The sequence below is a fragment of the Asterias amurensis genome, chromosome 14, assembly GCF_032118995.1.
Source record: "Asterias amurensis chromosome 14, ASM3211899v1".
Lineage (NCBI taxonomy): Eukaryota > Metazoa > Echinodermata > Asteroidea > Forcipulatida > Asteriidae > Asterias > Asterias amurensis.
Genome location: NC_092661.1, coordinates 10,544,056 through 10,653,344, shown reverse-complemented (window position 1 = coordinate 10,653,344; position 109,289 = coordinate 10,544,056). Strand labels below are relative to the sequence as shown.

Below are 109,289 nucleotides of genomic sequence, written 5' to 3'. Positions count from 1 at the left end.
TTGAAATGGCTCGAATAGTGCACAATTAAAGGAACACGTTGCCTTGGATCGGTCGAGTTGGTCTTTGAAAAACGTTTGTAACCGTTTTTTATAAAATGCATATGGGTAGAAAGATGTAAAAGTAGAATACAATGATCCACACAAACATGCCTCGAAATTGCGTGGTTTTCCTTATACCTCGTCGACTAACACGTCGGCCATTTATGGGGGTCAAAACTTTGACTCCCATAAATGGCCGACGGTGATAGTTCGCACAGTAGAAGGAAAACCACGCAATTTCGAGGCAAACTTGTGTGGATCATTGTATGCTACTTTTAAAACATCTTTCCAACCATATGCATTATATAAAAAACGGTTACAAACGCTTTTGTTTTGACCAACTCGTCCGATCCAAGGCAACGTGTTCCTTTAACATAACAGCCCCATTCTCCCTCAATGGCACAATCGTTGGCCATCACTCGTGAGTAGCGTAATCCCTTTGCCATATTGGCAGCACAAATTTGGCTAAAGCGCTCGCCTCTCACCAAGGTGACCCCGGTTCGATTCCCGGCCAGGGCCATATGTGAGTTGAGTTGTGCGTTGGTTCTCTGCTGTGCCACGAGGGTTTTCCAGACTATCCGGTTTTCCTCCCTCAGGAAAAATCAAACACTTTCGATCTTGGCTGTGCTCCGTGGTCATAATGGGTTGATGTGGCTGGCAGCTGAATGTGCCCTTGCATGCCTGCTTCTCGAACACGTTGTAGCCGCGTCCTTCGCAATTCAGCTCTTAGCTGCGAGTAAGGATGATTAGCCCCCCAAATTATTATTATAATTATAAGAATGTACATAAACAAAGTGGGGACAATTAAGGCAAAAGAAGTTGACAAAATCCAACAAAACTTTTGGTTGCGGGTTAAAAAGCTTGACTTGAAGATTTAGAGTAGCCTGGGAACCATCCAATGAGCGTAATAAAAAGATGTTTAGAAATAATTATTGGATTTACCCTTATTATTAGATCAAGTAAAAAGAGCATTTTCAAACGCAAAAGACATTCTGATACAATGAAAGCTGCAAAAAATTTTTTTTATTGTTAGTTTTTGCAGAACAAAGTTGTGAGTTACGGTAATATTATCTGGAGTGAACATTATTTTCTCACAACAACCATGCACAAAAGAGAGTTGCCACCCAAAATTACGTGCATTGTTCGGAGGCGCGTTCTGTATCGTGTAAGAAATCATTAGCTCCCCCCCCCCCTTGCATAACGCAAAACGCTACAGGTACGCTGAGGTCCCGCGCACATTTTTACGCACAACGAACAGCTATTGTCCAGTGATCTGCCTAAACCTTTGCGAGTGTGACGTCATATGCAATGGGTCTATATTACATGTATACTTCTTTGTGTAACTAGAACGTTCATATTTTTTAATATTCCTACAATATGTTACTGATTGGGCCAATTTCAAAAAGTAACTTTAGCATTTTAGCACAACAGAATTATTTCTATCTAGAATAATTAGGTTATCAGCCACAATACCATATCTCATGTACATTTGACTGGTATCCGGCTCATTTCCGCTTAGCAAGCAATTATAAAGCAATATTGTCTGCTTATATATAAGCAGACCTATGAAATTTGGCCCTGGTCAAAGAATTGGCAATATAAATTATGCCCCCCACCACCATCTGAGACACACCCACCCCTTTGACGTGTCTCTAGCGACACAATATCCTAACCTCTTGATAAGCCTTTACACTGTATGTTTAGGCGACACTGTTTCCTGAATCAAAGAATCAACATGGCGAGTTCAGAGTGGGAAGAAGTGAAGCGACTGGCAGCAGATTTTCAGAGAGCACAGCTGACTAGTGCCGTACAGAAGTAAGAAAATTATAGAATTTGATTATTTAGAGGTGACTCCTTGTGGGTTGTAAATATGGGAGGGGACAGAGGTCGGGTTTTATTATTGTAATGTTGTTGAAATATGGGTCAAATAATCGAACCTTCCTTCCATTGGAATTGCGGCATCAAATGTAAACATCGTACAATTCTGTATGATAATGAATTGAAAGACTACCAGTACCAATCCAAAATACAATGCAAAAGAAGTAGTCTTCAGTAGAAATTATAAAGTACAGACTATATTATTAGTTCATGAACGTAGTACTGGGCATCCTAGCCCCATAAATCGGTCCAATCCACTCGTCCGTATCCTTGGCCCCAGCACCACTGATATCAAAACCTTTCGGAAAATCATCTGAAACTCTCCGCATCATGAAACTTACGGATCTAATACTTCACAAGTTGCAGATAGCACTATACTTGGAATCGTTCACATACATAGGTATCACAGATTTTGGATCTAATACTTCACAAGTTGCAGATAGCACTATACTTGGAATCGTTCACATACATAGGTATCACAGATTTTGAGTAAAAATCAAGTAAATTTTGCGTGTGAATTTTCTCAACTAACGTTTTTTTATCGCTCATGCCGATATCCCGATTGTCCCCCGACCGTGCGCAGATTTTTTCCCAGGACAAACGTGTGGAATCATCTGCACACGTTCGTCCTGGGAAGAAAAGATACTCAATCCGCGCTTTGTGTATATAAACATACGGACACTCATCTGGGAACTAGTCTTTGTGGCTCCCAGACGCGTGTCCGTATGTTTGTACACAAAGCACGGGTTGGGGAACCATTCTTTGTGGTTCCCAGACTCGTATCCATATGTTTGTACACGAAGCGCGGATTGAGTATCTTTTCTTCCCAGGACATACGTGTGCAGATAATTCCACACGTTTGTCCTGTGAAAAAAATCTGTGCACGGTCGGGGGACAATCGGCATATCGGCATGAGCGGTAAAAGAGTGTTTTAGTTGAGAAAATTCACACGCAAAATTTACTTGATTTTTATTCAAAATCTGTGACACCTATGCTCCAAGCTTATCATTCACATAAACAATCTCTGCTCTCCTCCCATTTTACCCGTGGGTGGAGAGAAGCAATGGCTAGTGTCTTGCTCATTAAGGACACAAGTGTCATGACCGGGATTCGAGCCCACTTCCCGGTGACATGTGGACCACCTTACTTCATTCCATCAATATCAGGCTTCCTCCAACACTACTGCAGGATACTTGTATATATCAACACTCATTCATACCAAGCGCCATCTGTCTGTGGAACCACCTCACAGACACTGTTGTGACAGCTCCATCACTGGACCAGTTTCGGAGCCGGCTGTTCAGCCTATACGGCTCCGTTAAGCCACCAGTTTTTCTTTTACTTGCACTAGCAGCCTACCTGCATCTGTATAAATACATCTTATTTCACGTATTTATGTGAGCTTTTTACCGACACTTCATAGTACGATATTACTCACACGTGAGGCTTTTACTCGTATAGGAAGAAGAAGAAGAAGAAGACTTAATCACCAGAACTTGAGTCCAACATCCGCTCGGCCTCGACATCCCCACATAAACCCTGGGAACGGGAGAAAGTTATTATTATTCCTGATGATTTAAAACTGGTTCTCTATCTTTGAACAGATTATCGGAGCGAAACTGCATCGAGATTGTGAGTAAGCTGATTGCGTTGAAGTTGATTGATGTGGTGTTCACCCTAGATGGCAAGGAGTACCTCACACCCGCTCAGATTACCAAAGAAATACAAGATGAACTCATCTTCCATGGAGGTGAGATTTTTTTAATTTTTTTTTTTTTTTGCATGTTTGCCCCAAACAAAGCCAAAGGCCCCTCTTGGTTATGGGGCTACAAGAAGCACAATTATTAAATGTGAAAAGAACTCGAGGGAGCTGAAGGTAGGAATTTAAATTACACAAGTAGCCCCTTTTATTTTTTCTTATTGTACCTAGATTCATTGGGCTCCTTAATTTGATCCCCTTTAAAACTTAAATCTCATATACCTGGGTGTCTAAACAATACACAGCCTGTGCTGTATCGCAAGAACCATCTCTGCCCTCACAGGTACACCTTTACTCCTGGGTGAAGAGAAGCAATTATTGTTGAGAGTAAACAAGTAGGGTTAAACTTACTTGTAGAGCTTGGTTTGTTTTGGGTTTGTTTGGGTTATCCGACCTTTTGACATCTTGCTCATATCTTATTTCTGTACACAGGAAGGCTCAATCTGGTGGATTTACAGCAGGTAGGATTTTTTTGTCACGTAGTTATATTGTTTGTGTCTTAAAGGCACTGGACACTATTGGTAATTACTCAAAATAATTGTTAGCATAAAAACTTACTTGGTAACGAGCAATGGAGAGCTGTTGCTAGGTTAAAACATTGTGAGAAACGGCTTGCTCTGAAGTAACATGTTTTTCAAGAGGAGGTAAGTTCTCACTGAAATATTTAAATCTGAGAAAGACTTCAGGCCTGAAGTCCTTCTCAGTCGTCTTAATGCACACAAATTAAATTGTGCGGTTCTTGCTGCTAAAATATTTGATTCAAACTGCCTCTATCAATCTTGGTGGTCTAGTTGGTAAGATACAACCTCGTCCCCAGGGGTGATCGATCTTGCCGCGCCATTTTTTCCCAGCATGCCTTGCTCGATCATAACCTCTGGAAGTGTACTCCAAAAAAAATATCCAAATATAAGTGATATTACAATTAGTCCTGTGGTTGATCCGTTCTGTGTTGGGCGTTAGTCGCCCACACACTGGATGCGCTGTGTGTAATAATAGCCAAAAACTTGCCTTGGCGTTCAGTGTTGCGTGACAAAAAACGTGAATACGTTTATCTTTATACGCAGCTTTTTCAAGACGCATGGCGTTTCAATTTTTACGCGTATATGATAGCCAATCACAGATCAGAGTTTCCCTCCCAGGGGTTAGAGACGTACGCAGAGGTAGCGGGTGATACGGCGCGCTGCCCATGGTAGCGAAGATACAGCTCTAGATTTGCAAAGGTCTTGGGTTGGACTATACAAGAACTAATTATTCTTTCACTATTACCTCTTTCCTTTTTATGTGCAGATTCTCTGCGTTGACTTCAACCACATCGAAGGGAAGGCCAATGAACTGAGCAAGCATGACAAGTCAATTCAACTGGTACTCGGTCAACTGATCACAAGGTACAAAAGTGTTGATAATAAAGGGACCAGTGCGATGTGGTGGCAAATTGCAAACTCATCGCGCTTGCGATGTCCCTGGTTTTGCATTTCATTAAAGTCATCGCAATTACGAGAAATTAAATGGAAAATAAAGTTTTTGTAAGGCTCAAAGTACATGTAGTGACCTTTGACAAAACTCGCCAGAAAATCGCCGGTTTCAGCATTTCGATGATCAAAACGCGATAGTGAAATTGGCCCCGGGCTGTTTTCAAAGAGTTTATTGTCTGGTTGGCTATGGCTGCATACGGCGAGCCAAATCCAAACCTACCCTACAGTCAGGAGTGTGTTTTGGCGACCCCAACCAGAAACATTGGTCATCAGTTGAGCTTTTTTTCGTGTGTGTTCAGTTGAGCGCGGTGACGATGCTGTTCAGACCAACCGGTAACCAACTTGTTGAGTCGGTTGAGCTTTGGTTGGGGTACCCAAAACGCACTCCGTGCTGGCTCAGTAGTTTCTCTCCATACTTTTCACCTCTGTTGACCCCGGTTCACGCCATGGCATCAGGTAGTGACCAAAAAACCCAGTCCAAGAAGTGCCCGTACCGGGATTCTTACAGGGGTCCTAGAGGTGGAAGGCGAGGAAAGATCCGCAAGAACGACCACTCAAAACATTAGGCATGCAACTCTTCCGCGTTTCCGCTTTTTAAATTTTAAATTTTTGTTTTAAAAGCCTAGTATATGCCTGGCAACAATAATGTAAAATAAGCCTAGTACATGCTAACAATGCACCTCAGAGCATAATAAACCTCAACATATACTAGGGAACCATTGTGGGTCTCATGCCCCGTGGTGTTTCGGCTGCCCCCACTCCGCACTTGCGTTGTGCCTTCAAAAATTTTCCTTTTTTTTTTCAAGGGGCAGTTGCATGCCTGAAACATTGACCTTGATCTGTCTTCTCCTCCTCCTTTACCTTTTTTCAGGGACTACATGGACAGACTCTCGGAGGACATCAACGACCAGCTTCAGGAGGCAGGTCAGGTGACCATAGCAGAGCTCACCAAGTTACATGATCTTCCAGCGTTCTTTCTCACAGAGGTTAGTCTAATTATGTGTCGAACCATTCTCCACTCCCAGCTTGTCGGTGTTTTTGAAAATGTGAAGATAACAACAATAACATTCTAAACAAAAACAACAACAAGATGCAAAGCAATTTCTCTCACAATCAAACAAATCATTGTATCGTACCTTTCTTCAAACTAAAACTTAATTTCAATAGACCTTATGCACATGATGTCATATCAGTAGGGCGCCCTCATCTGGAGGTAGACAAGCGGCTGTTCAATGGCCAAACCTGTGCACCGCGCGTACAAATCTGTGCATTTTGATTGTTTTGCCATCGTTTTACCTCTAAAATGGCAGCCTGATGCGTCAATGCATAAAGTCTATGATGTAACGAGATGTTTATGTAGGTTTTCACACTGACACTCTCTCTCTCCTTCCTTGATAGATGGTTGAGACTCGTCTAGGCACCATCATTCAGGGTCAGATGGAGTCCTTTGACCAGGGTGTTATATTCACCAAGGCGTTTGTGGAGCGACACACGGCGCAGATTCGTGGGGTTTTCAGCGCAATCACAAAGTATGAGAACTTTTATAAATGATGGGAAATATCATGGGAAGATCATGCTTTTCCATTTAATCACCATCTTACAATAAAACAATTTTGGGGAAGAAATAATCAATATTTCTTATAATTATAATAGAGACATTTGTATCGCGCAAAAACATATCGACCCAAGGGTTGCACAAGGTGCTATCGAGAGGACAAGTTATTAAAAATGGCGTATCATAAGGTGTGTTTTCAACATTGAAAGTACGGCAAATGTCAGTTCAGGACTTGTAGGGGGCCTACCTGAGTGTAAGTTAGTTGACTTTTAAATTTATTTGTTTACTATTGTAACAATGTTTTTTAAATTTCATTTTAGGCCCACACCAGTCATCACCATTCTCAACCAGTTCAAGTTTCCAGAAAAACTGTTCTATGGTGAGTTAAAACCCATGTTGGAAGTTTGAGTGTTGTGGCCTAGTGGTCAAGTGCATAAGACTCCACCTCACTCACTCACTCTGTCGACCCAAGTTACTTGAGACGAGGCTTAAGGCAGCATCAATCTCAAACTGCCACCTCTGGCAAGTTGAGTTTTCATAAACTGTTAGATTTGGTTTCATTTCATTCTCAATTTACCTTTCTTGTTCCTCTCCTCAGGGTGCCTTCAGGAGTTGGTGGACAGTGGCCGATTAAATGGTTCCATCGCTGGAGGGCGACAGGACAAGGCGTTGTACATTCCAGATCTATATGCAAAGACACAGAACGCCTGGGTGGATTCCTTCCTCGCCCAGAACGGGTACCTAGGTAAGTCTTGTCTGTATTGAAACACTCAGGGATGCCAGTTTTCCGGCTGAAAGTTTTGAAATTTGTGATATATAAAAAGGGAAGCTTTCTAATATCAATATCTTCAAACCTTGTAAGTTTTTTGTAAATCTGTTGACATTGTTTTGTGTGTCGTGGACATTGTATTTTGTGTCTTGCATTAAAAGCTACTCCATAATTTGTTCTCCCAAAAGAATACGACGCACTGACGCGGCTAGGCATCTCAGATGTCAAACAGTACATCAAGAGGCGGTTCAAGTCGGATAATCTGTTGTATCTGTCCTCGTGCGTTGTGGGGAAACACCTCCAGGATAGAGTCGAGGCCAGTATAGAGGAAGCCTTATCCACAGGATCATGGATTGATGTCACAGTGAGTAGAGCGGAGTGAACGCCTTTCTTAATATTTATGCATGAGGTACGTCACAGAACCTGAAGACCAAGTGAAATAATGTAAGGTCAAAGGTGGTTATGTACATGGGCTCAACGGCAGTCTGTAGTAATTCACGAGTCCAAGGGTGAATTCAGATGTTGATGCTCAGGCTAGGGTTTACATGCATTTGCAATTGATACCCTGGATTTGCTTGTCCTTCTTCCCATCAGCCTTTGCTGCCCTCATCCTTCTCTGTAGATGACATCCATCAGGTGTTGCAGCAATGCATGAAGGGAAGGAGCAAACTAGGGGCTAAGGTGATGTGCAGCACCATCGTATGCAGCGAGAAGTTCCTGTCTGAATCCAGGGCCATCTTTGAGCAGCTTATGACTCAAAAGGCTCAACAGGTGAGATTTGTAACAATAGACCTTTATCATGCTGCCTCAATCTTGGTCATGTTCCTCGTATCAAACAACAATAATGAATGCTCATAACCATTTTGCAAATAGGAACCAGACTATTGTGTTCTTCCAGCCTCGGGTTTGGTAAAATTGATATCAATGGGAGAATTCAAGATGGCTGCACGATGATAACGGTCTATATTGGAGTCTTACACCCATTTCAGACAGGCGCGCGAGAGTCGCGCTGAACCAATTAGATTAGGAGTGACTCTAGGTCGGCCCAAATAAATTTGGGTTTCAGATAGGTGAACTTACTAACGTAACATTTACATTGGCTTGGCTCATGACAAGATTAACGCCTGAATCTAAGGTGCTTCAGAGTCGTTCTTAAAGGCAGTGGACACTATTGGTAATTACCCAAAATAATTATAGCAAGAAACCTTTCTTTGTATCGAGTAATAGGTAAGGTAAGGTTCATTTTATTTGCAACCACATACGGTTGGATTCATTATAAAAATAAATACTAAAACTTACACAATACATCACAAAAACTGTAAAATCATTAAACTATGTATTTACAAGATAAAGGTACAAGAAGTAAATGAAAAATATCAAAGAATGACCAGTAAAAATATTACAATATATAGTAAGAGAGATTAAATGGGGAGAGGTTGGTAGTATAAAACATTGTGAGAAACAGCTCCCTCTCAAGTGACGTAGTTTTCGAGACCTCAGATTTAGAATTTGAGGTCTCGAAATCAAGCATCTGAAAGCACACAACTTCGTGTGACCATGGTGCGACAAGGGTGTTTTTTCTTTCATTAATATCTCGCCACTTCGACTACCGATTGAGCTCAAATTTTCACAGGTTTGTTATTTTATGCATATGTTGAGATACACCAAGTGAGAAGACTGGTCTTTGACATTCACCAATAGTGTCCAGTGTCTTTAAGAACATTTATTGGATTGAGACATCAAGTTGATATACCATTGTTTCTAAAGAATTTGTTTTTCAAAACCAACGATGCGCGAGATGTCACTTCCATATGTACAGCTTTAATTCAAATCCAGAAAACTAAAACAATCATAGAAGAGATATATTATTGGGAAAGTTATCAATGCATTGTTGATTTCATGAACAGGATGCTAAGAATGCTCCTCAGTTGCTTCTTCAAGTGGATAAGAAAGCCGTGGCTGCCATCAGTGGAACGTCAGAGAGTAAGAAAGACCGCAAAGATGACAGGAGGAAGAAAGCAGCAAGTAGGTTGATCAGTAAAGGGAGGGTGTACCTTAAAGGGAAGGTACACGTTTGGTAATTACTCAAAACAAATATTAACTTAGAAACTGACTTGGTAACGAGCAATGGAGAGCTGTTGATAGAATAAAACATTGTGGGAAACAACTCCCTCTGAAGTAAGGTAGTTTTTGAAAAAGAGGTAATTTCTCACTTAAATATTAAAAGACTTCTTGCCAGAAGTCTTTTGAAAAACACACACGTCTAAAAACACACACAATTCTATGCAACTAGGGCAGTTGTATTGTCAGTATTTTCTTGCAACTACAATGACCAATTAAGCCCAAATTTCAACCTCAATTATCCTCCTCACTGTTTTAATTATTGATGGAGTATGACTTGCGCTTGTGTTGGGCAGGATGACGGTCACGCAAAATGTCCCAAGACATTACTCACAGACCAGTCTTATCCTTTCACTAGTCCGACAGCTTTGTCACTAATCCATATTTCATAGTAAAAAGGAATGATTTTCAGCACTGAACTAGCTCGCCAGACCACTTGAACTGAATTCAAACTTCCCCTCAGGTGTTTTAACTTTCCTTGATACATTTCTTGACTGGTCTTGTCTGTCTTCACAGCAGGTGGTGGCAGCAGTAAAGGAGGCGGGCAAGGAATAGCCAGAGAAGTCAAGACCAAGAAGGTCAAGAAAAACAGAGGGCGAGATGTAGTAGAAGAGGATGACGACATCTCAGGTTGGTGTCATTAAAGCTTTATTTGTGGCGTGTCGTGGCCTAGCGGTTAAGAGCACAAACTCAAGCTCTGGTGTTTCTGACCAGCAGACTATGGGTTCGAGTCCGTATTGTGACTCCTGTGTCCTTAAGAAAGACACTTTACCATGATGCTTCCTTTGGATGCGCTGTAGAGCTTCTGGTGCCGTGTGTTGTGTAACACACGTAAAAGAACCCAGTGCACTTATCGAAAAGAGAAGGGGTTCGCCTCGGTGTTCCTGGTTTGATTGGCAGCATATTGCGCCACAGCACCCTTTGCACGGTTATATATTATGGTTTATTTATTAACTGCACTGGCGGCCAATTTACAAGTAAAAATAGCTTGTTAAAAAAAAAATATATAAATATATATATATATAAAAACATGTAACTATTTTAAAATTAATTAATTGCAAGAACAACCCAAAAGCACATTAAAACTCTTGATTCAACACTGGTGGTCAGGCAGTCCAAAAAGAACGTACTTCAAGTAAAACTGGTACATATAGAACAAAATTTTACATACCACGATAAAACCACAAAAGCAATGTAGAAGGAGTAAGTGGTGATATGTAGAAGGAGTAAGTCTCATAATTCAAACTGAGTGCCACATATCTTGCAGGATAATACAAAATATTGAAGTACCTTGAGTGTTGCCAAGTGACGGATATGAGCGCTATATAAGAAGCCACTATTATTGTTAGTATTACTTTTTTCACCGATATGTGATTGATTGAAATGCATTTTCTTGTTCTATCTCAGCATCAAGAAGTCATCAATCTGAAGAGCTTCCATTTATGTCGATAGAGGAGATAGAAGATGTATTGAGTAAGTCATTGAGAGATTGCCCTGAGGAGCTACACTCAGAGATGGCTGCTGACCTCTATAGGTGAGTTACTGCTGAGTCTTGAGTCATTAAAGTTAGAGGTGTAGCCAAGAGTCAGTTTGAGTCAATAGAGCAGACAGAAGATGTCTTGAGTCTTGAGTAAGTTATTGAGAGATTGCCCTGAGGAGCTGCACTCAGAGATGGCTGCTGACCTCTGTAGGTGAGTTACTGCTGAGTATTGAGTCAAAAAGGTTGAAGCTGTAACAATGAGTTGGTTTGAGTCAAACCATGCTAGTCAAGCCCACAACTGTAAAATGGGCAATGGCTAAGTCTTGAGTTTAGAGTCTTAAAGGTTAAAGGTGTAGCTATGAGTCAGTTTGAGTCAAGCCCACAGCTGTATATCGGTAATGGCATCTGAAGGGTCTCTTTGAGTTCAGAGTTATGTCTGAGTCATTCAGTTACGACTGAGTTACTCGGCTTGAGTCCGAGTCCCTAGAGTCATAAAGGTTGAATGTGGAGCCATGAGTCAGTTGAGTCCAGCATGAGTCTTAAACCATGATGGTCAATCCAATAGCTATGTAATGGTTTAGTCTGAGTTCAGAGTAACGTCTGAGTCACTTGAGTTATCTGTGAGTCAGAGTTACTCAGAATTATTTACTCTGAAATACTGTTAACAAGGAAACAAAGAAGAGCCACCCATTGCTTATTTCAACGGGAGATCATCAAAATATTCGCACAACTACAATCAATCTTTGACATTGATTTCATTAAAACTTGACCAAAACTTGACTATCAAAATGGAATTTTCTTTGGTGGTTTTGTGGTGTGTTGTTATCAGAAGTTAGGAGGATGGAAAAGAGTTTGACTCTTCCAAAAACCATTGATGTATTTATCCATTTAACTAGTCCCTCTTCATTGCACCTAATCAAGTGTTCGCTGGCTGGTTGTGTAGTGTGTTTTTATCGAAAGCTAGAGGACGGAAGTTAATTTGACTCTTCCAAAAAATAATGCCACTTCTATTATTTTATAACTAGACCCTTGCAGAGAGCATACCAAGACATAGCCAAGTCGATCTTCCTGGCGGCGGCCGGGTCGGTAGACAGCTCCAAGAGACGTAAGAATCGAGGAGAATTGGAGGAGAAGATTAATGGTCTACTGAATAACATCCGACTGTTTGAAAAAGGGATCAGACAGTTTTTAGGTAGGGGTGAGTTTCAGTATCGCTTGCTTCTTTTTAGTTGCTTTTATGTTAATTTTATGTTAATTTTTACGTTTGCTGGCAGTGGCATTGCATCCTTTTTCCTTTTTTCTATTTTTGCACAAAGCAAAACAAATATGTTTTTTTTTAATTTGGCAAAAAGCAGTCTGCTTCAATTAAATACAATGCTGTACTTTTTTCTTTTCTTTTCATAAGAGCAAAAAAAAAAAAAAAAAAAGCTGGAGCATTTCTTTAGCTGCAACTCAATCTAGAATTTTTCAATATATGTTTTTTGCTGTATTGTGGTTCATATGCAAAGAAATTTCTTGCTGATGCTTAAATATGATAAATTTCACCGGCATACAATTTTTCATCTAATCAGCTGATTTCCTCATTATGGGTTTCCTCAGCAGTGAAACATTGAACATTGAAAAACACTGGACAAAATGTGCTGTGCTCGGTCATTTCCTTGGTTTTTGTTTAAAGGAACTCGTTGCCTTGGATCGGTCGAGTTGGTCTTTGAAAAGCGTTTATAACCGTTTTTAATAAAATGCATATGGGTAGAAAGATGTTGTATAGTAGAATACAATGATCCATACAAACAAATTTTTGACTCCCATAAATGGCCGACCGTGTTAGTTCGCTAAGTAAAAGGAAAACCACGCAATTTCGAGGCAAACTTGTGTGGATCATTGTATTCTACTTTTAGAACATCTTTCCAACCATATGCATTTCAAAACAAACTGTTACAAACGCTTTTTATAGACCAACTCGTCCGATCCAAGGCAACGTGTTCCTTTAAATAACAACCTGCAGTTGCATGGCTGATTTCATTGGATGCTGCAATATCAATTATAAATGTCTGTAAACACATTGTATCAGTTTCCAATCGCAGATTGGGGAAGCATTTATTACAGAAAGGATGTTTAAACAAAAGTTTCAATTTGAAGCACGAAGGTCAATCTTGCATGTGGGTTTTTTTCCCCACAATATTTTGTCATTTTGTTTTTAAAGGTGCATGTCCATGCAGGCATTTGATGTTTTTATATTTTAATTAACTTGTATTACAAAGCTGCACTCCAATGTTTTGTTTTAAAGTCCCACCATGGTTTAGTTGTTTACAAAATTAGCACGCCTGTTTATCTGTTCAAAACGCATGTTAATTAATGAACTAATTGACATTTGAAAATGCACAGAATGGAAGAAAACAAAATAAGGAAACAAGACTGGTCACCAGGCCAGTGCCCAAACCACAGTATGGGGATATGCCTGTCTCGCCAACAGAGAACTCAAACTTACCTCTTACAACTACAATGCATATAGGCCCATACCTGCTGGCATCGGTAATGTTTTGATCTTTTCATGAGACTGACACTTCTAGTCCTAACTATGTAAATAATCTAAACTAACTGGCAAGGCAACCATAGAAGAAAGAATACAAAATTAAACAAAAGAAAAAATCACCTAGATTGCGCCATTAAAATTATGGATTTTTATCTTACCTTTTCAAGATCTTACCTTTTCAAGAAGTTTCCATTTGCTATGTACATGTACATGTTCATGCACAAGTACCCCACAGCTTAGGGACTACCACAGAAGTTATTTAAAACAATTGAGCCCTCCTACTGTTGGTCCATTTAATATCCCCATCTGTTAAGGATTAATAGTTCAATATAATAATTTGTTCACGATAGTGCACATTAATTTTGTTTTCATTCTTGTTTCCTTAGATGAAGAATTAGAAAATCAATTATGTAAATATTTACTGAGGACTCTCGGCACCGACATCACAAATCTACTACTCAGCTCGGTCACGACTGAGAACTTAATGTCTGACGTGGACCCAACGACACTCACCACAGAGGTAAATATGACCTACAAAAGACTTGTCCCCTTCGACCAACCGTATTCTTCCGTTGCCACACGGACACTGGCTTTGCACACGGAAACTTTACTGTGACTGGCTTTGGTATAATTCTACCGTGCGTTCCCACCAGGGGCCAATTTCATAGAGCTGCTAAGCACAAAAATCTGCTTAGCCTCAAATTTCTTCCACAATAAAAACAGGATTACCAACGAAATTTCCAAGTGATTTTCAGGATAAGCAAACAACAGCTAAATACCAGCATCAAGCAATATGCAACAAATGGGAATTTTGGTTGGCAATCCTGTTTTTATCTCTTGGAAGAAATTTCATCCTTAGCAAATTTTTGTGCTTAGCAGCTCTATGGAATACATGTAGGCCCCTGGACTTATATTATGCGACATTTGCTTGCGTTTTCAGTGCAGTCGCTGTAGGTTTACAGCACAGAGTTGTTCCCATTGGACTATTTTTTGCATTTATAGCAAAGGTCCTTTTGGTTGGTAAGTAGTTGGCAACATTTAACTCTGTTTTCTCAAACTATACAGATTAACACAACAGAGAGAGGAGACAGTTACCGTTAATGACACTGGACACGTTTGGTAATTGACAAAGACCAGTCTTCTCTCTTGGTGTATCTTAAGTATGCACAAAATAACAACTATGCACAAAATAACAAACCTGTGAAAATTCGAACTCAATTGGTCGTCGAAGTTGCGAGCTAATAATGAAAGAAAAACACCCATGTTGCACGAAGTTGTGTGCTTTCAGATACTCGATTTCAAGACCTCAAAGTCAAAATCTGAGGTCTCGAAATCAAATTCAAATATTTTAGTGGAAAAATACCTCTTCTTGAAAACTACAATACTCCAGAGGAAGCCGTTCTTACAATGTGTTATCAACAGCTCTCCATTGATCTTTAACAAGTACTTTTTTATGCTAACAGTGATTTACCAATAATGTCCAGTGCCTTTAAATTAAAGTTTGATTTCTTGTTGTATTTTGTTGCAGACTCGCGCAAGTATACTCGTCAAGCTAACGGATGATCTGAGAGCGCCTCTGTCTAAACTACACAATGCTTTGAATGGCAAGGTAACGTTCTCTCACTCAATTCTTCTTTGTCTTATTTAACGCTCTTGGTTTCTGTAACATCTGCTGGCAAGTTGACCACCCATCATCATCATCATCATGGTGACATTGGTGCGCGTACAGCGCACAGGCGTTGCTCAGTGGCTACAATTTGTTTGTTCTGTTAATTGTTCGTTTCCATTTTTTGCCATTTTGAGTGGCTTGTTGTAGACTGGGCCCCTGTCTTTATACGCAAGGATAAAGACAGGTCCCTGCTTCTCAGATCCAGTGATTCCATTGGATACAATGATATTGGATAACCGTTTACAGTGACATGAGTTTTCCATAGTCGCCAAACAGTTTATTCCTGTCACGTCCGCAATAGAATTGGATTGCGTATCTCTATCTGAAATGTATGGAGTCAAAGGTCAAAACACACGCCGGTTTGCGCCGGTTTTGATGCCGGTCTCTGGCGTTATTCACGAGCCCCGAAGTGTGACGTCAGGTGTTCAGGCTAGTCTTGATGAAGCTGGTTGAATCCAATACCAACCATCCTCAGGTCATTAGACAGCTGCTGTTGGTTAGGTGCGAAAGTTCTTCACCTCTACGATAGGGTTCTGCAGTTTAGAAAGGAGTGTCACGCCTAGTTGCGTGTCCGATCAGTTGTACAAAATCTACTGCACGGGTTTGTGGATGGAGGCATAAGGCTTATCGCGATTAAGAACCGCAATGCCTTGTGGGTAGGCAGATGGGGCAGTTTGCTATGCGATGTTTGTTGTTATGCATGACTCACGCACGCATCGCCTATATCTTTGTGTGGGCTCAACAGCGCCCTCTCTTGATATTTTGCTATTCGCGATAAACCTTATGGCTGTCCACAGAACTGACTGTGAACATAGAGTGTACTGTGTACTGTGTGTATGTATCAACCACATGATATCATATTGCAGGCTGGTATAGTGCACCTGTCATTCAAAACCACACAAATATTTAACATATGTACAAAATGTCAATTATTCTTGTTGTTTTTGTGTGAAGGACCTGAATGATTTCTTCTCTAATTTGGAGAAGTCCTGCGACTCTAACATCTGCGACATCATGCTCAAGAAATTGGACAAGAAGAAAGAAAGGTAGAGAGTGTTTTCAAGTATTCCTTTAATTAAAGAAACAAGAGGCAGAATAATTACATGCAGCTACAGTGTCTGCCTGCTGTCTGTCATTTTGGGAGGCAATTTTCATTTAAATATATGGTGTGGGTTTATATAAGGGGTGTTGTGGCAGAGGGGTCTAGAGGCCTGGGCCCAATTTCATAGTGCTGCTAAGCACGAAAATTTGCTTAGCATGAAATTTCTTCCTTGGAAAAAACAGGATTACCAACCAAACTTCCATTTCTTGCACATCACTTATTACCGGTTTTTAGCTATTGTCTGCTTATCCTGAAAATCACGTGGAAATTTGGTTGGTAATCCTGTTTTTATTATGGCAACAATTTCATGCTAAGCAAATTTGTGTGCTTACCATCTCTTTGAAATTGGGCCCTGGTTAGGCTTTCTCAAAGAGTTAAGACTAGTCTTATAGGACTAGCCTTAAGTTTTTAATATCGCTTAGGACCAGTCCTAAGTTAAGTTAGGACTAGTTGTGATATTGACGCCAGATATTGTGATTTTCAGAATAAAAGCTACTTTGTACCTTTTGTCTTTTCAGGCAACTGGTTTTCAATCACCGTCAAGCCCTACGAGAGCAACTGCAGAATGAAACGGACCCAGCTATGGCTCTACACCTAGCCGTAGTACTTGCCTTCCAGAACAGTACACAGTGTATGCTGCATGCGCCGGGAAAGTAAGTAGTGGCAACATGGGAAGGGCCAGGCTATTCTACCTAATATCATACCCACAAGTTTGCCAAGCATGGAGAAAGCCTGCTTAGCAGAAATTAAATTTGGTCAGCGATAAATGCTGTTGAAAGATCAAATTCATAAGAAATTTTTTGATAAAACCAATTGGTTGCAGAGTAGGGCTTTCAAAATCAAAGATAAATGTATGTAAGCAGGCGCATACGGAAGCTTTCAAGCTTTCATGCTTTGCGCTCGCAAGCTGTCACGCTTTACGCTGCAAGCTTTCACGCTTTGCGCTTGTAAGCTTTCATGCTTTGCGCTCGCTAGCTTTCACACTTTGTGCTTATAGTTCAGGTTTTTTTTCAACAGCCTATCACATCCCTGTACTTACCTTAGATGTTTTTGCTTCCTCTCCAGACTCATCCCCCAGCTCATTGGATTCCTTGCCGAGCATCTCGCTGTCGACCACCGCAAACTCCTCCTGAGGTACCAGGGCCTCGTCCAGAAGCGTCTCGGCCTCACCAGGGAGAGAGAAGAGCATTCTGGGAAAACATTGCATTATGGGAATAAGGAGACGGAGGAGCAAGCTGAGGTGGCAGCCCAGCTGGACGTACTCCTGCCGGATATTAAGGACATTGCTCTGTCAAAGAAAACTGCAACGGTTGTCGTTGAGTCGTAATCGTAGCGATTGAACTTTGGGGAGTAATTATTTGTAATTGTGTTCCTTTTGGTTTGTCCATTGACTGAAACCAATCTACATCTCTTTGCCCATTTGACGTGGTCAGATAAAAATAAAAAGTTAACAATATCTTATGTGATCCCTGGCTATACGGCAGGTACAGGTCGAATGGCTTCAAGCTGGCACGCCTTAACAAAGATATTGACAAAATAGCGAGACTGCCAATATATGGCTTGATAATTTGGAAGTTGCAGGTTCAAGTCCTGATGTAAATTTTTCTCTGTTGGTTCCCTTTTTAAAAAACATCTAATGAAGTTAAAGGATTTGGGTACTTTTTGTAACACAAAACACAGTGTCCACAGATTTACACTAAACTTACATCGTTTGAAGATAATGATAGTAGAAAGCATACCTTAAAATATTAGTTGCTGAGGTGCTGTAGTAATGAAGAAAGTTAATTTTATTGAAAATATGTTTTTACATGCTGAAATTATTTTCGGTGAAAATTATTTTTATGACATTGTTTTACTCATTTCTAAAAAACTACAGCACCCCAGCAAGTAATATTTTAAGGGAAGCTTTCTACCATCATTATCTTCAAACTGTGTAAAGTTGAATGTAAATCTATGGATATTGTGTTTTTGTCCTACAAAAAGTACACAGACCCTTTAAAGTAGCATGCTGTAAAACCATGAAACCAGATAGCTAAAATTGAATGTACTTCAAAAGTTGAAAATGATACTGGTTTGATTGACTGTTCGTCAGGCATTTTTTTCTCCATGGTGATGAATTGGCAAGAGGAAATTGAAAGAAATGTTTGATTTGTTGTTCACAATGAATACATGTAACTCAGTTATCACAAACGGAAACAAGTTGGAGTATTTATCGAAAATCTAATCATTTCAATTCCTCTAGTTATAATGACCCCATTTTATTTTCCCAACAAATGACTGTTTATAAGGAAATAAATACTGCTTTTGTTAGTTCTTTCTGCTAGGGAGACTCTGATAAATTCTGTGTATTATTTGAAATTGTTACACCTTGCAAAAATGTATGTTCTTTAATACAGTTGAAGCCATGCCTTAAGTAAGTCTATATATTATAATATATTTGTGAAGCCTGCTAACTTACTGTTTTAATAAGAATAAAATAAAATAAAATATATTCTTCCTTTGAGATGGATGTGTAACAGAAACTTCATTTTGGTATTCCCATTTTTACAGAATTTATTCATTCAATTTCATACGTTATTATGAAATTATAAGTGTATCACTTATAAACAAAGGGAGAAGACTGTTTTGGAACAATATTACACTTTAAACGAAACTGCATTAAAATTGTTGAATTAGTCAGAGAAGGGAATAATTATTGTGTTTACAAACAAAAAAGTAGATTTTAAGCAAAATATATGAATCATTAAAACAACAAAATAAATGTTGAGAAAGAGATTATATAAAAACAATTTTTTTAAAATACTTTTTTAAACACTTTTTTTCTTCAAAGTATTCACAGGGAAAATGGACAGCTTTAACAAAAACCAAAGCCCCTTGATTTTTCAACATTGTAGAGCGCCCTCGTGCGGTTGAGCCTGACTCGAGCTAGGTGATTAAAATTTGGTTAAAATCTACTTGGTTTGCTCGACCAAACCCTTTGATCTCAGACCGCATATAGAAGTTCTTGAAGTATTGCATGAAAATTTGTTTATTTGACGGTCATCAACGTTTTTTTGTCTTCGGGATTAGGCCTACAATCATTCCCAAACTCTTCTTTGAAAATAATAAATTGAAGCAAATAATCTTAACAACAAACGATGTAGTGGGTTTAGGAGCGGGGGGGGGGGGGGGGGGTATGGTCGCTATGCATTCTATTCTATGAGTATGACAACAGTTTTGTTTTCTAGCTTTCCTTTCATATTATGGCTAATTACTTACAATTTACAAACCACAAGCAACCTTGAAAAAAATGACACTTGATGTTCTTTCAGACGGATGAGACAGCATGGAGGCAATCTCTATTGACAAGACAACTTTATAATCACGCGGTATTCTTTCACTTTCAGTATTGGCCACTTTTATCATTCCACAAAACAAAAAAGGGTAGGCCAACTACGAGGAAATCCCTGCAGGGAGTACCACACTGCTTGAAAAGAGACTAGCACGTGTGCTCGTTGTTACTCTTGTCTCTACGCCTTGCACGACTTGATGAAAGGCTAACAAAGGTAGGCGTAGTATGGGGCTCTAACCATTGAAATCACCGTACAATGAATGGCTATGGGATTCCAGGTACCATGCGACCCCACAACCCGGAAGATCGAACGGCTCGCTGCTCGTGTAGTACTAGTAGTGTGTCCGATATAGTCGTCCTTTGCTGTCAAATTTGTTGGAGGATTCTTTAGCGAAACCGGAACAAAAACATTTCACTTTTGACTGGGTTTAAAGACGAGAGAAACGAAACATATAAAGGAAGAGCTATGTGCGTTTCACTTTCATCCCGTGCCTGACATGGACACTTCGTATTGAACACCTGAGCGTGTGGAACTTCGTATTTTGGGGGGAAATTTGGAGCACGGTAAAGTAACATTTTTTTGTATACAGAAAAGAAAAGATGGCAAGCTCGTCGAGGCGTGCGAGTGATCCACGGAATCGGCAGCAACAGTACACGCAGGTGATGCCTGTTCCTGAAACACCACCTTCATCATCAGACGAAGGTTAGATATTTTGAACTTAGAAGTAGAAGCCTTAGATTGATTAGAAGGATTGGAAAAGTTTCCGTATGGCGCCACCACTTTTTCATTCGAAATAAAATAATATAGTATCTAATTTACCTGATTGATATATCCTTTTTTGTAAAAATGAGTGAAAAAGTGGTGGCGCCATACAGAAAGTTATCCGGAACCGAAAAGGGCGCTTCCACTGGAAAATCTTATTAGTTTAATTAAAAATGAAGTCAATACTCAATGGGAATGTTTTGGGATAACTTTCCGTATGGCGCCACCACTTTTTCACTCATTTTTACAAAAAGGGATATATCAATCAGGTAAATTAGATACTATGTTATTTTATTTCGAATGAAAAAGTGGTGGCGCCATACGGAAACTTTTCCCCAAGGGATAACTTTCCGTATGGCGCCGCCACCTTTTTCACTCATTTTTACAAAAAGGGAAATCTCATTGAGGTAAATTAGATACTATATTATTTCATTTCGAATGAAAAAGTGGTGGCGCCATACGGAAACTTTTCCGCACCAAGTCCAGGGAAGGCCAAGGGGCAACGGATGCCGTAGTTGCGATAACGTAACCCTCCTCCATTGTGGCCGTCGGGAGGAGAGTAACGTTATCGCAACTACGAATACCATGGCCTCCAGCAGGGCCTCAGTGACCTGCTTGTAATTACAGGCCTGGTATAGACTGTGCAAGTCTCGCGAGAAATTGAACTTCCGGGACCATTGTGGTCCAAACCTAATGGAGTTTTACGTTGGGGAGATTTTGTTCTGTCAATAATTTTAGTTTAACATAAGTTATGACTCTAAAAAGTGAATATGTTTTTGGGAATGTAAAAATGAGTGATTAAAAACAGAAAAGTAAAATCAATTCAACAAATTAACGAAGAAAACTAAAGAAAAAAACTTGACCTCCAGTTTCCGGTTTACTTTAAACAATTAAGAATATTACCCAATTGACGTTCCCATTATCGCTGAACCTATGTGATGATCGCACCAATTGGACATGATTCACAAACGGGGTTTGTTTGAAAAACCATCCAGGTCGATGTCGAACAGCGATCCTCGTCCCGATAAATGTATAATATTTACGTTAATTTAAACAAAACAATTATTATGTACACGAATTAAAATAATATTTATACAAAAAGTACGTTAAAAATAATAATCTTTAAGAATTTTTTAACAAATAAAAAAACAAATAACAATTTCAATACAATTTGGTTTTGTACAAAAATATACTTTTTTTCGAAGAACCAGGCTTCGGCGGGTTTAAACCACTAGTTGAAAACCGATTCAACACACTTTGATTCCCATTCATAAATACTTTTTCGGTCAAAAACATCATCACCAATAGGAATGAAGAAACTATCTTATAAGAACAGGTGCAAGGTCGTGTGTCACGCCCATGAATTAACACTTTTTACCGGTCATAAACAAAGGTTTATACACACCCACGTGACGCGCTTTCTACCAATAGAAATAGCGAAACTGTCTGACGTATTTATGAATGTTCAATTAAAAAATACAAAACCATCAGACTTTTCCGGTCATGACTTTAGTAGCCTCACTAAATCTTATGGTCTTGGGTCTGCTGTCCAGTATAAAAATTGAGCCCTTTTTTTAAATAAAGTCTTGAAAGCTGTTTTAACAAACACAATTCAATTAATGGTTGCAATTTACAAAAAATAAAATGTCAAAGTCAGTCTAAGTTATTAACATCCGGTTGTCTCTGTTATTTCAGATGTTGAACCTGCATACCAATGGAAATCATATTGTAAGTATGCAAACTCCTTTTTGATTCTGTTTACTGTTTCCATAGTATTGTGTTAATTCCGTTTATTGTGATTTTGAGTTGGTGAATTCTTAAATTAGTGATAAGACTATCTAGGCCTCGTTCAGGACCAATTAATTTGCGTTTTACACAGGAGTGCAATGTGTAGTTTGGAGTCCTGTTGATGGAGATCAGCATGGCGTCATACACGTATATTGTAGTTTTGTTGTGACCCAAACATGTATACAATGCATACAACTAGTGTAGTTTACAGTACACTGGCAGTAATATATTGGCTTCAGTTCCCCACGAGAAGGTTTTTTTAAATTATAGGCCTACAGGTCTGATGGTTCATTGAGGCAACGTAGACAAAGTTGCCCTTGGTAATTGCCTTGATGCCCTTAGAGAAAAATTCCACTAGAAACTCAAATCTCCTCGTTCAGGTTCCCTTTATCAAGGAGAAAATGCCTTGATGCCCTTGCCCTTCGATACTGCTGCTTCATATGGTGGGAATCTATGAGATGGCCCAGGAGTCGATTTCACACTAGGACTAAGCTTGGGCGATATCGATTTATTTTATTCACGATATATCGCCGACAATATATCGCGATATTCGATATAATCGCGATTAATGAAATTTGACATCATCAGTCTTAAAACTCCAAGTGAAAGTTGTAGAAGAGACAGTCCTAGTATAAGAGAGGTGTTCTAATGACCTATTCTTCTGGTTTTACTCCAAATCTATGGGGTATCAGCTAGCAAATACATCGCGATTATTAATCGATATATCGATATATCACGATATATCGCGATATATCGATATTTCGATTAAAACCAAATCCATCCGATATCGAAATCGTGTCCAAATTAATATCGCGATATTCGATAATATCGTGATATCGCCCAAGCTTAACTAGGACTAGTCCCAACTTTGGACTTGTCCTAAGAGATATTGAAAATTTACTTAGGCTTGTTCTAAGTAAGGACAAGTAACTCATCCTAACTCAAGATAAGACTGACTAGTCAAACTCTTCGTGAAATCCACCTCAGGAGGGGAACCAACTACAGTACATGGATTCTGCAATTACCTATAAGCCGTTTCAGCTTTGCTGTAGCGCATAATCTCTATATTAACAATGCACTTTCAATTTTCATGCTGTACAATTTCCTCATTAAGTGTTTCATTGCACCTCTCCACTCAAGGGGCCCCAGCGTTCAATGTTTACACGACATTGTGTGAACAGGGCGTCTTAGTTATTTTGGGCGTCATCTTTGTTTTCTTGTAAGTTTTTTTTTTTTTTACTTCCTTGTTATTAAAAGAATCTAAAACCCAGTGTATTTATGGCAAGTGCTATTTCTTACATTAAAGGCAGTGGACACTGTTGGTAATTACTCAAAATAATTATTAGCATAAAGCCTTACTTGGTAATGAGTAATGGGGAGAGGTTGGTAGTATAAAACATTGTGAGAAACGGCTCCCTCTGAAGTGACATTTGATTTCGAGACCTCAAGTTTAGAATTTGAGGTCCCAAAATCAAGCATCTGAAAGCACACAACTTCGTGTGACAAGGGTGTTTTTTTTCTTTCATAGTTATCTCGCAAATCCGACGACCAATCGGGCTCAAATTTTCACAGGTTTGTTGTTTTATGCATTATGTTGAGATACAGCAAGTGAGAAGACTGGTCTTTGACAATTACCAATAGTGTCCACTGGCTTTAAATGCACACTATAAGCCGACACACTACATGTTTGCGCTAAAGTACATAAACTGAAAATCAGAGCTCAATATCAAAGAGCTGCTTAAAAGCACAAAAAGGTCACTAAGCCCCGAACTATTTTGCTTTTAAAACCAGAATATACCAGCTGAACTACCATGTCACATGTTCTGCTTAGTTTTGCTTTATACGCTTACAAATTTTTACCTTACTATTACTGATTTAAACTAACCGCACTGGGTATGGCTGGCCGAATGTTAGCAAAACATTCAATGTGATGTGTTTGAAACTAGTTTTGTGACCAAAATCAACACTTCTGCAACTTGTATGCAAAGTTTGTTTAATTAAAAAAAACTCCATGATCGGTTGTTTGTTTCCAAGAACATCAACACTTTTGTTGAATATTTGTGTGACATTGTTACAAACTGTGGCTATTTAAATTTGTATTGAATTGTGTGTTTAAGCTTCGGTAGCTTCAAATAGATTTCCAATTGGTTGGAAAACACACGCGGTAGCCTGGGCTGTTTGCTCCGAAGTGAAGTGAAAGGAGCTCTACAAACTTGGGTCCAGCAGGGAATTCCCAAGATGCGTGGAAAAAAAACCCTTAGTGCTCCAGTGCACAAACCCAAACCATTCATGATTACTTTGTAAATAGTGTAAAGTCCTCTTTAAATGATGTATGTAACGTACACTTTACTCTTCATGTAGCTGCAGACCTGATTTTTTTACAATGACAGATGCATTCTAAAATTAGAAACACTTAACAGCCAACAAAAAGTCCTTCTCTGTCGTTCCAAACTAGCACAGTAGCCTCGCTACATGTTGTTCTAACTTTACAGTGCAGGATAGTTGTTGAGCACCATCTTTGGCTTACATTGTCTCATGTGACAGTATCCATGTCAGACCATTGCGCTTTAAGCTGTTTTTAAAGTAGCCTATCTGCCTTGTATTGCATTTTTCTTGCCCCAGATTGCTTTAGTAGCCCAGATTTTAAATTATGTATTGCCATAATTTTGTTCAGGTGTGTGTTCTTAGTAAGTAGTGAATCACAACCATTTTGAATTGTGAAATGTTTACCTTCTTACACTAAAAAAGAAGGAAAAATATCAGCATTATTACTAACAAAATACGTAAGGGAGCTAGCACAGTTTTGATTAGCTCACTGGACAACTTGAAAAGTGGATATTACTATAGCCCTTTTAGCAGTTTTTATCAGAACTTCTGTCATGCATCGAACAGGTCCCCAGGGTATACGTCAGGCTAGTGTTAAAAAGGTGACCCCTACATGTAAGATGGAAAACACATTATTTATGTGGGTGTATCTTTGCATTATCAAAATATACTTTTAAAGGAACATGTTGCCTTGGATCGGGCGAGTTGGTCCACGAAAAGAGTTTAAAAACGTTTGTTATGAAATGCGTGTTTAGAAAGATGTTTTAGACGTAGAATATAATGATCTAAATAAATATGCCTCGAAATTACATGGTTTTTTCTTATACATAGTAAATTAACATGGCATGCCATTTTGTGGAGTCAAGTTTTTGACTCTATAAAATGGCCGACCGCGTTAGTTCATAAGGTAAAAGGAAAACCATGCAATTTCGAGGCATATTTTTGTGTGGATCATTGTAATCTACTTTAAAAAAATCTCTCTAACCATTCAATTTCATAACAAACGGTTGCAAATGCTTTCCTGGACCAGCTCGACCGATCCAAGGCATTGTTCCTTTAAATATGATGTTTTGTGACTGTTAGATGAAATACACAGTTAAAAATGAATAAACAATTACTGTCTTGGTTGCTTTGTTCACTTCTTGTTTCTAAAAGGGCTACGACAGCGGGATTTGTTATTACCAAATGCCTCGTTTGCTACAACATTATGCACTGTGTGTTGTATTAATTGACCAACATTTTTGCATAATGGTCCCAGAGGAGTTGGTCTGTAGTATGTAAATATTAGACTGTTCATTTTGCATAATGGCCTCAAAGGAGTTGGTCCATACACGGAGCAATATTGCTCCAGAGGAGTAGTCGCAATATTGATAGCTCCATGGTCCATAGTATAAATATTGGACTGTTCATTTTGAATAACGGCCCCTGAGCAGTTTAAGTCCATAGTATAAATATTGGACTGTCTATTTTGATCCGTCTGGCTTGGGAGTATGGATAATAATGAGACTGTGATGCCCATCTGTTAGGATCCTTCTTGATTTTAATCAAGTTGTCATGTTCTTTAAATATTGGACTGTTTATTTTGAATAATGGCCCCATAGGTCCCTAGTATAAATATTGGACTGTTTATTTTGAATAATGGTCCCATAGGTCCCTAGTATAAATATTGGACTGTTTATTTGGGTCTGTCTGGTTGGGGGAGTATGGATTGTAATGAGATAGTGCTGACCATCTGTTGGGATCCTTCTTGATTTTAATCAAGATGTCACGTTTTATATTCATCAACGGAGACACTTTAGACAATTGATACGGTTTGGGCCGCGCTGGAATCTTTCCGCTCTGGAAGCAAATTAGTTGTAATTTCTGTTTTTGTTCTTGGTTGAAGAGGAGGCTATATTACATGTACAAGTGAACGCCCTTTACCCAAATCTCATCTTAAGTCTGTTATTAAGTTCATGATATCGTTTGATGAAATTGATACCCATGAAACTAATAGTCTCCCAGTGCCTTTAAGACAATCACTGTTCGGGCCGATACTGGAATCTTCCCCGCTCTGGAAGCAAATTAGCTGTAATTTCTGTACTTTTTGTTCTCTGTTGAATAGGAAGTTATTAAAGGAATACGTTGCCTTGGATTGGTCGATTTGGTCTTTGAAAAGCGTTTGTAACCGTTTATTCTAAATTGCACATGTTAGAAAGATGTTATAAAAGTAGAATACAATGATCCACACAAATGTGCCTCAAAATTGCAGATGTTTCCTTATACTGTGCGAACTAGCACGGTCTGCCATTTATGGGAGTCAACTTTTTGACCCCAATAATGACCGACCGTGTTATTTCGCGACGTAAAAGGAAACCGTGCAATTTTGAGTGATACTTATGTGGATCATTGTATTCTACTTTTACAACATCTTTCCAACCATAATGCATTTTTTATAACAAACGGTTACAAACGCTTTTTATAGACCAACTCGTCCGATTCAAGGCAACGTGTTCCTTTAAGTGAACGACCTTCGCCTAATCTTACCTTACATGTAAGTCTGTTGTTATTAAATTCCTGATACTGTGTGATGAAACTGATACTATGAAACTAAATAGGAGGCGAAAAACATTTTCTTTTTTGTTCTCGTTGAAGAGGTCTTTGAGCAAGACCTTTGAGAAAGACCTTCTCCTTATCTTATCTCAGATATGTTTTTATTAAGTTTATGATACCATGATGTGATGAAATTGAAACTCATGAAATTTAATAGGGGTAGGAGATAATAGTTCTTTCTAGATGGTTTCATCACATCAATTTGAAAGCAGGTCTTGAGTTACATGGGGGCCATGGTGTCTCTCAACCCTGGGCCAAATTTCATAGAGCTGACTGTAAAAGAATCCTGTTGATGTTGGCGGTCAACCTATTTTGTCAATATCTTTGTTCAGGTGCCAGTCAGAATAATAAAAATAATAAGACATTTGTAAAGCGCCTAATGCAAAAAGCCTCTAAGCGCATAAAGAAAACAATAAAATAAACAAAGATAGAAAGATACAAGATACAATAAGCAAATTATGTACAAAAAAGCAGCTTTAAACAAATGAGTTTTCAACAGGGACTTAAAACATTATTATTTATAAAGAATTAGCTTGGTGAATATCCTCAGGAAGACTATTCCAAAGAAACAGTGCGGCGTAAGAAAAAGATCTGTGGCCATAAAAAATGGAAGAAGCTCTAGTAGCAGAAAACAATGACTGTTGAGATGATCGTAGAGTCCGAGTAGGGGAATAATGATGAACAAGTTCAGATAAATAAGCAGGTGATTAACATGTTTGAGCCTTGAAAGTTAACAGAAGAATCTTGTAAACTGTTTTTGAAATTAAACTGGGAGCCAATGCAATTGCATTAGTACAGGTGTAATATGATGAGAACGAGGCAGGCAGTGTTATACAACAGTTAACTGCCGTGTGGTCAGGGGTGCCATGTTGTGGCCGTTGGTTCGAGTCCCACTCTAGACAAATCATTTGAATTTTTCCCAGTCAGTTTGCCCTATGGTTTATAATATTTGATGTAAAAGTACCCAAAACACTAGGGGTAGGGATTAACACCCGGTGTTTCTAGTTCACATAGCAAGCAAGCACTCTTGTTATGTACAGGTTTCCTCAGGCTTGCGAGCTATACAGTGATTACATCCTTGGTTTCTGGTAACTGACTCTGTGGTAGTACAGTTAATTACGATCCTATAAGCTAATTAAAGTAGTAGTCCCAGCCTATTTTCTATACCATCCGCCGGGGTAACAGTTAAAAAAGCAGGACAGTTCCTTTCAGAACTGAGAAGTCTACTATTAAAAGAAGTTCTTAAATTATTAAATTGGTCTCAACGTTTTGACTAAGCTTACTCTAGTCATCGTCAGTGATGAAGTTCACTTCTTATGAGACACCCTTGGTGTTATTACCAGAGCTATACAATTGTTATGTGATGACTGGTAGACACCAGTTACTAACATGCTACCCAGTAACCTTCACATTGTACATGTACTTTCACACTAACTAGAGGGCAAAATGATTCATTGCGTCGAACTGTGATCAGTTTCTGCCCATTGTATGTAGTAGTAGAAAGTCATTTTGTAAACAACAACCAACACGGTTCACATAATAACGACCAGTCAGGATCTGCCTGCTAATCCCGATAAAATCATTGGTTGCCATGATATTTTCTTTGGAGACCCAGGAAAGGATGTGGTTTCGCTTTATATCATGGACAATGTGAACAATAAAAAGTGTGAATCACGGCTGGTAATGGTTTTTTTTTGTATATAAACAGAAGTAAATTCTTGGTTATTCTAGGGCCTATTTTCATGCTTACTGCATAAATACGTGGTTACTCCACCCCATATTTTACAGTAAGCACACATGAGTGGTAAAGCACAACTCACTGGCAAGCAGAGCCATGACACTGGGCCCTTTTTTGATATGTGAAGTGTTTTCAGACATGTTTTGTTTTGGATACCAGTGCTTTTTCCCAAACCTGGGACCAATTTCATAGAGCTGCTTAAGCAAAAAATTTGCTTAAGCACGAAAATAGTTGCTTATTTTACACATGTTACTGTTGGCCAAAATTTCATGACATATACATTGCTTGTGACTGGTATTTAGCTGTTGTTTACTTAGCATAATAACTGAGGGAGTTTTGGCCGGTAAATTAATTTTACTAGGCAAGGATTTGTTTGCTTAAGCAAAATTTTGTGCTTAAGCAGGAAATTGGGCCCTTGGCTTAGGCTTCATCATTAATTTTTGAGCGGTGTACGTTGTTTCCTACATCTACTGAAGCCCTGAGACGAAGCCTAAGCCAAGATTTTTAAAAAGCTCACTAAGTGTTTTTGTTTCACTCTGCATACAATAATGCAGTGTAAGCCTACTGGCATGGAAAAGGAAATCACTTCCTACATTTTTATCGTGTATAAAAATTGTGAACAGTCACCATCTGGTAATAGACCATGTGAACTTTGTTCACAATAAGTGTGACCTTGTACATTCTGTGAGTATTCTGGCAGGCAAGATTGGTCCTATTGGAAAGTTGACATTTTGTGTCTTAGTTTCCCCATAAAACCAAGAATTAATGAAAGTAAAAGCTAGACAAGTTTTGAGATGTGCCCCCTTTCATCATATCAACAGTTGATAAGAATTAGACCGTGCAATCTCCATAAAATATAAGATTTTACGTTTTCTTCCATTGAGCTGTGTACAAATCGTGGCTGCAGGAAGTCCAGGCTCTGTGGCTCTTTTGTAAACATGTGATCAGGTTACATTGTCTATACATGCCTACTTTTGCCCCACATTGTATGATTTCGTTGTGCCTGATTCCAGTTATTGACTCATTCAAGTTGGACTGAATCATAATACCCTTCATTACACTCTGAATGCTCCGTTGATCGCTCCGTTGATCATGAGTAGATATGAGAAGTGATTAGGTTTGCTGCTTGAACGCACCAGTGATTTAATAATCATGGGAAAATATGTAACAGGCTTTGCTGAGAGTCTTTTGGGTAGTGTGGTAGGGAGTGACAGAAAACAGTGTTGCATACACCCTGTGTGACGTGTGTACAATCCTGTTTTTAATTTTGCTACAAATGTTCGCCCCGGGCATGATACTTTACCGAGTCACGAAAGTGATTGCCTCCATGCCCTCTGGTCAATGCATGAAATGCTTTGGTACAAATTTACAATTAGGGTGCACTTTACCAAGGAAAAACTGCCTTGGTGCCCTTCCAGGGGTCGTGTATTTTCATGGTAGTCAGCAGGGCTAGTAACCAAGAATTTTTAGTAGCCCTGATGAGATTTTGGTGGGCCAAAAAACACATTCACAAACTTTACATTACACCATAGCACAGTTCATTATGGTTTGTGATGATGATTTTTGCATTATTTTTCCACTAGCCTGTCGGGCTATCAAACTGGAAAAATGAGTAGCCCGACTGTAATCTGGTAGTTCTGGGCAAGCAGGCTAGTGGCAATTTCGACCCCTGGCGGCACCCATCTGGTGTTTGGCTGCGTTAAAGTTTGTATCAAAGCTCACCTTGTAAAGTGTAAGATGCTGCGCTACCTGTTATCAATGGGTAATTCCAAAACATACATGTAGCTGCTCTGCATAGTGAGGTAAAAAATAGCACTTTGAGACACCATTCCGATGTGATGGGGCCTACATGATGTACGTGTAAAGCTCTGATACATTAAAAAGCATTATTGTTGTCAAAACATTGTGAATAGACCAACCTGTTTACAAAAATTGTATTTCACTTTATGAGCATACTGTAGCAAAATGGTTATAAGCCATTCATAAATACCTGTTGGTGGAGAGCGCGTCACGCAGGGGTGAAAAACCTTTGATAATGACCTGTGAAAAGTGTTGAAACATGGGCGTGACATGCGAGCTTGCACCTGTGCTTATAAGACAGTGTCTTCATTCCTATTGGCTGAGAGCAACGGCTGGAACAGTTGTGCCACATCACGCGATGCGCGCGACTCGCACAGCATTCTCCTTATAAGGAGTTGTTTACCCGAGGGCCTTACCATTTCATAGCTGGAGGGGGTGTTGTGTTGAAAGAAATCATTGAACAATAATAATTTGTGCATTTATTTTACTTTTTGGCAAAAAGTGTTGATGATTTTTGAATGAAAAGGTATTTATGAATGGGAATCAAAGTGTGTTGAATCGGTTTTCAACTAGTGGTTTAAACCTGACGAGGCTTGGTTCTTGATAATATACCTTGACTTCGTCTCGGTAAAATTATCAAGAACCAGGCCTCGTTGGGATTAAACCACTTGTTGAAAACCTCTTCACCACACATTGATTCCCTTATTATAAAACCGTACATTTTTCTTTTTTTCAGGCATTGAACACAATTTAGTCAAGCCTGTTCATTTTATCTTTACTGTTTCTTATTTGTGAACATTTCCTGATTGGAGCTCAGCCTTCAACAATGAAATAAATTTGTAATTTTGTTTGGCTCGGTGAAAACTGTTCAAGGTTTTTCATCACCTTCTCTTCCCTATAGTTTCCTTACACTGTAGGACATTTGGGTCGCATTACAAAGTACTTTTTTGGCACTTCCTTTGTTTACAGGTATGTGAAGTGTGCACTCAGACAGGTTTATAGTGCAATCTTTGTGTATTGAAGTGAATAAACATTGAAGTTGTGTTTTGTAATAGCCCCCTCTGTTGGCAGCACAGCTGTTTGAAGGTTAAAGATTGTGGAAAGGGAAATTTAATTTAGGGGTGTTCATAATGGAAGACAGTTGCAAACTTGGCGAATCACCATCACTCCCAACTAACTGTGTATTTCAATGCCTTAGTATGAAACTCTGCACTCTTTTAATGTTAAAGGAACATTACAGAATTGGTTTTTGCCAACAAAACAGTTGCTGGCAGTGTAAGCACTTTATGTAATCAACCATATACATAAACTGACAAACCTGTAGAAGTTTGAGATCGATCAGCCATCTGGGTCACGAGAGAATAGTGACAAAACGATTACAAATTTTGCATTGCATCGATGCCAAAATAAAAATGAATAAAACGCTCACTGAGCGATAAACTCCAAACGCGAAGTTAGATTATTTATTTCTAATCAAATATGACATTTCAGACAGAAATATTTCAAGGGATGTTTTTAACTAACATCATCATTAGACCGTGTAAGTTTTATGTAAATCTGTGATCTTCATGATTTTTGTTTCTTACCAATTCTGTAACGTTCCTTTAATATCTAACACACAAGTTTTTCCATATTGGAAATTAGTGTGTTTTTATAAGTTATTGTTTTTTGGTCAGCAAACTGACAGAAACTTTTGCACCATCATGTATTGAAGAATTGAACATCTTTAGTAATACCTTTAGCAAAATCTGGCCTTAATCTTCGCTTTCTTGTGAAATGAGGCTCAAAATGTATGGAATTTATTTTGAAAGGCAGGTTGGGGGGGGGGGAGGGTTGATTGGTGTTTCCCCCTCTTACAATTTTCCCAATTGGGATTGTACAGATTGGGTAACAACCACATTCTGGCTCTTTTACTTATTAAACTTAAAGCAATGGACCCCCTTTGGCAACTGGTCTTCGAAGTTGCAATAGAACAAAAAAAAAAAAAAAACTGCCCTTGTCGCACAAATGTGTATTTTCAGCTATGCATATAATGCCTGAAGTCTTTTAGTATTTGAGTGAGAAAATATCTCTTTCTCAAAAGTTATGTTACTTTAGAGGGAGCTGTGCTCACAATGTTTTATACTATCAACAGCTCTCCATTGCTTGTTACCAAGTAAGTTTCCATGCTAACAATTATTTTGAGTAATTACCAATAGTGTCCAGTGCCCTTTAAGACGATTATTATACCCTGATGTTCGCACACATGGAATCATTTGTATTTTAGAGATCTCCGAGTGATCCATAATAGTGTTACATTCCGGTGTGGATGAGTTCATTTACAAACGAGATAAAGATCGCTGGAAATTTCACAGATCACCCCTCTCTCTCACTCTCTCTCCCTTCGGCAGTGGAAGTCGTCTTAATTAATTTGATTTCAGTCCGTGATTGGATTACGGCAGGTAAATGATGCTGCTCGGATTGATTGATTGGTTGTGTAATACTGCGGTGGTGTGTATTCATCGTTAAGGTGCCCCGAGGAGGCATTATTTACGGGGGCGCTAGATTGACACTGGACAGCAGGGCCCAATTTAAAAAAGCCTGTAAGCACAAAAACTTGCTTAGCATGAAATTTCTTCCTTAATAAAAACAGGATTACCAATCAAATTTCCACGTGATTTTCAGGATGAGCAAACAACAGCTGAATGCCAGTAACAAGCAATATGCAACAAATTAAAATTTGGTTTGTAATCTTGTTTTTATCAAGGAAGAAATTTCATGCTAAGCAAATTTTTGTGCTTACAGGCTTTATGACATTGGGCCCAGGCCTTAGGCCAGTGAGTTTAGCGATGGGCCACTTTACAGGTCTGATACTTCACGGAGGCAATAAAGGGGGATTGCCTCTATGACCCCTGGTCATTGCCTTGGTGCCCTTAAAATGCTCTTCCAGTAGAAACTTACAACTTCATCATAGGGTGCCCTTTACCAAGGAGAAAATGCCTTGTAGTTATTGCCCTTTCAAAAACAAAGCTTACAGGTATGGGGCCTTAATTTTAACACAGTATAAATAGACAATCAAATAAAGAACCAAATTCAAGATTTACTCATTTCATGAACAGGAAACAGTGTTCTGATCTCCCACTATATTGAATTGGCACATTACTGTGCGTTGACCTCATGTCTGTAATTTTGCTGCCCTGATGGCAATGTCTCTCTGTAGATAACCGCAGACAGTCTCAATGTGTCTTATCGGTAGCAGCCTAAATCCGTCGTTTGTTTTGAAACAACAACTGCAGACAATGTTCCAACATACTGAAGTGTGAATTTAACCATATCCTATGATTAATAGCTTCGAGCGTGGTAGTCTGTTAAGCCCCTCCCCCCTCCCGCTCCTCCCTTCCCCAATGGATTTACATTTAAGCCGTCTTCAACACCCCGTCCGTCGGCAAGCTCACTAATCCAGGAGTTGTTCAAGTTTGTTTATTTTCACTTGTCTTGTTGCAAAACAATCAACACTTGATTTCCAAAATGTCCAATTTCTAAACCTTGGTCTGTGCACATCATTTTTGAGGGGTTTCAATCAGCTTGCATCTCCCCCTTCCTAAGCATTTAAGGATCTAAGCAGCAAAACTCTCTCATTTATTAAAAGGGCTTTGAATCCTGTTAAAGCTTTTTTTGTTCCAAATGTTATTGTTCAGACAGATTTTCATTTACCCTTCCTCCTCCACATCCCCGCCTTGCAGGATATTGCGGACCACTCTTGTGTCAGCTTTCTTACTAATCAAAGCAAAGAGTAAGTTCAGGTGGTGACCATTTGTCACCACTGGTCAATGTTCCATGGTTACCTATGCAGTGAAAACATCCTGGGTACCATGGTAATTCAACCGATGGTCGACTATAGTCGACTATAGTGCCTCACTCCAATTTGCTCAAAGTAATATATTTAGACTGGGCCCCTGTCTTTATCCGCAAAGATAAAGACAGGTTTTGCCGCTTCGATCCAGTGATTCCATTGGATACAATGATTTAAACGCGCAGTTACATAGACGCCCAAACAGTCACTGCTGTCACGTCCGCAATAGAATTTGTCTGCGTATCTCTATGTGAAATGAGGGTAGGTCAAAGGTGAATATACACGCAAGACACTTAACTTGCTTTGTCCTTGGGATGGGACATAAAGCCGTTGGTCCCATGTGTTGTGTAACGCATGTAAAAGAACCCAGTGCAATTATGGAAAAGAGAAGGGGTTCGTCCTGGCTGTGGCTGCTGTATGCGCCGTAGCACCTTGTAAACCCTTATAATAGTGCTAAATAATTGGGTCTCAGAATTCATCACTGCAATAACCTATCTTTCTGAAAGTTTGTTTATAAAAAAAAATTGGCGCCTTGAGTACCTTGTTTTATTATTATTATTATCCATGCTTACTTCCAATTGGTCATTGCGGTGACGGTGTCCCTTTAACACCTCCCCCAGCCCCCTGCCCCCACTGTCATCAGAGCTAATCCAGGATTAAGGAAGGATCAAGCTCTTTTCTTGCTCCTAACCTTCTGATGACGACTAACCATCCAGGCAGGCCATACCTGCCCTCACTTGTCTCCTTCTATTTAGGGTAGCGAGGCTTGGTGGATGAGTGGTCCTGTTAACTGGTGTCTCATGAAACTGAGAGTGATTGGGAGAAACAGGCGTTAAACGGCGGTATGAGTAAGAGTCAAGAGATAAACGTTGGAGACGGAAACTAGACTATGAGAAGGTTCAGTTTTTCATGAAGCTGCTGGTTTATGTGAAAATATGCTGCCAGGCCTCAAAATAAGCCATGGCACCCACAGCAATTGCCGGGGTACCCTGTGCTTTTGCCGTGTTGCCCCGTGCAAAGTTCCAACAAATTTATGTTTTCCTCACACATGTATCGAGGTGCCCCGTACCAGAGGCATAGAGTTATATATAAGCACTAGAGGGCGCACTGGCCTATATACGCGCCAGACCTTCGTTTATAGAAATAGAAGGAGCTCTTTTAATCGCTCTTCTGAGAATATTCAGGAGCTCAATTTGAGCTCCTAAAAAATCACTCTTCTTAGATTGTCCAGGAGCTCAATTTGTTTGACTAGCTTACTCAGTTTATGATTTACTAAAATGGTCAGGTCGGACGTACACAAATACAATTTACACACAAAATAAAATAAAACAACCCCGATCCCACTCCCGTGTGATAAAATACCGCTCGATTTTAAGGTTTTATATTTAATGCTTCCTTTTTTCCTGGTTCGCGTAGATTTTACCAATAGAGGGCGTTTAATATCACACTAGTGCATTGTTCGAAAGCGACCTCTAGCGTTCAATGTTTCTTTTATTTATTGTCGCGCGCAAAGTAACAACAAAGCAACCTCTAGCGTTCATTGTTTCTTTTATTTATTGTCACGCGCAAAGTAACAACAACTATAGGTGTGAAATCTGCTTTTGTGTTATAAATGAAATACACCCTAATGATCAAGGAGGAGCGCTGTCGATCGCCCACCTGAAGACAACCCCAGGAGCGCGGTAGGAGCGCGAGCGCGATCGCGCTCCTCAAAAACGAAGGTCTGATGCGCCCCGGCATGCGCGCAGGCGGCCATTTTCTAAGTTATTCCAGGCTTGACACTGTTGAAGTCACCTCTATTGCCCACTTTCAACCAATTGTGTTTACCATGCGATTGCCATTGTATTATATTGCTCTGCTACATTGTAGGCCTACAGGACAAAGCATGCTAGTCTTCTCAACAAGCGAGTGACAAAGCTATGCAAATCCATGTTGGACCTGTAATCTGACTGCCAAATTTTCTTGCAAACCTGTGAAATCCTCTTGTGCTTAAAAGCAAATTTTCTTCTAATTTATAAGCAGATGAGTTTGCTTCTGTTCTAAAAGCAGCTCTCTGAAATTGGGCCAAGGTCCCCCATGATGCTGCACAAAACAATACCCCGAGCCTTCTCAATGGGTGCGTTCGATTAGCTTTCCGGGGTCTACCCCGCGGTGCTCACTCGGGTGAGCCCCTGACAAGGGCTAAATGAACGACCACTCACTGCTCTCGTAGTGATGTCATGTACCTGGGGCCAGGTGACCCACTCCACAAGCAGGGCACTGGGGGCTGACCCAGGCCCCGTCAAAGCTATTCGAACGTACCCAGAGCAGACCGGGGTCGACCCAGGGAAGCTAAACAAATGCACCCAATGGTGACAGACTTGACTGTATTTTTATAAATTTTCTAAATTATTCTAGGGTGGTGCTGTGATGATTACAAAGTCTAGAGCATTCCAATTACTGATATCTAAGACTCTGTCTCGCCTTATATCAGTGTCCAGACTGGAGACTTTCCTAGTAGAAGGGAAAGCTAAAAGCTCGGAGTCCGGTGGCGTGTAAATGCCGGCTGAGACTGGTGTCAACATGAATTTACCATGATTCAATGCTTGACGAGTCAGGGTGTTAATCAACGGGTCACTATAGAGGGCACATCAAAATTAAATTCTCCATTATTGAAAATTGTTCCTACTTTTTTCCTCAAACCAAACATCATTGACCTTATTGCAAATACTAGGTACTCGCACAATTGGCGTGGAATGAGGTGCATGCTGGTCTAGCTAGCGATCAAGTTTGATCACTTGCTAGACCAGTATACACCTCATTCAACAATTAGCACTTGTGCAATGGGTATTGGCGAAAAGGTCTCATGCATGTTTGTTTGTTCGGTTTTGTTTGTTTCCGTAGATGAACTTGCCAAAGCCCCCACAAGGGGATATAAACGCCAAGCTGTCAACAGCCAGTGTTCTCTCAAACAAACATTGGTTTAACATCTCTGATTGATCAAATCATGATTCAGTAACTATGCATTGTAGAAGCCAATTCTAATAGAGTCATTGTGAAATCAGTAGTTAGCTTGGCCGGTTTCGAACCTACACCCTATGATTGCAAGTCCTGAGTACGGTGAGAGGTATAATTTACGTTCGAGTGTAAATGCCAATGAAAGCTTTTGTTTGACCCAAGCCAGGGGCATGGAGGCGATTGCCTCTGTTGCCTCCATTGCCCCCATGAATAACAGCAGTCTCCTGACGATGACTAGAGCAGCTAGTCGAAACGTTGAGACCAATTTAAGAACTGACTCCGCGGTAGTACAGTTCATTACGATCCTATAAGCTTAAGTAGTAGTTCCAGCCTATTTTCTATACCTTCCGCCCGGGTAGCAGGACAGTTCTTTTCAGAACTGAGAAGTCTCCCGAGCACCCTAACAATCTACTCCGCGGTAGTAGAATAAAGAAAGACAGTTCTCTAAGAACAAACTCTACCTGGTAGATACACACATGGTGTTACCGCAAACCAAATACATATATAGGCCTCGCCTACTTTGTTCAGTACATGTCCATGTACGTTCCAGTATGAGCCATCACTAAAAATGTTCATAACAATTTGTTTTAGATTCATGAATGTGCATCTTGCAGATTCTTCACTGTCCGAGATTCTTGGAAATGTGCTTAAAAAACATGCTGTGATGAAAATGAAAGATCAGTAAGTTTTCCGTTAACGCCCTCGTCAAGTTAGTCTTTCGTTGTCTTGGAGGAAGCTAGTTTCCTTAGGGGAACTTGTTTTGGAAAGCGAACCCCCGGCGAGTGTAATCCTTCGATGTGCGTCATAAGTGCGTCATTAAACGGTCAGTGGTGGATTCAAGCTATTAACCAGTAAACCCTACTTTTCCTGGGGTTTAAAGACGACAGCTTTGTCACGAATGGCCGTGGCCTGTCAAGATAAACCTTAACTCTTTAAGATGCGGGACACAAATCCCTGCGAGTAACTCTTTAAGATGCTGTACACGCTCTGTGTACACAACATGGGATGTGGTTTTGGGAGCAAGAGATCATTCTCTAAATAGTCGGGATGCTGCTCTTCAAAGTTAATTAGGTGCTGTTTGTATTGATTAGGTCCGGTTACTACATCATAATCTTCTTTAAGGATGGCGTTGACCCCCCTGGTCTTAGACCCCTTGGTTTTTTTTAGACCTCTTGGCACAACTTGTATTTGGCTACCTTCCAAAGTTCTTTTACAAATGTGTTCAGGGCTCAATTTTATGGCTCTGCTTACCGCCAAATTCCGGGCTTACAATCACCTTTCTCCACCCACATGGCAAGCGGCGAGTTTCTGCGCTAGATGTGTAAGCGTAGATGCCTAGTACGGTGGAGTATGCATGGGCCGATTCTTTGCTTACAGTAAGCAAAGCCATGATATTTGACCCAGACCTTCAATAGACCGATCCATTAAGCTCCGCCCCATTGCGTATTGACCAATCACAACGCAACGAAGGTCCGACAAATAAGGTCCGACATGCATGCGCGTATGCTTGGCGCGCACTAGATGTGTAAGCGTAGATGCCTAGTACAGTGGAGTATGCATGCGCCGATTCTTTGCTTGCGGTAAGCAAAGCCATGATATTTGACCCAGACCTTCAATAGACCGATCCATTAAGCTCCGCCCCATTGCGTCCGACATGCATGCGCGTATGCTTGGCGCGCGCGGCAGAGTTGTGCAGAAAGGCATTGGAGAGGCTCACATGTTCTTGCTCACACCTGCGTCGTGGGCGGAGCCTACTGGATCGGTCTATTTCATTCTGGAAGGGGCGCAGCAAGTTTCCTCTGGTAAGGGGCAATTGTACCGTATGAGGAAAACATAGTTTGTATTGACACTTTGCAAAGGGCACCATATCAAAAGCACAGGGCACCATGGCAATTGCTGCGGGTGCTGTTGGTTATTTTGAGACCTGTATGTTAAAACATCCATTATTAGACTTGTCGCGGCTTTAAAAAGAGATCTCCTTTTGAGAACCAATCAAAATGAACCAGCTTGACTTGCTGGACCAAACGTCGGATCGGTCAAACCACGGAGTATCTAGTGAATGTGACACTGCCAAACTGATGAAGCATAGCGTACACCAAGCGTAGATCACCCTGAGTGATGGGAGTATCATACACTTTTAGGATTGAGAGTTGGGGGATGGCTTAGAGGATCATGGCAGACAGTTTGTCCTAGACTGCTGCACTTGCAGCTCGATGGAAGAAACGCTCTCTATTCCGACACCCCTATGTTCTGACAACCCTGCATGTACATGTTGCGACAAAAACAACCTATGTGCCGACAACCCTATGTGCCAACAACCCATTTTGCGCCAACCCCATGTGCCTATAACCCATGTTTTGACAACATGTTCCGACAACCCTATGTTCTGACAACCCTGCATGTACATGTTGCGACAAAAACAACCCTATGTGCCGACAACCCTATGTGCTGACAACCCATTTTGCGCCAACCCCATGTGCCTATAACCCATGTTTTGACAACATGTTCCGACAACCCTATGTTCTGACAACCCTGCATGTACATGTTGCGACAAAAACAACCCTATGTGCCGACAACCCTATGTGCCGACAACCCATTTTGCGCCAACCCCATGTGCCTATAACCCATGTTTTGACAACATGTTCCGACAACCCTATGTTCTGACAACCCTGCATGTACATGTTGCGACAAAAACAACCCATGTGCCGACAACCCTATGTGCCGACAACCCATTTTGCGCCAACCCCATGTGCCTATAACCCATGTTTTGACAACATATTCCGACACCCCTATGTTCTGACAACCCTGCATGTACATGTTGCGACAAAAACAACCCTATGTGCCGACAACCCTATGTGCCGACAACCCATTTTGCGCCAACCCCATGTGCCTATAACCCATGTTTTGACAACATGTTCCGACAACCCTATGTTCTGACAACCCTGCATGTACATGTTGCGACAAAAACAACCCTATGTTCCGACAACCCTACATGTATTGACAACCCCCTGATGATTTAGATACTAGGGTTAGGGCTAGGGTAAGGGTTTGGGAAATGCACCATAGGGGTGTTGAAACATAGGGGTGTCCAACCCTAGGTTGTTAGAACATAGGGGTGTAATTGAAGAAATAGTGGTACAACTTCTAAGGTATGGCAGTCTGGTGAGCATACAGTGGCTCCTTTCCTCACCTTGCACCTCGGGGAAACCGGTTTGAACCCTAGACCACTATGCAGATTGGAGTTTTAGTTCCATCCTGATTGCGTGGGTTTTCCCTGGAACACTTCTCTGGGGACTTAATAAAGAAGTATAATCTATAATCTAGCCTACAAAATCAACCCTCCCCCTACCTGTTATCATGAAAGTGTTCGACCGAAGAGGGGGGTTAAAAAAAACACGTGCTTTTCCAGGGAAACGTTTCCTGACATTTTCAAGAAACACAAATTACCTAAATTTGCTACCCTCGTTTTTTTTTTCCTTCAATACATTTTTTTTTCTGTATCACTTCCTTTCTTCATATTGCTAAGGCGCCTCGATCCATGCTCAGGAGAAGTGTTCATTAGGAGATTGTTTTATGGTTATGAATGCTGGATTGATCTGGCTAGTGTAAAATGACATTCTAAACCAAATAGCCAAGATTTGTACACATTTTTTTTCTCCTAGGGCTTTCTCTGGCAAACATCCGATTTCGACAACAGAGCTGTGTCCTGAACGGATTTGATTTATTTGTGTTAGAGGAGCACTATGAATTGGGTGTTGTTCGTGCAAATTATTTTATTTGCACTTATAGACCCGTTGCACAATGCACAGCTCACTCACACACGCCATTTTGGGAGTCAAAATCATGCACAAACATGCACTAAATTGACTCCCAAAATGATTAAAATGGTAGACGTGCATTTTTTAGCGGAGTATGCGTTTTTGCATTGTGTAAGGGGTCCTCAGAAACCAATAGACCCCTTTGCGTAAAGTGCAAGCGCTACAAATTATGCTGAGTTTACGGTGCATTTTTACGCACAAAGAATTAAATAGCTATCGTTCAATGCTCTGCCTCCTTTTGGCCTCATGGACAGCGATTTTTGAGAGTGCGACGTCATTATATGTATGTCAGGAATCTATAATGTACAGTGCAGGTTTTTTTCTTATCTGGGAAGGTCTTACATGTCTTAATCATAAATTCATATCGTCCAATTACACAAACCTGTCAAAACTGATTTCCAATTATTTGTTTCACTATCCTGAGGGAAGTAAGGACCATGTGGTGAGGTTACACCTAAGTACATAATAAATAGACTAGTATTACCGCACTTGGGACCCAATTTGTGCAGTGATCATGTGCCTATGTATATAAGCTTGCCTGTGTAGAATATTGCATGTTTTATTAACTTTCTGAAACAGAGATCCCGGATAAGTACGAGGTAGGAAGTGTCTTGTGAGAAGGTACAAAGTGGTAAAGGTACGAAGTGTCCTGTCAGAATCAGTTTTTGAAGAGTATAGCTTGATGAAAAAAGAAGTATTGCACTTGTACTTTTAATCATGATGTACATGTACAAGTAGGGTCTCACCAGTAGTCCGTAGAAAAACCGTAGTCGCGACTCGACTAAGCAAACGACAGTCGCGACTACGACACTAGTTGCCTCAGAAGAAGACTATACTCACTTTATAGAACTTCAAGCAGCCTGTACCAAAATGCCCATAGCGGCCACAATTAGAACAGCATTTATTGGTAATTTGGCAAAGGTTTAGGTTGGAAGTACAGGTGGGCAGACAACAATATTTTTCAGAAAGTGTGCTGATTTCTGGACCACTGGGGACTGCAAGGGGACAGGGTGTCTAGCTAAATCTAGAGAGATATTTTTACGACTCTTCCTGTTGCAAGGAGCTGGACAAGTATTTAACTACATGTACATGTAATAAGACAAATTTTCACCCCTGGGTGTGTGGAAATAAGGACAAGTCCCACTGGGGGTTGGGGGGAGCTGGCCTGCAATAAGTGTTGGTGAATATTGTGCAATGATAGAAAGTGTGGAAGGAAAGACTTGTGTAGTTGCAGGTAGCTCTTACTGATCTTATACATGTACTGCATCAAACTTAGTCAAAATATACAAAAATTCATCAGAATTAGGAAGTTGTACAAATCGGGACGCGGAAAACACAACTCATCTTAAAGGGAAGGTACACGTTTGGTAATTACTCAAAACAGATATTAACTTAAAAACTGGCTTGATAATGAGCATTGGAGAGCTGTTGATAGTATGAAACATTGTGGGAAACGACTCCCTCTGAAGTAACGTAGTTTTTGAGAAAGAGGTAATTTCTCACTAGTCTTTTCATTCTTATCTGAAAGCACACAAATTCGTCCAACAAGGGTATTTTTTCTTTCATAATTTTCTCGCAACTTTGATGACCGATTGAGCCCAAATTTTCACAGGCTTGTTATTTTATGGTTATGATGGGATACACCAAGTGAGAAGACTGGTCTTTGACAAATACCAAACGTGTACCTTCCCTTTAATTTGGCAATTTTTAAAATGTCCATACCCTCATCTTATCTAAATTAAACCACTTCCTCAACATATATCCACCACAGATATAAACACTCTCCAATTAAAGCCTACATTGTACTAAATGCAAACCCAGAAACCAAAATTACTAATTACAATCGCTGCACATTAAAATAAAAAAAACGAAACAACAACGGGCGTGGCAGCTCACAGGAAGTCAATCTGAGCAGGGCTATAGAAAGGGCTTTCCTGTTTAACAAGGCTCGTAATTAACATCCTCTTCCCCAAACTGGTCGCCCCGACGCTAACTTCCACCTCGACGCTAACTCCCACCTCCTCGACTAAAAAAATGAGCTGAGTAAACTCCCAATTAAGGAGGAAAGACTTTCGCTGCGGTTTTGGTTGTCTTTTTCCTTCTCTGGTTGGTTAATTTTGATTGTAGATGTCAATTATAGGCTTATAGGAAACGTGATTATGAAACTAGGACTGAGAATGTGCGAGGGAGGAAGTTTGAATCCAAGTTAAAGGGTTTGGGTACTTTGTGTATGACACAAAACATAATGTCCACAGATTTACATTAAATTTAAACGGTTTGATGATAATGATGGTAGAAAGCTTCCCTTAAAATATAACTTGCTGCAGTGCCGTAGTTTTAAAGAAATGGGTAAAACAGTGTGACGAAAATAATTTTTGATTTTGGGGGTTGAACAAAGAGTTGACTAGAGTGGGATTCGAACCAACGACCTCCGGATAAACGTGCCGGCGCTCTACCAACTGAGCTATCTAGCCCTATGTTGGCGGTGTCCCTATTTTGTCAATACCTTTGTTTGTAATTTTTGTCTTAGGAGACGAAAACTTGTGTTTTAGCAGGGTACGACATATTTACATGTATGTGGCTCTCCTGAAAACATTGCTCTGTGATTTTCAATTTTTTTTTCCTCAAAAACTTGAAGACTGATGAAGCTGAAACTTCTACAGGTAAATACAAACACCTTTATTCACAGTGAGGAGGGGATGTCAAGGCCATAAACTTTCTCTACATACATACAAAAGGTGTCAAAACTCTTTAAAGATGCTATGTCAGATTTTTTGCCAATTTGACTCAAAAATTTTGATTTAAAATTCAATAGGTATTTTGATGGGGGGTCGAGAAAGTTACAAGCTTTTATTTGAGCCATTGCTCGAAAAAGTCTGCCAATTATCAGTAGCAGTGAAATAAAGTGCTCAAAATTAGTTTTTGTCGGGATCCCGACAATATATCACGTGACCAGTTCTTATGTGTTTTATAAGAAACGTTTTAAATTTTTGTCATGGTTCCTGACCATTAAAAGTAAAAGTTAAACTTGTTTTCGTTAGAGCGGGTGATACTCTTTGAAATACCATTCACTCAAAAAAATCTATTTTTTAATGTTTGGGGCCAAAAATTTGACATTAGCATCTTTAAAGGGAAGGTACACTATTGGTTATTGTCAAAGACCAGTATTCTCACTTGGTAGTCGTCGAAGTTGCGAGATAATAATGAAAGAAAAAAACTTCCTTGTCACACGAAGTTGTGTGCTTTCAGATGCTTGATTTCGAGACCTCAAATTCTAAATCTGAGGTCTCGAAATCAAATTCGTGGAAAATTACTTCTTTCTCGAAAGCTACATTACTTCAGATGGAGCCGTTTCTCACAATGTTTTATAACATCAACCTCTCCCCATCACTCGTTACCAAGTAAGGTTTTATGATGATAATTATTTTGAGTAAATATCAATAGTGTCTAATGCCTTTAAGAGGGGAAGCAAGTGTTAGTTTTGACGTCTTGAATGGATTGCCTGTAGTTCTTCTCTCTTTTTTGTCTCTTATTTTTTTCTGTCGGGTAATAATTTGAGATGCATCATTTTGTTACGGGACACTGTACACGCTAATCTTGTCATCATTTCATTAACTGATGATGGAGATTACACGCATAGAAACACGCAGTGAATAGAATCATGACATGCAAAATGAAAATCTGCCTGATGAAACTTTAATGGTCGCCTTGATCCTTTGGAAATGTGTTGATTAAAACATTAACTTTTTGTTAAATTCAACTTATTACAAGTGATGCAGCATATATTGCGCCACAGCACGGTAAAACATTTACCAGTGCTATGTAAATTTGATTATGCATGAATTATTTCTCAATTTCAAAGTTTTCATTGATTTCTAATCAACGGGAATATTTCAGTTAAAACAATTACAGGATGCTTACTATCATTACCAATTACCTGTAAGTGTAACGATAAAAATGACATTTTGGAATATTGCCAAAGTTTATGTACGGACCCTTTCTTTTAAAGAAATGTTTGCAGTGTAAAGCGCTGGACACTATTGGTAATTACTCAAAATATTGTTGCATAAAAACTTACTTGGTAACAAGCAATGGAGAGCTGTTGGTAGTATAAAACATTGTGAGAAACGGCTCCCTCTGAAGTAACATATTTTTCGAGAAAGAAGTAACTTTCCACAAATTTGATTTCGAGAACTCAGAATTAGACTTTGTGGTCCCAAAATCAAGCATCTGAAATCACACAACTTCGCGTGACAATGGTGTTTTTTCTTCCATTAATATCTCGCAACTTTGACGACCAATTGAGTTCAAATTTTCATAGGTTTGTTATTTTGAGCATATGTTGAGATACACCAAGTGAGAATACTGGTCTTTGACAATTACCAATAGTGTCCAGTGTCTTTAAGATGTGAGAGGAAAACCCCAGGGGAAAATCCACACAATCAGTTAGGAACTAATCCATTACAATTTTAAAAGCAAGTTTACAGTGGGATTCATAGCAGGGGTCAACAGAGGGTGAAAGGCAAGGAAAGAAACCTATAATGTAAGTCAACGCTAAGAACAATCTGACAATCAGAGTTATACAAACCAGTGTATTTACCCCCCTCTCCCACCTCCGCCCTTCCCCTTGTCACAACAACTTCCACCCTGGGCGGTCCCAGTGTCGCAGCCTCCTGTTTCATTGTCCTCACAAGTTACCCACCCACCTTGCTTCTGTCATCCTAATTCACTACAGGTACCCTTTATGACCCCCCCTGTGCCTTTCCAAACTTGAACTGCAATAGATATACCCCAGCCCCCTCCCCCCCCCCCCTCCTAGTCTAGAGTACCCACCAGTCTGTTGAAAGTTAAATGGACACGTTTTCTTGGATCCGGCGAGTTGGTCCATGAAAAGCATTTGGTAACCGTTTGTTATGAAACGCAAATGGTTTGAAAGATGTTTTAAAAGTAGAATACAATGATCCACAAAAATATGCACGTTTTTCCTCTTACTTTACTGTCCGCCATTTTGTGAAGTCAATATACTGACTCTACAAATTGCGTGCCGTGTTACATGTTGTTCACCATGTACATGTAAAAGAGAAACCACCCCATTTTGAAGCGTATTTTGTGGATCATTCAATCATTGTATTCTACTTTTAAAATAAATTTTTGGGGGTAAGATGTATTATATAACAAACCCTTTATAAAGGGGCATGTGTCCCTTTATAAAGGGGCATGTGTCCCTTTATAAAGGGGCAAGTGTCCCTTTATAAAGGGACACTTGCCTTGGATCGGGCAAAAATACACACACAGGAAATCCCATGTTTACTTGTAAATGACCACAGGAATCCGATATGTTTTAAAACTTTCTACTTATTGTTTTTCTTCTGCAACTTGGGGGGCCCCACTGAATTTGTAATCAAATTTAGTGTAGGAAGTTTCTAATATTATGTTTGTAAAGCATGTTAAAAGTGCTGTGTCTGCTTAGCGGGCCTGAAATTGAATCTTTGAGATGGTGAGGCCATTTTGTATTTTGCGAAAGGGGAATTCCATTGGAAAATCTTTAAAATCTGTGGGCAACTTTTGAAGGGACACCAAGGCCATGACCAGGTCAACAAATGAGAAATGTAATGTTTATTTTAAGTTGGCGTTTTTTTGCTCCCCAAATTGTGTATTTTATTTTTGCGTGTCAGCCGACAATTTTCCTGTATCAACACCAGCGATACATGAATGTTACTTTGGAGAACGCTGATGACATTTCTTAATACACTCCCCCTTTAAATTAAAACGGCAGTTTTACAATCCGGGTTGAGGGATTAGTCGCCCATAAAGCAAATTATGAATGAGGGAAACAATACATTATTTGTCTGTCAAGGCCGTTAGACCGTGCATCCGGCCAAAGACAATTGAACAATTAGAGTTAACGACTATGAACTCGCAAGAACAATCGGGAGTTATTAAAGGTTATTTTACCCAGACACCAGACGGGATCCATAGCTGCTGAGGAAGTATGCCAATGAGGAAAGTCATGTTTTAAAATAGGCAATAATTTTTTCGGTCTTTTTATTATTTTTGTTGAGGGGGTGAGGGTGTTCACTAAGACACTCATTGTGCTGAATGCTCCCTAAGGAGTTGAGAAAGTTTTGAGGAATGGGCTGAGTATACTCGATAAACAGGGATAATAACGCCTTAAAGCACCTAGATCTACAAGATGCTTGGGCCACCCATTCCAAACGTTATATCAAACAATTCCCTGTGCACTTCTTATTCACAATAAAACAAAAATTGTTTTGGGGAAATGAGTAAAACAATGTCATGAAAATAATTTTCGTCTCATGAGACAAAAATTATTTTAAGCATTTACAAACGTATTTTCATGACATTATTTTACTCATTTCTCAAAAACTACAACACCTCAGTAAGTAATATTTGAAGGGAAGCTTTCCACTATCATTATCTTCAAACCATATAAGTTTATTGTAAATCTATGGACATTTTGAACAAGTACCCAAATCCTTTAAGTCTGTTTCATAAAGTGCCTTGAGTGTCAATTTGTAGGATTAAGATTATCATTTTTATCATATTGTTCATCGTTATGCTGCGGAGTCAGAATGGCAAGGAGGGGGGGGGGGGAGATGCTGTGCCTGCATCCAAATCATCCAATTGTTCTGTTTCAGTGAACATTGCTCGCTGGAATTCTGAGTATCAATCCCATTGTGTTTCAAGTCAATTGATTGGGACGTTCCATCTGTCGTTCCAGTCACCTCAACTTCACTCCCAAACCACCTACTAATCTATTCATGTAATTCCGTGACCTTCTACGTGCAGATGGTGCTAATTCTGCCTGCTGTCGCCACAGCCACCTTCTTGCAGTTGCACCATCCTCAAATTATGCGTAAAGGAAAAAATTTGACCCCCCAGGCGTGGTGGATTTGTGAGAGAGGCGTACATGAGCGGTGATTTGGCTTGATGATGCGAAGGGTCTGAATGCTTGCTAATGTGCGGTTTTTTTAATGGGGTAATTATGTGAAAAATTGTATTATAGCAAAAGTAGGTTTCCTTTAATCAATTGGCTCACGAGTAACTACTTCTTATCATCATACCTTGCAGGTAAATAATGAATACTAAAGAGCCTTGAGCGTCACTGAGTAACGGATGCGCGCGCATAAGAAGCCACTCGTAATTATTATTGTTATCATTATCTTTGTACGTGAAAACAGCTTTGTATAAATGACTACCTGTGCGTCCATTGTATGCATCTAAACATGTTTTAATATGCTTAATTAGCATTAGGGATAAAAAATATTAATTTCAGTATACATGCAAGAGTAAAACCAAAATTAATAGATATGTGTTGTGCAATGAAGTAGACATGTCTGTAAATTTGCTATCAGAATTATCTTCATGTTTTGTTGATACAATGTCGGGAGGTGTTATGAATTATATAGACTATGCTGTAGCCAGTGTTTGCATTTTTTATATATTTTTTTCATCAAGCATTTCTTGCGGCCATGAATGTACAGTATTGATGGCCCTTTTGTTCCGTAGCATCCCATTGTTCAGGATTGTCATAAATTATGCAGAGTATTTGCAGCGTTGGATATTCCGTGACGGGGGATGAGGGCAACCAGGGATAGCCGGTAACCGTCAGCTGGGGACCAACTGATTCAATCCTCTCTAAGGATTGAGAGCGAGAGGATGAGACCAGAGGATGAGACGAGAGGAGGACAAGGAGGAGGAGGAACTGGAAAGCGGGAGGAAATCGGGAGGAAAACGACGATGCGGTCTCTCTAAGAGGATTATCAAGATGTGAATGGGTACTGCTTCTGTTATTTCTGGCTGCAGTTTTTGCGCCTAGGCACCTTTTTGTTTGTAGGCAAGGACTTTTAAAAAGGACAATTTACTTAGAATTTACACCGCTGTGGTGACATTGTGATTGGAATCTCGGGTTGCGACCGCTACATGATAATGATGATGATGATGATTTAGAATTAAATTTGTGTACAGTTTACTCCAACTTAAGAGGATTATAAAGATGTGGATGGGTTCTGCTTCGGCTGTTTCTGGCTGCAGTTTTTGTACTACATTATGGCACCTTTTTGTATGTAGGCAAGGACTTTTAAATAGGACAATTTACTTAGAATGGGACATTGTGAATGGAATCATTGGTTGCGACCGCTACCTGATGTTGATACAGAATTTTATACAGTTTACTCCAACCTAAGAGGATTTTTGAGATGTCGATGGGTTTTGCTTTGGCTGTTTCTGGCTGCAGTTTTTGTACCTACAATATGTGTTTGTGTACCTACATGTAGGCAAGGACTTTTAAAATAGACAATTTACTTAGAATTTACACTTCTCGTGTGACATTGTGAATGGAATTTCTGTTGCGACCGCTACATGATGATGATGATGATGATGATGATGACTTAGAATTTATACAGTGTACTCCATACCTAAGAGGATTTTTAAGATGTGGATGGGTTTTGCTTCGGCTGTTTCTGGCTGCAGTTTTTGTACCTAATAGGCAAGGAGTTTTTGAAAGGATCTGCTTAGAGTTTATATGTTGTACTCCGACCACCCGGGCTTGATGTAAACAACTGGGATTGTTTTTATTGTTCAGGGATATTTGAAGGTCATTACTACAGACATGTTCAATGCATACTGGAGGTCTATAATTGTGGTATTGATTGATGAGAATACTGTGGATGTGAGTTTTGTTGTTGTGGAGCGTTTGAAGTGTGTCGTTAAATAATACTCTGTCATTCGGCTGTAAATCATTCAAAATTGAATCATTCTGGAGAAAACTTGCCTGTTGGATACGTAAAATGTACATGAATGTGAGTTTTTTTTGGGTTGCCTGAAGTGTGTTGTTGTGTTAGTAAGACTCACGAGTAGGGCTACATTCACGAGTAGGGCTACATGTATTTTGGTTGTATTACTCATTGAGTGTATTGGTCTCGAACCTGTCAAGTGGCTGTAAATGATTCAAAATTGGATTATTCTTGAGAAAACATGCCTATGGAATGTCCACACATAAATTGATTGTTGTATTTGATACGTAAATTATACATGGATGAGTTTTATTTTTGTTGACAGTTGACAGTGTGTCGCTGTAATTAGTTAGAATCACGAATATGCATTTTGGTTGCTTTTTATCCATTGAATTTATTTGACTCGAATCTGCTGTGTGTAAAGCAACAAATAATTTGAATGTTCCGGAGAAAACTTTCGTACATGTACATGTATGGGATGTCTGCATTTTGCGCTATTGATAAGGAGATTTTGTGGATGTGAGTTTTCTTTTTGTTGACAGTTGGAGGTGTGTTCCTGTACCAGTTCATGAGTCTGTGTGGTTTTGGCTGTATCACTCATCGAGTGTATTAGACTCGAACCTGTTAGGTGGCTGTAAAACAAATCAAAATTGGATTATTCTGGAGAATACATGCCTATGGGACGTCTACTTTGCGATATTGATACAGGACAGACATATGTAAATTGTACATGAAGGTGAGTTTTTATTGGTCCGTATTGTGATTGAGGTTTTCTTGTTACACACCATTTATATGGGACTTGAGTTTGAAACCATTTGAACAAGCCAGGCAGGACCACTTGGAGAGAAGTTTGATTGGTCCTTAGAGGGCAAGAGTTAACGCTGCGGGTTCAAAATCTTTCCTCAAGCAAACACCCAACGAAAGCTAACATCTACATGTATGGAGATTTAACCAGCAATCTTTTGCTTTGAGGCATGTTAGAATGGCTGGTTACTGCTGCACCTGTAAGTGCAAGTTAAATTCTGATGTCTTACTCTGGAGGCTTTACTATGTCCGGCAAGACGGCTGACCCCTCACATATCCTGACGCAATTTCTAGGGACACCGTAATCAGTTTGGATGACCTGAGAGGAGCTATGGCAGATAAAACCAGGGAGGCGTAACAGAGTGTTTTTGATTTCAATTGTGCTAGTTTGGCTGGGCGCTGCCAGTTCACATCTGATGTCTTACTCTGGAGGCTATTCCATGTATGGCAAGAGGGAGTGTGACCACTCACATCCTGACACAGTTTCCAGGGATTCTGGACTCAGTTTGGATGACCTGAGAGGAGCTATGGTGGATAAAACCAGGGAGGTATATCGGAGTGTTTTTGATATCCACTGTGCTAGTTTGGCTGGACGCTGCCAGTTAACATCCAACATCTAACTCTGGAGGCTATACCCTTGTCTGGCAAGAGGGAGTGTGACCACTCACATCCTGACACAGTTTCCAGGGATTCTGGACTCAGTTTGGATGACCTGAGAGGAGCTATGGTGGATAAAACCAGGGAGGTATATCGGAGTGTTTTTGATATCCACTGTGCTAGTTTGGCTGGACGCTGCCAGTTAACATCCAACATCTAACTCTGGAGGCTATACCCTTGTCTGGCAAGAGGGAGTGTGACCACTCACATCCTGACACAGTTTCCAGGGATTCTGGACTCAGTTTGGATGACCTGAGAGGAGCTATGGTGGATAAAACCAGGGAGGTATATCGGAGTGTTTTTGATATCCACTGTGCTAGTTTGGCTGGACGCTGCCAGTTAACATCTGATGTCTTACTCTGAAAGCCATACCCTTGTCTGGCAAGAGGGAGTGTGACCACTCACTTACCCTGACACAGTTTCTAGGGACACAGGACTCAGTTTAGTTGACCTGAGAGGAGCTATGGCAGATAAAACCAGGAAGGTATATATCAGAGCGTTTTTGATCTCCACTGTGCTAGTTTGGCTGGACGCTGCCAGTTAACATCTGATGTCTTACTCTGAAAGCCATACCATATGTACAGGCCTGATACTTCAGGGAGTCAACAAAGGCGATTGCCTCCATGCCCCTGGTTATTGCCTTGGTGCCCCTGAAATGCTCATAGTAGAAATTTACAATTTCCCCATCTATATGGTGCCCTTTATCAAGTAGAAATGCCTTAGTAGTGCCCCTACACACATACATACATACACATACATGTAGGGCATTTTTATAGCGCCACTACGTCAAGAACGCAGCGCATTAACTAGGATATAGAGAATGTTTGATACACTTCTTAAATGTCCTTTAAAAAACAAAGCATACAAGTAAACATGTGCAGGCCTGCATTATTAATAAATGCACTTTCTACAGGGGTTTTAATGAACGCTTTTTCTTCTGAATACATGTACATAATGCACAATGTAGTTGTGACCAGATTTCACAAAGCACTACCAATACTAACTTATACTGGTCTGAAGATGAGTTGTCAAAATCGCTAAAGTGATTTGTATCGTGACATCACACTTGACTATGGAATTAAGATTGATACTCAGTAAGATTGATCTAAGCTCGTTGTGAAAACAGCCCCAGGGGTTGGAGTGCTCTAAGCAACACTGAATGATGGATTTGAGTGCTATAAGAAGCCACTGTTTTTATTATTGTATTATTACAAGTAAAAGTTTCCTGCTTTCTGCATCCAAAGCATTGGTCTTAAAGAAGTGTTTAAGAAGAGAGATCTACCCTAATCATTCAAACTGTATGATGTAGCACAAGCAACCACAACCTTTCCATCTCCAGCAGTTCCGTGCTGAATGTCGGAATCCTTCCTACAGTTGATGAAATACCCTTCAGAACTCGGAGTATCAAAACCAAATGTTTGATTTGAACCATATTGAGCGTACTTTTAAAAAAAAGATCTTCTTTATCACAATTACCATCAAGAGATCCCAGAGGGTATTTCTGTGCGCAATGACAAGGATTTTTAACAGCAATATCTTACGTTTGTCAGTGAGAAAACAAATCTCAATTGATTTGCAAGTGGAACCGTCAAACCTGTACAAAACCCCCACTGAACAATCGGTCAAGTGATAAGTTACCTCCATCGATGACACATTTGACCTCAGTAAACAACTTCATGTCGGGTTTTGTTATTACGCAGGCGGACCACGAGTCATTAAGTTGTTCAGTTGGACATTTATATTACTTAGAAGAAGTTGTTGCTTAGAGGAGATTAGCGGGGAACCGGTTTATACATAATGTACACGTACATGTAATTTTAGGTGGTAATCGTGTCAATTAAGCGTGATTAGTTGGTGTTTAGCTGCTGCTGAAAAAAGGAACGAGTTCTGTTCATTTTTTTTCAGGAAGGTTCAGTTTTAGAGGTTAAGTTTTGGAGGGGTACAACTCTATAAGCATTTCTAGGAATGTCTCGGTCCAATTAAAGGATTGATTGTGATTGAACTCAAATCACCACAGGTCTGGCATTTCATCTTTGATAAGGCGAAGGCATTTTTAATTTGTAAAGGTCACATCCGTTGGAAAGTGATCAACAAAAAAGTTGAGAGGAAACTTTTGAAGGGGCATCAAGGTCAAGTCTAGGGCAACTGAGGCTGTAGCTTCTCTTAAGCCTGGGGGACTGTGCGACTAGTGTCGAAGTGGTGACTTTTGATTGCTTAGTCGAGTCGCGACTGCCTTTTTTCAGCTGCTCGATAAATCCTGCTGCCAGGACTAGTACTACAAAGTTAGTTGCCCAGGCTTAGCTTCCATCGCCTTAAGGCCTGCTGTCCAAGCAAATGAAAGGACACATGCAAACACTGCTTGCCCTCAAATTCTAACTTGCATGCAGCTTTTGTCTGACTTCAGGCCTGATACTTTAAGGAGGTTTTGGAGGCGATTGCCTACATAGGATTGCCTACATTGCCTTGGTGCCCTTAAAATGCTCTACTGTAGAAAATTATAATTTACTCATATGGTGCCCTTTACCAAGGAAGAAAATGCATTGGTGCCCTTGCCCTTTAAAAAACGAATACAGGCCTGTGACTACAAACCAAACCTGTATCTGTGTCAACAACATGTGATGAAAAAAACCAAAAACCAAAATGGTTGCTAAAGCTCTTGTGAGGGACCCAGTAGTCTTGTCTGACTCCCCCTCGACCGCTTCCGCAAGATAACGCTAAATCTTTCATTGAACTTTATTCCTCGTGAAACCTTCCTAATAAAGTTTGGTTATCGCCGGTAAAAACGTCAAAGACGTGGTGTCTCTTTGGCGTAATCCCACCACGCAAAATGGGAGCGCGTCAGCTGTTACGTCCTTGTCACACGCACACACACTGGGCTTGTCCGACTTGTTGTTTTTTTGTTTTTTTGCAGCGTTTTTTTTTTAATTGAAGGTGTCTAAGATGATATGGCGAGATGCAAGTAGCAATCTGGTGACAAATGTGCCCGATCACGGTGATTCATAGCGCACTGGGTTTGTGTTGAGCTGGGCTCTTAATAGCTTGTTGGCTTATCAACCCCCAATCTTATTTTGTGTTCATCGACAACAAAGGTACGATAACCCTGGAACAAACTATCCCGATCGAGACCGTGAGATTGGTACCTATTGGGGCTTTTGTTCCTGTCTTGGATTTAACTAGCCACTGGGGCTATACCCCCACTGGGGGCTCTTAATAGCTTGTTGGCGTTTTGGCCCCAATCTTATTTGTCTTAATTGACAACAAAGGTAGAATAACCCCGGACAAAATATCACGGATCGGGACTATTTGATTGGTACCTAATGGGGCTTTTGTTTTCGGTTGAATTGAATGTGTCTGGGATGTAACTACCCCGACTGGGGCTATACCCCCACTGGGGGCTAAGATTGTTGCTTTTATTCATTGGGCTTATGTTTTTATTGAGCGGCGGGTGTCGTGAATAAATTACACCAAATGGAGGCTAAAGTCGATACCCAAACCGACATCCAAATCTAACAACTTGTTGACCTTTATCATGCTACAGCCATCTTTGTTTAGTTACCTTTGTGTTGTGCATAAAAACAGTACAGATTCAGGAAGGGGACCAGACTATTTTCCAGAAAGTCTCAGTTCAATTTGACATTTGACATTCTTACAAAATATCTAATTGTTTTTTCTTTTTCTTCTGGCAAATACCAAACTGCGTCTTCAATTATCAAAGAACATTTTATTTAGAGTCGGCCGGAACTAATTTCTGCAGCTCCAGGAGCCAATGGGACAATTTGAAAATCTCTCAATCTTTCGGAGACACTGCTAATTAACCAGATCAAAGCGCTGCTTGTATTCCTCCAAACCAAATACCAAAAAGATTACTATCTGCCCAAGCAGGCCTTCCTCACTGTCTAGTAAGGTCTCATCTTCATAGTCACACGCTAGGCTACAAGGACCTACTGTGCCCCCCCCCCTACTTCCCTACCTCCCCCCTCCAAGTAATCCGGACAGGTAACTCATTGTTCCTTGGGTTTTCCTTGGGTCTTCCTTGGGTCGTCCTCGATATGCAAAAGACAATGTCTGATCGAAAAAACAACGTCTGATCGTGTGTCTGTCGAGAAATGATTGCAGACATTGAGGGACGTTAGGTCCCAGTCCACCCCCAATGCTATTGATCATAGAGTTATCAAAGTTATTATTAACTTGAGTTGTTATGTTTAGGTAGGAATGAAGTAATGTTGGTTAGTATCGTTGGGGTGGGGGCAGTCGGTTTTGCAGGGCAGGGACATTGTGTACTTAACGTTTTAATTGACTTTAGTAGTGCATGTCTGATAGAAAGACACACCTGGCACAAAGAAAAAGAATTCTGCTTATAACTGTACTTATAGCCAATACTGAACTAGTGAGATTTCTAGTAAGTTTTGAAGCTGGAGAAAGTGTCCATGTCCAGGTAGAGTTTGTTCTTAGAGAATTGTCTTGCTTAATTCTACTACCGCAGAGTAGATTGTTCGGGTGTTCGAGAGACTTCTCAGTTCTGAAAAGAACTGTCCTGCTTATTAACTATTACCTGGGCGGATGGTATAGAAATAGGCTGGGACTACTACGTTAGCTTATAGGATCGTAATTAACTGTACTACTGTGGAGGGTAAGCACAAACTTTATTAGTAAGACTGTCCTGGAAGTACATGTAGCCTGGGCCCTCTGTCCACAGTGATTACCCGTACGGCGATCATCTAGACTACAGGGAATCCAACAATTCAAGATGGCCGCCGCATGGTTAAGTTCAAATCCATCCCAGCATCCTAGATGCATTTTGTTTCCCCCTCCCAGGGTAGACAGAGGATCTACATATCGTACAATCATCGAAATTCAAATTGTCAACTGTTTGCCGGTTTGCCCCGAAATACCGCCCAGGGGGTCGCAGTCTAAAGCCAAACAGCGGACATCTCAGCTTTCACGCCAATCAAAACGATGTCTTCGCGCAAATCCCGGTGCATTAAGCGTTGATTGGGGAGGATCAAGCCAAAGAACATGTGCCCCCTTGTGAAGCTTTAGAAAGGCTCACTGCACAATTGCGGCATCCTGCCACCGCCTGAAACCAACCACTTCCTGCCACTGTGACTGTATTGGTCAGGAGGGTCTATATGAATATTCATAGACTCCTTTCATTGGATTGTGTTTTAGAATAATTTGCATATCCATTCCTGAGAAAAGAACATAGAAATGGTCAGGAAGGTCCATATGAATATTCATAAGTATGAAGACTCCTGTCATTGGATTTTGTTTTTGAATACTTAGCATATCCCATTCCTGTGGACAGGCATAGAACTTCATGTATAATTTTATGATTGTTCATATTTGCAAATCTCTTGTTAGCCTTCTTCAAAATTCTGACGACTGACTTGGTTGGAAATCTACAAGTTATGTGGAGTCACATTTGACTTTGGTTGTGACAGGTGCTCACATGGATCACTCATCAAGAAGTGGCAACAGTTATGAATATTCATAGGGGTACAGCTGGTTTGCTCATTGGTCCAACTTGCTCTCATGATTTGCATAATAATCACTGGCAAGTTTTAATACAGCAGGGAACCCATTCATGAACATTCAACACATGGGTCATTCACTATTGTAAAAGAAGCTGATTTGCATAGCGTCAGCCAATCAAGAAGGGCCAACCTGAAAGGGCTGCAAACCATTGGATAGTGCATCACAACTCTTCCACAACTCATGAATATTCACAAGAAACTTAGATCAATCACAATCTGCACTCAAGTTAAGCAAATCATGAATATTCAACATGTGACATCAGCAGTGGCAAGTTTCTTTCAGCTCACCACCAATCCAATGCATTCGGATCCAGCGTTGGTTAAAAAGAAATAGATGTGACACGTATGCGAGGGTTTCCTGAAGGGGAAGCAGCCCATTGAGAGACTTGCTATAAATACCAGAGGGAGACCAGTTAAGTAGGGACTACTAGAGACTTGTCAGGTCAGGAAGCGAATCAGTACGGGTGAACGGTCGTTACTCGTTATACCGACCGTGGGACTTTTACACTCCTCGCGGACTCTTGCCACGGGCCTGTGCAAACTGCGCCTCTGGTCGTTTCACACGCACTGAGTGCAGAGCTGATAAGGAAGGAACAAATCTCAGACCATTGTGCTGTTTATAGAGACTAAACACATACAGTGGATGAATGAACTGGATTCAGCGTTTTGGAACTTCAAACAAGCTTTCTGTGTTCTCAGAAACAAAGCTACATGTAAGATGACGATTTTGTTTTGAGGTTTTGTTTATTTGTTTTTTTGAAAGCGAGATATAATTTCTGGAGATTTTCTGTTGATGGACTCCGAATGCACTGCGGTGATCAAGCTTAGTGTCAATTGATTTTCGTCCGATCCCCGAGTTTTTAGTGTTTCTAGTACTGTGAACAAAGGAGAGATTTAAAGATGGCGTACCCGAGTTATGCAACGCTCAACAATGGCTACCGGCACCAGCGCAGTCACCGCCACATGCCGCAGACCAACCCGCGCATCTCGTCCCGTCGCGGCCTCCACCGCAACATGAACAACAACCAGAAGGTCTCGGACATCATGTACGGGGCTGAGAGGCCGCGCATCAAGATTGCCACCAACGGCTTCTTCGTCGATCGCAACAACAACAACAAGCGGCCGCGCGACATCTTCAAGAAGCCGCAGGACCCGCCGAGGCCCAAGAAACAGCAGCCCGTTTTCATGGAGACGTCCTTTTTGAATGTCTACCCCGACGAGTACTCTCTTGACCCTCCGAGCCCGGTCATCCAGGCGCCGCAACCGTCCATGCGCCCCGCCTCGCCGCCTCCTTGCGCTCCGCCCGTTGACAAGAACGATCTCATCAACTCCTATCTGAACTGTGAGAACCGACAACGGAGTAACACTATGGATTATTTGAATGAGGTCAAACAGTACATCATGCGGACGGCAAAGAAGAACCGCAGAAAACCTATGTGTGAGGATAACTTTTATATTTTAAAATCACCCCCTCTCTCTCTTTCCTAATTCACCCCCCTCCCACCAATTCTAGCCAGTCATTTCACCAAGTTATATTTGAAGCTTTGCATGGTGTGAACAATAAGAATTAACTATAGTAAACTTGCGGGTACAACCATGTAATGAAGTTCAGGCCTGTGTGCTTCATTTTTGCAAGGGCAAGGGCATCAAGGCATTTTCTCCTTGGTAAAGGGCACTCTACGAGGAAATTGTGAATTTTCACGGGAGCATTTCAAGGGCACCAAGGCAATGACAATGGGGCAAGGAGGAAATCGCCTCCGTTGCCTCTGTGAGGTATCAGGCCGGAAATCTCTTTTATAAGAGTGTTGGCTCTGAAAAGAGCTGGTTTGGTATCACATTTTCGAACATTATACTCAGCTTGTCTTCTTTTTTACTCCCGAAGCAGAGCAAGAATATTGTGCGAAACGTCGAGACCAAACCGGCTCTTTTTAGAACCAACACTCCCACAAATAAGATTTAATACATGGTTGTACCTGCAAGTTTACTATTTATTTATAGTTTATTCTTTATAACCATTCACTGTTTTGGTTATCACAATCTGGAAAGGCAATCAGAACATCCATTTATTGAAAACGTTTTTGGTGGCGACTGTGAAAAATGCAACCCTGATTTTGTCTGAGCTTGATGGATAATAGGCCTGAACAGCCAAACTAACTATACATTTTGCTTGGCATGAGGCCAGGCATACAGGGCCAATTTTCATTGTAAGCACTTTAAGCACAAAATCTTGCTATGCACAGACGAATATTACTAAGCGGAGCAAGGTTACCAGCTAAAATGCAACAAGGTTTACTTTGCTGAGACTGGTCCCCCATTCATTTCTTGCTTAGCAAAGAAACTTCCTTAGCAGAATTTCCTGCCTTACAGCTTTATGACATTGGGCCCAGCTCTTCTCAGTCAGAGTTTGGTTGTGTTAGGATTTTGATGCTTGCCAATTTTTGGGGGGATCAGGTCGGCTCAGTAGTTTCTTTCCCTGCCTTTCACCTCTACTGTGAACCCTGGTTCGAATCCCACCTCAGACCTGGATCCTTGCATGTGGATTGGGTCTTCAGTCCCTACCTGATCGCTTTGATTTCTCCCATTTTGGGTTTTCCTCCCACGTGTAAAACTGAACACCTTGCAACCCCGACCCAAGTGTGGTCTTAGGTTACGAGTATTTCAAAAAGGGAGTTGTGAATTATATTCAGTTCCTGCCACTTTTAAAGGCGAACCAACGGTTACTGTTTTTTCCCCTGTTCATCCTGTAAGTGGCATTAATTGTGCTTTTGGACAATAGAACACATATTATCAATGTACTTGAATATGTGCACAGCCACAATCATTGGTAAACGTTTTGTTTCAAAGAAGCAAACATGAGCAACAGATAAATATTGAGATGTAACTCTTTGCACATCTTGTATTCGACAATCTCATGAGCATTTTTTTATTCATCATTGATACAGCGATTGTACCGTAAGTAACATTAAGATAACTGCTACATGTACATCAATAGTTTTAAAATTGTCGTTCATAAAATGGAGGACAAGAAAATTGTGTACCCATGATTATGGCTTTGCCCATGTAACTGAAGGTCTGTTGTATTTTTTTTTCCACCTGCCAGCCCATCCCTAACTAAAATGGCGTTGTGAGATTGCAAAACTATAAACTATACTTATACTTCATGTACTTGGGGTTCTTTCAGAATAACTGATCACATTACTTAAGTGCTGCCATTGTGGCTGGTCCATAAGTTAATAGCATATTAAGTTCCGAAAAAACGTGCGTGCGTATGAGGGAAAGAAAGAAGTACCGGTATCGCCATCTTTAATTCCACCCGTCTCCTCTGCCTTTCCCCCGCTTGGCCGCCAATCTGCCTGCCAGTGTTTCATGAATACCCACCACCGACTATAGCATGTCTGAACCCCTACTCTAATGGAGGGGTACCGTTACCCCCCCCCCCCCCCTATCTACCTTCTCTGTGCTGGCCTCTCCTTTCGGCCAATACAAGAATGCTCATGAAAACCCAGCATGGACTATAAGTGTCTAAACCCGTCTTCTAGCGGAGGGGCTACCCCCCTTCTAACCTTTTCTGTGCTGACTTCTCCTATTGGCCAATACAGGAAGGTTCTCCTCTCCCTTCCCCCGCTTGCCCGCCAATCTGCCTGCCAGTATTTCATGAAAGCCCATCATGGACTATACAAATGTCTAAACCCTTCTTCGAGGAGAGGTTGCCCCCCCCCCCCCCCCATCCACCTTTTTTTGGGCTCTCTCCTATCGGCCAATACAGGAAGGTTCGGCTCAAGCAAGATGTATAGTTACCGTCCCAGGGGTATGCTTAGCCTAATAGAATAAGAGCATAGGATGGGGCAAAGAGGGGCCAGCACCTGAGGCAATCCCCCTAACCATACCTTCTCTCTAATATTACAATGTACATGGGCTTCCTTGATGGCAGGGGAACGTCTGGGTTGTATCAACCCAGGAGACTGGCCAGGGGATGTAGACTATAGAAAATCCCCCCTCGCTATTTCACCTTTTTTTGGTACAGTCGTGAATTGAGGCGAGCAGTATAGAGTTACTTAATAGGAGTGTCTTTAAGAGGAGAAAGTTAAACCTTGGTTTTGGAAGAGTAAGGCCGTACCTGAATTGACTATCCGAATGGCTACGGCTAGATCGCAGCGTCACTATACTTTGAAGTATAGGACAACCCTAGCAGTCAGTCATTGTCATAGATGTACATTATAGCTGTTCATTCAGACACGATTTAAAGGCAGTGGACACTATTGGTAATTACTCAAAATAATTATTACCATAAAATCTTACTTGGTAATGAGCAATGAGGAGAGGTTGATAGTATAAAGCATTGTGAGAAGCAGCTCCCTCTGAAGTGACGTAGTTTTTTGAGAAAGAAGTAATTTTCCATGAATTCGATTTCGAGGCCTCAAGTTTAGAATTTGAGGTCTCGAAATCAAGCATCTGTAAGCACACAACTTCGTGTTTTTTTTTCTTTCATAGTTATCTCGCAACTCCGGTGACCAATCAAGCTCAAATTTTCACAGGTTTGTTATTTTATGCATCTGTTGAGAATGATACACCAAGTGAGAAGACCGGTCTTTGACAATTACCAAACCCAGTGTCTCTAAAGCGCAGTTCATACACATACTTCCTGCGAATGCAAATGCAAACACGAACGCGATACAAACTTGACATCACAGCCCTGTTTTTTGCAGCAAATGTTTCACAGGAGTTGAGCCAAAATTAACGTACTGAAGTTAATTATTCGTTGCGAAATTGTGACCTCAAAATTTGCATTAGCATTCGGGATCGTAAGAAGTATGTATGAACCAGGGTTATGTTGCTTGGTCCAGTAAAGGTGCTATTTGGTTCTCACCCGTTTGTGTTTTTTTTTATTAATCAACGAGATGTTATCATTGATCACTGTACAGTGAGTTTACAATTCTACCCGGAAGACCAAATCAATTCATATGTGGCATTTAACTAAATATTATTTTTTAAAGCTTGTTCTGTTATACAGTATTCAAAACTACACTGAGTTTATTTTTCTAACTGTTGCCATTGATCACTGTTTAATGACTTCACTAACTCCAGTTCTACCTGGAAGACCAAATCAATCCATACATGACATTTTTAAAACAACATTACATCAGTCAAAACTACTCAAAGTTTATTTTTCCTAGATTTTTACCATTGATCACTGTTCAAGGACTATTCCGAGTCAAAAATCTATCTGTTTGTGGCATTTCTAATAAAACTTGACAGTAGTCAAAACTATTCTGAGTAAAAAAAATTCTGGATGTACCGTTGATCATTGTACAGTTTCCAGTTCTACCTGGAGCACCACATCAATAAGTGACATTTCAAATAAAACTTTGCAGTAGTAGAAAACTACACCGTGTTTATTTGTGTCTAGATGTAATCATTGATCACCGACAGTAATTCAGAAACTCTTGTACATGTCAAAGTGTCCCGGTCGTCGGATACAGACCAATTCAGGATGTTTTGCTACCATCACAATGTATTGGCTTCTCTAGATGATAATTAATGTGTTTTTTCCCCGGGTAATTATTCCAACTCTTCAGCATCCCTCGGGGAGGTTTTGTAGATTTGTTGCATCAGTTTTTTTCCCCCTTTTTTTAAATGTATAAAAACAGCAATAATAAATTCTAATGCTAGGCTTCCTCGATACTTCTAGTTGAGATTTGTCTCCAGAGAGGCTTCTGGAAGTGCTGTAATTTTCAACATTTGGGAAAATCATTTATTTTCTAATTTGCTGGGGAAAAAAACAAGAAGACATCTTCAATCATACTTAAGTCAGGATCGGAGGAAGGGTGGGGCCAAAAAGATAATTAGCTCTACCCATGTTGTGTTTGCACCATTTTGAGATTATGTACACTTGTAGCATCGGGATTAGCTTTTTTGAGGTGCGGCATACGCTATAGGAGTGCACTGTTTGGTTTAGGTGTAAACAGACAAATTTGACCAAACCCAATAGTATGAATGTGTTCTCCATATCTCAAAATGGCTTATTGGCCCTTGGGTCTCAAAAGTTAAGGTTGTTTTCGAAACCAGGGCTAAGACTTTGGCTTGGACTCTGGTTTCGAAACTAAGAATATCTTTTATTCTCTTCATATGTCCCCAAAAACGGCCTAAGAATGTCTCTTATTTGCCAGCTTCATATGTCTCATTTTCAGTTGCCCTGTGCTGGTTCTGTTCAACATGTCCAACAGGTAGCCAAAAACGGCCTATGAATGTCTCTAATTCGCCAGTTTTACATGTCCCCTTTTCAGTCCCTGTGCTGGTTTTGTTCAACATGTCCAACAGGTAGCAATAATTAATTGAATCGCAGTGGTCTGGCAGTCTGATTACCTGCCAACTCTTTCCTTCCTTCTCCCACCCTGACCACGGGACTTAACTTTGTTATCTTCAAGTTTGACCTCGCACAATCCGACGGGGTCATCTGCGTACATATGCATTACATTTCTTTTTTTATATAATAGCCGAGAGCTAAACATAAGTGTCCCTCAGTCCTTATGGGTACCGGCAACATGGTTTCCTCACCTGGAGTGGTTTTCATTAACGCATTACCCAGACGCACCGAGTGTGTAATTGGCAGATAATCAAACCAGAGCACAGATTGTGGGATATTTGTTTCAGTCGTGTACCAAACAGATTCTCCCCCCCCCCCACTTTCCGTCTTTCTTAAAGGAACATTACAAAAAATTTGTTTGCTTAGGCCATTCCATATTTATCAGTTGGTTTATAGATTTTTAGGGGCTGAAAAAAGTCGCCATACAGGGGGGAAAAAAGATGATGATAAGGGTTGACAATCTAAATCCCTCGGCCAACTATCATACGATGCCATTAAAGGAACATTACAGAATCGGTTTGTCGCAAAACAGTTGCTAGTAGTGTTTAACACTTTAATGTAATCCACCATATACATAAACTGACAAACCTGTAGAAGTTTGAGATCGATTGGCAAATTGGCATTTTGCAAAAATGAATAAAACACTCACTCATTGATAAACTCTGAACGGGAAATTAGTTTTTCTCACAGAAATATTTCCAAGGGATGTTTTCTACTATCATCATCATTAGACAGTGTAAGTTGTATGCAAATCTGCGATCTTAGACAAGTTTTTTTTCTTACCAATTTTGTAAATGTAAGAGCCTACACTCCCACAAAAGAGATTTACACATGGTTGTACCCACAATATTACTATTTATTTATAGTACCTTCAAATTCAGTAATGTTCCTTTAAGGGATATTTCATTAAGAAGAAGCAGAAACACATCGAAACACATAAGTGTTTGTCGTTCAGGTACATTTAGTAAAGCCTGTGAGCTGTCAGTCAGTATTGTCGACTCTCCCCTAATGGTCAACGAGGTAATAGTGATAAGCAACTTACCGTTACTCGTTATACTGAAGGGGCTCCCTTGTCTGCCGCGGTCACGGGGGCCGCAGGTGCGCTGGCGGGGCAGGTTCGATAAAAGTTCGGAGGAAATTGAGTTAGACGACTGTTCAAATGTTGTTTTCCACTAGATCGGATTCAATTGGAAGTTGAAACCCTTAGTGAAAGATCAGCGTGGTCGCTGAAGGAGCGATTGCTATTTATGCAACGATTGAGTTGTGAGAGAAAATAACATGCATTCAAAAGAAAAAAGCAATCTATCAATAAAGTTTCAGTTAACTAGTTTTGAAAGCTCTATACTTTTATTTTGTCAAGAAGGAAGGGTTGGGACTTTTTGAGTCTATGAAGGAGCCGCGAGCGGATATGAGCGATTGCTTTTTATGTAATGATAGAGATGTGAAGTTACCGAAGTTAAAATGTATTCGGAAAAAAAGAAAAAAAAACAATCTGTCAATAAATTTCAGTCAACTAGTTTTGAAAGCTCATTTGATTATTGTATCAAGAAGGAACAGTTGGGACTTTTGAGTGAAAGATCAACCTCGTGTGGACGCTGAAGGAGCGATTGCTTTTTATGTAATGATTGAGATGTGAAGTTAAAGAATTTAAATTACATCGGAAAAAAAGGAATCTATCAATAAAGTTTTCTTTAAGTTTAACTAGCTTTGAAAACTCTGCGTTTATTTTGTCAAAAAGGAAAAGTAGGGACTTTCGAGCGAAAGATCAACCTCGTGCGGACGCTGAAGGAGCTAATTGCTTTTTATGCAACGATTCAGATGTGAAGTTACTGAAGTTAAAATACGTCAAAAAAAAGAAAAAAAAAGAAATCTATTAATAAAGTTTCAGTTAATTAGTTTTGAAAAAAGAGCTTAATCATAGCACCCCTAAATACCAACTAATAAATAGTAGAAAAAACTGTTTGAGCTTTCGTAGCAACAATTGATTATAAGCTTCTGTCTTTATACATGCTCTCTTGTTGGACTTAGTATGAAGGGCTGTCAACTTTCTTAATTGGAAATGTGTATGTCAAGCTAGTTAACTAGTTTTGAAAGCTTGGCGTTCTTTTTGTCAAGGAGGAAGGGTTGGGACTTTTTGAGTCTTTGAACCCAATAACAATTTCTGGATATAGTTATAAAGGGAGGACTCTTTGTGCAAATACTGGGTTCATACATTCTTAAGAGGAAATGATACTGTAACACAATTAGGTAATTACTTCGTTTTCCAAAGCTAAAGTGGTCTACATTAATGCTAAGGTTGGAACCAATTATCAGGAGAAACGGTTGCATACTGTACTAGTTTGAAGTGCTGTCAACTGTCGTAATTGGAATTATGTACGCCGAATGAAAACACTTAGAAAAACATGCGCATAAAACAGGTAATTTTGTGTACGACTTTTCCAACAGGTAAAATACTTACATTTTTAAAGTTTTATTAGACTTGACACTGGCATAAAAATATAAATATACAAATCGATACATGTACATATACTTTCCATTTTCTTTGTTTTTTATTTTACAAAATTTGTTTTTTATTACCCAAATTTACTCATACTACCGAGTTTACCCCTAAGGTCCAGTGGTTAAGGTGAATGGGTAAGGCCAGCACTTGATCCTCCTCAACAACATTAATTTTTTTTTTTTTTTTTCCACAGCAATTGTTGTACATGTATGTACAGTACTTAGTACATACAGACATACATGTACATTTTAACAAGTACAACATGATCACTTTGTTAGTGCAGTTCTCAATCCAACAGAATCAAACAAGTATGCAGTTTGAGTTGGATGGTTATGGTTTTAAAGATAACGATATAATAATAGTTTGGGGGGCTTATCATCCTTACTCGCAGCTAAGAGCTGAATTGCGAAGGACGCGGCTACAACGTGTTGGAGAAGCAGGCATGCAAGGGCGCCTTTGGCTGCCAGCCACATCAACACATTATGACCACGGAGCACAGCCAAAGATTGAAAGTGTTTGATTTTCCCCACAGATTTTTTTTGTGTCCACACTATGTTAATCACTGTGTCTTTGGTACTTTCTTTTCACCAGTATACAACTTACAGCAGGAAGCCCCCAAACCGAAGCGGATTGTGTGCATCTTCTCAACAGACAATAAACCACACCACTATGGTAGAGAGTAAGTATTTGCAACAAGCACCCTTGCTCCATCTTCTCACCCCCTTCCAAATGTCTCTTACCAAAGGTCAGGGTTTGTCCTTAAAGGCAGTGGACACTACTGGTAATTACTCAAAATAATTATTAGCGTAAAACCTTACTTGGTGACGAGTAATGGGGAGAGGTTGGTAGTATAAAACATTGTGAGAAACAGCTCCCTCTGAAGTAATGTAGTTTTTGAGAAAGAAGTAATTTTCCGCGAATTTGATTTTGAGACCTCAGATTTAGAATTTGAGGTCTCGAAATCAACCATCTGAAAGCACACAAATTCGTGTGACAAGGGTGTTTTTTCTTTCAATATTATCTAGCAACTTCTTTTAGGCATCTGAAAGCCCACACACATTCGTGCAAGGAGGTTTTTTTTGTTCTACTTCACTACTCTCTTACAACTTTGATGATCAGTTGAGTCAAATTTGTAATTCTATGCATATTGGGATACATGAAGTGAGAATTCTGGTCTTTGACAGTTACCAAAGGTGTCCAATGCCTTTAACTTAACTAATTTTGGGGCACACATTTGTGGTTTACTTTGTATGCTGCATTTGCCTTAGGGTCTTTAAGACTTTTAGTGCGTTATTTATGACGAGGGTGTTGCAAGCCCTTCGTAACACTTCTACACGTAAACGCAATTTCCCCCCCCAAAAAACATCTCCCAGGTACGTTAGTACAGGACTATTTTTATGCATCTGCTCCGAGTTGGAAATTTGAGAGATTCTGAGTAATTGCAGCTCTGTAATTTCAGGATATTGACTGAAATTACTGACGTAAATACCCAGTCCATCCGCCAGGTGTTGAGCTCCCAGACCATGGTCCGTTATGTATCGGTTACCTGTGTCCACTTGTCCAACCCAAAACCCCCATCCCTGGACCTGATTATCTCATTAGGGCACATCAGACGTCCGGCACAGCCTGGTAATCAGTAACACAGTGTTATTCAGGCAGAGATTCTAACCAACGTATTAAAGGGAAGGTACACGTTTGGTAACTGTCAAAGGCCAGTCTTCTCACTTGGTGTATCCCATCATAACCATAAAGTAACAAGCCTGTGAAAAATTGGGCTCAATTGGTCATCAAAATTGCGAGAAAATGATGAAAGAAAAAACACCCTTGTTGGACGAAATTGTGTGCTTTCAGATAAGAATCAAAGACTTCTAGGCTCTCCATTGCTTGTTACCAAGTCTATTTAGAAGTTAATATTTGATTTGAGTAATTACCAAAGGTGTACCTTCCCTTTAAAGGGTTTGGATATGTTTTTGTAGTTCAAGTTTTTAAGCCATGACATGAAATCAAAAGCTCACAGGGTTTGAAGGTAATGCACTAAGGCCGTGTCCGAAACGGCTACAGGGTAGGGCGCGCGCGTCTGCTTATTCTTCAACACAGGCAGACGCGCTGATCTAGACGTAGCTGTAGCCGAAGTCGTCGTTTGGGACACGGCCTAACCAAGTAAGTTTTTATTGCCGCTAATTTCTAGGAGTGGTTACCAAATGTATACCTTAAATTCAAAGGGTTTCGATACCTTCGGCAGATCAAGTTTTTGGCCATGACATGCATCCCTACTCACTGTGAATGAAGATGTGTGTAGTATGATTTATCTGTAGAAGTTTCAGCTTCATGAGTCATCAAGTTTTTTAGCAGAAAATAAAGTGAAAATCACGGAGTGATGTTTTCAGGAGAGTCACGTAAATGTCTGTTATACAAAATATACATGCTATAATAATTTGTCATCTCACTGAGACAAAAATTATTTTTGGGACGATGTTTTTCTCATTCCTCAAAAACATACAGCACCACAGCAAGTAATTTTTTTCAGGGAAGTTTTCTTCCATCATTACCTTCAAACCATGCTATAATAAGTTTCGTCTCACTGAGACAAAAATTATTTGGGGGACATTGTTTTTCTCATTCCTCAAAATATACAGCACCTCAGCAAGTAATTTTTTTTAGGGAAGTTTTCTTCCATCATTACCCAGGCCTGTATGCTTCGTTTTTGAAAGGGCAAGGGCACCCATGCATTTTCTCTTTGGCAAAGGGCACCCTATGAGGAAATTGTAAATTTCTACTGGAGCATTTCAAGGGCACCAAGGCAATGGCAAGGGGCAACGGAGGCAATCGCCTTCGTTTGCCTCCGTTGCCCCCGTGAAGTATCAGGCCTGACCTTCAAACCGTGTGAGTTTAATCTAAATCTGTGGACATTGTGTTTAAGATTGTGGCATACAAAAAGTACCCAGACCCTTTAAGTGTGTGTCTGACGTACAACCAGTTTGTGCAGTATTATCGTTTTATTTTTAAACAATGAGGAACAGGTCGGGGGCGGGTGAAGATGATAAAAGAAAAGGTGGAGTGAATATGAGAAAGAGGAAAACAATCTTGGGGAGGATGTGGGGATGTTGAGGTGGGGAGAGGGTGTATTTGGGGGGGGGGGGGGGGGTGATGGAAACCGGGTATGACTGGTCCTTAGGCTGCCATTCAACAGGAGGGTTAATTATCCGTTGTTTCAATCCCACCACGCCTATTGACCTTTGCTGATTTATGGGTTAACATAGGAACAACCCAAGCCTTAATGCGGTGCAAAGAATGGTTAACTTTAAAGGTGTGTTAGGCCCACATGATGGAAAAATAAACTTTGTCATGTAGCACCTTGTAGGGTTTACAAGGTGCTGTGCGCATTCAGCAGCCACTGCCAGAAACACCGCAGCAAACATTGTTTTTGCTCATGTTACTACAAAAAACAGTTTGCACATTTTCTCGATGCTGGATTGAATTGTTACTTTTGCAGCTTCATAACAACATGTAATGATAAATGGTGTTTGAAGCTTTGCATGGTGTGAATAAAAAGAATATAAATAGTAAACTTTCTGGTATAACCATGTATTAAATCTCTTGTGAGGGAGCATGGTGGCTCTGAAAAGAGCTGGTTTGGTCTTGACGTTTGAACAGTCTACATGTATGTTTTGACGTTTGAACGTTTTAGCAGTATACTCTGCTCATCTCTCCCCTCTCCTGAAGATGAGCCGAGTATACTGTTCGAAACGTCGAGACCACACCGGCTCTTTTTAGAACCAACACTCCCTCAAAAGAGAATGAATAGATGGTTGTACCCTCAAGTTTACTGTTCATACATGTAGTTAATTCTTAACATGCAATGATACCTTTAACCACAACCCCTGGATAGAATAAAAAAACAGGTAGATTTTGAAGATGGTGATTCACCCTTGGGAATAATTGGAAGCGATGCTTAAAGGAAAGGAATGATGCTGACAAGACTACTCCACTGTCTTTGAGTCACTCATAGAGGGAAAGAACAGCATTATAAAAACCAGAGCCCAATTTCATACAGCTTCCTCCTAAAGACAATCAGACCATACTGCCTCCGACTCTGCACTTTGCCGTGCACCCAGAACACCGTCTTTCCACCAAGTCGGGGCCCCGTGCCGGGCCCCCACTGCAGCCGGGCGAGAGCCCCGCAGCCCTCCTCGGCAGTACTTTAATAATGGACCGGGTCTTCACGTAACGCTCGTGGGGCAGAGCCCAATTTCATACAGCTTCCTCCTAAAGACAATCGGACCATTTTCTGTGGGATTTTAGGCATTATATGGTGGTGAGGCATCAATATGTTTGGTTTGTGGTAACACCATATTACCGCAACTGGAGCATTCAGAGTACACTCAATTGGAGCATACTGATTGAAACGTTGAGTCGTCATCCACCGTTTTTTTTTTCCAGTACCAACACTTGTGCACCTCTCCTGTTTATAAGGCTGCATAGAATGCAAAAAGTTACTAAGCGCAAAGTGCAGAGCCCAAATTAATTCATGAACCTTTCTTCTGGAGACGGTCAGAGCATACTGATCGAAACGATGAGTTGTGAACCACCGGTTCTTTTCAGTACCAACACTTGTGCACCTCTTCATAGGGCTACATATAGAGCGCAAAAGCACAAAGCAAGTTTGCTGATGACAATAATCAATTAGTAGGAATTAGTCGAAAAATAATTAGCTTCCTCCTGAAGACAATCAGAGCATACTGATCGAAACATTGAATTGTCAGAACCAACACTACTGAAAAAAGATTTTACACATGGTGCCACCGCAAACCTCACCTGTTCATAGGGCTGCTTAGAGTGAAAAAGTAGCTAAGCACATAGCAATTTTAACTGGCCCACGGGGGAGTCTGCAGTTTAAAAAATAAATAAAGTCGCTACCAACTTCTGTTTTATGAGGGTTAGTACCTTTGATCTTTGGCTAGTTTAACATCTCCTTGTTTATACATGCTACAGATGAACTTTCTTCTTAATAATTTTGTAGATCATGTTAAATTTGCACCGGGGATAAAGAATATTAGTTTTGATTTTACCCATTCATTGATGTCTGTTAGCACTGTATACTCAGAAAGTACTGAGTATACAGTGCAAACAGACATACTCAGAAAGTATACATTGCTTACAGTAGTAACACACACACTCAGGAAGTACCGAGTATACAATGCCAGAAACATTAATATACTTAATAATTTCTATGATATCTTGGACAGGGGACTTATAAAAATTCCCTTACTTGAAGCGCTGTAAAATGTACACAGTGCTAGCACATATCGATGTAAGAGTAAAACCAGAGTTAATACTAATAATAATAACGCCGAGACTGTGTTGTCCTTCAAAAAGGGTCTCAAGACGCACCTGTTCTCAAACTCGAAGCTGGTTTCCCCATTACTTTTGTCTCTCTCCCTGTTAAGCGCCTTGCATCCTTTGGTAATTTGGCGCTATATAAATCCAGTTATTATTATTATTATTATTTATCAAGACTAAATAATTGGTATGATACTTTGGACAGGATCTTATAAAACTGCATATCATGAGGCATTGTACACAAATGAGTAACAAAAGATCAAGTGTGGGGGGGGGTGGATGGGGGTCAGGGGAAGTGTTACAAATGGCATCAAAATTGCAGCAGGAAACCGACAGTAAGCAACGGTAGGAAAAAGCCAATGTGCCAAGTACCGGGCTCGTTATGTTTGGCTGGCGGCTTAGTCGACACCACACGTGGGACCGGTGAACGGGGCTCCTGGTCCCTCGTCTAACAGTTCAGGACATGACAGATGCCAATCAGACGGGTTACCAGCTAATCAAAATGGATGTATTGTTCCAGTCCAGGGAACCTGTCGGCAGGTGAACGACCTCCCTACCTCCCCCTCTCTGCTGACCGAAATCTCTCAAAAATCAGGAAGGGATATTTGATTCGATCAATCAAAAGTGAGCCATTGTGTTGTTTTGTTTTGGTCTTTCATCTTAATTGGAAGAAATTAGTCTTGATCAAGGTATATCCATGAAGTGAAAATTGACACGGTGAATCAGAGTTTCAGAAACTTTTGAGTGTTTGCTGATTGAGTTTGAGTTTAATTGAAATGAAATAACAATCGGTTCACACCTTTTGCATTCGGGGGTTGTCATAGCCTTGATTCAAGGCGCCTTGACCAACTCAATCAACAGAAGGGGTTTTTACTCGTTGCTGATGATGTACGTTGTTGTGAGTTGGTAAAAGCAGCAGGGATAAAGTTCGCCCATGACGTCTGCTCTTTTGGAGTGATGCCTATGATTTGCCCTTTAATTTGCAATGTAACTAAAGAAACAAATCGGTTGGCATACATGTAGTACTAGTTGGTAAAGTACTAGGAGTACTGCAAGGTTTTGGGAGTGTTGCCTATGATTTGGCCTATATTTGAAAAACTTAACACACGCGTCTGTACACAGTAGACATAGTACACTTATAGCACTATACAGTTGGTAAAGTACTACTTGTAAGTTTGTTGGAGTGGTGCCTGTTACTGGCCTATGATTAGCGGTGTAACTTTAAAAAAAAAGGATCTTTACACAGCAGAGTTGGTAAGTATTACTATATAGTTGTTAAAGTACTACTTTTTAAGATAAGGTCTCAAGTTAAGTCTCAAACTTGAAGTTAAGTCTAACGTTATTACTATTAGTTTTGGGGTTGAACAAAGAATTGACTAGAGTGGGATTAGAACCAAAGACCTCGAGATTAACGTGCTGGCGCTCTACCAACTGAGCTATCTAGCCCTATACTGGTGGTGTCTCTATTTTGTCAATATCTTTGTTTGGGGGTTATTACTATTAGGAAGAAGGACGGATTCTTCTTAAGAGAAAACATTCTCATTTTTTTTTTAGTGCAAATGTCAAGTCAAGCCTCAAGCAACCAAAGAAACCATTATTAAAATCTAACTCATTGTACAGGTAGAGTAATTCATTCCAACTGTTTCGCGCCCTGAACTAAATAGTGTACTAAACAATTGTTTCCCCGAAGTAATTGCCGACAATTAGTCAAGTTTCAACTCAAGACTATTGGAGGCAAGCGTACCGACGTCGTCGTCGTCAATTTGGTCAATTTCAAGTCATGTCCTTAGGTGCCACAGTGATGGCTGGACACTTTGTATCGCTTGAAGTAGCCGGCTCTGGTAATGGCAAATTCTCTAAGCCCAGTCCAAAAGTCTCAAACATTGTTAAGTTGTCGCCAAATGTATATAATATCTCATCGAATTTATTGACTATTTCCATTCAGTTCTGCCGAGTCACCTAAGAGGCAAAGCCGGAACCTCCCCCTCCCCCCCCCCCACTCCAGTTTTCTACAAAAGTACAGAGTACATGTGTATGTATGTTTGGTTTGGTTTGGTGACTTAACACTTCAAATTGGGTCATGCTGATTCTACGTCGTGTAGACGAGTAGAGAGACATAGATATTTTGGGATTAGTACTGGGTTTCCTGGGTGGGGCAGGGAGGCACTTATCCCCCAGTCACGATTATCTGCTCTGATTGCCGTGATGTCTTCCTCTCTCTTTGGTGCGCTTTCTTTTCACCAGTCGTTACCCTCTGCAGTTCATTAAGGAATGTCGTTTGGATTGCGAGGGGGAAAAACCGGAACTTGTTTGGAGGGGGGAAACTTCACTTATGCAACTCGTTCAGTGGGGATCCCAAAAGTGTGCGATTTTTGTTTGTGAAACAAAATTTGAAAAGCTGTTAATCACATGCAGCGGTCTGGGAACTTTAAGAATCTTGTTCATTGTAAAGTACATGCACAATTAGTTGATGTACATGTACCCCTAATTATTATTATTGGTTAATTCACACCATATTGCAGCCTGAATGCCGAATTGCTCAGCGGTTACAGTAGGTAAAAAAACATCAATACACAGATGAAAATGAAGAAAGTACAAAATCTATAAAAACTTCAAAGCGCAAAAAAAAAAACCACGAGCCATGAAAACTTTTAAAACAAAGCAGGGTATAAAACAAGCACAAGCACCAATAAACAAACACTTTTGTTAGCTGGGAGCCATGGGGGACCAATGTCACTAAATGGTGCACCTAGTATTAAAATAAACAATAACACAAGTGCATATTAGTATAAACAATAAGAACAGATCTTATGTAGTGACAGTCCACCTAAAAAGGTGCCCAAGTTGGCAGGTGCTTATTACAAACCTTAAAAATAAAAAGTTAAAAACACATATTTATTAACAAAACTACACAGAAAGAAAATAAATGTTACTTAAAAAGCACACACTTCCACTCTATATTGAGTCATAACATCCATTCAGAAAATGAAGTATTTGGACATCTGTGGCTGATTCAATATGACTAACCACCAAGGTGCCCCCATAAATACATGTATTCGGAGTCAATTCACTATCCTTATCTTGGAAGTGTTTCACTTTCGACCGAGAGTACATGCGTCTCTCTGCCCCATGATGGATCGCGGTCGGAACCCTCGGCGACCAGAGTCCTACCTCCGGCCGATATCTCAACATGAATAAAACATCCTCAGGAAGTCTCTGAAATTTTCTTATGGCACCCTAACTTGGGGAGGGAAGTTGGTGCTCCATTTTTACGGTGATTAAAGACTACTATGCATCAGAGTTTAATAGGTATCAGGAAGTATCCGCGCTAGGGAAGCGCACTACACAAGTTTCGTCACTTGGGTATATTTTGGGGGTGCTGTTCATGTACATGTACAATGTGTGATGTAATGATATTGAGAAAAATACAGATCTCTATTGCTGTAGCGACTTGTTCTGAAGGTAGAGCTCTGCACAGGTGTCCCTAGAGGCTCTCAAATAATTTGTCCTGAGCCTCTATGCAAGGTTTTAGCCAGGATTTGGTAAAAGGGTGTCCAAATTTGCTGGAAATTTAAAAAGTGTGAGTCAAAATTGTCCATTTACAATACATTTACATGTAAATGACAGATGAAACAGGGTGTCCAGAAGACACTCAGACACCCCTCTGGTTAACACTATATGCCTCTATGAAAAATTGTCTTTTGAGAAGGGGAGTGTCTATATAACCAATAGAGGGCCCAAATTCTCTTGCTTACTTCGGAATTATGCGCTTACAGCCGAGGGCGACTGGTTCAACAAAATTATTCATGTTTATATGGGGCCATCATTGCTAAAGTGCAATCTGGTGGAAATCTGGGTAGTATAGTATATTTTGTTCAGAGTGCTGGGGTCGATTTCACAAAGAGTTAGGACTAGTCTTATCTCGAGTTAGGACCAGTTATTCGTCCTACACGTAACTTGGGACTATCCATGCAATTTGTATATCTCCTAGGACTAGTCCTAAGTTAGGACCGGTCCTAACTCTTTGTGAAATCGACCCCTGGTGATATTTTTTAGTTCTTGGCAGGCCCGCCCAGGAGCATCGCCCACCATGGCTACAGCACTGGTCACAGCCACTCAGACAGGTCTACCAGCACTTTCACTGGTCTACATTTCTAAAAATCATGAAGAAATTTGCTCTAATTTTGCTTGTGTTTTTGTCTTTTTCATTGTGTTTGTTCAGATACCATGGGCCTATATCTCGAGAGGATGCGGACAACCTCTTGACCAGGGGAGGAGATGGCAGCTACCTGGTGAGGGAGAGTGTAAGAGCCCCCGGCAGTTACACGCTAGGACTAAGGTGAGGAAGGAGAACATACTGGGGTTTTTTGGCAGGCAGATGCACGCAAATTTCATTAAAAAAAGAAAAGAAGTAATAAAACAAATAATAAATAAATAAATCAAGATAAAACCATTTAGAATGCTCCAGATTACTTTTAAAACCAAGTAGAAAACATTTCTACAGACCTCGTTTCAATACAGCGCCCTTTGGCCAAACCTCAGAAAGTTGGGTCCAAAATGCCACATTTTCGAAAAAACCTGGTGAGAACCCTAACAGGTTAATTTTGCTTTCGTCTTTGGGAGACTTACTTCTTACTTCGTTTCACACTAAGTCCGTTCCCATTTACTTTTTTAACAGTGAACACAAGTGCTTTTTGTTTCCCTTTTCTCACATGTCACAAAATTGAGAACTCTCTCAGCCATTTTTATCTGACATTTTGGTACAGTGGAGTCAGTCCTGTCCACACACTCTGGCCATCTTGGTCATCTCTTGCACTTCGTTAACATCTTCTAAAATTAGGAATAACGGTTATTGAAACATCCCCAGGAAAAATGGGAAGCAAGAGTATTGGTATGACCCCCAAACTGCCAGAAAGTATCCCTGTTCTTTGGCTCGGCGAAAGATGATACTCGCCAGTGGGTAACTCCTCTCCTTGAGCACCCCCCCCCGGCATGATAGAACTGACGCCATCAAAGACCCTGGTAGTTTCTTTGACGCATGTTGCAACAAACCGCTCACCATTTACAGAACGATGATGAAAAGTTCTCTCCCCAGTTGGGATGATCTCTAGCGAGGTGCAACCTCAACTCTGTCACCAAGGGCAGTGTTTTTAATTGATACTTCAGCGTAATGCAGGAAGTTTTTTGCTAGTCGCACGAGTGACCTTCCAATTGCATCACAGGGAGGAGAGAGAAAGGGGGGGGGGCTGGAGAGAAGGGGGGGGGCTGGAGAGAAGCACATTGTGGGATAATAAATCTTTAGAATAATGAGAGACCTCCTTGGGGTGTTGCTGCAAGTACATTTCTAGCAGGTAATGAGTGGGGATCTCGTAACGACCCGCATCCTGTGTTGGGAGATGAGATGAAGTCTTGAAGACGCTTGATAACGCCTGACAGTTGGCAGTTACTGTCGGGAGGAGGGGTTGGAAGGAGGGGGGGGGATGGTTGGCAGGGTGGTAGGCAGGATGTTACTGTGTTTCACAAAGGCTTATCTTGTCAGTCATGAAGGGAAGTGGTTATGATATTGGTTTGCAAGGATAAATGAAGAGGAGAGGGGGGGGGTGTCTCCGTCGGAGTTTGCACGTGGCATGATGTTGCTCTTTGGGGTTGGAGGGGGACCCTATTTGACGCACCGAGATGACACAAAAGGGAATTGGGGGAAACAGTCTGAAGAGACAATTTTTGTTGTGGGGAAGATAAACAGGGAGGAACAAGTTTGGGGGTATGGTGATAGGATCAAGGTGCTCTGTCATGTGAAAAGGGCTTGATGCCGTGTGGTGACTGTCAGTGTCACAGGTTAGCGAGCAGGCTGGTTAGTACTCGGTGGTAATAGGCATTTATTACGAACTTTTAATAGTATTGCTATTTATTCCGCACAAAACAAAAACAATACAGAATACAGAAAGAACAGTATCGACCCTATTCACCTGACGTCATCATCAGAATAATCTTGGATGTGCCATTTTGGTGGGCAATGTCACCGTGCGTTATTCAGCGAAGTGCGCATATTTGGCGACGCAGCGTTTACACCTAAACCAAATGCCATTTGAAACCAAATGCCAACAAAAATGGTGAGCCTAGCACAGTCGCCGCGTCTGCCGTGCGTGCAAGGGGTCTGTAAACAAGACAATTGACATGAAGCCAATGGCAAATGCCTGGAATTTAAAAAGTGTTAACCAGTGTTGTAGCCACGGTGGGCGGTGCTGGGGGGGGGGGGGCCAGCCCAGAACTAACAAATTTCGACGAGTAATCTTAGTAAAAAAACACTGTGCTGTCCAACACTGATTTCCCCTAAACTGCACTTGATCTGCTCGCCTTTGGTAGACTATGGATCTAGAACCCACCACTAAAAAAGGTCTAGCTACATATTTTCTGCCCAAGTCCAAACTTTTTTTTTTTTTTTTCCAGTATTTTTTTCCCAAGTCCAATTCTGTGCACAAAAATCCCATAGGGAGGCTTGTTGAGTTAGCTTCGGAGCGCAGCCGCCTACATGTCATTTTCGCTATCAAGAAAGATGGAAGCCGCCCTAAAACTTTGAACTGTCACTTGAAGCATAGAAATTCAATTCAATTTCAAGAATACATTTGTTTCAATAGTCTCATAAAAGAATAACAACAGTTACATGTATAGTGGAGTAAAGCAAAACATTTATTTAAGTAAGAGTAAACATGAATAAATAAATAGAGTACGGTGCTGACAGAGGACCTTGAAGCCTCCAACTCCGATGCCACTGGCTATATCAAAAAAAGAAAAATGAATTACATATCAAAAACTGACAAGGTTACGAAATACAATCCCCCAATAAACAAATTATTTTTTAATGTTGTAGTTTGTACTTAACAAACTCAAGCACTTTTTTACTCATCGTTGAAACAGCAGTTGTTACCTAATCAATGTTTGCCCAAACATGTTTTTGTTGTCCAGCGAACAAAAGCTAAACACTGCAATTAAGTTATCGTTAGTGGTCCCAAACCACAGGAAGTGGTCAAGCGCTCGGTATAGGCATCATGCCACCGTACGGAAAGAAGAACCAAACATCACCCTCCATGTACTGTAATAGGCCGTGATGTAGGCGTTCATTTCCAGGGACCCAGCACAAAGGCAATCTGACGTGTCATCCTGTGTTTATAGCACCCGTAAACCCTCTTTAAGTACTCTGGATTGACGCTAAAGTACTTGTTCATATTCTTTTTGAACGATTAATATCGTAAGGAGTCAGGGTGGGATCTTGTGTCTGAGTCCAGCAAGGCCGGCAGGAAGTCTAGTGTAGGCTCGGAGAGGGATTTGTAAAATAATCCTGAGTCTTTGTGTTTTGGGTTTGAATTTCCTGCTGCTCAAAATGCTGTCATACAAAATCATAAATTTGTATATGATTTTTTTTCCTTTTAAGGCAAGATGAGCGTTCATAAAAGTACGTAGGCCTGATACTTCATGGGGGCAATGGAGGCAATTGCCTCAATGCCCGTCGCCATTGCCTGGGTGCCCCTTGAAATGTTGCAAGTACACATTCTTATTGCCATCATTGGGGTATCCTTTCTACAGATACTAGGGAACAACTAGCCTTCCCATACAAGAACAATATTTATAAGCCTTCATACATTCTACAAATACTTGCAGAATTTTGGAAGAGCACCGGCACAATTATACGTAGGTCGTTGGTTCAATAATCCCACTCTAGTCAATTTTTCTTTGTTCAACCAATTATTAAAAATTTACCCAGTCAGTTTCCATTGTGGTCTATTATTTAAAAAAAAAAAGTTAACAAATATTCCCCTTCATAATCTAGGCTGAAAAACACTACATGCAGTTTCCGTCTGTACTACGGAGGTCATTGGCTCATAGACAAAAATGGTAACTCAGTTTAATTTTGTTTTTTTCAAATCCAGGCTGAATAACATGACACGCAATTTCCGTCTGTACTACGATGGCAAGCACTACGTTGCCGACAAGCGCTTCGATGCGCTCCACGATCTCGTGGAAGACGGCCTCATCACGCTCTACGTTGAGGCCAAGGCGGCTGACTACATCAAGTCCATGGAGTCTGAACCCATCTACGAGAAACACTCCAAGTACGCAACGATACGAGACAAGAGGCTCAGCAACGGCACCGTGGTTCCGCTTAATGTCGGAGGACGGAAGGGATCCCAACAGGATCAGGTGAGGGCACTCTTGGTGTTAATTTCTCTCCCGGGGCCGATTTTAAAAAGCAATAAAATTCATGGGTAGACAAATTGTCGGTATTCCCAGAGTGATTTGTATTATACTTACCAGAATTACATTACCAGCTAAACTACCATGACACGTGTACAATTCGTGACTGGTATCCTGCTCAATTCTGCCTGCTTAAGCAGCACATTGGGCCCGGTTTTGTTAAATAGTAAGTATGCAGTATGCACACAGACATGTGATCGTCACACATGAGCATGCTTTTCTCCAAAGTTTGTGTACCATTTATTTGTCACAAACAGACCTGACTCTAGTTTCATGGTTCAAAAGCGACTGTTTATGTCAAAAGTTTGAGCCTTTGCAAAGTATACACATGTACACCATTTTGTTTCAATGGATGTAAGTCAATCAAACGATTGTTCCAAAACCAAGCGTTTTGCTCTTAGGTGATGAGGGAACAGGAAGACGATTGTTAGTCATGTTAGTAAACATCCTGAGCCAGGTGAGCTTTGGTGACTGTCCTTAAGGTGTTCAATGAATTGACATCTATAGCCCCTCTTCACACCTACTCTACTCCCCTGAGACAACCCCAGGGAATAACAGCCTGGCCCTTTCACACTTGGATCACTCAACCCCTGATCTACCCCTGGCAAATGGGCATACCCCTGGGAACAGCCAGCCACCTATGCTCCGGAGTAGGGGTGAGCGGTTTAACCATTGGGTATTCTTGAAATGTGCAGCCGAAACCCCATAAGCCTTTTTGAGGTATGGCGGACACAATGCTACAACACTATAAGGTTTGGGTAAAATTTGTGCGTACTGACCTTAAAAATAGAACGTGTGTTATTCAGTGAAGTGCGCCCACAACAGCATGGTGAGTGTGGCATCAGTCCCTGCGTGTGACGCGGATAAGAGATGAAGCAGGCCTGATGCAACGAAGGCGATTGCCTCCATGCCCCCCGGTCATTACCTTGGTGCCCTTGAAATGTTCCAGTAAAAATGTACAATATCCTCATAGGGTGCCCCTTTACCAAGAAAAAATGCCTTGGTGCCCTTGCCCTTTCAAAGACGAAGCATACAGGTCTGGATACTGTGTGAAAGGGGCTTCTGAAAGATCAATGTATTGGTTCAATGCTGGGTTTCAATGTACTCAAATTTATTAAAGAGACACTCTGCAGTTTCTGGCTATTGATAAAAAAATAGTTTCAGGCCAGTGATTTGGTGGCCATGGTGTTTTTTCACTGAAATGTGACACCCTGGCATTTGAAAGCAGCTCTTACTTGGCAGAAGTCAACACCCAACCCCCATTTTTCAATTCCGTTTCCATAACAAACCACAATCCTACAAACTACAAAAAAAGTCTCCCCATCCTAGGTTTTGGAGCAAAGTGTTTTTGGAGTAGAGTGAATGAAGAGTTGGCAGAGGCCGACACCCAACCCCCATTTTTCAATTCCGTTTTCCCCTCTTAACAAACCACAACCCTTCCAAACTACAAAAAAAGTCTCCCCATGCTAGGTTTTGGAGCAGAGTGTTTTTGGAGTAGAGTTAATGAAGAGTTGGCAGAGGCCAACACCCAACCCCCATTTTCCAATTCCGTTTCCCCCTCTATTAACAAACCACAACCCTTCCAAACTACAAAAAAGTCTCCCCTCTGTAGGTTTTGGAGCAGAGTTGATGAAGAGTTGGCACAGACCAACACCCAACCCCCATTTTTCAATTCCGTTTACCCCTCTTAACAAACCACAACCCTTCCAAACTACAAAAAGTCTCCCCTCTGTAGGTTTTGGAGCAGAGTTGATGAAGAGTTGGCAAAGACCAACACCCAACCCCCATTTTTCGATACCGTTTCCCCCTCTTAACAAACCACAACCTTTCCAAACTTAAAAACTTTTTTGGGGGGAGCAGCATGGTCGATCGAAGCGCCGAAAATAAACTCAGGAAGTTCGAAGTGTGCACTAAGTCTGACGTCGTTCACAGGTTTTAAAAACTGGATGACACATACACCGCACGCAACATCCCAGGTGTCTGAGCCCATCAATACAAATAATTCCACCTGTTATATTTAGACAAGGGGGGGAAACAGATAAAACAAGGACAGGGGGCTTAGTACAGCTGATCCACAGTTTTGCTCACAGCCGACTTGGCAGCTGTCTGTTGGAGACTTGAGCAGCCCCCGCTCCCGACCACGATTCGATGCCTTAACTGCAACTGGCATGACGCCGGCCTTTCTAGTTCTTAATCCGAACAACTACTGTATATGTACAATAGCTTGAGACCTTCTCCTTTTGTATTCGTCGGGCGAGAAGTTTTTTTTTAAATGGTTGGAGGTGGGGATTAGATGATGATGCGTTCGACATGAAGGGGACATGACTTGGGTCTAATTGAGGTGGGTGTTAAAGGGGTAGGGGCAGCCAGGGGACTAGAGATAAGGAGTGTCAGTGAGTGTGGTGGGCTCCCAGGGGTTTATGGGATACATTGAGGTCTATTACTATTCTTTATTAAGGCCGTGTCCGAAACGGCGACTCTGGCTACAGCTACAGCTAGATCAGCGCGTCTGCCAATGTTGAAGCATAGGCAGACGCACGTACTCTAGCCGTATCTGATACTTTGTGCTCTTTAAAGGCAGTGGACACTATTGGTAATTACTCAAAATAATTATTAGCATAAAACCTTATTTGGTAACGAGTGATGGGGAGCTGTTGATAGTGAAAAACACTGTGAGAAATGGTTCCCTCTGAAGTAACGTAGTTTTCGAGAAAGAAGTAATTTTCTACGAATTTGATTTCGAGACCCCAGATTTAGAATTTGAGGTCTCGAAATCAAGCATCTGAAAGCACACAACTTTCATTATTATCTTGCAACTTCGATGACCGATTGAGCTCAAATTTTCACAGGTTTGTTATGAGATATGTTGAGATACACCAAGTGAAAAGACTGGTCTTTGACAATAACCAATAGTGTCCAGTGTCTTTAAATATCTTGTTCATTAAAACAAAAAATGCAAATCACGCACACTCTTTGATTTTTGTCAAACAATGCTGATTGGTTTTCAAACAATTAAGCGTTGACAATTGAAGCCATACTGTGTGTTAGCTATATAATCCTCAGCTCTTGTCGTTGTCATTCTTGTGTCCTTTAAATATCTTGCTCATGAAAAATTGCAAACTCACTCCAACTCTTTAATTTGTGTCACAAACGCTGAGGCAACACACATAAGTTGTGTTAATAATAAACACCAATGGACAGATTTTAAATAAAACTCTGTCTGTTTAATCTCACTGCAATCCCATGTCCTTTCGTTCTTTCGCATCTTTGTGATCTCTAAATAAACATTTAGGGAGTCTTTCAGAGAAGTCTTAATTGCTAAATTCTAGCGGTTTCCTTTCAGCTGTTTCAATGGACGTATAATTATGAATGGACATCACCCACGTTGAGTTCTTGGACAGAAGTCTCTAACATTAACTGACACTTGACAGAAAAGTGTTATCTTTCAAGTCGACATGTCAGGGTTGATTGTGTGGGTGCCTACCTGTTAGTAGATTTCATGATAATACATTTGTTCATTTAGATTTTATTTTAGTTTTGTTTTGCCCTTACACCTGTACACCGATGTGTGTAATACCACTGTATACAGTACTTTCTCGATGCAAATTTAACGTGTATGAAATCGTTGCGGTACCCGCTGCCAAAGTATAGGATTCGAACTGCCTCTCGCTACCAGGCAATCTCGGTGGTCTAATTGGTAAGACACTGCTCAAGAATTGCTAAGGTTGTGGGTTTCGATCCCACTCGAGTAAAATGCCTGTGAATTATTTCACAGATCTCTGGAAAGTACTTAGTATACAGTGCTAACACATATCGGTGTATATGGGTAAAAACCAAAGTTAATATTCTTTATCACCGAAGCAAGTTTAACATGGATTTTATTCCTTTTTATTTTTCATCAGGTTGACTCAAGGACTGGTGGATCTTGCATCGACAATGCGACGTCAGCATCTTATGAGAAAGCTCATAATTTCAAGGTACTTTAAACTTTTACATGTATATGTTTTGTTAAATACATGTAGTATTACATTTCCATAACAAGGTAATTTTCATCGTCATAAACTATGTTAAACTAAGAAAATGGGCGATGCAAAACCCCCTCCACTTAAAGACGGTGGACACTATTGGTAACTGTCAAAGACCAGTCTTCTCACTTGATGTATCTCAACATATGCATACAATAACGAACTTGTGAAATTTGAGCTCAATTGGTCGTCGAAGTTGCGAGATACATGTACATGTAGTAATGAAAGAAAATCACCCTGGTCACACGAAGTTGTGTGCTTTCAGACGCTTGATTTCGAGACCTCAAATTCTAGATCTGAGGTCTCAAAATCAAATTCGTGGAAAATTAGCTGTTTCTCACAATGTTTTATACTCTCAACCTCTCCCCATTACTCGTAACCCAGTAAGGTTAGTGTCCACTGCCTTCAAGGTTAAGTTTGAATACGCGCAAGACTTTGCGAGCCTTGCACAGTCTATATTGTTATAATTAACCAACTATTCTCTAGTCTCCTACATGTGTATTTGAAATGAACTACATGTATAGGGATGCTTTTCAACACTGAACTACCCAGCTTGACCACTTGCAGAGAGTGTTGACCGGTCCTTTGGTGTTTTAATTGGCATTTTGCCGAAGGGAACCATTGTTAAGCGAGAACGCTGCCTGGGGTGGATTTCACACAGAGTTAAGACTAGTCTTATCTCAAGTTAGGACGAGTTACTCATCCTAACTTAGTACTAGTCTTAAGTTTTGAATATCTCCTAGGACTAGTCCTAAGTTGAGACTAGTCATAACTTTTAGTGAAATCGACCCCTGGACGGTCTTGTGGATCGTTCAAGATATGATAGTTACACTGTGTTTTTTGTCTTGTTGCCATTTTGGACAGGTACACAACTTCCAGGGGTTTATTTGGTGTGAGTATTGCGGTAACTTCATGTGGGGGCTCATTGCCCAAGGAGTCAGATGTACAGGTAAGGGAGGGAGTATGACTGATAATTATTAGCCCTGGGATTTTCATTCACGTAGAACCGAACATTTGTTGTGAGACCACTTTGATCGATGCGCGTACGCCCCCCCCCTTTTTTTTTAGATGTCGTGAACATCGACCAATGCAAACACAAAGAAACGGACTATGTGCTTGTCACGTGTATTTTGCCATACAAGCGTGTCACGTTGTGCGATAAGCCAATTCCACAGAAGACACACGGGGGCGGTTTGCCCTAAACTTTTTTAGTGGCCGGCCAGTAGGACCAGGTAACATGTCATTTTACTGGTCTGTCAGCTTTGTCAACATTAAACAAGTTAAACAACAACAACTACATATTATTATTCTCATTATAACATAAACAAGACCTTTTTTTCCCGGTGGCTGAAAAGTTGGACATCACCAAAGAGTCCAGAAAAAAGTCAGATGTTAAAATAGTCAGATTTTTGTTCATAGATAATTCCCCTTTCATAAACAAGTTTTTCCTTCAAGACGGCCTTAAGGGCTATTGAGTACCAGTTAATAGGTTCAGTGCCAAAGAGAAGTTCCTAATTATAACCCACTATTCACACAAAATTGTAATCGGGAAAAAGTTAATTTTTTTTAATTCAAGGGGAAATCTTGTTAATGTAACAACTCAATACATTTGATCTGTTTATTAATAAAGACATTTTTTTCAAAGAAGGGTAGTCAGATAATTCTGTTCAGTTTTGCTTGACCCCCCTCCCCCCCCCCCCTCCCCCTCGGTTACCAATTTCATGTATTAAAGCTTAAGGACTACCTTTTGGGAAGAACATTATGGTTCTTAAAGACTGCAATACTGTAGGTTAATAAAGGGGGGGGGCTAGTGGCAATGGTTTAATGAGGGAACTTTTTGCGGAAAGTTGTTAAACAGTGTGTACGAACTGTCTTTAAATGAATATTAATTAATGGTTTTACCCATATACACCGCTCGTGTTAACACTATGTTCTCAGTACTTTCCCTAGTCCTGTGACAAAAATCACAGGCATATTACTTGGGTGGGATTGGAACCCACGATCTTTGCAATTCTAGAGCAGTGTTTGACCGACTACTCTTACCAACTGTCTTACCAACTGTTTTGTGCCCAATCACCATGGGCACAAAATGACTGCGTTAGTCGTATTGTACGAGATGCAAACTCCCTCTAAACCCATTCAGAAGAAAATAATAATAAAAATAATAATCATCTGTTAGTAAAAAATAAATAAAACATCAAAATACTGGATCTGTGAAAGAGCCATGATGATGATAACTTCTGCATAAAGCCCGGTTCATACTTTCTGCGATTCCGAAAGCAAAGCGAATTGACATTACAACCCCCCTTTTGCAGCGATATTCGCAACCTAGTTGAGCAGAGTTAAACTGCTGCGAAGTATTTGTTGCGAACTTGTGACGTCAACATTCGTATCGCATTCGCAGGCAGTATGAACCGGGCTTAACTGTCTGTATGTTATGTCTCAATATAAATGATCTCGTGGGACTCCCCAACTGTCCCCCTCCCCAAATCTATAAATGTGCACATTTCCTCCCCCCCCCCCCACACATATATTTTCTCATGCCATATTTACTCACAAACAATTTCCTGTTGTGATCCAAAATGGCTTATTCATGTCTCCGAAAAGGATTCTGTCAGTTGCTTGACAGGAATTCTCTCCCCACCCCCCTAACCCATGACACTGGGAGTCAACACTTGTTTACTTTTTTCTTTTCTTCAAATGGATATGGAAGTTGTGAATTTCCGTCATAAAGTGTTTCTGTTTTTTTCTTATTTTTTTCACCTTTTTTTTCATGTAGCATTAGTTAGTAGATGTACAACCTATTACATCTGTATCCTGGCCTAACGTTGCTCATCGTGCGTAACCAATTAACTTGTTTTTGGCACCTTTTTTTCTTCAAAGGAAAGAATATATCGGAGTTCGCCAGAAAAAACTGTTTGTAGCACCAAATTTGTTTTGCTTATATCTGTACTAATACTATACCAAATATGGACAACATTTGAGTAGGGACTCTTGCCTAATGGTCAAAAGGAGGTTGTTCATTGACAAATTCAATCCAAAAATGGAAATATAGTCGTCAAGATTATTATTTGTGTTCCACGTGTTGTTGTTGATCAAACTAAATAATTGGGTCTCGATCCTTCCCCCCAAAAATTATAGGCTTACATTGTAAATCATAATATGTAGTTTCTTTGAAATAATACAAATCAGTTCCCTCTTTTGTTAAATTAATTTTTTTATGACTTCTCGCTTGGAACCGGCAATGTTCGAATCTTCTGGGCATTTAAAAAAGGCACAATGTGTTATAACTAATTGTTGTTGTATTGATCTCCCTTCTTCTTTCCTAAAGAGAGGGCGCTCTTTAACTGGGTTGCCATGTTTTTGATTTCACTCTCAAGTTTCATTTTTAAATCCATCGTCATATATTTTTTTACTGGTGTACTTTTCTTAAAACTGTTCACTTAATGTATGTAATTTTCTTAATCTTTTGCAATTTTTACTGTTATGCGCCCCTCGAACAGGCAGGTCCTGGAGAGAGCGCAATATAAAATCAATAAATTATTATTATTATTATTATTCCTCCTTGTGTCTTATACAGATTGTGGTTTGAGCACACACAAGCAGTGTTCAAAAAGAGTGCCCTTAGATTGCACGCCCAGCTGTCGCCTCATCAAGCGTGTGTACGGGGTGGACCTGACCACGCTAGTCAAAGCGCACGGCACAACGCGGCCGGTGGTCGTAGACAAATGCATAGAGGAGCTTGAGTTGAGAGGTTAGTCTTATTCACTGTTTTAAAGGCAGTGGACACTATTGGTAATTGTCAAAGACTAGCCTTCACAGTTGGTGTATCTCAACATATGCATAAAATAACAAACCTGTGCAAGTTTGAGCTCAATCGGTCATCGAACTTACGACACAATAATGAAAGAAAAAAACACCCTTGTGTGCGTTTAAATGGTTGATTTCGAGACCTCAAGTTCTAAATCTGAGGTCTCGAAATCAAATTCGTGGAAAATTACTTCTTTCTCGAAAACTATGGCACTTCAGAGGGAGCCATTTCTCACAATGTTTTATACCATCAACCTCTCCCCATTACTCGTCACCAAGAAAGGTTTTATGCTAATAGTTATTTTGAGTAATTACCATTAGTGTCCACTGCCTTTAAAGGGTCTTAATACCTTTTGTAGATAAATATTTTGGCCATGACATGAATCCCTACTCACTGTGAATGAAGATGTATGTAAAATAACTTGCCTTTCAAGAATATTTCTATCTTTACAGAAACATTTATTTTATGACAAGGGAATGTTAAACTACATAGATTTATAGTCTGGTCTCCTTCTTTTATTTAGGTCTGGGTATAGAGGGACTATACAGGGTGCCAGGCATGCAAGACGACATGGATCTTTGCAGACAACGGTTCGATAAGGGTAAGGCACAGCTTTTCAAATCCCAAGTCTAGAAAATTAGAGAGTTAGAGAAAGTTAGAGAGTCATTCCCAGGTTTAGAAAAGAGAAAATCGTTTCCAAAGTTTTTCTCAGTCTAGAGAATGAGAGAACTATTCCCAAGTTGTTCTCAGTCTCGAAAAAGAGGGACTTATCCCAAAGTTTTTCTCATAGTGTACAAACTCATCCTGAGGGTTTGTTATTTTTTTAAACTGAGCAGCCGGGTTAACGGTCCGAGGCTGAATAAAATAAGCCCCCTGTTCCTCGAACACAAGGAAGGTCAGCTGCATTTCCTTCTGAGGAAGTAGACACATGTAACTTAAGCGCCCTTCTCCTTAATCTTATGCAACTGGGACTTCAGATACATGTAAGTATATCGGGAGTGGCCGAAGGCGAAACAAGTTTTTCTGGGCCAGTGCTACACCCCTCTCTTACCCCCCAGGGGGTAATAATTAAAGCCAGTCACGCAGGGAAGGGCTTTCCTTTCATTAGTCGCTCCTCCGATGATCAGAACTTGAAATTTGACGATAGCAAACAATGGTTTCATTGAATAAAGGGAGGAGGGGATGGGTGGGGGGCTAGAGTCACGAGGCTAGACCTCCAGATGGTGTTGGTTAATGTTTTATGTGTGGGTTCGTGTCTGGAGACCGGACTAACCCAGATACGACTGTCCTGAAAACATCCGCCCTTGGGGTGTTTTTGGAGATCCTGCTTCGGGAATGGGTCGGTTCTAAATGTTGCGTGTTGCGCCCTCTTGAACTTGAATCATCTGCAGAAACTCAGCTCGCTTGTTTGTTTGTTTGTTTGTTTGTTTAGATGATCTTCCCATCAAGGGAACTCAGCAAACTCCCAACAAGGGAATATAAACACCAATTTGACAACAACCAATCTCTCTCATACAAACATTGGTTTAACGTCTATGATTATGAATTGCACAAATCAAGAAATTGTGATTCAGTAACAAGACGACAATATTTATTCTAGTCATTGTGAAATCAGTGGTAAGCTGGGGGATTCGAACCCACAACCTTGTGATTGCAAGTCCTGCAGTCTCGTCACTTGACCACAGCTTGCTCAAATATTGAGAAATTGTTTAGCGAGGTACTATGAACTTAACAGTCGGCTAGCTCAAATGTGGAGACGTTGTTCGCCTTTATACAGTCATTGTTTGTTTTTGTTTGTTTGTTTATTAATTTCCGCTCAAGATAACAACAAGTCATAAAATATTGGCTCTGAAGAAAATAATACATTTTGAGCAGAGAGCCATCTAGAAACCCATAGGGCTTGTACCGATGACCCTATGTAGTTGCCCATGGGAAACTGGGTGTACTCATTGTAACATACAGAGGTACTAAAAACTTTAGAGTCGGGAGGACAGACCTCCAGCTGGTATCAGTTAATGTGTTTGCTGGAGTCTTGTCATGAGACCGGACTAACCCAGATTAGAGTATTTTATATAATGCGCAAGTACATCCTTGCTTGATTGTAGGAGTTTATATGTAGGTCATTTTGCATTCATTATTCAAACTATAACATGGCCTACGTTATAAACCATGCATTTTGGTACTATTCACCGTGCGTTTTTGCCCCATCCTTTCTTTTTTAGTATCGTACGGTAGACTCCATGTACATTGTACATTACACCATGTGTTAATACACAGCAGTAGAAAATGCCTTTGAGGTGGATGCCAGAATTCAATCTTGTACAGTTTGTTTGCTCTTTTAATAGACCTTAAATGCACATGACGTCATTTCAGTACGGCGCCCTCACCTTGAGGTCAAAAGGAGGTTGTTCATTGGCCAATCTATGTGCGCTTCGTTTGTTTCATCACCATTTGACCTCAAAGATGGCGGTTTGATGACTTCAATGCATAAGATCTATGTAGTATTATCCTCCAATCAAATGACAAATATCTACTATGGATGTTATAGAAACAAGTAGTGAGTGGTTTGCAATGGAGAGGGACACCAAGGCGATGACCAGCGGCAATGAAGGCTATTGCCTGCGTTGCCTCCATGAATTATGGTTGGGTTGGCATAGTGGTAGCTTTCCTTGCCTTTGATGACGTCTAGGACCCCTGTTCGAATCACACCGGGGACACTAGGTGGATTTTTTTTTTCAGTCCCTTCTGATTGTGTGGGTATTCCCCTGTAATAATTCTCTGTGGTTTTCTTCACACATCTAAAACTGAAACTTCATTCCTTGTCTTCTCTCTGTTGGGTTGTTGGTTAGTACAGCTACTAAAGCCCGGTTCATACTTCCTGCGAATGCAAAAGACAAAGCGAATTTTGGCCAAGCAACAATTGATACGCGCTTCTTTTCCTATTGTGATGCAATGAAATTCGCATCGCAATAAGTATGAATCGGGCTTAAATTAGCTTTTTCTGAGACTCCTTGTCTTCATATCAGAATAAATAAATAAATGAAACGAATTGAAATGAAGATCTGCAATCGTTCATGTTAAATAGAGAAACGAATTCTGGACAGACGTCATGCCATAGGAATGAAACCATTTAGATTTCAAGTTGGCAGTCTGCCCACAATAGAAGCCTTCCACTATCTTTGTGCAACACCACTGTTTTGATCCGTCACAGCAAATGACTGTTAATTCTTGTCAAAGCAATTCTTCCTAAAAATAAAATAAAAATTGAAAAAGTCAAAACGAAAGAGGAAACAAAGTTGGCACGAAAGTTGGTTGACTTTATTTTGGAAATAATTCTTCAGTTCCTTAACACTTTGAATGCTATGTAATCCCCGATCCCCAAAGGAGCGGGAGGGCTAATGTGAGTTAATGATAGCACTGTAACACTTCCTGCAGAGCTTGGAGGATTTGCAGCAGGTGTACGCATTGCGGGGAAACCCTCCGAGGGGGGCAGAGAGGGGGGTAAAATCGTTTTGAGGAAGGGTCTCATTAAGGGGACAAAACTCCCCGGATAGGAAGCTTTCCCTCAAACGAATTAATAGTTGCGCTCTGAGGGCCAAAACAGTTTGGGGGGGGGGGGGGGGGAGTACATGTGTATTATTTGGTATGGGTGGGAAGGGGGTTTGGTGTGGGTCAGGAGGGTATCTGAATGGGAAATGACACCGTGGACACACCCTGCCCCTAATCCATAATCCCAGGGGTCCGTTCCTCTTATTAGTGGGTATAATTGAACTCAACACCCTGGACCTGATCCCAAGGGTTCGGTCCTCCTAAGTAGAGGTTAGGTAACTCATGTGGTCACATTTATTTAGTCACACCACTTGGGAAAAGTGTGACGATTGAGCTATTAAACCATCTTTTCAGGAAATGGGTCTATCGTTGGTTTCATCAAAAGATGAATTAAATGTATCTGAGGCCCCATGGGAGATGTTGTTTAATGCCTCAGCCTTTCTTAAACCCTTGCTCAGGCTTCATCTCTATTTTGGGCTGCGCGTGCTGCGTATAAACAGGCCATTCGGGCTGTACTTTTTTGAGCAGCGTGTATTTTACATGCGGTGGTGGTTGGAACAGCAGACGTTGCATGAAGCCACATCCCAAGCTGAGAAATGCCCAAGTTTTAATATCATACTTGCTTAAGTCTTTCATTATAAATGGTTGATTGATTGATTGTGATTGATTTTGATTGATTATCCAGATGGAGTAGCGGCGAAGATCAGCACCAAGGATTTCCCCGACATCAACGTCATCTCTGGAGCTCTGAAGATGTACCTGAGGCAGTTGCCGATCCCACTGGTTCCCTTTGAGATGTACGATCGGTTCATGATGGCAGCAAGTGAGTACAAACAGTCATGGCTCGCCCTTAAACTAGCCTGGTGTACATTGTCTTGTAAAAACTGCTATGGTAGACACTGGACACTATTGGTAATTGTCAAAGACTAGATTACACAGTTTGTGTACTAACATGCATAAAATAAAAAACCTGTGAAAGTTTGAGCTCAATTGGTCGTCAAAGTTACGAGATACTAATGAAAGAAAAAAATACCCTTGTCACACAAAGTTGTGTGCGTTTTGTTTAGATGGTTGATTTCGAGACCTCAATTTCTAAATCTGAGGTCTCAAAAGCAAATTCGTAGAAAATGACTTTTTTCTCGAAAACTACATGTATGTCACTTCTTTATACCATCAACCTCTCTCCATTACTCGTCAATCTCCTTTCTCCTTTCGTGTTTTTCTCAACGAGCAGAAGTGTCTGACGCCATGGAGAGACTACAAGCTGTCCATGAGGCGATGAATGAGCTTTACAACACCAGACCGGCACACTACCATACATTGAAGCATCTCATCAACCATCTCAACAGGTAAAATAAAGGCTCAGCGTACTTTTCTTTGTTCACCCTCAAATCCAAGTTATAACTAGAATAATTAGGATTCGGGATTGAAAAAATAAAAATTGAATACACAACATTTATTAGGCGCTTAATACGGTTGATTCTAAGCGCACATTCAGTATTTTGTTGCAAGGTGGGACTACGTTTGAATTATTAGACCTATTCCTTTTACATAGCACCATGTAATGGTTTACAAGGTGCTGTGGCACAATATGCAGCCAATCAAACCAAGAACACTGGGGCAAACTCTTTTCTCTTTTCCATAAGCACACTGGGTTCCTTGCCAACGGCTTTATGTCCCATCTAAAGGACGAAACAAAGTCTTGCTAAGGACACAAGTGTCCTGACTGGGATTCAAACCCAAACTCCGCTGAACAGAAACACCAGAGTTTGAATTTGATGCTCTTAACTGCTCGGCCACACACTTCCACAAGAGTATAACATGAACAGGATTTGGGTTGAACAAAGCAAGGACTTAAACCTGCGACCTCCGGATTAACGTGCCTCTGTGTGTCCCCCCCCCCCATATGGAAAACTGTGTACAAGTTGCTTCTAACAGCGCCCTCTTTTGAACAGTCCTCCTTCACCTCACGCTAATTTCCCACGTGGCGGACTGATTTTCATGGGACGCAGGCAGTCTACCAATGTTGCCCTCATGTTTGTGCTCTCCCTATTTTATTGATATTGTTTTTTTTTTTTTTTTGTTTTTTTTTGGGGGGGGGGGGGTGCCAGTCGGAAGCCAAACAACCCACAATTGCCAGGAATCACACCCTGGCTGTTGAAGTAGCTACAGTACTGGCTGTTTCTAGAATAAGCCAAACTCCGAAGCCGCTTGATGTGGGCGTGGTTGAAATATTTAAGAGCTTAGGGATACACAGAGACAAGCGAGTATACTTTTGTGCAAAGCGCTTTGCCTTGTGGGTATGAAAAGACCCCCCTGACATCTTATATTTTATTCCTTTCCCACAGAGTGGTGCAGCATAAGGAGAAGAACAAGATGAGCGCAGAGAACGTCGGAATCGTCTTCGGCCCGACGCTCTTACGGGAAGCCAACGACCAGACGATTATGGATAACCTCTATCTGCTGCAATACCAGAAGAAGGTAGTCGAGATCATGGTGGAGAATCCGGACATCCTGTTTGAGAAGTGATCCTCTGGTCATAGGTCGTGGGGTCAGGGGCTGACTTCCTGGGCAGGGTCAAAGGTCAATCAGGAAGTTGTCTTGAATTGGGGACGAACTTAACAAAGCTGAAAGAGTTAAAGACACTCAACGTGTATATTATAGACCTTTCTACTGCAACGTCACAGCTAGAGTTTTTGCCAACCTAGGTTGGAAAACTACCATGAATGCAAATAAAAAATGGATAGCCATAGTTTGTAGAAAATTTACAGAAAATGTTGTATTTGGTTCACCATTTGTTGGAACACAGTTGACTGACCTGTTTTGCTAACATTCGGTTGGCCGAGTCAACTAGCGCACTCTGTTTATCAACAATAGAGAGGTCTATTTGTTTCTTGGAGAAAGTGATACTAGTACTTAAGGTATCCTACTTCATGCGCAGGGTCAAAGGTCATTCAGCAGTTTGTCTTGCCTTTGGACGAACCTAAACCCAGCTGGGAAATTTAACGACACTCCACAAAGTTACGTCGCTGAAACCACCACTCTGTGAGCTCAGCTTTGCTTCTGTGAGAGCGAAAGAGAAAGTGGGATCGAACATTTTTTCTCGTGGGAAAAGAGGAATACCATGTTTGCTTTCTGGAATGAAGTCACTGCATTGTGGATGGTTCGATGGAGAAGGACTGTGTGGGCAGGCCTTACCATGAAAGTCATGCTCTAAATGGCGGCACTTTGTAGCGGAAAGCAAGTATTATTGTTATGTTGATAATATAGTGCTTTATCTTAAAGGGTCTGGGGTCGATTTCACAAAGAGTCAGGACTAGTCCTAGGAGATGTTAAAAACGTATGGCTAGTCCTAAGTTAGAACCACTAACTCGGCCTAACTTGAGATCAGACTGGTCTTATGTAACTCTTTGTGAAATCCACCCCAGGGTATGACATTATGTTTTTTTGATAAAAAGAACCCAAATTCTTGAAGGCATTTCAAAGTGATGTGGTCTCTACAGGGCGTCGCATTCATATTGTATAAATAATTATTTACACAAAGTTTCGTGTGATGTTAGCTGTAATTGTGTTTTTTTAATCAGTAAACAAAGATATTCCACCCAGATTTGTCTATATTTTACCTCTTATTTAGTCATAAAAGTGACGGGTGTGACTTACTTAATGATTTAAATCGATAACAAATTTTTTATATTTTTGGCTATTTATATGAAGTTAAAGTGTTGCGCCAGATCCTTCGATCAGAATCAAGTGTTGTCGCCATTTAGGTTTTTTCTTTGGATTTATTGATGTGGATAACAACATCGGCAGTATTTTATTTTTGGTGTTACACTGCTTGCCTTGGAAGCCACTCCCAATATTAGCCATACTATGTAAATTCTACCCTTCAGATAATTATTGATTTTATTTTTTGTTTTACTCATAAAAGTGAAGAGGGAAGTCACGAAGGGGAGTTGATACATGAAATGAGACAGATTTGAACACTAGGTGGCAGCAGACATGCCTAGTGGTTAATTTATGTAGTTCTGAGCTTTATGCACATTTTCTGAGAACAAGGGATCTACCTGCTGCCACAGTGGGCAAGTTCGAGTAGCAACCAAGCACTAGTCAATGTTGCATGGTTCCCTACGCATGCAATACATCCTGGGTACCAGGTAGAATCGCCAAATGGTCGACTTGAGTCTTGCTCCAACTTGACCATCGTGTTCCAATTATGTCTCAACTTTGATGTCCCGTTAGAGGGAGACATATTTTGCCAATATTTGTAACATCTGTAGTTTGTGCCAATTAATAATGTGCATAAAAAGCCAAACCAGTTCCCTTAAGATATCAGGGGTCGATTTCACAAAGAATTAGGACTCGTCTTATCTCGAGTTAGGGCGAGTAACTCGTCTTAACTTAGGATTAATCTTAAGGTCTGCATGCTACAGTGCAGGCTTGGGACTCGTCCTAAGTCATAAGATTAGTCTTAAGTTAGGAAGAGTTTTAGGAAATCGAGGACAGGTTCTAACTACATGTACTTGCAGTTTTCTCTCAAACAGTTCATAGTGTTGATACACTATTTTCAACTCTACAATATTGAAACCAAAATGGCACATGCGTGACGGGAGTGGACCCTGCAAGCTTTGCACTTCTTTGAATATTGGGGTCCGTCCAAGTGTGTGAGTTTCCACACGCTGTAGGGCATTGTACTTCTGAACCCAAGATTCACAGACCTTTTGCACTTGTGATATTGGATGCTTGTTCAATTTGGTTATCTTCTCACAAATATCCTCTGCAAGGTGGACGGAAAAAAATAATCGCTAAAGCATTTTAATGTCATCACCTGCGAGTTTTCCCATTACCGGTTTGTCCGTCCAAAGGGGGAAGATTTAACCATCAGAAAAGCTTGGTTTACTGCAAGGGCAATTTATACGGCGGACTGCTCACTGTTTCCTGGCATTAAACTTTGTTTAGCATTGAGAGAGTTTGGAGTACCAGTGCCCTAGTAATGTGTTCACCATATCACATGAAGTCAGCTTGTGTAGTGGGCTTAATTTTATAAAGCCTGTAAGCACAACAATTTGCTTAGCATGAAATTTTTGTCCTTAATAAAAACAGGATTACCAACTAAATTTTAATTTATTGCATACTGCTTGTTACTGCATTCAGCTGTTGTTTGTCTATCTTAAAATCACGTGGAAATTTGGTTGGTAATCCTGTTTTTATTAAGGAAGACGTTTACTGCTAAGCAAATTTTTGTGCTTACAGGGTTTATGAAGTTGGGCCCTGGTGTCATAGCCTTCACCTCTTCCACTCTGGTTCGAATCCCACTGGGGGCACTATATGGATTGGGTTTTCTGTCCCAACTTGACTGCGTGGGTTTACCCTCGAATCATTCTCTGGAGTTTTCCCCCCACATCTAAAAATTTTTAAACGGAAATTTCTTTACTGTCTTCTCTATTCTCGTTTGGCTCTAATAAGAGCGTTGAGATCATATGTATCAAAATCTCTGAAGGGCTTTTGTAAGAAAGCGTTTTCATTCTCTTCTTCATTATTCCACTCCTAAATTGGACATACCAATTTTTGTAATCTTATAACATCCACCATAAACACGATAGCCAAAAGTATTTAGTAATAAACTATTAACAAGTAAAATATGATTAGCTTTAAGCCAACTTATGTCTCGATAGTATTTATTACCCATTAGAGAATATTATTATGCGATTCTACCAGCTAGATTGGTGATTATAGGTGTTTTATCTTTTTGAATCTGGCGTTTGATAGTAGAGAACAAAACATGGGGAAAGTTACACTCTGCTTTGAAAGTATTTTCCTGGTAATTATTATTAAACTTATTTGCCTCCCAGGTGGTTGCAACTTGTAGATGTCTTTGATGTAAATGTATTATTGAAAGTATTGATGCTTATAACATTGTCTTGTAAAAAGAATTGTAATAATTGTGCCGGCTTTTTTTTTTTTGTCTTTTTTTTTTATAATTATATTATGTATGAAAATAAATATTACACAGTCTTATTTTAGTGTTATAAAGTTTTCAAAATGTCAACTGTTACGATTGTTAAGATGTTTGTTTTGACATTCATTTGGGGTTTTGATTTCGGATAAGGTAGTAATTCAGAGAAGTGTATTTTATATATCTCTGAGACTGTTGAGGTGTGCTGTTAATATTCTACTTGTGTGTGACAGCCACCCTGATTCAGATGAATGTTCCCTTAATATAGCCAAGGGATTAACTAGATATTATCATTTGGGGAAGTGGGGGGGGGGGGGGTGGCAGGGGTGAGGACTTAAGTTGAGGGGGGGGGGCTTTTTCGTGTATTTGATTTTCGATCTCATTTGAAGGCGAAAAAGAGTTCGGGGGGGGGGGTTGCTCTTTGGTTGCACCTCTGAAGATATGGGCTACAAGGTTGGACTGGGAGGTGAACAAGACAAAGGGGTACTTCTTTCAAAGGTGGCCATATTGAAAAAGTGGCTTCCATTCATATAATGAGAAGTGGCCACATTGCACAGGTGGCTGCTTTGTATACACGTAAAGCAATGGCCATTCGTTCAGGGTATAAAAACAAGGTTTTATTGAAGGTGGCAACATTGAAAAGTGGCTACCATTCATATGTGGCCAGTGGCCACATTTTGCAAGTGGCCTCATTGTACTTAATTACCAGATATAAGCCACACAGGGGATACCTGTAGCAAGAGTAAAAGCCATTTTAGTAAGTGGCTGTTAGTACAAAGTTTCTTTGATGGTTTCACAAGTCATTTCAAACCTGGACCATGGCCAACATTGGCCTCTGAGGGCATATTGCCTAATATTCTCTGGTGCGCCTTTCTTTGGTATAGACCCGTTTGCATTGGTGGCCATCTTTGATGACAAGCAAACGAAACATGCATACATGTACGTGCTGTGCATGACTCTCAGCCAATCATAGCTCATCATGCTACACTTTTGTCAAGTGCAGCGGCCAGTGCAAGGGTCTATTTCTTTGTTTTTTTATACAAATATTTTATTTTTCAGTATTGCATTAATTGATATGTCACTCACATCTACTCAGGAGTTGAAGTGCTGCCTATGTTATGTTGTTTAAGCCAGTCTTAACAAGAATTAGTAAAATGTTTCTAGATAATAGGAATTTAAAAACATTGGCTTTGAGGCACTGGACACTTTTTGTTATTGTCAAAGACCAATATTCTCTTTTCGTTTATCCAAGCATATGCATAAAATAACAAACCTGTGAAAATATGGGCTCATTGGTCATCAAAGTTGCCTGAGAATAATGAAAGAAAAAACACCCTTGTTGCATAAATGTGTGTGCTTCCAGATTCCTAATCAAAGGCTTCGGGCCTGAAGTCTTTTAATATTTAAGTGAGCAATAACCTCTTTTGCAAAAACTACATTACTTCAGAGGGAGTTGTTTCTCATTATGTATTATACTATGAAAAGCTCTGCATTGCTTCTTACCGCAGCTAGTTATTTTGAGTCATATTACCAAGAGTGCCCAGTGCCTTTAACGTGTCCGACATGTTTCCTGTGTACCCCAGTGGTCATACTGCACTAAGTATCATTACACAATCAAGGGACCAGACTGACCTCAGATTGGCCCCTGTGAAAATAGCAAGAAAAAGTCCCCATGTTTGTCTTGTTCCCTGTGTGCTATAGCAATAATCAATACTGAATCTCATTGTACAGAAAAGGGGCATCTGACTATTTTGCCCTTTCAGCCTCGGTTTGGTCCTTTTGTTTTTACGTGGTATAAAACAAGATGGCTGGTCCACGTTAAAGTGTCTGATGCAGCCATTTAACATCATCAATACATTATTTTTTATAGAATGCACGTTAACTTTCAGTGAAGTTCTTTTGGTTAGTTTCTTTTAAGATATTACAATAATTGATCAGAAATCAACTGTGTATGTAGGCCTATTGCTTCGTGGAACATTGTAGGTGAATGTGGGATAAATGAGATGTGAAGTTCAAATTTTCAAATAATTGTCTCGATTACTGTGTTTTTACTTTAGTTTTGTGGAAGTTCGTTTCCTTTTCGTTAGTTTTGTGGTGCTGAGGGCTTAGTTTCTACCCCCTCCCCCACCCACCCTGTGGACTATACACAAGTTGCTAATGAAGTCAACACCTGTGCCCAATTTCATAAAGCTGCTTAAGCACAGACAAGTGGCTAAGCATAAACAAAATCATGCTTACCAGAATAAGGCTACCAGAAAAACTGCCATGATGTACAGTTGGCTTGTATGTATCCTGGCAGACAATATTATTGTTAAGCAAGTCTCCTGCTTAAGGAACTCTATGAAATTGGACCCTGAGTGTGGCTTTGATGCTGCTGAGCAGGGCGAATTCATGGCTGATATACTTCTTAAATTATGCCTGCTTAGCAGTTATGAACAGGATACTAGTCACAATTTGTGTATTATGTCCAATTTGTACAAGTCACCGTGGTCTAGTGGTTAGACTGCAGAACCTGCAATCACAAGGTTGTTGGTTCAAATCCTACCAAGCTAACCGCTGATTTCACAATGACTAGAATAAATATTGTTGTCTAGTTCCTGACAAACTGTATGCAATTGGGCCTTGATGGCAAAACTTTGCATGGTGGGGGTACATTAAAGTGGACAGCTTGCCATGTTTTCCACCACCTCTGGGACCCCGGTTCGAATCACACGGGGAGGGGGGGGGGGGCACTATGTGGATTGGGTTTTCAGTCCCTCTTGACTGGTTGGTTTCCCTGGGTTTTCCTCCCACATCTAAAACTTAAATTTCTTCATCATCTTCTCTTCTCGTTTGGCTCTAATTTATCCAGATCTATAAGTGAGTTTTCGTAGACACCATAATATGCATACATCTCTTTTGACTTGTGTGGTTCCATGGGCGTCAATCGGGGGGGGGGGGGGGGGGCACAGGGGGACATGTCCCCCACCTCTTGGAGGGTGGGGGACACAATATCAAATGTCCCCCCCCCCCACCTTTTGACCACCTTTATCATGAAGCCCAAGTTTTGCACTGTGTAAGACGAAACCCTGTGTCCCTAAATGGGCATTAATCCTGTGGGCGAAGGATGACACAATATCCCCTCTCTAAATTGGCCCTAGATTGCACCACAGAGCATCTAAAATGCAAAATTTTCCCGGGCCCTTAATCGGGCCCACACCCCGAGCCGTTAAGGCTTCTCACACGCATGCTCCATCGTTGACAGATTTGCACCTCCCCCCTAACTTGAAAGAGTGGAAGGGACGTGTACCCCACCCCACCCCACCCCACCCCCATTTTCGAAGGGTGGGGGACACAGTATCAATGTTCCCCGTGTCGTTTGACCACCTTTATCATGAAAATCGTGTTTTGCACTGTGGAACTGTGGAGCACTGGAACACAAATATTCACACAGCTCATTGTTCTGTTTCGTTTGCCATTTGGCCGCTAAATGGCCTAAAGATTGCACCACAGAGCATATAAAAATACAAAATTTTCCCGGACCCATGCCGTAAAGGTTTCACACTCACGTATTTTCCCCTAAAACTTGGTTCATAGAGCCGCACTTGAAGATGCTGTCAAACCAAAAGGTTCTACTGCTGCTCACATTTTACATGTTCTGTTTCGTTCTGTACGCCTTTTATTGGCCTAAGATTGCACCACAGAGCATCTAGAATGCAAAATTTTCCCGTGCCCTTCAGCGGGCCCGGACCCTTCAGCGGGCCTGGACCCATGCCGTAAAGGTTCTACACTCGCGTGCTTACTCTTTGACAGTATTTTCCCCTAAAACTTGGTTCATAGATCCGCACTTGAAGATGCTGTCAACCCAAAAGTTTCTACTGCTGCTCACATTATTTTTTACAGATGTTCTGTTCCGTTCTGTGTGCCTCTTATTGGCATAAGATTGCATCACAGAGCATCTGGAATGCAAAATTTTCCAGGGCCCTTAAGCGGGCCCACAAAAAGCCATAAAGGTTTCGCACTCGTGAGCTCACTCTTCGACAGGTTTACCCCCTAAAACTTGGTTCATAGGTCCGCACTTGAAGATGCTGTCAACCCAAAAGGTTCTATACTGCTGCTCACATTTTACAGATGTTCTGTTCCATTCTGACAGATTTGCCCCATAAAACTTGTGTCTTAGGTCTGGTGATGATAGGGATGAAACGCCGTCTGAGCATTAGAATGCAGAAACAATATTGATATAACGAAGCTATAATTTAGTTGTTTTTTAGGTACAATAACCATGATAGCAAGAATAGGTGCATCATAGCTTGCAATAGGCATTAAATTCCAACATCTGAGAGGGGGGAACATCACCCCTCAGATTCACTAGATTGCACCAGAGAGCATATACAGGCTAAAAAATATTCCGGGGCCCTAAAGCGGGCCCCGGACCCCACGCCGTAAATGTTATGTCCCCCCATTGCCTTTTAGGTACAATAACCTGATAGCAAGAATAGGTGCATCATAGCTTGAAATAGGCATTAAATTCCAACATCTGAGAGGGGGGAACATCACCCCTCAGATTCACTAGATTGCACCAGAGAGCATCTACAGGCTAAAAAAATCCGGGGCCCTAAAGCGGGCCCCGGACCCCACGCCGTAAATGTTATGTCCCCCCCACACTTCAAGACGGATTGACGCCCCTGTGTGGTTCCGAGAAGAAGTGGTTTGACAACTCGACGTTTCGACCAGTGTGCTGATGTTCTTCAGGGTGAGACTCTGTTATATTTTCCTGAAGATGATCAGAGCATGCTGAACGAAACGTCGAGTTGTTAGCCGGTTCTTCTCAGAACCACCACAACTCCTAAGAGATTTTTGCGCATGGTGTCACCGCAAACCTCAATTCATTGTATAATGCAAACTGCTTTAAAGGGAAAGTACACGTTTGGTAATTACTCAAAACAAATATAACTTAAAAACCGACTTGGTAACTAGCATTGGAGAGCTGTTGATAGTACAAAACACTGTGGGAAACGACTCCCTCTGAAGTAACGTAGTTTTTGAAAAAGGTAATTTCTCACTCAAATACTAAAAGACTTCTAGCTAGAAGTCTTTTATTCCTATCTGAAAACACACAAATTCGTCTAACAAGGATGTATTTTGCTTTCATCATTTTCTCCCAACTCCGATGACCAATTGAGCTCAAATTTCACAGGTTTGTTATTTTATGCATATGTTGAGATACACCAAGTGAGAACACTGGTCTTTGACAATTACCAATAGTTAGCTTCCCTTTAAGTTCGTTCAATGAACTATGACAGAAACCATTCTAGCGAGTTGCGTTTTATTCACAATTACACACAAAAATTCACAGCAACAAAATGTCTGTAAAAGGTTGAAAAGTACGCGATATATTGAAGGTTAAATCTTTTCTGGCTTTCGGTTTCATAAAAAAAAACGAAAGTAGATTTCGCTTGAGCGAACCGAAGTCACAGAGGGGACAATGTCGCCGGCAATGCGCACCGATGCACGAGTTGACTAACCAGGCGGTTCGCATGAATGCTTGGTTCCGCCATTACCACAGCTCGGTTGAATAAATCCTGCGATTTCTGGTGAAGATCTCCCAATTATTATAGGTAGGGTAATAACCCCCCCCCCCTCCACGGGGGCCCCACACTCCCTGCCCATATTTCACATAATCGTGTGGAATTTTTAAGCTTTCAGGGCGGAACCGGTTCCGAACGAGATTTTGTTCACACTGTACTTTAAAATTTCAACCCGCCTCCGATCCGGGTAGCATGCTCTAGCCTGATAAAAATCAACCCTGGCACAGAGACCAGGGTTGAAAATCTCAATCCGGATCGAAATTGCATTTTTCGGCATGAACCGTTATACGGTTCACGCATTAGCCGGTTCACGTAAAGACCAGTGTGAACATTAATACGCTGTTTCCCTGGATAAGTGTCGGCCTAGACAATAGGCTCAGTTTATTAAAAATCTATTTCAAACATCGGCGAGACTACAGTTTAAATTTGTAGTTGGGGTGTGGCAGGTTATTCTGCCCCCCCCCCCCCCCCCCGCACCCATACGACGAACTGTGCACACAATGCTTCTTATTGCGGCCACACAGAATCGGGCAGATTTCCCTTCCGGACAGGGGCACAAGTTCTCTCGGCCCCAGCGGCCAGTCTATCCAGGACCGCTGGGATGGGCTAATCGCTTGCACAGACTCTTGTTCAGGAAGTACGTCACGTATGCAGTGCATAGAAAGTATGGCGCAGCGTGAGTGTGATGCATGATGGGACTGCGCATTATTAAACCAATGTGCGTGCATGATACGTTTGCCCATCCCAGCGCCATTGGTTAAAGCAAGGCGCTGGGGACGAGCGAAGGGCACAAAGGAGGACGTTCCATTTTGTTGCAGGGGGCGCCGCTGACAATGTTTTACATTAGGTGTGTACGTTTGCATTTTGGAGGTAGATGATCTATATTAGGATCACGCATGAAGAACACTCCCTTATAAGAATACACAATTTGAGAAACGTTTCTGACAGTAACGCTTCTCAGATTAAAATTTTTGGTCATCACCAAACAGACCACATTACTTCGAAGTGAATGTTTTTTTGATTTTTTTTTTACGTTTTTAAATATTGCTGAGGCTTCTAACAATAATTTTTATTGCCATTAATTTTAAGGGGATTACCAACCGTCCTTCCCCTTAATCGACATTGTGAAAGGGGTTGTTGATGGAGTCGACGTGCTTCGACGAAATGTAACGACCAAATGACTTTGAAATCATTGAATAAACCTATTTCCCGAATGAATGCTCTACTTAATTTAATGGCCGTCTTTAAATGCATGATTGAATGTTAATTTTAATGGATTTGATTGAAAGTGCTTTGCTCAAAACTTACAATAGAAAAATGAGTCGCATTTATTATAGCTCTATGGTCGCAACTAACTATGGGTGCGTTCGTTTAGCTTCCCCGGGTCGACCCCGGTGTGTGGCGGGTTTTTTTCCCCCAGGACGAACGTGTGCAGATAATTACACACATTCGTTCTCGGAAATAAAACCGCCACACACCGGGGCCGACCCAGGGAAGCTAAACGAACGCGCCCAATGATAGCCTAACTTTCTGTTTTGCTGCCGTTGGTGGCGCACTGCAACCTGAATAACATGCCCTTTTGTGTTTTCTCTCCCTCACAGTCTCGGACTACAGATTCTAGAATGAGATATTAACTGCCTTGTTTGGAACTTTTACAGCTGAGTTTATTGGAAGTAATTAAGTTCACCCGAAGAGCACAGAAGAAAGGAAAGTAGGCACAGAAACCAAACAGGAAGTGGATGACTAACAAAAGCAGGTAGGCCTACCCGTTAATTTTGGTTTTGGCTAACACTTTTGATTTGAGTAAACCTTTTGAAGACGAAACCTTGGCCTAGTTACATCGAGCTGCTTAAACACAAATCTAGCTAAGCATAACAAAACTATGCTTACCAGAAAAGTGGCTACCAGCTTAACTAAGTCACATGTACAACTTGAGACTGGTATCTTGCTCACTTCTGCTTAGCAGGCAATTTTTAAGCAATATTTTCTGCTTAAGTGGCTCTATAAAACCTTCCTGTTTTGAGATACAACAGTGACATAAAATGAGGTAGCTCGCCGTTGTTGTCTTGGTCTTTGTACCAACGTTTACAGCAAGTGTGCAATGAAACTTGCAAGAAATGGTTACTTTTGCGCTCTTGATGTTTGCTCCAACAGATGGAAATTGTCATTTGCAAAGGTCGTGGGTTCGAATCCCATCCGAGTAATATGCCTGTGATTGTTTTCGCCCCACAGGACTCGGGGAAAGTACTGAATATACAGTGCTAACGTACATCGGTGTATATGGGTATAATAATACAATAATAAAATTGAGTTTTTATATAGCGCTTTTTCACTCCCTACGGGTGTCTCAAAGCGCTTCAAGAAATTAACCCTGGTCACTGTGCCGTAATTCACTTCTTAAACCATCTCAGCTCCCTGGGGAGTATACAGCCTCGTGCAACAAATGCTCTACTCGGCTAAATCAATCACAAGAACCATCTCTGCCCTCACAGGTACCCATTTACCCATTTGTTTGTATAAAGCACACAAATTAATAGAAATCTTCCTGCGTGTGATACCACAGAAGAAGGTAGCTCGCCGTTGCTGCGTTTATTCCAGGGAATGGTTTCATCCAGCAATTTTGCATAGCAAGACAATTAATTAGACTGCACTTATTTGGTGCACATTGAATGATTGATTGAGTAGCATCTCCTGATTTTTGAGTAGCAATTGAAACATTTTGTGTAGCATCATACTCTGCTATATAACCAAGGGAAATCGTTCACTGGTTTCGTCTTGGTTGGTGTTTTTACAAAACGTTTATAGCAAGTGTACAATATGGAAAGGTTTGCGGTAAATAATAATAATAATAAAGAATATTTATAGGGCGCCAAAATCCACCAAATAGAGGCGAGCAAGGCGCACAGGGGGGGGGGACCACCACACACAGCATATAATGACTCTAAAATGAGTTGGGGTGGTTCTGAAAAGAACGGTTGGTTTTAAATCTGTACTATAGTATACAAGTGTACAACAGAAACTCTCAATTGAAAGGGTTTGTTTTGCGCCACTAATGTTAGGTCTGCTGTCGTTTGTACGTCAACCCACGCGCAAAGGTGGTCTGTCCTTTTCGAAGTGAGTCTAGAGAAATTAAAAGAACCCGATTATGTAAATAAAGATGCTCAATACAGTCGTAGCGTATTTCACACCCACGCGTGATTATTCTCCGCATCCCTGCAAACGCCAATGCAAACAGCCGTGGATAATCTCTATGTGTTTTTCTTCTTCCTGGTCGCCAATTTCGTAGAGCTGCTCTACCTCCATGCTCTAGGCAAAACAAAAAAATAGTAGCTAAGCACAACAAAAATATGCTTACCAGGACAAGGTTACCAGCCAAAATACCATGTCGCGTGTACAACTCGTGACTGGTATCCTGTTCTGTTTCTGCTGAGCATACAATATGTTAAACAATGTTTTCTGCTTAAGCAGCTCTTTGGAATAGGGCCCTGTTCTGTTACCAAGACAGCTTGCTCTCTCCACAGAAGCAATCAACTTACACACCTATTGTTTCGCAGCGCAGTAGAATGAGAGGGCGCCACCTTTACAAGTCGGAACAAAAGCACACTCGCGTGCCCCCCCTAAACCGCGTTCGGATCTAGCACATTAATTGGGTTAAGTTTGTACTGGCACGGGAAGACGCGTGGCGTCGTGACGTCATCTCAAGGCCTTGTTTATTGTGTGGTTGATTACCGGGCGACCATTATGTAATGTGAGTAAACACTGGCGACGGGTTATTGCTTGGAAGTTTTTTAAGAATGTTGTGATAGCATGGTAGAGGTAGCAGGTTTGAAGCGTGTTAGAGATTTCATTCATGTGAATAAACATGAAGGTACTTTCGTTGGTTCAAACAGGATGCATGCCTGCGGCTGGATTCAAGATGAATCTTATTCCTCAATGGTCTGATCTTGAGTTCGACCATGGTTCGACTTACCCGTCCTAGGACTAGCCTGAAATGTTTAATAAACTCATAGGACTAGTCCTAACTTGCTCTATGTCCAAAGTTATAGAACCATCTTTGTGAAATCATCTTGGAGGCCGAATCGGCCCCTGATGGAAAAGTAACTCGCATTTCTAAACCCGAACCCTATGAGCATACTCTCTTAATGTAAAGAATGAAAAAAAAAACACTCTTTGAAGAAGAGCCACATGACTCGAGGGACAACTCTTTTTCGAGTGGTCTTCCACTCTGTTAGATTGAAGTTTGCATCTTTTTGAGTAATTTTTCACTCTGTCCTGGAGTGAAACCTCTCTAAAAGAGTGAAATAACATTAGCATTAACCACTCTTTTTAAAGGCAGTGGACACTATTGGTAATTGTCAAAGACTAGCCTTCACAGTTGGTGTATCTCAACATATGCATAAAACAACAAACCTGTGAAAATTTGAGCTCAATCGGTCATCGAAGTTGCGAGATAATAATGAAAGAAGAAAACACCCTTGTCACACGAAGTTGTGTGCGTTTAGATGGTTGATTTCGAGACCTCAAGTTCTAAACTTGAGGTCTCGAAATCAAATTCGTGGAAAATTACTTCTTTCATCAAAACTATGGCACTTCAGAGGGAGCTGTTTCTCACAATGTTTTATACCACCAACCTCTCCCCATTACTTGTCACCAAAAAAGGTTTTATGCTAATCATTATTTTGAGTAATTACCAATAGTGTCCACTGACTTTAAAGTGCTATTTGAGGGACAACTTAAAATGTGAATAGTGGTGTTTTCCACTCTTTTACATTTAAAGAATAGAGCATAAAAGCATTTAAAGAAGAACATTCCACCCATCCGCCACTTATGTACAATTTTTTGCGATCGATGTCTTATCCATTTCATTACGATCAGCTTGGTTTTAGAGGCAGGGTACTTTTTGTAATTATCAACAAGTCAAAAACTAGTCTTATCTCGTGTTAGGAGGAGTGGAGTTACTCGTTCTAACTTAGGACAAGGATTAGTTCTAAGCTATAGGACTATAGTCCTAACTCTTTGTGAAATGCGGTCCCCGTATTCCCACTTGGTGCGTCCCATCATATGCACACAAAAAAAACCGCTGTGTTAGGCACAATTGGTCATCGAAAGTGCAAGAAAACAACGAAAAGAAAAACACTACCTTGTTGTATAGAATTATGTGCCTTCAGTTCTAACAATTCTGGAATCAAAACTTACCCCTTTCTCTAAATAATAAACTTAGTCGAATCTCAAAATGTTTTGTAGTGAGAAAATATTATAGTTGGTTGCAAACTGCTTATCGGATCATCCAACCATAAGGACCTATGGTAGAAATGCTATCAATAGTTTAGACCAATCAAAAGATTCTGTATAATTATGGTCGAAACGCAGGCCATTCACATTTTTTGCAATGCTTTATACTGTAAACGGCTCTCCATGCCTCTTACCAAGTTAGTTTTGATCGGGTCATTAAGTTGTAGAGTGATTACCAACGTTTAAATTGTCGTTGAGTAATTTATATATACATATATTTTAAACTTTTCTTAGTTATGTAAAAATAAAACTAAATTCAGCCTCCTTACATTAAGGCTTTGAAGCTTTTATTTCTGATATAAACTAATACATATTGCCCAGCACACTGGTGTGCAATATTACTGTGATTATAAGAAAGCGGAAACGACAAACAAATTCAGAACACTGTTTTCTCTGTGCCCCCCGCACACAAAAAAAAAATGCTTCAAATTTACCCCCCCCCAAACAAGATGAAAGGAGAACTCATTGAGCGCATACCAAACAGCTCACATTCTGAACTGAACGCATCAGCGTTTTTTCGAAAATCAAATCATTCATATTTGTTCAAAAATGAGCGGCTTTCTTTATTCTGCACCATGTTTGGGGGCGCTACAGACAAGGTCAGACCCATCATAGAGAACAACTAGACCCTGAAAAATACATAATGATATAATGCTCTGACAAAAACGAACAAAAAGCTCAGGGATTTGGGAATATTTATGGCTGAGCTTGGCAAGCCAATAATCATCTCTATAACTTTTATGGCCAAGTAACAAAAATACAGTTTAACGTTCCCCTCCCTCCTCTTGGTTCGAGGCTGCATCGTTTTTGTTTTTCCATCTTCTATTTTACCCTTTTTTCGAAAAACAAACTTTCTGTGTATTCCTCATTAAACTTGCTAAAGTAAGTGGTGACTTTAATCTGAAGAATCGGTGGCAAGTTTGCATCAAAATGCTTGACGACCATCCGTTACAAGAAATATAAAGTAAAATTTCCCTCACTCTCCTTTTTTAAGGAAAACCCCAGACGATCAACTGGTATTTGTTTTCACTTGGCCTAAAAGTTTAGAGATCTGCCAGTCGCACCTGTCCTCTAAACTAATTCATCTCTGAGCCCTTTTGTTCAAGGCCCTAGTCACCGAACAATAGCACCGCCACGTGTTGGGGCGCATTGGCATTCTACCCCGTTCATTGACAATCGTTTTTTCTTCAGTTGTTGTGTTTTTTCTTCTTCTTTCTCGGGGGAGCCTGGCGCGTTATCTATTTGGATGTCTCATTACCATAAGAAAAGCTGTTGTTGTCTGGTCTGTTTGCCAGTCAAGCCATATACTCTATTATTGTCAATTGCTAGAGCCGCGCCAAGCTACTCATTGTAACTTTATTATGATATATTATCATTGCCAACCTTGTTTTATATAAACCTATAATTATAAGAGAGAAATCACACAATACCTAATCTAGTTAACGACTCCAACTACAAACAAAAATTAAACTATATTTTTATGGAAATAACCTGATAAAAAGAAATAAAAGTTATCAAATTAGCAC

At 40.6% G+C, this 109,289-nt stretch overlaps 2 protein-coding genes across 4 annotated transcripts; both read left to right on the top strand.

Moving 5' to 3' along the window:
- The first annotated feature begins 1,743 nt into the window (after positions 1–1,743).
- LOC139947492 (E3 UFM1-protein ligase 1-like) lies at positions 1,744–18,700 on the top strand. Of its 2 annotated transcripts, none has more exons than XM_071945420.1 (19): positions 1,744–1,854; positions 3,522–3,667; positions 4,109–4,137; positions 4,964–5,061; positions 6,020–6,134; positions 6,547–6,677; positions 7,024–7,082; positions 7,302–7,448; positions 7,661–7,836; positions 8,067–8,243; positions 9,380–9,497; positions 10,110–10,223; positions 11,001–11,127; positions 12,099–12,265; positions 13,993–14,126; positions 15,135–15,215; positions 16,230–16,321; positions 16,896–17,030; positions 17,443–18,700. In XM_071945420.1, the coding sequence occupies exons 1-19, from the start codon at positions 1,775–1,777 to the stop codon at positions 17,702–17,704; spliced, it is 2,388 nt and encodes a 795-aa protein (XP_071801521.1). In that variant the 5' UTR covers positions 1,744–1,774; the 3' UTR covers positions 17,705–18,700. The 2 variants fall into 2 exon arrangements, with proteins under 2 accessions (XP_071801521.1, XP_071801520.1); XM_071945419.1 differs by having other exon boundaries at positions 12,099–12,271.
- Positions 18,701–20,065: 1,365 nt separating this feature from the next.
- LOC139946984 (beta-chimaerin-like) lies at positions 20,066–97,199 on the top strand. Of its 2 annotated transcripts, XM_071944787.1 has the most exons (12): positions 20,066–20,411; positions 22,167–22,199; positions 66,568–66,655; positions 75,539–75,655; positions 79,242–79,512; positions 83,469–83,543; positions 84,456–84,540; positions 87,172–87,345; positions 87,926–88,003; positions 91,637–91,774; positions 92,186–92,300; positions 93,300–97,199. In XM_071944787.1, exons 1-12 carry the CDS (start codon positions 20,309–20,311, stop codon positions 93,478–93,480), a joined length of 1,458 nt encoding a protein of 485 aa, XP_071800888.1. In that variant the 5' UTR covers positions 20,066–20,308; the 3' UTR covers positions 93,481–97,199. The 2 variants fall into 2 exon arrangements, with proteins under 2 accessions (XP_071800888.1, XP_071800887.1); XM_071944786.1 differs by lacking the exons at positions 20,066–20,411; positions 22,167–22,199 and adding an exon at positions 57,966–58,550.
- Positions 97,200–109,289: the final 12,090 nt, after the last annotated feature.

What these genes read in the sequence shown, in the direction of transcription:
- LOC139947492 (XM_071945419.1), top strand. Translation starts at nt 1,775, where the DNA reads ATGGCGAGTTCAGAGTGGGAAGAAGTGAAGCGACTGGCAGCAGATTTT. An exon ending in CTCGGTCAACTGATCACAAG is followed by an intron (nt 5,062 to 6,019) that starts GTACAAAAGTGT and finishes ACCTTTTTTCAG; the next exon opens with GGACTACATGGACAGACTCT. An exon ending in CAGGAGGAAGAAAGCAGCAA is followed by an intron (nt 9,498 to 10,109) that starts GTAGGTTGATCA and finishes CTGTCTTCACAG; the next exon opens with CAGGTGGTGGCAGCAGTAAA.
- LOC139946984 (XM_071944786.1), top strand. Translation starts at nt 58,013, where the DNA reads ATGGCGTACCCGAGTTATGCAACGCTCAACAATGGCTACCGGCACCAG. An exon ending in GAACCGCAGAAAACCTATGT is followed by an intron (nt 58,551 to 66,567) that starts GTGAGGATAACT and finishes TCTTTTCACCAG; the next exon opens with TATACAACTTACAGCAGGAA. An exon ending in AGAAAGCTCATAATTTCAAG is followed by an intron (nt 83,544 to 84,455) that starts GTACTTTAAACT and finishes CATTTTGGACAG; the next exon opens with GTACACAACTTCCAGGGGTT.